Source organism: Trachurus trachurus (genome assembly GCF_905171665.1).
Source record: "Trachurus trachurus genome assembly, chromosome: 12".
In the NCBI taxonomy this organism is placed as follows: Eukaryota; Metazoa; Chordata; class Actinopteri; order Carangiformes; family Carangidae; genus Trachurus; species Trachurus trachurus.
In genome coordinates this window covers 20382674-20526852 of record NC_139908.1, presented here as the reverse complement: position 1 = coordinate 20526852, position 144179 = coordinate 20382674, and the positions used below count along the sequence as shown (strand labels likewise).

General features: G+C 40.7%; 6 protein-coding genes across 10 annotated transcripts in view; 2 read left to right on the top strand and 4 right to left on the bottom strand.

The window, feature by feature from the left end:
* The window catches only part of musk (muscle, skeletal, receptor tyrosine kinase), a 28777-nt gene extending 2880 nt beyond the window's left edge, over window positions 1-25897 (bottom strand). The window contains exons 1-16 of the mRNA XM_083983140.1: window positions 25652-25897; window positions 19033-19159; window positions 18419-18570; window positions 18117-18244; window positions 17410-17551; window positions 17166-17290; window positions 13643-13802; window positions 13181-13187; window positions 10677-10940; window positions 10399-10592; window positions 9816-9839; window positions 9577-9665; window positions 5400-5574; window positions 3287-3470; window positions 3012-3203; window positions 970-1118 (exon numbers count right to left, since the gene is read on the bottom strand). Of these exons, the coding sequence (XP_083839266.1) occupies window positions 970-1118; window positions 3012-3203; window positions 3287-3470; window positions 5400-5574; window positions 9577-9665; window positions 9816-9839; window positions 10399-10592; window positions 10677-10940; window positions 13181-13187; window positions 13643-13802; window positions 17166-17290; window positions 17410-17551; window positions 18117-18244; window positions 18419-18570; window positions 19033-19159; window positions 25652-25733 (2194 nt within the window). The 5' untranslated portion in view covers window positions 25734-25897. The remainder of the gene's footprint in view (window positions 1-969; window positions 1119-3011; window positions 3204-3286; window positions 3471-5399; window positions 5575-9576; window positions 9666-9815; window positions 9840-10398; window positions 10593-10676; window positions 10941-13180; window positions 13188-13642; window positions 13803-17165; window positions 17291-17409; window positions 17552-18116; window positions 18245-18418; window positions 18571-19032; window positions 19160-25651) is intronic.
* A 6454-nt stretch (window positions 25898-32351) lies between these two features.
* On the top strand, window positions 32352-40329 carry rassf6 (Ras association domain family member 6). Of its 4 annotated transcripts, none has more exons than XM_083984180.1 (11): window positions 32352-32443; window positions 35434-35507; window positions 36449-36522; window positions 36757-36917; window positions 37562-37656; window positions 38093-38292; window positions 38385-38486; window positions 38586-38637; window positions 38731-38849; window positions 39528-39625; window positions 39934-40329. In XM_083984180.1, exons 2-11 carry the CDS (start codon window positions 35489-35491, stop codon window positions 40007-40009), a joined length of 996 nt encoding a protein of 331 aa, XP_083840306.1. In that variant the 5' UTR covers window positions 32352-32443; window positions 35434-35488; the 3' UTR covers window positions 40010-40329. The 4 variants fall into 4 exon arrangements, with proteins under 4 accessions (XP_083840306.1, XP_083840305.1, XP_083840308.1 ...); XM_083984179.1 differs by having other exon boundaries at window positions 36444-36522; XM_083984182.1 differs by having other exon boundaries at window positions 32397-32443; window positions 35431-35507.
* A 7396-nt stretch (window positions 40330-47725) lies between these two features.
* LOC310995115 (cystatin) lies at window positions 47726-51755 on the bottom strand (the record flags this gene model as incomplete). The annotated part of the gene is made up of 4 exons (XM_083984044.1): window positions 51640-51755; window positions 48334-48485; window positions 48121-48222; window positions 47726-47821 (listed from the first exon to the last, which is right to left on the bottom strand). The coding sequence occupies exons 1-4, from the start codon at window positions 51725-51727 to the stop codon at window positions 47726-47728; spliced, it is 438 nt and encodes a 145-aa protein (XP_083840170.1). The 5' UTR covers window positions 51728-51755.
* A 6651-nt stretch (window positions 51756-58406) lies between these two features.
* il11ra (interleukin 11 receptor subunit alpha) lies at window positions 58407-107479 on the top strand. 2 transcript variants are annotated; one of them, XM_083983592.1, is made up of 12 exons: window positions 58407-58551; window positions 91132-91228; window positions 94814-94880; window positions 95432-95598; window positions 96315-96429; window positions 96759-96922; window positions 98159-98322; window positions 99100-99244; window positions 99460-99555; window positions 102542-102644; window positions 102826-102905; window positions 103438-107479. In XM_083983592.1, the coding sequence occupies exons 2-11, from the start codon at window positions 91132-91134 to the stop codon at window positions 102902-102904; spliced, it is 1197 nt and encodes a 398-aa protein (XP_083839718.1). In that variant the 5' UTR covers window positions 58407-58551; the 3' UTR covers window position 102905; window positions 103438-107479. The 2 variants fall into 2 exon arrangements, with proteins under 2 accessions (XP_083839718.1, XP_083839719.1); XM_083983593.1 differs by lacking the exon at window positions 58407-58551 and adding an exon at window positions 75031-75231.
* Window positions 107480-110964: 3485 nt separating this feature from the next.
* Window positions 110965-117526, bottom strand: tmem267 (transmembrane protein 267). The gene is made up of 3 exons (XM_083983199.1): window positions 117497-117526; window positions 115267-115731; window positions 110965-113871 (listed from the first exon to the last, which is right to left on the bottom strand). The coding sequence occupies exons 2-3, from the start codon at window positions 115672-115674 to the stop codon at window positions 113536-113538; spliced, it is 744 nt and encodes a 247-aa protein (XP_083839325.1). The 5' UTR covers window positions 115675-115731; window positions 117497-117526; the 3' UTR covers window positions 110965-113535.
* A 5446-nt stretch (window positions 117527-122972) lies between these two features.
* The window catches only part of cntfr (ciliary neurotrophic factor receptor), a 236320-nt gene continuing 215113 nt past the window's right edge, over window positions 122973-144179 (bottom strand). Inside the window, exons 8-11 of the mRNA XM_083983879.1 lie at window positions 134491-134559; window positions 134203-134323; window positions 125128-125254; window positions 122973-123606 (exon numbers count right to left, since the gene is read on the bottom strand). Coding sequence (XP_083840005.1) covers window position 123606; window positions 125128-125254; window positions 134203-134323; window positions 134491-134559 — 318 coding nt within the window. The 3' untranslated portion in view covers window positions 122973-123605. The remainder of the gene's footprint in view (window positions 123607-125127; window positions 125255-134202; window positions 134324-134490; window positions 134560-144179) is intronic.

Below are 144179 nucleotides of genomic sequence, written 5' to 3'. Positions count from 1 at the left end.
GATTTACAAAATACATACATTCCACAACCACTGGAGCAGTAAAATGGACCAATTTTTTTGACCAATAGCTGTGTTTGCTGACTGACAGTGATAAATAGAGTACATTGAATCTCTAAATTTCTTCCTGGAAGTACATTTGCATGCAAGCTGCTTGTATTAGATTAGATAGGCTGTGTTAGTGTAGATAAACTTTAATAGAGGACATTTGTTTTACTCAGGGCAACAAAGGCACGTTAGTTGTCAAGCAACACTTGTTTACCAGCAAACAGTCCTGTGAGAGCTCTGGTGGTTTTATAGTACTACATTGAAAAATATATTTTTTTTATTCAGGAGAATTGCAGCCTGTGTTGGCACTGGGACCTGAGTTCACAAATGACCAATACTGTATGTTCCTATGATTTGCTTCTGCAGGTCAAACCTTTGCATCTTTTACCAATATACGCTGAATTGCCCTGTGGTTTAATATGTGTGAATAAAAACAAAAAACAATCTCACTTTTTTTCAATTCACATTAAAAAAGAAAAAACAATGTGCCCCTTGAACATTCAGAGGGGTTAGATTTTATGTATTGAGTGACTTTGATCATTTTGTTTCAATGAAGTGCTGAAGGTGATGCAGATAACAGCTGAAAGATGCATTTATCCAGTGAGACACACATGCTTTAGACAGCTCTTTGTGTTGTGTATTCATGGTTGATTTGATGGCAAGTGCAACATAATGTCCACTGGACTTTATCTCCTTTAATCTGCATTGTTTTGTCTTAGTCTTAGTAGCTAATAATGATTCTTTTCCTTCCCTCTTTGTGTGTTTTGACATCTGTTTTTGCGCTTTATTTCTCCTTCAAGCAAACAAACAGCTCCAGAAGTCGCACAATGCGAAGTCCAGCTGTGAGCTCAGCTCCTTCAGTAGTCTTGTTTTGACCTACACACGCTGTTTCTCACACAAACCGACACACAGTAGCACACCAACCTAGGAGTCTCACGATGTTGGGATGGTCGAACTCGGCCATGAGCGCTGCCTCTCTCTGGAAGTCGTTCTGCATGTCGGCCGAGGCTTCCTCCTTCAGCATCTTTACTGCCACCATGGTGAACGACTCCATCGGCAGCAGAGCCGGCGCCCTGCCACACACAGAGAACAGAGAACTTGAGCACTGTAAAGAGTTAAATGTGGCATACTGTGCATTTTAGAAGCGTGGGGCTTTTAGTGATGCATTAACCAGACTTCTGTCACCATATGTTTTGAATGTGTCTCCCAACAAGCAGCCTATTATAACAGCGCGCCACTGTATTATTGCAGTGTTCTATAAATGTCAGCCACTTGAAGGGAAACACATCCACATGCATACATTCACACAACAACTTCCTGTGTTGCTCCCTACGGGGCAAACAAAAGTCAACATGTTTCACAGTACAGATTTTATATAGTTAATACACACACATATGGAAACACTCACTCACTGGCACACACATGCGCTCACACAAAAATTAGAGATACTACAGATTGAAGCCCATCTGTCGAGGAAGAAGTTATGTACTCCTTGGGTCTATTTTGGTCTTTGAATGTTGTGTGTCTGTGAATGTGCACAGCCAAACACATGTGCTGCCTGGGCCTCTACATGGTTGTTTCTCTGTCCTTTTGAGTGCTTGTGCATACAAGAAAAATGTCATTTGTTTATAACTGTCTTTTATTTGGTCATGTATGCAGGTATAAGTCTGTATGTTTGCGTTTGTGAGGCCAAATTTGAATTTTATGATATTCTTTGTCAGTTCTCACTTCACGGAAGCACCTCAAACCCCAAGATTAGGATTAAAGTTAGAAGTAGGCTTTTACGCTAGCAGGTGGCATGTAGTATACATTATATTACATCAACGCCCTTAAATGAATGTGTGTGTGTATGAAAGACCGCTAGTGTGTGTGTTGTATTCCCAGGGGTGTCTGTATCCCTCAACATTCCAGTTTTCACTTGAGGATTACCAGCATGCCAGAAGGACATCCCACAAACCTGATTTGCTACACGCTACTGTGCTACTGTTAAAATGCCACCCACTACTCTATGTGTGTGTGTGTGTGTAGGACTTTGCTGTGTGCACACACAGTTTATGGCATCATGGACAATTAATGACTGTTTGTTGGCAGCTGTCAAGTCAACAAGAAACTCTCATTCTGTCCTGTATGAGTCATCTAATTAAAAGTATATGGTCTTCTTTGAAAACCGGTCACAAAAGTTATCTCTGTACAGCAAAAATATATATATTATAATGATAATAATAATTTAATTTAAAGTGTATTTGTTTATATACAGTAAATCAAGATTACTGCTCCTTATAGGACTCTTCTCTTGGAGGCAACTTACCCCTCCTGTGTGAAAACCTTTAGTTTTCTAGTTTCTCATGACAGTCAAGGGTCCATCAGGGACTTACAGAGATGAGAGGGCAGTGAGGCTTGAATAGGAGATCAGTTCTGATAAAGCTGACTCTCACAAGATTAAAAAAAAAACTTGTATCACATCCACTTCCAATGGCTGCTGTTGTTATAAATCATGGATCTATTGGCTCTCTGTTGTTAAGTGTTTAGAACCTTTCAAGCCCAAAATATATACTGTGAAAAAAAATTGCAGGAAAGATTTTTTACTTTTTATTGGTCCACCAACTATATGACCATATGAACTATATGGTCTGGTATTTAGTGTGATTATAGAGATTAGTTTGAGACGTGTGTGTTGCTGTGGACGGGGTCAGCCTGCAGTGTAAGTGACACCGGTAGCAGCTCTCCTTGTGACTTTGTGAATGACGCAGCAGTTCTCAGAATGACCGGTGGCCTTGTTTAGCCACTTCAACCTCCCATCCCCTCTCACCCTACTCACTGCCTGCTCTCTGATTTCTGCCTCACCCTTCTCTCATGTTACCCCATGACATGATATGGCAGTATTAAATTGTGGAGTGGCTCTTTTTGCTTCTCTCATCCTCTAACACATTCACTTCTTCTATTCCTCTATCTTGTCCCCTCCTCACCTGGCTTGGAAGACCCGTCCAAAGGCCCCCTCTCCGATATCTCTAACATATTGGATATTATTTCGTGGGTACTCGAGGGCCAGCAGCTTTGAGTTCAGCAGCAAGGGAACCCTCTGGTACATGGGGTTAGGGTGCAGTCGGTCCAGCAGGAGCTCTGATGGGAGAGCGCTCAGCGTGGGAGTCTCCATCACTCTGTTGAGAAAAAGAAGGTGAGTGAGGAATAGACAGGTAGGTGCATTAAAAGTTTCTTGCATCCTGTCCTTTGTTTTTCTAACCTCTTGCGGTTTCTCCACTGCTTCCTCCGTCTGTAGCAGGCAAGGATGATGATGGTGAGGAAGATCGCAGCCGCAATTGCTGCCAGTATGATAACGATGACAGACATGGAGTAAGCTGGTGATGAGATAGTGGTGGTCGGAGGGAGACGAGGAGGCTGACGGCCCGGTGACTCTGGCTTCATCACTGCCAAACAAACACAGAGTCAACATCAAGGTGATATGCTGTGCTTCTATATACTATAAAACAAAAATCTCTATTAACTTATCAATGTAGAAAAAGCAATACTCTGAAACAATTACTCATTTCATGATCATATATTTGATGTTACAGGATGTTAAACCATGATCTGGGTGAATACTCAATTCTGATTGGCTGCAGGGTGTCCATTAAAAAGTGAAACCCACAAAGACGTTCCGGTCAAATTGCCTGATGACGGTTCTAAATATTATTACACTGGCTTAAACGCTAGTTGGTAACCATGGCAACATAGATTCAGAGCGTAACAAGTTTTCTTCAGCGCACCATAACCACTGGAGTCTGTAACTCACAAGTGGTGAGAAGTGCACTGGCCTTCTTGAATAATACTTTGTGTGCCACGTAACGTTAAGCCGTCATCTCCCTTCACTGATCAACGATTAGGCTGCGGCAGATTGGCTGTGGCTCAACGCTGCGGCTACACAGCAGGTTTCCTTTTTCTCGCCTGCGGATGAGAAATATTAAATAGTCTGCTCAGCTGTGGCTTGGAAAACCTTTGAGGTGTCCAATTAATCAGGAATTAATGGACTTTGTAGAGGCAACCGCCAAGTCGCCCATTAATTCCTGATAATTGGACACCTCAAAGGGCATTAGCCCTTACTTAAAGGATAAGTCTGGGTAATTCAAAAGCGGTACAAAAACATGGTGTTCATGAAGAACAGGAAGAAAGAAGGGCTTTGACAGTCACCTGGTGTTTATTTTATTTATTTACTTGCTCATTACATCATTTATTTTTCATTTACTTTTCTTTATGGAAGTGTGGGTATAAACATGTATATAGCCATTCAACAGATGATCAATTGGTCACTTTGGTTGGCAAAAAACATTTGATTTGTTTTGTCTATTCTTTCATTGTATTTTCACATAAATAATGTCTCCATTCATTCATATTGCAACATTTATCGTCTTTTTTAATATTAAAAGTTAGCCAGATTTCAATGTGATATTAAGAAAACTGTTAACCCCCTTATATGTCATCTGCCATAATAGAGAGGGAGACAATCAGATTCACTGTGAACCCCTTTCATTTAAAATGACATGTATAATAACTATAATAACAGTGTGTATTTAATTGATTGTTAATATTTAATGAGTTTCCACAGAAAGATTTAGCGCTGAATTAACATTAATCCTCAGTTATTTGCGTCACTAAAACACATTTGTTTAAATATTTAAAGTTTGTATGAAGTATGTGTACTTTGACTGTCTACATCTAGAGAAATGGCCAAAGGTCTAACTTGAGTTTGGTTAGCACAATTAATAGTTACTGGATTTTTCCCACTTCAGTTCCACCGCAGGAAGAATTCAAATGAGTCAACCTCAACTTGACTCAACTTGTACAAGAAATGTCAGTTTTATGATGTACGACTGGAAAAAAAACTACAAATATAAAATGCATATTCTAACAAATTGGAATTAGACATCAAAATACAAAATAGACAATCTGTTCCCCTAGTAAACTTTGATAATTTCCACCACTAGTAATAAGGTGTTTCCTGGGGCAAAAGGTGGGTACTCAACATGTTCGCTACTAGCTAGCAGGGCTGTTGTATAGGGGAGAAAGGTGATGATAATTCTAGGGGCCCAGCGAACAGTAGGGCCCACAAAAAAACCCAGTAGTCTAATCTTTGTATGACTGATTTATTCTGCATAAGACCCTGGATAATACTCATAGTAATGCTGCATTAGCATCAAAACAAAGTAGGCTAAATAAAAAATGATAATACGTATGTAGTCTAAGAAAAAAAGGAAAAGTCAGGGGCCCGCTTTGGTATTCTTTCAGGGGCCCAGAATTCCTAGCAACGGCCCTGCTAGCTAGTGCAGTAATGTGGTATATGACAGGTGTTGCAACGATACCTGGTGCTATGTTGGCCTCCCCACACTCCAGCACGGTGCAGTACTCCCAGCGTATGTTGGGGTTTGAGGTGTAACACCAGGGCTTCTCGCTGATTCCTCCTGGGTTCCTACAATGGTTGTCTGAGTTCTTCAGCTCTGGGATGACGTCCACAGACAGCCGGTGCTGGTGGGGAACCTGCAGGAAAAGACAGAAAAATACAGAGGAGAAAAAACATACGGATCAACGAGGGGAAGAACTCTTGTTGACTTTTTTTTTAAAACCATGCTCTAGAGTATTTACAGAAATTGATAAGGAGCACAGAAAAGGGAACAGATGTAAGTACTGCTGTATTTTGGAAAATGAGGCCTATGTTTGTACTCTGGAAAGTTTGCTTCTTCCTATCGTGGTAAGGTGAGGACATCTGGGAGCCATACTATGTCCAGAGGTGTTTTTGAGAAAAACATGTTCTGTTCTGTTGCTGACCCCATGCTCTGGAGTGACGTAAAGAGGAAACAGACTTGACTTGAGGGATCAATTAAGTCTGATCAATATATTTATTGCCTGCATGTTTAGCCTGGAATTTTTACAAGCTTTTTCAAGGATTTAGTTTTTATTTTTCAAACAGAAATCGAAACTAAAACGGCTTGCCAAATAATTTTGCACAATCGTCAAAGCCCTGTTCAGGGGCTACAGTAAAGGTTAGAGTTTAATAACCTCAGGTTGTAAAATGCTCAATAATAAGGACATTAGGGGGTTACAAGTTCGTCTCTAGAATCTAGAGTGCCAACTCAAATACTGAACATCTGGTGTATTTGTGTGTCATGGGCTCTAGTCATCAAAAGAGCAACGATCCAACCCATCCCAAGAGATGTAAAGTTATGGGCTGAAATGGCTGCGTTCAGCACATGTGCTGTTGAGCAAACTCCTCAGGGTTGATTTCGTGAGAAGTCAACCCTCAGGTTGCTAGGAATGCTAGAAACAACAACTCTTGGTACCTAAACAACAAGTGAGGTCGTTTGTCACTGCTGTCCAAAACAATCCATTGACTGTTGGCAAGAGATGGAATAAAAGTCTCCGTTGTCAAGGCCCCACACTTTGTACACCCAACCATCTGCCACAGTCCCCTCCCCGCAGATGTTTAGCAGCACTAAAACAATGTCATGTCGCTGCGTATCCACCTTTGCTCCCCTGACAGAGACGTCAATATTCTAATGACCACAAGAGGTCGCTTTGCAGAGGCAGTTGTCAGTACTTGAATTGGGTGAACTGTATCATTAAAAGGACCAAATGAACTTTATCAAGACACAGCTACAGTAAGTGACTCAGAGAGACATGATCTGTTTAATTCATTAATAATGTGCCTGACAGTCTGTGCAACATCACTGAGTCATAAGTTAGTAAGTTTGGCTGCTGTTCCCCTGTATGACTCAGCACAGACCTGTACTCAACACATGTGTATGTGCTGTCACCTCACTTTTTTGCTCTGTCATGCTTATTTACATTACGCACACTTGGATTTTGATGAAGCAGGTTGAAAATGCATTATCATTTATGCATCTTTCATTTATGAAATTGAGTGAAATATTAATTAACTTTCTATTATGTAATTCTAATTTGTAAGTATTTACTCCCAAAAAAGAAGAAGCTTTTCCCATGTATACCTCACATAGGCCTTTAGAGTTCATAATGGTGCAATCAGCTTCACATTGCCCTCTGGGAGAACTGTTCCAGCAGACATTACCCCAATCATGCTATTACTATACTTAAAAGAGGAAATGAAAGCTTTAGTGCTGGCCAGGAAGTTAAGAATCATCATCAAAATAATCCCATCACGTTTAACAGCCGACTTTCTGACTTATGTTTGGCCAACACACCATATCACAAAATTCCAACATTTTCCTGGAAGCGGTACATGCTGCATTCCCACTTCCTGATGTCACACTAATCCTGACTGTGATACAGAAAATGCATTTTCACAGTGGAGCTGCAACTGACAGTTTGTTAAACCATGCTCCTCTTAGTCACTGCTGCTGTCACGCTTTCCATTCTCACACAGTTTACAGTGATGGCAGATTTAGCTTCAAATTCTTGGTTATTTTTTTTGACAGTGTGGCTGCTTCATGTCAGACAGGCCACTCATTTCTATAGCGTGAAGACTTGATGCATGACATGGTGCTAAAAGACTTACAGTAGAAGCTATTTTTATGTTTTTTTTTAAATGTTTTCTTAATGTGTTCAAAACCCATGTAGAGCTCTTTTGTTTATAGCATTTTAACATTTGTTAGATAATTCACTTTGAAAGACTATATTTGGTACCACAGCTGCCTGTTTGCAAATATAGCTGGATAAATGATTTTTTTAACAAATCTATCATTATATTTCGATGATAACAATATAAACACAGCAGAGGCAGGTTGCTGCACATTACAGACTGAATCACTAAATGTCTTCTAAGATATAGATATATGTTGGTCTTTTAAGTTTAGGACCAATTAGTGTGTTTGATGAAAGTCATACTTTTGTAGGGATTGCTGGACCATAAACCCAACTGTAGCTAACTGCTACAGTCCGTGGAAGTACTGCTACTCCCTAACAGTAGCTTAGCCACACATGCTAACAGTGCCCTACTACATTACAAGTACACAAACACAATGTTAAATTAATTCCCTATACTTTTCCATCTGTTTTATTTTTTGTGTTATTCAAGTTTGTATACTGTTTCAACATGCAGAGAAATCAAAGCTTGACGAGCCTTCCATATGTTCAGGGGCTGAAATAACAAAAAATTCCGATGAATTTCTCCAGAAATCACTACTAGTTGACTCGTAATTCTTGAGAATATTTTCTTAATCTCTCACAGTGCAAATGAACAAACACACTGCTAACACTCTAGGGCAAATTTCAACTGTACTGATAGTGTAATCTTGGCAAAATACTAAAACACTCTCCCACAGGCATCACTGCCAACCTGCACTGCAACCTGCAGAAGAAGTGTTTTCAGATTAGAAATCAAGTTTATTAAAGACTCAGACAGTCAATATGCAAATAATAATTCTCTCAGTGTGGGAAACAAAAGTAGTTCATTTTTTTCTATATATGCTTTCAGTTTTGTACATTGCAGACTATGCTAAATGTAATATTCATGTGGCCCAATGTGCAGTGTGTTTCCCACTGTGGTTTGGGTTGTGTGTGAATGGAAAGTGTATGCCAACATCGTGTGGAGAGACATGTGTGGAGGAAGACCAGAGACAATGTGCTAATACTTCACAATCACATGAGAAAAAATTGGTTCTCTCAATTTCATACAGTAGACGTATATACAGTGTGTGTGTGTGTGCGTGTGTGTGTGCGTGTGTGTGTGTGTGTGTGTGTGTGTGTGTGTGTGTGTGTGTGTGTGTGTGTGAGTGAGAGAGAGAGAGTGAGTGAGCAACTTAAGAGTGTGTGTGTTGGTGATGTTGTATGTGGAGCATATGCGTGTGAAAGCTAATTGCTTCCAGAGGCAGGATGTGACACGATGAGCCCCTCCCTCTCTGCTGAGTTGGCACGCACAGACATACACACACACACACACACACACACACACAGCCACGCACACTCAACAGGAGAGTAGTAACAGTTCACCCTCACAGACCCTCTCACTGACCAAATCCATAAAAACATAAGGGGGCTTTTGGGCCACAGGGAGCGTGTGTGTGTTTGTGTGTGCTCGCGAATGCACTTGTAAGCACTTTTGTGTGTTTTTCTGTTTCTGGTTAGAGGTCAGGAATGTTTGATATAAAACCGAACAACCACACGCAACATATCAGTCAGGAACTGCTTGTGGTATTAGCCTCTTTATCAATTACTAAAGATTTTTCCATCTTCATTTTGTGGTGGCTGCAATTGATTCGTCATTTATTAACCATAGCTACTGAAGACTCAACTTAATCAAACCAATCTTCAAAGCATGCAAAAAAAAAGAAACGTTTGCACCATTGCACAATGAAATTCCCATGAGAAAGTACTGCAGTTGTTACATATTAAACCAATTTTGCTAAATTTTCTGTCCTTTTGAAATTTGAAATTTCTCCCTCATGCTCTATTTACATGTGGTTATCTTGTATCCGTACTGCATATTTTAGTTATATTCAAGTTTATATGTCTTGCACCTGTGAAGTGATGTTGCACTGCAGCTTTAGTAACTTATATACACTCTACCTGTTGGCTCCATGGCTGACACGGTGTCCCAGACCTGGTCATATTCACACTGCCTTGGTAGAAACGCCCTCTGTCATTGTAACATGTCGCTGTTGATACCAAACAGAGAGGATATAGAATTATGAAATATATTACCATGTGTTAATATTGTCTTTTACGGTGCAATACCTATTTAATAAATGAGTTATTCATTGCTGAAATACATATTTGTGTTGCACTGAAATGCCTTTTATACTTACTTGTAATTTGATCTTTCTTGATGTCTGGAAAGTAAACACGTGCAGATTAGAAGCCTTTATTATAAAGAGGAATCGAGTATTCTGTAACTAATCTGAATAAAAAAATATATAATTGAGAAATCAAAACAGTGCTGAAGGTCATTCCAGAACTTTTAAGATTATATTACAGAGCAAACATACACACATCTTTGCATGGATACATTACCCCACACACACACACCTGCAGCTGTAAATTTTGGCTCAGTTCAGTATAGGGACCTTCTTAATGGCTTCATCAGTATCTGTGACTAACAGTGTAGCAGTGTATCAGGCTTTATTTTGCCTTCAGCATATCAGTAAGTGCACCAGGCCAAACTTGTGCTTTTTAATGTGCTCCATTTCCTCCCTCCTAACTGCTGTTAGAGATTGCTGTGAGCCAGCTGTTTCTTTATCAAAGAAGTTAAGAAATTCAAATAAAGCAAGTGGTATCTAAATTCATCTGATCTTCAATGGTCTGATCTTATAGATTGAAGAAAATGAGCATGGAAAAAGAAAATAGTTATCCCACATAGAGATCCTTTTGTCCCAGTAAGAGATACCCTACCTACGAAGGGGACATGTGTACAAGCATCAGGGTCTGTGTGAAGACTCGGTAAGGCCTGACAGTTGGGCACCAGTGAACCGGAGGTGTGGGACCCAGTGACAGAGCTGAAGAGCCCAGGCTGGACCGAACCGCTGCTCTCCAGAACCAGCCACTCCTTATGGCAGTACAGCTCCTTCACTGCCAGACAGTGTTCTCTGTGTTAGGAGGGGGGGATAGATTAATTTCTTAATTTATTCATATACTGTTTTAACAAAGTGAACCAAGTGAATAAAAGCTACCTGCAGACAGGTTTAGGCGCAGGTCCTAACCCTGATGGGTTGCAGTCAGGGAAGGAGGAGTGGCAGAGCAGTGAGCGTATTGCCGGACTACACAGCACACTGAGCCCTTCAAGCTCCGTCCACCAGGTCTGAACCAGGTACTCCTGCATGTCCTCGGGGTCCGAGAGGGAAGAGTTAAAGAAAACCAGCGAATCATCTCGCAGGTTGGTGCGGCAAACGTCCCCTCGGTAGGCGCTGCAGTAGCCCGCGACGCCCTTGTAGAGTCTGTTGGAAGGAGACACATACAGACTAATGTTAACACACTTGATAGTGAGGTGTGACTGTTTAACCCTTTGTTAAAGAGTGTTAAAGAGGGCTGTTTATTACCCCCACCAAGGAGGTTATGGTTACCAAAGCATCGAGCGTACTTCTTTAAATAAACACTTTGGGTTGGCTCCAAAAGTGAGTCAGCACCCATATACTGCATGTTAAAATGTCCAGCTTTACAGCAGAACTAAACATCCCACACGGAAAGAACCTATAGGTTTTAATATAGGTTTGAATATATGTGACATACATAAAATTGGCCGTTTTCATATATACGCATATATATATGGTGCATTATGCACAGATAAACTGCATATTAGGTTTCATATGCGCATACATACACAGTATGCAGTTTATCTGTGCATATATGCACCATAAGCACATATGCATATACATTGAAAACGGCCAATTTTATGTATGTCACATATATTCAAACCTATATTCAAACCTATAGGTTCTTTCCGTGTGGGATGTTTACAGCCAGGTACAAAAATAGCTTTTGTCTCTGAAGCTATACTTTCCTCCTTCATGATAACTATAGGGGGGTGAATTTTCAAAGTTTTCATAATTAAAAGTGTGGCAGCTTTGAGTGACAGGTGGGTAAGCATAACAAGCCAGCATGACCCTCCCCTTTGCCCATTTTTGGATTAACTCAAGGAGTTCAACACATCAGTCAGTGGTGAGATGACAAGAGCAGAACAACTCACTCTGAGCTTCAAAACAACTCCTCAGAAACCTATATAGTATATGACGTAATGGGGGCTTGTCCAAATTTAAAAAATAAAATGTACTGAACCTAAAGCTATTACATTTTGGGGCAGATCCAGATCATTTACTCTGAATCTCAGGTCTGGTGTATGTCATTTGACATGGGCCTTGGCTCAGGAAGAGGAGTGAATAAACAAGTGACTAGTTATTTTTGCATTATGTATTCAGGGCAATCAATCTTTTAATTCTTTGGCTGACTGAACTTTTTTGTAAAAGTTTGTGAGTTTCAAAAATACCAGGGAATGGTCCATGAACTGAAATATCTTCTTTAACATCATCCAGATGTTGATCATGGAACTGGTTGCAGAGGTTTCATATGAAATTACATCCTGTCTGCCTGCTGTTGGGGCTTCCTTGCTGCCTCTTGCTAAAACAGGTCAGTCATACACACTCTACATAAACCTGCCCGTCTGTTACTGACTCCCTGTGTTCCTGCCCATCTGTCCGCCTGCCTGGTTATTCAGCTCTTATGTCTGTCAGACTTCCAGGGTGGACACGGTCCCACATTTCTTTCTGTCTGTTTCACATCCAGGGTCTTTCTTCTTCTGCCTGCCCATCAGTCTGACAGCCTTCACTCCTCCTTTCTCTGCCTATGTGCACACACACACACACACAGCAACAAAACTTACAAAGTCCAGATGTCGCCTCTTGGGGAGCTTGGTGCTTTAGCAAAGCTCAATTCAAACACTCAAACCCCAAGCTGACCGGTAAATCTATCAACCCCATCATCCCATCATATCCTTCTTCTCTCGACTTTCTCTCTTTCTTCTTTGCTCTCTCTCTTTCTATATCCTTTAAATATATGCTCCAGATGTGGTCATGAGTTGGCAAATCTTGTAAGTAAACCTGGCCTTCTTTGCCTGTCTGAGACCTTTCTTCATTTTTACCTCGGATATTCTCATCAGGCATCCCAAGGCCAACATTCTCTTTTCCTTTATTCTTCCTCTCTCCTACCCATTTTCTTCTTTCCTCCCCCTTTCTATCCATCTCTCATTCTCTCCCTTTGCCTATCTCTCTTTCCATAGTTACATAGTCCAGATGTGGTAACAGGGGGTTGTGCTGTGGTTCAGCAAAGTTCAAATCCAACTCATACCATATGGGTGACTGGGAAAACAGCTCCCTCTTGGCATAGCAGGTTTATTGACAGAGCATGCATATTGTCTTCAGCTGACCCAAAGGAAGCAACAGCACTTGAGTCTCCAAAGACTTGAGCAAACACAAGTGGGTTTTTTTGTGCCCATATCAAATTTAACGGCATGGAATGCATTGTGTAATCCTTCTGATTCAAGCCGCTTCAAACGTTTCACTATAAACTCATGAAAAACGAATTGTTGAATTGTGTGTGTTAAATGAAATATAGCACACACAGAATGCAAGGAAATGAAGCATGTAACACTTCATAGCTGTGAAGCACGGATCATTTCTCTTACCTCCACTCTATGGGGAAGTGGCAGTATCCAGAAGATGTCGGTTGCAGGAGCGCGAGCAGGAGGAGAGGAGAGAGAGAGATGAAAATCAGTCGTAGCTGGAAGAGAAACCAAACCATGGTGCTCCTCTCGCCCACTCATAACTAGCTTTGAGGGGACTGAGGGGACAACCAGGTGGAAGGACAGTTCGTGTGTGGTCAAGGGTGGAAATGGTATGTGTGTTGTTTACGTGGCTGTGTGTGGATTGGTATGGCTGAAAGGCATCAGCCAAATGGGGGAGACACCAAACAGCTGAGGCCACACAAAACTACCCCACTAATATAACTGGCAGCTAACACAACACAAGGCCAAGCAGGAACAACAACAACAACACACAGACACAACAGCCACACAGAGAGAATGAGCTGTCGGTAAGTGATTTTGTAACATTTGTTACAGTGTGGGATGGAAATGTTGCTACTGTACCTGCGACGGTGATTCTAGCAGTTGCTTTAACGGTGTTGGCTCCTGCGCTGTGTCTGTTGGAGGCCAGGCAGGTATACAGAGCCGGCTTATTCACTGTCACTTTAAGGACAGACAGAATCACCTCTCCCACCAAGGTCTCCTCCACTGATGCACCGGAGATCTGGAAGGAGAAAGAAAAGAGGGCAGGGGTACATGAAAAATAATTTACACTTCAAACTGCATTAGGCAGATCACTCTTTTACTCTAATTACTTTGTTTTGCCACATTACCCAGGGGGCAAAACCCCAGTTTTTTGGAAAACAGACACGGAGCGTTGTAAAAGGTTTGACACTAGAAATTATATCTAGGACCTTCAAGGATCACAACCAGGGTGGACAACCCGGTCAACTAGCTGCTGGAAAGCTACAGGGGGCCAAAAAAAACCTTTTGGGGACATTTTCCTGGCGGAATTATGCAAATGAAAATATTTAGGTACTACAATGGCATAAATAGTCATACAACTATAAAATTTGGCAGCGAGTATCTTGACGCATAGGGGAGGGCAGGAAAAAAGATTCTGGGGCTTGCTGCAACTCAACATCCCAAAAAAGACAAAAATATTACTATTCGCCTGACAAATTCTCATGAAACTTAATGTTTTTCAGCACTTTATGGAGAATATCTATGCCGAACATGTATATAGAAAACTTCCTTACATGTTAGTAAACCATTTCTTTTTTTTTTCTCTGTAAATACTGGGAAAAATGGCTACTTAGCTGCTAAAATCTAAATCTTTACCATGTTCTGAAGACTTTGTCTGTTTGCCATCTGTTTTTTGTTGATAATAGCTCCCTGTCGTGTGAGCAGTGACACTGAACAATAGGAATAAGGAAAATAGGAAAATCTCCCCCACAAGACTTCTATTATAAAATTGAAGAATTTTATTTGACAATTCCTTTGTGTGTAAACTGCTCACACGCTGATTATATTTACGTCTCACGGGTGTTGAGTCGATAAAATTAAGTGCATGCACTGTACGGTATCTGGCATCAATATAACCACATGTAATCATTTAAAAGATTTAAAAATTGCCTGGTATTCACACTTCACCGATATAGCCAGATGACACCTATTTGTTTATAGTCTGTATATTCACACTTACCAATATATACAGTTTATAAATGATATATGTGAGACATCTGTAATGTGTGTGTGTGTGTGTGTGTGAGAGAGAGTGAGTCCAGGTGTTGATGTGCAACGTGTCTATTTGAAGTTGTGTCTGATACCATCTGTTTTTATGATGAGCTCTTGTGCAGCCCCCGCTGGATTTAATGACCGCAACAAGCTGCCAGAAAAGCAGCTCCCACAGTCATTTTAATCAGCATACACACACACTCCCACACACACGCATATATATACATAGTATTTACAGGCATTATGGGCCTGTAATCACATTGTAGTAAGCACCCAAGACCATTAAATACCCAGACATTATTTGCTACGCATAAAAAATGTCTGCTGCCTTGGTGAGAAAACATCCTGTATAACATTCTTAAGGTGGACCGTCCTGCATGAGTTAGACCAATGTTCACTGACCAAACCCACCACACACTTGCTGCTTATTTTGATTTTGTCAGATTGCATCTAAATAGAGCATTGTTCGCTCTTCTTCTAAGACACCATCTCTCCTGAGTATGTTACAGTAAGTGGAGAGCTTGCTGCACAGGGATACAACAGCTCTGTTGTTTTGTGTTACATAAATGCACGCATGCACACACACACACACACAAATAAATAACACTGTTATTGCTATGAGTCATGAACAATGTTTTATGTTGTCGCAAAACCATTGCAGTAATTGTGATTAAAGGGACAACGAGAAGTTTGTATTTGGTTATAAAAAAAAGTCTCACCTTAATGTGGATGAATCTACGTTTCCCACACTTGTTAATGGCTCCATTTTCGATAAATATATTGTTTTGTCTCTATCGTTATTTTGTGGTGGAAATGCTGGGCGAGCCAACCAGCATTTCCTACTTTCAGTTTCGCGGACGCTGCCCGGTGGATCATGGTAATAACGCAGCCGAATCGCCGTTTATGGTCGGAACTACGACAGTATCTGATCGTCTTCAAACCTCTGACTTTCATTCTTGATGAATGAAAACATTCTTGGCAAAACATCCGTCTTGCGCCAGTCCAAGAATTTCACTGTGTGCACCAAGGCTCATGGTAAATGTAGTGTGAAAACACTTCACTTTCCAAAACTCCTCGTTGTCCCTTTAAAACCAAACCATCACTGTGACTCACATGTTAAACATGCTCATCACATTTTTATGCTTAATCCATATTCAACAACTGAAACTCAGTTTAATTATTGTTTGTTTATGTTCTCAATACACCACATAGCAGCCCTCTCTGAATGTGTAGAGTAACAACCACAGTTTATATCCCAGTGATAGCACCTTACATCAATGGGCTGTCTGAACGTCATGCCAGAGTCTTCAAATCACGACTTGGCACCCCCCACAAACCACTCAACACTTTAATATATTAAGAACCTAACCTTAGAGATGCGTGTTTTTTTGTTTGACAACTCGCTCACAGCCCAATTACAGCTGATAACACTGTGTATTATTGGCTAAATGGAAGGCAATCTCTTCAATCCCCTGTCAACATAATGAGAATTCCTTTGCTGTTTATATCACTGATCCCATGGCCAATCTTAAAGCATGTGTGTGTGAGGGAGAGTGACAGAGAGAAAGGATCAACAGACACAAGTGTAATTTATTTTACGTGTGTATCACAGCGCACGGCATGTGTGTATTTGTGCTGCGAGCGTGCTGGTTTCCCTATTTACACTTGATTATGCACATGACTACAAGGAGATAGACAGTATATAAATCAGAGCACTGGTGTAATGCAGGCCATAAAGTGACAGGTGTCTCAGCAAAAACCAATTAACAACAGCGTGTTGCTTCAGCTTTCACTTATTAGCAATTAGTCTCCTAAATACTTATGCTTGTGCAATTGTGTTCTTTGGAGCACTTCAGTGTAATTTAATCTCAGATCTATGAGGAGGGTGATTTATAAATAAAGTCGTATGAGAGCATTTCATGAGGCTTTACTTGCTTTCCTGTCTATCTACTCTGTTATTGTCAGAGCTATCCCATTATGTAAGGCTCTACAGCTGACAATGTGTCACAATGTCTGCTACGTGATAAAGTTTCTCTGATTGCTGGCCGAGTTGTCTGACATTCCAGCCAAACTCAACCACTGTAAAGGAAACACGATCGCAACTATTTATGAGAGTTGAAGTGGATTTGGGAAGGCACACATAGTTGGATGGATGAATGGATGGATGGATGAGAAGCAACAGGAATGCAGGTTTTTTTTGTCCCAAAATGCTGTTTTAGAGGCTTTTCAACACTTAGAGACACATTTATGGGACTGTAATGGCCTCTCAGATTCTATGAGACAACAACGTTCACGTTTAAACATAATAAATGTCGGGAAAAAGAAAAAAAAAAACACCAGCTGGACTTACCGTGTTCCCATTTTCCAGCCATGTGATGGTGGGGATCGGATTCCCTGTGGCGTTACAGTCGAGTGTAATCTGGCTGCCATACGCTACTCTTTTCTCTTTTGGAACCCGCAGGATTCGTGCTGGAGCTACACACAAGCACAAAGCACAATAGTTTGGATATATACAGACACAGAGTTACAATGCAGCTAAACTTTAATGTTCCACTGTGCATTTATATATAAGAATAGAGCGTTGAAATACATACCCTGTACCTCTATGGTGACAGGCTTTGAAAAGGCCAAACCAAAGCTATTCCTGGCCACACAGCGGTACTGTCCAGCATCCTCCTTCTGTATGTTATGAATCTTCAATGCACCATAGTCGAGAATGGAAACACGGTCACTGATCTGGGAGAGAATTATGTTTCCTTGTTAGAAAGCATCAAATAAAGTGGAATTACCACCTCACAATTGTATACCTTTACCGGCTAGACTAGTTTCATTCAGTCTAGGTTCATGCTTAAAAGGTGTTTCTGTACAGTAGTCATCAGGACCTTGACCTTTGACCACCAAAAGGTCCAAATGCACATTTCTAAAGGGATTCTCTTGAAAAGTCCTCGAGACACTTAATTTACAAGAGCAAAACCACAATTTTTGAGGTCATCATGATTTTGACCTTTGACCTCCGAAATGCAGAGATATCATCTCCACAGGAATGGGACAGATGGGCCAATGTACAGAAAGACAATCTGAAAACAATATGCGAATAATGAGAACACATTTTTTCATCAGCTTTTATGGCACATTTGACACAAGCTGCCATTGCGGTCTGTGACCATTTATGATCCTGGTCACAGTTATGTATAAACAGTGCACTATACTGTTGACCAATGGTTATTTAACAGACTAAATCAGTGAAAAGCTTCATGTGACCAGAAACCTTCCAGCAACCTCCTACTGTTGTTGTGCATACCTTGATAAGCTCATCATCTTTGAGCCAGGTCACATCTGGTTTGGGATTGCCGAGGGTCACACAAGGTAACACCGCTTTGGATTCTAACAGGAGGGTTAAATTGGTGGGGTGGCGTTTGATCTGTGGCTCTGATGTAGAGAAAGACAAGAGACAAGACACTGGTTTTAAAGTGGTTTTGAGCCAATGCAACCTTGTATTTGTTTGCACTTTAACTGACTTGTAGCATCTCCTAAATGTTTTAAAATATGAACTCAACTAAAAACTGGACTGCACTCTACGACCTTGGTGGAAACCAGACATACTCATTTTTAGCTGCAGTGCTCCACAGCTCTTGGCTGGTTCTCCGATGCCATTACTTGCGATGCAGCAGTACTCTCCATTGTCAGACTCTCTTACATGAGGGATGATTAGCATCTGTCCCTGCTCCCTGGTCATGTACCGGGGATCATAGTACCTGGTGGGACAAAAAGGCGTGAGGTGTGAAGTGGTGAGCATTTAACTGAGATTTTTAATTATCTAAAGTATCTTATCTAAACCTTACATGGAACTATTTGTTTACAGGATATGTTCACTTTTGTTTGCCGCTAGTATTACTGATACTTTATACTATGCAAATATTAGTATTTTAATGGCCAAAATCATTGTAATGGCAATTGTTATGCTGATGTTAATTTTAGTTAGCCAATAAGATGCAAGTGATACTCACTAATTCTATTATAAGAATTTGCAACGGTTTGATTTATATAGTATTTATATATTTGCAGTTAGCTGTAAGCAGTCAGACATTGCTGACATATCCCCACTATATATATATTAAAAAAAAAAAGGTTCAAAGAAATTCAAAAGAAAAAGACAAAATTAAATTCTATCTTCAGCATGTGGTTTAAATACCAGGTGATGTTTGGTGAAGACTTACATGATGGGGTGGTTATTCTTGGTCCAGGTGATGTCAGCAGGGGGACGTGACTCCACTTCGCAAATGAAGGTGGCATTGTGATCCAGTAGTACATCCACTGTTTCTAATAAGGTGATAATGCGAGGTGCTAGACAGGGAAGATACAAAGAACATTCAAACTTAAGTTACGGTACAAAAAATCTATGAAAATGTTTATTACAAATCTAATACAGTCTCCATAACACTTTGATTTTATCAGTCTCCTGTAACCAGAGAAAACATTGATATTGGACCTTTTGAGGGTAGCACTGAGCTGAATCATTATGCACTGAATGAGAAGTTTTCTGCAGAAATATAGCCTACTCTCCAACATTGGTTTTGGATCATGGGAAAGTGGAGTGCAAACTGAACAACACATTATAGTCTCACTCAGTGAACTGCAAACAGCTGTATCATTTCAGATAAATAATTTGACATTTTTTGGCATTCCTACTTTAGACTGAGTCATTTGTTTTAGTCTGTCAGTGACCAGCTCAGTCTGTGGATAAATCAGACATTTAGAGGTTACAGTTTTGACCTGAGCAGAAGAAAGATGGTTGTACTGTAGGTGAAAGAGAAAAATCCCTGCTTATTGCTGAAATAACAATCAAGAGGTTTTCACATTTGAAGTTCTGAAGTTTGTTATAACTTTTTTTAAAGATATATAGATATATAGATATATAGATATACTTTATTGATCCCAAGCTAGGAAATCAAATTATTATTCAAGCATAAGAGGAAGCAAAGACAACATTAGAATTTAAGGTTCAAGGACAGGTTTCATTCCCAGTGCACACACTATTCACTGCCTGATTTCAACAGATGGTCTTTGTTAAAGGAAAAATGGCAAATTACCAGTTTTATGTACAGCAACTATAAATTATTACAACCACCTGTTCTTTTTCATGGTATAAACCATGTGAATCCAAAGTAAAGATGTGATCAATATTTATTTATTTTAGTAAGCTTCAATCCTGAAAAGAAGAAGATGGAAAATGAGAACAGAGAGATTATTTTCAGGCAAGTGAAAGGACGATGAAAGGAAACAACTAAATAAGGTAGTTTAGTATTTATTGTTTTACTCTTGGTGAATATATTAAGGAAAGAAAATGAGAGGGAGAATAAAAACAAAAACATGTTGACAGGGAAAGGGATGGAAGAAGATAGTAGTAGTACACGGGTGAGTCAGGAATTGTTTATACTGTGTGTGGATTCAGATCAAAGACATCAGGGTTGCTTTAAACTCTGCATGAACTATGAGGAAGAAGAGGCAAAATAAAGAGGAGAGACGTGAAGAGAGGAATGGAGCAGAGGCTAAAGAACTAAAAGAAATGATGATAAAGGAAATGATTAGGGTTTAGAGGACACTGTTCTTGTTTAGTCTCTTGTGAAACAAAGATTTCACAAAACATCTAGAAAGCCAGCCCACATCCTAACACTCAACCCAAGGTCACTTGGGCTCATGAACTGGTGGAATGAAAGTCCTATAAATCAACAAAAACCTTGACACGTTGTTCTAAACACTGGATACAGTTTTAGCCAGGGTCAGGCTATGGTGAAAATATCTCACTGGCCCTCCTCTTTTATCATGTAGCAGCTTAAAGTTTTATTTTTAGCCCAGCTAACAGTACCGCAAACTATTTGCATTCTCAACTGCTTCAGATGTGGCTTACCTGGTGTTTAATTAACAAATGTTACTTATCTACTCACAAAAGAAGATGGTAAACGTGGCACAATTAAAGCAGAAGTAAGCGGAATGTTTGTGTTAATATAGTTATTATATCTTCCAACAGCAATCACTTATATAGTGTTTGGTCCGAAACACGGGTCTGTCAGTCACTCTGCTCTGCTGTAAGCCGAGGAGAAAACTTTCCTTGTATCCCACAACCTTTATCCAATGAGGAGAGAGAACGGCATAGAGGACGATAGGCATGCATGTGGTGACGTAGGGACGAGGGCGGGGACTGCTAACTCCATCCACTGACAGGAAGTTAGCCAAAACGACCGGATCGCTTACTTCTGCTTTAATTAATATTTAGCACCAGATTATTAGTAATGTCACTGTGAGCAAGGTTAATATTTACCTGGAAGCTGTCGTCAACAGAAAAAAATGTGTTTGACTGGTGTTGGGCACATTTTGAAAAGTGAATATACAGTAGGCTAGTTACTATACTAGCCAAAAAGTAACTGGTGACTTTGGTGTGTGAACCAGGGGGCAGAGTGAGTGAAAGAGATGTTTTTTGTTTATCTATGGTGATTCCCACCAAGTGAGTGCACGTGTGCTGTTAGCCACACCCCCACAACTGTAACATTAGTCCGAGTCATTAGTCAGAAAATCTGTTGGAGCGGTAAAGTTGTGAATGTCTTACGTAAAGAGTGGCCTTTCTGATTTTTTTCGTCTTGTTCTTTCTTTAAATAAAATAAGTGGGGAAACCGGAGCTCCCAGAGATAACCCAATTGGTGGAGCGGAAAGGTTGAGAGTGTCTCTAACCCTGTTTTCCTCCTGGGTCAAGGAAGGAAGGAAGAAGGAAGGATGAAGGGAAAGAAGGAAGGAAGGAAAGAAGGGAAGGAATAGGATTGTGGAAAGGGAGGGAAAAACGAAGGAAAGAAAGATTGAGCGAGGGAACAGATTTGTTCAAGGAAGGAAGAAGGGAAAGAAGGGAGGGAATAGGATTGTGGAAAGGGAGGGAAAAATGAAGGAAAGAAAGATTGAGGGAGGGAACAGATTTGTTCAAGGAAGAAGAAGGGAAAGAAGGGAGGAAAAAGGAAGGGAAAAAGGAGGAAAGAAAGATGGAGGGAGGGAACAGATCAGGTAAATTGGATCAAAAGAGGAAGGGAAAAGAAGTAAGGACGACGGGAAGGAAGTAAGGGAAAAAGGATGGAGGAAGGGAACAGATTGGGTCAATTTGACCCATAAACACAACAAGAGGTTAAGAGTGGCCTTTCTGATTTTTTGTTGTTCTTTTTATTTCATTTTGGATACAGAAGTCAACAACAAACATCACATACTTTCTCGCTCAGCGCCTCTCATGGGTTAGTGATGATCCCAAGCACACGGAGGTGGAGAAGACACGTGTCTTTGACATCTTCCCAGGTACTTAGGACACGCAGCACCACTGTTCTGTAAACCTCATCACTGGAATTAGGAAGCGTAAATATCTGTGTCGGCTCGCCGTGCTTATCGTAGGTGAATGTCCCGAGCAGCATTCCTTCTTCTTTGTTTTTCATTCCATAGACTTCAAAGTCTTTGGGTGCTGATGCTATGCTGCCAGTTGGGGAGTTGTAGTGACGCATTCGATCTAGAATCACATGAGTTATCGTTATGGGGTGAGACAGAGTTTTTACAAGGGCTACCTGGCCATCGCGAAATGGCCAACATTCACCTGCCAACAATGGGTTAGATATGGTCTGTGTGCTTTCAATTTGATACCACACGGTGAAGCTGAACTGGGTCGCAGGCGATGGGCGAAAACGATGGGCTTTTTCCTGTGTAAGAGTCTCTGTAACACTCATGCTAGAGGTGAAATAGGTCAACAAGGGGAGGAAGGACCAAGCAAGTAGAAGTAGGATGAAAGACACAACATATGCCTTCTTCATGCAACTGCTCCTCCTCCTCAACCGAACAGAACGAGACATGACTTGCTGTGTTGTGAGGTCTGTTCCCGAATACCACACAGCAACAACTGGCTGCTTAAACGAAACTTTCTTCGGCCTGCACGACCACCGACAAATCGAGCTGTTGCAACTTAATTAAGGAATAATTCTCATAAATTAAGTGTGTAGCCTGATTGCACAACTGCATTCATTGAGGTTCTGAGTTCTGTAAGAACTTGGAGGTTTATATCCTTTGAAATGTGCTATAACATCATAATATGAATGACGTCACAAATATCAAAGCCAGTTTGCCTTTGACACGTGTCACATGAAGTTCATGGCATCATATTGGAATGATGACATCATGATAAAGAAATAAGATGTGCAAAAATGTAATTCTCTATATGGAGGGACACAACACAGAACCACATGGTAGTGTAGTACCTCAGGGTTGTGCTCACTAACCAGTGGCTGCAGCCAGTGTTGGGCATGTTACTTGTAAAAAGTAATTAGTTATAGCTACTAGTTACTTTCCCCAAAAAGTAACTGAGTAACTAAGTGAGTGACAGGCAGGCTCCGCGACCCGCTGTATCATGCCGCCTATCAGCTGTTGGCGCCTGGAAGAGGCAGAGTGAACAGTGTTGCCTCTTTTGCTCTCCCTGTTTCTCTGACGCTGTCATGCAGAGCAGATACAGTTTTGGACTCTGGACAGTGTGGTCAAACAAGAACAAACACAGAACTGGTATTGTTTTTGTGGCATGTCATTGGATCTGATGTCAGCAAAGGAGCCATTCTTTAAGTTCACAGAGAAAGCCTTTACACGGCACTGTCTTTATGTGGTATCCATTTATCCTGATAAGAAAAATAGTACAATGGCTGGCTTAAGGGATGCCTGGTTAACTTATTGTGTGTAATTCCCAAAGAGAAGATATTAATTCTAAATGGTTATGTTGTCTACAGTAACTGAGATGTTGGATCATGTCATTTTGGTTCATGTCGTCTAAAAGCTTGAAAGTTTCAAACTTAAAAGCTGTCACATCCATAAGACCATTGTGATTTAAAGACCTTCAAAGAGAAAGATTAATAAAGATCAATATCCATTTTATGTCTGCTCACCCGAATATCAAACAAAGCTAATAAATTCCAGCCCAGCAGACAACCATGAAGATGAATCATCTTTTGTGTCATCTATTTCAACTTTGCTCAACTGATCCACTCCAATAACACCAATAACAATATACAGTAAGATAAAAGCACACATTGACACGACTTGACTCAAACCCTGAATACAATTGTGTCAGTAATGTGCTTGCCAGCATTTTACATCTGTTTCACATGACTAGATCTGATCCTGGAGCCGTGTCTGAACTTACTGCAGTAAAAAGACAAATACATAAGTTAATTACAAAGATTAAAGTTTTAAAATATTTGCGGCTCAGAACAGCACACTCTGCTTATATTTTTGGGAGTTTGAACAGAGTGGGGGAACTACTGTATCCATCTTCTTCTCTATTGTTGGTGTTTATGTGTGGCAGCGTTACAGCGCCACACACGTTTTCAGTCGTTTTCAGTGGATCCGTATGCAGATGTTTCTAGTGAGATTTTTTTCAAAATGAACATTCGTTTTGGGTGAAGCTCCGTTTTCGTGTGGATAAGGCTAAAAGTCACTGACTTTGATGGATTAACCACCATCCAGGAACCTGGATGTGTTTAGCCTATAGCGCAGCATATAAACTGAAGGCAGAGGGAGAAGCTGAAGACTGAGGTCCATTGCCGTTACAGTTTTAACTGTAACATGTAGCAAGTTTGCAACACTTTAATGTTCAAGTACTGAGGCAAATTACTGTGGGTAAAGATTTGCACTGGTAGACATGTTGAGACATAAAATCGAAGATCAGTGGTCTCTTTTTGTAGAATTCCCCGTCCGTGACACTGAATTATTGGCAGGTAAATTATGCTTCTCACTTTTATATCTACAAATGGTTGCTGACAAGATGTTGTCAGTGATTTGTACTGACAAGAAAGATGCCACCCATTCACTGCAGCCTTGTAATCACTGGCATAATACGCAAAGCACAGGTCATGTGCCAAATCCAGCCCTCCACTGTGCCAGCTGAGTCTATCGCTCACGGTACCCAACCCAGGCAGAATGTGACAGTATCTACACCACCTGCTTCTTCAAGCCAATGCCCATCCTATACTGTATTTCTATACTCATAAAACATGTATTGTATGTCAGCTCTGCAGGCCTGTACTTGAGCTGATAGAATTGTGACAGCATTTGATATGGTACGCCTCATATTCCCTGAACTGATCATGAAGCCACGCCTGAATTTACTGCAGGTCAGAGATAAAAGTTCATTACAAACATTAAAGTTGACTAAAGTGACTGAAAAATACAGGTATGAGTGTCATATGGTGCAAGCTTTACAGAACAGGTTATGATGTCATATTGTTCCCAGCAGAGTTTGGCGTGAAGGTGTCCCAATCATATGGAAAAGATATTAGTAAAAGAAATAGCAACAAGGTGAATAGGTAGTCTCCAATCACCTTTACGACAGCCTGTGGAGAGGATATGCACAGTGTGTAGGAAGGATATAGATTTAGTCACATTTACACTATGTAGGCCTATAAACACCTTCTCCTTTTCCCCGCAGGATGTAGTGGAAAACAGGTGATCTCAGCGCTACTCATGACTGAGGGAAGTCAACCTGCTCAGTCACCTCGCTATAGGAAAAGTGTTTACAAAGGTTCAAAGACCTTTGTAAGAATAAAGGATGCTTCCTGTGATATTTCTCTTCTCTTCTCCTCACACACGCCATTGTTGACAGAGTTGATGTGTAGCCCTGAGAGCTCATCTCACACAGGCACACAGTCAGAAGGAAGATCACGCAAAAGGCCTGTATTGTAAACAGGTTTTGAAAATGTACAGTGCAACACTTTTGACATGTTATTATGCTGAAAAGAAATACACTTTTAAAAAGTGAAAAATGAAAACCTCACTTACCTCTCTGTATGCCATAGCTTGATGTGACCTGAACCAACAGAAGGAGGGTCTGTACAACTGAAGTGGGTTCCACAGTCTTCATACTGGCTCTTAATAGATTCGCCTGGACAAAGCTTTCTGACAGAAAAGAGGGTAATGGTTAGATTCCCATGGTAAAAGGTAAAGAAAAAAAAACCTCCTTGGTGTTATTTCATTGCATGTGACTCAGCCAGGGACGGCCATGAGCTCTGTGCTCAACAGGGACCAGCTCAGTCACTCTGTGTATGTGAGTGTGTGTGCATGTGTATTCATTTTGTGATGGACAGTGGCAGCTGGTAGCTGTCCCCGTGTACAGTCACTCAGGTTTTGTAGCTGCACTCTAAGCTCCAAAGGCTCCAGTGCTAGAGAGAGAGACACACATTCACAGTCTGTTGTTTATAAGTTCAACTTCAGGACAGACTACTTTCAAAATTCAGAGTTTTAGAGACATGTCAGTTCAGATAAGTCCCATTTGTGTCACTGAGGTCACTACAGAGACAAATTAGAAGATAGAAGATTATATATTCCTTTATCTTACAATATGCAGTTCAAATCCTCATTAACATAATGTTTGTTTTATGTTTCAGACGTCCACAGTCCAGTTTGTGTCCAGATTCCAGACCAACACCATAATAAACAAAGTAGGGTTAGAAAGAAACAATCATTAGATCTGCAGAAACACAAAAAAGTCACATAAAGAGCAACATTGGGATATTGTACTATCAGGAAAATACAATACAAATACAGTAGATCACAATATACGCAATTGTATCATCTTGTATCCAAATTTACATCATAAACATCAGTGGTAGATTTACAGCATGTAATGTTCATCTAGGTAGGTATATATGTCTTCAAAGAAATTTACTGACAGGAATATCCCAACTCACTACTTAACAGGTATTCACCGTTTTATTTTTGACACACACATACACATATACACACTCATACACACACAGACACACACACATACACACACAGCCTTTGTGTCCACCTGTTGCCTGCTAGCCTGTATGTCCTGTTTTATTTTAGGAAAGGAATGGCATTTCACTTCATTTACTCCTTATCCATTCTGCTTTGGATGCAGTCGCTCGACTATTGTGCTCCTCCAGCAGACACAGTCAACCTGTTACATTGTTGTAAAGGTGAAACTGTCATCTCAGTCTTGTTTGGTTGTTAAGGAGGTTTAACTGTCACCTTAACAACATTTGTGTGCTCATGGACAACAACATCACATGTGTTGGTGACGTTAGCATAAGTTATGTTATGTGTTTTGTTTTATCTTGTGACCAAAAAGATTAGAGGTTCTAGCCCAATGACTTCGTTATCTCCTCTTATACATTTGTAAATGGCTCACATCTCTACTAAGCTTCATGTCAAAGTTGAAGTAGAAGTGTGTATGGTACACAGAAAGTAACCCAGCTCCAGTGAATGACTTCAGCTGTTCTGTAAATGACGAGACTGTACACCACTACATAGTGCTGTCACAAAGGTTCACTGGCACTGAATGGCAGGGGGAAAAAAGTAGATTTTTTTTCATCTTTTTTTTTCAAATAAAAGCATCAGGTTTATGAAAATATATCAAGCACACCCAAGAAGCCAATACCAAAGCAAAAGAAAACTTTAGAACATCAAATCCCTGGCTCCTCCAGTCCACATGTCAAAGTATCCACGGGCAAGATACTGTTCCCATAATTGCCCCTGATGTATGTTCGGTGTATGTGAAGCACTTTGAGTGGCCCTAAAGACTAGAAAAGTGCTATATAAATGTAAGTCTATTTGCCGTTTACCATTTAGTTCTTTGCCAAAGACAACTGACTCAGCAGAATTATCCTGGACAACTTTTGTACTGGTACTCTGGCTCCCTCTGCTGCTGCAGACAGTAACTAAACCACAGGATAGGAACACTATACGAAACTTAGCACATGTGTTTGAAGGCAAATGTACTTATTCAATACTTTATAAGAACTGAAAATAAGAATTCATGCTTCTGTTTTTTTTCATTTGAAAATTGGATACTGCCTGGGTTTCAGTCCCAAACCAACATAGTTGTACTGTATGCATGTAGCTAAATACCACCACCTGGCTGCAGCCTGTTGTTAGTGCAGCTCCAGAGAGAAGTGCAGCACCCATGTTGTCTAAGTAACAAATAGACCCACAACTGTGCTGGTCTTAAAATGTGCTAAGAATGTCCATTTCTGCTGTATTGTTACCATGGGGCAGCAGAGAGCAGTTGTGCATATGCTCTGTCAATGTCACAGTGTTTATAGGACCAATCCTGACACACATTGGTTGTGATAAGAAATTTGGTTGGTACAGCCATAAAGTTTATAATCTCACTGTGGTCACACGCTCACTTTGAACTGAAGGTCTACCCCCTGCATTGATACTGAAAGTATTAAAACATCAGTCCACAGACAAATGCACACAGCCTGTTTTAGGACTTGTGTAACTTTGTGATGTCACAGCTGCTGCTGTCACTGCTGTTTTATTATTTCAAACCCTGCTGCACCCACCTGACCTACAGGAACCAGAACCACAACACCTTCCACCTTTCTGGTCAAATGACTCCCCTTAACATAACAGCCACCTTCTCACCTGATCCCTCATCCTCTTTAGTACAGTATACTGCTCCACTTCCCCTTGCAAACTGCCTCCTGTATGTTTTATTTTGGACTTTTCTCAGTTTCCTTAGTGTTTTCAACTGGTGTCCCTGCCTTCTGACTTCTGAAAGTCCATACACACTCTTGCCTGCTCTACCATTTAAAAAAAAAAAGGTGGACTTTTTGAGCTTTTCATCTGTATTTTTCCTGCGTGTGTTTGAGCTCAGACAAGGACAAACATCTGTAAATGAGACATTAAACTCCTGCTTTGGGGCAGAACTGTACAGAGAACAACTGCACTACATCTATGACATTGTTTGATTCTGCTGAAGTTCCCACACTGAGAAACTGAAGCCAGATTTATTCCACTGTAGCTGCTCTGCTACCCACATTTTTGTCCCTGTGAGGGAATAAAGAGAAAACAGTAAATCAGACATTTATTATCGTGTCATAAAGACACTTAAATTTATGTTCTCTATGAAAATAATAATAAGAACTTTAATGATAAAGGACTGCAGAGGCCCGATCTCTCATAGCTTTGGATCTGCCAGAGGAGCTCAGGCTGCTGAAGGGACCAGCACCATACATTGCCCTAACAACATTCAAAATTAAGTTGTGTGCTCAAAAACATCACATTTGATGTTGATGTTGGCACAAGTGGTGGTATGTGTTTTGTTATATCTCATGCCAAAGCAGGTAAATGTCCAATTACTTTTTGTCTCTTCTTATAACTTACTCTACAGTTATGTGAGACTCACATCTCTCTCAAGCTTCATGTTAGCAGACCTCACAGCATGGTAGTCCAGTTCCAGTGTGACTCCAGCTCTTTTGTCATTGATGAGGCTGTACAACACTGGGTAGAGCTGTCACACAGCTGCTTTCACACTGAATAAGAGAAAAAAAGAATAGATCGGGTTTTTTGTTGTTGTTTGTTACTTTTTTTTTTGCATATTTCAATAGGCTGATGAAATATATCGAGTATATCCAAAAAGCCAATATCAGAGCAAAAGAAAAGAAAAAGAAAAACTTAACATTACACAAGTTTGTACAACTTTTATACAACTGACAGCAGAATGATCCTGGACAACAGTTGTACTGGTAACGTTACTCTGGCTCCCTCTACTGCTGTAGACAGTGACTGATCCTCAGGATTATACAAAACTGAGCAAACATCTTTGAAGGCAAATGTACTTACTGTATTTAATACCTTATGCATTTTAAAAACTGAAAATGGGAATTTGTACTTTTTTTTTTCATTTACAATTTTGGTTAGGTTACTGCCTGGGTTGCAGTCCCAGATTTCCATGCATCATGATGCAGTTAAATGCCCTAGGCTGCTGCCCAATGTAGGCTACATTACAAGCAACTACACAAGCAAGCAGAAAGTCCAGCATTGATGTTGTCTGAATAGTAACTTGAGCATACCGAGAACCGGTCAGATCCATTTCTGATGTATATTTGAGGCAGCAGAGAGCAGCTGTGCTTGTGCATTTGATTGGCAAAGATTTATCTGATATCAGTTTCACAATGTTTCCCTCTTATTTTGAGGGTCCATCCTAATGTGACTGCTCATTGTCCTTTTATTTTCATCTCATCACCTTAAAGCAACACCAGGCTGCACTATGATCATACAAACCTCTATCAGACTGTCTGATAATAATAACTTAGCCTAATAGACTGAAGCTGAAAGTAACTGAGCACATTGCAGTTCTCTTTTAGTGTGGGCAGCAGATTTTCCTTGAACCTAGTATTTGTCTGAAAATGTCTTCTCCAGTATTCAAGTGACAATTTACATTTAAAAAAAATCAAAACAAGTCCTAACTCCTCAGACAACTGGATTTTACAGCTTTGAAAGTAGGTTGAACCTGCGCGGCTAGCATAGCCGAGTTTCGTTTTTAGCTTAGCATTTAAGATAGCCAATTGCTTTAGCACAACTCAGAGCGATTGATTAACTTTGTCCAACAACGAGAGCACACTGCTTCTGAAAGAGAAAAAGATTGCTGACCTGAACTAGGATATCAGACGGCTCTCCGGGAAACGCAGCTGACAGCTTTTGACGGTGCCTGAATGCCTGCAATTCACACTGGAAAGCAAATTCTCTCGAACCGCGACCTCCTCGTCCAGACTGTGCTGCGATGCATTACCTGGGTGGGCTTCACACAGTCCGCCATACCCCCTGCACTGGGTATTGGTGACTCCATTGTCAGGTACGTTGGATGAAGACCTCTAACCTACATGCTGTCTTATCTGTCTATCTTCATGGTAGCCCGTCCAGTTACCGTGGCAACTTCAGGCCAGTGCCACACCTGCCAGAATTCAGAGACTCCTGCAGTTTATCAACTAGGCCTACTTCACTGATTTGACCCCTTTCTCCCATACATTTATGTGAAGTCCCTGTGAAACACAACCCACCTACCTGTATCATGACTCACTTGATTTAGACACATATTTATGGACAAAACATTCAACTACACAGACAAACATATTATTTTACTTTTTTTTTTTTTTTCTCGACTATTTTCCCATTAACATGTTATCCACAGTAGTATAATATTTGTGATCGCACACACTCTGACCTGCTGATTATGATCACACGCTTCTTAAAGCAGAAGTGAGTGATCCGGTCGTTTTCGCTAATGCTGCGTTCCAGGCAGGCTTTTGAAATCGTAAATTACAGCTTCAAGTCACAACTTACGACTTTGTAGCGTTCCAGGCAACCCACTCGTGTTTTTCCGACCTGTTTTACCGGTGAAAGTCACTATAACGGCCACTCGTAACTTCTGACCCGTGAACTCGTACCAGATCGAACTGGTACCACTTCACGGTCGGAAAAATACGAGTTTCCTTGAACGCACCATAACAGTCCTCGTCGCTACGTCACCACATTCACGGCGTTCCTTGGCTGCACACACAGCCCTGCATGCCGTTCTCTCTCCTCATTGGATAAAAACTGTAGGATACGATAAATGTTTTCTCCTCGGCTCAGAGCAGAGCAGAGTGACTGACAGACCCGTGTTTCAGTCCAAACACTCTATGTAAGTGATTGCTGTCGGAAGATATAACTATTTAAGACTTATATTAACACAAATATATCACTCACTTCTGCTTTAAGGCAGGTCGTGCCACTTGGTTGATGAGGGATGACACACAGAGGACAATTTTGTTTCATTTGTCATTTTACGTCATCACTCAGATTTATGAGAGTAGGCTAGGCTATTTATGAGAGACAAACACTGACCTGCAGGGGTAGCTTACCTAACAGAGGATTGCGGGCTGCTAGTACCATGCATGTCTTAGCTACTGTAGGATTTGATCATGATTAAGGACATTGCAGATTGAAGTTGCAATGTCCTGAAAATGTAGTTAACTTTAAGGGTAATTGAACAGACAAGACAGATTCTGTACAGTAGGCCTATGATGTGATATCAAAGAACAATACACTCAGAACAATGTGATCAGGAGTAGGCTCAATGAATCATGCATCTATGAGAATTTCTATTAGCCTACTACATAGAAAATCTTCTATTAGCTGTAGTATTAGCATTATTAGTATAAGCACTATTATTGAACATCTTGTATGGAGGTTTTGCAATGACCTGTTTCTAACGATACCTGTAGTTTGTTCTCCTTCATGATTAGAGAAGCAGCTCTGTGAATCACTGCATAAAAAATAAAGCTGATCTTATTGCCTGTATTCAGGCAGCTTTCCTGATTTACTATTCTCTTTATTCAATTACATGAACATGCAGCCATCGTCTGCTTGGTCTGGCTGCTACCAGTGGCCTCACAGTTACAGCTGGCACAGCTCACGATGGCCACTATGATGTAGGCCTAATGTAGTTGGGCATCACAAAGTAAACAAAGATTTCTTCTTTGCATTGTTTTTGGTGGAAAGGTTTTATTGTGGTTGAACGACTCTCCCTCTCTGTCATTCACACACAAAGCAAGCGAGTCATATCAGGTATCAGTCAGCCCCTCCCTCTCAACTCTGTCTCAACGTGTCCTGCAATAATTAACCAGCCGCTCCATGTTCACCTCCCACCACACGCACTGTACTCTGGACCTATGAACACACACACCTACACAAACACACATACGAACAAGGTACAAGACGGCCAACATGGATTGAACCAGCTTTATTTTTCAGAAGACTGACAGACCGACTGGTCAGGTAGGACTCATGTGATTATAGTTTCATTTTTGGATTCAAGTGTGTTTAGGAGCGCGGCGCCCTGGTTATCTACTAACAAATTGACAATTTATGAATACATTCAGACAAAACTGTCTTTAAAAGCGTCAGAATTGTTTTTTAATTTCACATTCAACACTGAAAAACATCAGATTGGCATACATCCTGTGAATGAATATAAACGTCAAGCAAGTTTAGTTTTCTTTGTCAACAACATGAGAAAAGCATCAATGTCCCAAACCAGAACCAATACATCCACAGATTGACAATGACATTACAGTTTATGTGCATGGTTGAGTAAGTATTGTAACTGAAATGACAAAATAAGGGATCTGTAACTGCTTTTACTTTGTAAATGTGTTATATCAAATGGTTTTTATTCAGATTTAACAGGGCTCACAAAAACCTAGGTGCAGAGGGGCAAAGTTTTCCACAGGGGGCACTGACATTTCATAACCAGGTCAGATCTGTGTGTGTGTGTGTTTGAGAAGGAGTGACATTATTGGCCAGTGTGGAGAAAGAAAGACAGAACTAAAAGGAGTGGAGTGAGGGAGAAAGAGAAAAAGAGGCGGGTGACAAACAGGAAGGCAGCAAATGGAGAAACTGGGTGTGTCATCATATACCTTGGCGGTTTTCCCGCTGGCTATGGTTTTCTGGCGCACAGCTGACAATAAAAAGCTTGTATTCCACTGTGTATGCACATTGCACCCTCAATGTGAGTGTAGTGTTATGACTTTGATTGATTCCCATATAGTTCCTCTCTGAATGTGGCATTGAATTACTCTCACAGGCATGCAATGGCTTTTATCTAAATGACTCTAGAGTCTTCCTCAGCCTTCTGTTGAGCTGTATTGCTCATTGCGTTTGGGACCAGTGTCTTTCCATCTTTCTGTCATCCAAGAAATGTTTTTTTTTGGTAATACGAACGAAGCACAAAGACGTGACTTAGAACTTATTCATCTCTGCCACCAGTTGGGTTTTTTTGATTCATTAATGTTTCCACTTGTCTCAGCAGATGAGGATACTGCTGCAAGAAAACTTTAAAATACCTCAGCAGAAGTGAAGTGGAACAGTCCATTGTGGCTCATTGAATAGGGGGGAGTGATTGAAGTAAGGAGGTGTTGTAATTTCTATGGAGGGTGTATATCAGTAGGAAATCACTTTGGCTTTTAACATGCCATATCTGTAAATTATATATGTACATGTACTCGCAAGTGTGATGCTGCAGGGCACCTTAAACCTACTTGTTGAGGCTTGACAAAGACAGAGTCAAGTTCTCACATTGGTTTGTCAAGTTACACACAGAAATGAGAAAAAACATGCACTTATGGACTTCACATAAAAACAGCATAATAATAATACATTCCTTTGAAGTGTTCATCAAACCCTTATTATATTAGAGTACACCCGCAATGCTGCATGCAATGTCTATTCACCCTCGCAGATGCACACCTGGGAGTCACTGTGTAGGCTACAACCAGGATTTAGTAAGTGAACAGCTCCAAAGCAGCAGAACACGGCAGCTGAGCACTGTGGCTGAAAGATTAAAGTGTTTTTCAGACACATTAGAAATTCTGTACATGTAGAAGTTATTGGATAATCCTGCTTTCCTTCTGCTGCTTCCTTCCCGCTGCTCCTTTCAGTCAATTAGCTTGTTCTTTCTCTAGGTGTTTTCATATATTGCTTCATCCTATTTGCCATAACCGTTCACCTCTAGTCATGTTAATTCCAGCTATAATGTGGGTATGCCTTTGCCCTTTCTTATGTATTCTGTGTAATATCAACTATTTTAATTTAAATACATTTTGTATGTCCATAATAATAATAATAATATGTTTTATATATGTGATATATGGGACATCACACGTGATATTTCATCTCATGTGCTAAATTCACATATTGGTTTAGACTTTTTCTGTGTGTGAAAAATACTATCACATGTATGGAAATGAGTGTGCTTTTTGACAGATATAAATACAGCCATATTTATTTCAGATGAATAATGTGGGATTTCTTACATTTTCCTCTGAGCACTGCATGAAAGGCTGCATCCTGCACCTTTAAATGTTGTTCTCGCTGGTGTAAAAAGGTTCATCCCCCCTGTGCGAGAGTGAGCTGTCAGTCAGAACAGGGAGTGCTATGGCTGCTAGGATGACAGCTGCTGAATACCTGAGATATTTCTTATACCGGCAAACAGGCTGAGACAGAGAGAGAGAGAGAGAGAGGGGGAAAGGAGAGAGACAAAGAGCCTGCTTTTTAGTCTGCTGTGTCATTTAGAGCAATTCAAAAAGAACAGAAGAAAAAGAGAAAAGAGAGAAATCTGACAAAAGAGAGAGAGGCCACGTGGAAATTCCTACAATCTCTGTTTGCAGGCACAGGCTTCAGTGTTTCTGACCGAAGAATAAACAGATGGCCGGGTCTACACTGTCATCACTGGTTACTGGGTGGAGTACTGTTATTACATCTCTTTAAGGCAAGCACACAAAAAAAAGAAAGTGAAAGAGCAAAGGCACTGCAAAGAGAGAGAGGGAGAGAGAGAGAGAGGCAAGAGCGGGATAAATATAACACAAAAACTTCAGAGAGAGACAGGACGAGAGGCTGGAAAGATATATTTAAAGCCCAGGCAGAAGAAAGAGGCAGAGACAAAGACTGAGAAATCGGGAGGAGAGCTCTGATTTGCAATGTTAGAGAAGGTAAGACTCTAATTATATGGTTTATTTTTAGCAGGGAGTGACACCGTGGTGGCTGTACGAGCACGGCGGCATTCCTTTCCTCCAGGTTGACACAATGTTGTTGTGTTGTGTTGTTGTCAGGTGTCTTTATTTAGGAGCCCATGCAGCAGCAGCAGCACACAAACTGAACTACAATTCAACAAGTCGACAACCTTCACTCTTTTGTCTGCTGGTCTAAAGCTTGAGATTACTTTTACTTTGTATCGTGCATTTACATTCTGTTGTTGTTCTCCTCAGTAGCTGATACAACCAGAGATGGATGAAGCAGCTCTGCTCCCAGTGATCCAGGCAGGAGATGGGAGGACACTCTCTAGGTGGGTCTGCTGGAACTCAGAAAAATACCAATAAGCCTACAGGAGTTCCGTAATGAATATCTAAAAAAAAATGTTTTTAAATAATCCTGCATTTAAATAAATATTAAGCAGAAGCAAAAGTATTAGCATTATTAATGTGTTTGCAGTTGAAAATAAAAGTATAATTCTTCTGCAGACACATGACCATACAGGATATTATGATTGAGGTGGAGCTAGTTGGGACTACTTTATAAATAGTTTGGTCCAGTGTTCCACAATCTTGTAAAACGCTGGATATTTTTACCTCATAATGGCCTTTAACTTCAACCACACGTGCAGTTTAGAAGGGCAATCACTCCACTGGAACCACTAACAACCCATAGACGTCTGTAACGTGACAAGCAACCGCAGCTAGACACAGATTTTTTATGGAAGATGTTTAGGAGCAGCTTTGCAATTTTTAAAAGTGTGTTTATATGATACAAGCATTGATCTTCTGTAGAAATATGATGTGGCATGGAACTGGAATGAAAATAAGTTAAAAATAATTATTTTGTAACCTATGGGCCATTTGTAAGTTAGTATAGTTAGTTAGCATTAATAGCTTACCTATTGAGAGAAAACAATACAAGACAATTTTGGCTTCAAATCTAATTCCTTTATCCAGCAATGGAAAGCAGCTATCTCGTTTGTATTGCTTTTATAACCTCTTGTATTTTAAATGCTGCAATGGCTGAGTGTTACGAGTGCAGAGTGTTTATGCTAGCAGAACTAGCAGACCTACAGACCTGGATTTTACTAAAAGAAAAAGAAAAAAGGAAACTGAATTGTCATTTAAATTTTGCTTATTCAATTGCAACTCAACCATAGCTGGAATACAAGTATGCCTACAGAAACATCACAGTTTTTTGCAGCTGTTCTGTATTTTGTCATTCATTGCTGTTGTGTTCATTTTAGAGCAGTGTTTATCTCATTGTTGAACACCTACAACTGTTTCCTGAAGGACCAGACTCAGCTGCACCTCAGTTACTCTCAGGTGGGGTTTAAAGATGTTTACATTTCCATGTAGTTTTACATGAATTCATATTTTCTTCCAGTTTGCCTGGTTATTGAATTGAATTGAATTGAATTGAATTGTAATGTAAACATCTGTCTAATCTAGACATTAACCAGTTACTGTATTAATCTTGGTCATAGCGTGGTGTTCTGAGTGAATGTATGATTATACTCATACAGCATACAGGTGTGTATGCATCTGTGTGTGTAACAGGGAGGTGAGGGAGAGGTGGTGGTGGAGGGCTTCCTGAACATCTCCTGGGGAGTGAGGAGACCAATCAGGCTGAAAATACAGGACGACAAACAGATGCTTCCCTTTGCTCCTCTGGTCTCACCTGACCCCACCAGTCCAGTCAGCCCACTGGAGGACAAGAGGTTGGTTCCAGCTTTTTTTTTTTTTTGCGTCATTACAAAATAAAAACACAGCTCATAATGTGGGAAGAGAGTGTGTCTGAATTGAGCAACACAAACATCTGAAGATGAATCTGTTTTGTTTTAATTTTATTCATATACACTTAGCCTCTTTTTTTGCTGCACCATTTCAGCATTAAAGAATTGCACACCTGTCTGGGTGTAATTTTACATTTCATTTAGACTAAAGTAGTGACAGTGTAACTATTTAATGATGGGTAATGTATTGTAGGTTGATGGTGCAGCAGCTTTTTTTTTTATCGTTTTGTTATTTCATTGCTACAGAATTGGTCAATAAACGATGGATATTTTTGTGTTTCCTTTACCTTGTCAGACATTAACTTAAGTATGAGCTTGAGACAGACACAGCGGTTTAGTAACCACTTGTTTCGTGTATAGAAGGCTCATGCTCACATGTGAGTAACCACTAACTGCTACTTGAGCAAGAGAAGATCCTCAAGTGCCACAGATGATCATGCAGTGTATTTTTCCATTGCTTTTAAAACAGAACAACACCTGAGTGAATCACTCTTCTATCACTAATGATATTTGTATGTTATGCTTAATTACTCCATGTTGCTGAGTGATTCTCTGGTTTCTCTTTGCAGGGGTATGACGCGGTGGGGAGAATATGTTGATCTTCACCAGATCGATGAGATGTCTGAGACACCACAGGAAACAGCGGTCAACAATCATCCACCAGGTTGTTTTTATTTTCCTTTCATATCTCCATAGTATTCTCACAGTTTCCTAAGAGTTCTCTCTTTTGCATCACATTGAAACAACTTCCATCCGTGTTTAGCATTTAGGTTTTTTTGTAGTATTATTATTATTATTATTATTATTAGTAGTAGTAGTAGTAGTAGTAGTATATTGTTGCTCTTTAATTGTCTTTCTATTTTTATACTTAGTTTTATATATCTCTTATGCTGGCATTTTTGATGTGGACACCAAAGAAAGAATTTCATTGTCATGGAAACATGTTTCCTACTGTGCAAATAAACACAATAAACACTCTTGGATCTTGATTTATCTAGATAGTCCCAAGAGAGTAATTTATAAAATCCTGATATAAAGTTAATACATGAATTGTGATCTCACCTCATTCTTGATATCGCTATTATGATATCGCTCCAAAGGTCCTGTTATTTATGAGAGCACCACCCTGCGTCCTGTGAGGCAGAAGAACCCCGAGCTGGAGGCGGAGTCAAACCTGTTTCGCTGTATGAGCGACGCCTCATTGGTCAAGAGGAGGAGGGGTAGGGCGAAGTCGGCGGCACAAAGAGAGAAAGAAAGACAACATCGCTTTTCTATCAATGGACACTTCTATAACTATAAGGTAGACTCTCTTTTATCATTATATTCAAACTTTCCATACAATTAATTGACCTTAAGCACCACAGCTCACCAGTTAGTATTTGTTTCCTCCAGACGTCTATCTTCACACCATCCTTCGGTACTCCGACTAAAGTTCGTATCTCCAGCGGGATGACAACAAACCAGGTCATTGAACAGTTACTATGCAAGTTCAAGGTGAGATTTTCTGCATTCACACCAAACAGTGAGAAATCACAGAGTTGTATAACAAGCATAACAATCAGTAACAGATTTAATATGTTCTTCATCCTGCAGATAGAGAACGACCCCCAGGAGTTTGCTCTGTACTGTGTTCACCAGAGCGGAGGTATGGTTTGTCTCGAGTTAGGCAGGGAATGAAATCATTAGCCAAAGTCAGAAAAAAACAAAATGCAACACTGATGTTGTGTGTTTTGTCCAGAGAAAAGGAAGCTCAGTAACAGAGACCAGCCACTGTGGGAGCGCATACTGCAGGGGCCCTCTGATGACATCATGAGGATCTTTCTGATGGATATGGACGAACAGGAAGTCAGCATCGATGTGAGTGCCAGACGTTACGGCCTTACGTCTTCCAAGGGGCTGACATAGAATAACAGTCCAGACACTCAGTGATGTATCAATCATATCCAGACCTACTACTGGCAATATATTAACTTTGATAAAGGCATTACATCCAGATGATCTGATACAGCTTTAGTTTTGTCAGGCTTTGAAGTAAATCCCTCAAAATCACTGGGACATTTTTCTTGTGCACAAGCCACAATTTGCTGGAATTAGTTAAAGCCTTTCTCAAACTCTGTGGTCACATACTGTAAATATGAAGTAGTCTTACTGTATAATTGAATAGACTTAAACATCTTTTCATAATTTACTTTTAGAGATGTAAACAGCTTGTAAGAGTGTGGCAAGAAAATACTAACTTGGATGTGTTCTGTGGAGTCAATGCATGTGTTAAATCAGCTTCCTTTTGTGTTAACATATCATCACAGAGTCACTGTTGCAACAGATAACATCACATTTACATTTATTTATTTATGAATGCAAACACAAATGTCCCAAGGTGTAACACCTGCTATTTCGCTCCAAACGTTCTTTTCCACAATCTGAATATCACCCTGTTGTTACAGTTTATGTAAACTTGTCGCCAGCGACAAAAACAAAAGGTCCAGTGTGAACGCACCCAAATGAAGCCGACTTTGTCTTGTCTCTGTCTGTCAGGTAGCCCAGTATCTGAACCTGGAGCTCCCACTCCTGGAGCAGGTTCTACTGAAACTCAAAGAGGAGGAGAACAGAGAAATACAGAGGGTCATTAGCAAGTAAGTGTCCCACCTCATATACTTGAATTCTTAGATAGAGGATGCTGTCGGTTTAGTTGGTTTCACCCTTCATTTCAAAGAGAAATGAATCTTAGAGAGTCATGATGAAACGCCACTGCCTTGTTTTGCATGATTATATTCTCCTACACATCTGTCGAACAGATGTGCACAGACATGTATTTAATACAGAATCTTTGTAGTAACATTTCCAGACCAGATGATGGAGCCAATATGTCAAATGATCCTGTTGATTTGCTGCTTACTCAATATGTATGTGTATGTGTGTGTGTTTGTGTGTGTGTATCCAGGTACCACCACCAGCACAGGCTCCTGTCCCATATGCTGAGCTGTAAGATGTCACCTCACATTGAGACCAGTGTCTGACAGGTGATATGACTGACTGACTCATCACAGCAAGAGCTGCCATGGAGAACTTTTTGTATTTACATATCATGGAAAATATTCAAATGGGAAACACAAAGTTGAGTATTTTGGGAAACGCCTCACATGACAAACCAACTACAGAAAAACAAAAATACATGCTTCTTCAGATCATAAGGTTACAAATACAGTCAGATATTTTATATTCACTACATGATTTTCTGAACTGTTCAATATATACAGGATAAAACTGTGCAATGCCATTGTAAATAAGTGTAAATAAGTGTTCTGTGTTCAGCAATAAATGTAAGTTGTGGGACCAGCATGACTACTTCTGTTTTCGAGTCAGGAGCGTTCCACTGAAACTTTCCAGAAGTCATTAATCTACTTGTATAAACAATGATATTGATATGACATCATTAAAGATAATTATACAATATCATTGATGACTCAGATGAAGTGTGGTAAAAACAAAGGCCACCAAAACAGACTTATTCCTTTACAATACAGGGGATTGGAGCAAGTTTCAATCAATAAAACAAAAACTAATGTGTAATTTTAAAGTACATATTTATTAGCCATCAATACATACGTTGTCTGTCTCTGTTTTTTATCCTGCCTGCGCCCTCTTGAGGGTGTTTGACTACACCAACCAGCTCTCTGTTCTCTGATGTTGACCAAGAAGCTCATTAAAGTTAATTTGGCCAAATCCACTTTGTCTCTGAGACAGCAGCAGAACCTCAATGAGAGATTTTTGGACTGGTCATTTCCTTGCTCCGCTTGTGCAGCCAAAATTTGTTCCAAAGACACCAAAACCTGACAGGCTGAACAGTTGGGAAATGTCTAATATTGTCAATGAGACATCCAGAACATTGTAATTTGATCTAATGGAGTATCAATCAAAACAAACCTGATATAAAGCTTGAGTGACAAGTTGGAACTAGTCTGTCAGATATTGCAATGAAATGATTTCTAAACCTTGAAGCTAATTAACCCTTTGATGCACAACATGGGTCTAAAGTGACCCGAGTGAGTTTTTTGGTGCTATATCTTTGCGAAAAATTTATTTAATCATATAGAATTCCAGGTATTCCTCAATTAACTTGTTTTTGATCATAATACATCATTATTTTATTTTTTACTTTTTCACTTTTTTAATAAAAACACATTTTGTATCACTACCCCTCTAATGCGCAACATGGGTCTAAAATGACCCACATTCATTTCCAATGTGATTTCATGCTGAGTGATAGTTTCTTTGCTGTAACTTTTGAAATCTATCTATTTTATGATTGAATGTTCCAAGTATTATTTAATATCTTGTTTTTTATTAGTGGGGTCATTATTTCCATTTTTAATTTCTTACTTGTGAACAAAAATGAACAAACATGTCTCAGTGAGTGGACCAGTTGAAAAAACAAGTATAGCAAGAATACTTTAATTTTAGCATTCCCTCACTATCTATACCAACAACAGACCATTGTTTCCTTGATTACAATAATGACTAGTCATTACTTGTCTTTTTTCCCCATTAATAGCTCTGTTGACATATTCTACTGTGGTCAACAGCTAGCCATAGTTTATTCTATCTGAGTAGGCTATTTCAATGTTATATCTTTGAAATCACAGCACAGTATTTATCATTTTCTTCAGTAAATATTCTTTTTTAAGCACATATAATCATATTTACTTGTTTTACAATTATTCCAATTTACCTAAAGAAACATTTGATGACTCATTAAAGATAACTGTGCATAATTGATAAGGTTTTAGTTACCTTGAATAAGTAGCTACATTACTTGTCATAAAGGGAAATACCTTAATATTAGCAAGTTAGCTAACTGTTAACATGATGACATGTTCTAGCTGGTGTCTACAATAGAATAATATTCTATTGTAGACACCAGCTAGAACATGTCAACAGCTACCTAGCTAGCTAGCTGGTGACATGTTCTACTGTAGTTAACTAATACAGTAGAATGTAGAAATGTCAACTGCTAGCTAGCTAACTGGTCCACTCTCTGAGACTTTTTGTCTGTTTGTTCATAAAATAAGAAAGTAAAAATAGAAATAACACCCTGTACTAATTAAAAACAAGATATTCAAATGATACTTGGAGGATTCAACCATAAAATATATTGATTTTAAAAGATACCACAAAGAAACACTCACCCAGCATGAATTCACATGGAAAATGAATGCGGGTCATTTTAGACCCATGTTGCGCGTTAGAGGGGGTGTGCATATGTTGTGCATCAAAGGGTTAAGGATGAATAAAGCTGTAGAGTAACTGTTAAGGGGTTAAAGAAGCTTAAAGTTCCCTGTCTGTGTGTGTGTGTTTGAAACATGAAACTGCTTACAAGTGGAAAACACTGTCGCCCTAATAGTTAAATAACAGTGCAATGTAGAGCGAGCTGTTCTGCCAAGCTGTTTAGTGGCGAAGACTTTATAATCCTTTGCCAGCCCACCAGACACAGCCTCATATTACCCAGCACTGAGTCTAATTTTCCTCTGACATGATGAAGAAGGACTAAATGAGAATAAATGGTAACTGGAAGTTTTACTGATGGACCGAGTTTCCATGATGCAGAACCAAGAGTCCAAACCAGAGCATTATGCCTTTAAGAGATGGAAAGTGTACTTCAGTGACGGGGCATTTATTATCATTTTGTAGCGGTTGAAAAGAGGGGAGCCCTGTCGTCTCAAAAGAAAATCCAGTGTCTGTTTTTATACACTGATTTTGATTTTAACAGATAACAAATGACTTTTTGTCAGCTTTGTTCACTTCTCTGACAGGACTTTTGTTTCTTTAAAGAAAAAAATCTAAATAAAAGAAATGTGTTAATTGTAACACATTTTCCTAAAAAATATACACTTTACTGTATACCTTGTTTATAATTAACTAAAAAGATATAATAAAAAAAAAGACCTTAAAAGATTACATCTAAATATACAACTCCCACTTGCTCAGTTTCCATCAGACAGTATTTCCAGTTCGAGGACATTTGAAACCTTTGGGTGTAAACTGTTGTATTATGACCTGTTTACACTTGGTGTGTGTTTTTGCATAGGATTAATACAGGTCTTTTGTAATTGTACCAAAATGTGAGTCAAATGACTTCAGCTAAGATGAGCAGCTTGTCTCTAATTCAGCACCAGTGTTTTCTAATGAATATACAATTGTCTTTTTAACATCTGGAGCTCATTATCTGACAGTTATTCTGCCTCGTTTGCCACCTGAGAAGGTTCAGGGTGTTTCCTCGTGGAGTTGATCCTCTCTTTAAAATGTTTGTCCAGGAGTCAATTTATTGTCTTTACAATAAGACTGTTTAGCAGTTCCTCCCTCTTTGGCTGTATATAACCTGGACTGAAACCTTTGTGGTCACTGGGCAATAACAATCCTGAGGTAATTCATTGTCAGTATCTCCCACACAAGGAAGATGAAGCTGAATCTCTTCTCTGCCGTCTTTGTCGTCCTGCTGGGCCTCTCAACACAAAGCTACTCTCTGGTAAGACAAAATCTCCAGAACTTCAATAGGTTTTCAGTTATATCTGTATTAAAAGGAAAAAATAACTGTCAGTCTGACATAATTTAAGAGAGGGAGTTAAACCACTGATCCCAACTCATCCTCATCAATTTTAGAACTAGCAATTTTAAGCTACCAGCTACAATTAGAGGTAGTTACTCTTTTCCTGAACCTCTTAAATACTCATTACGAGTATTTAAAAACAGTGTACAAATTGTAAGGTTTGTTAAGACAAAACACACTCTAGCCTGTAACAGTTATATTGCCAATTAATCGCAACTACCCGCTACACTTTCCAAACGGGATCTGTCTTTCAATGTCTGGTCATCGACACACGTGTCTGTCAGTGCAGTGGAGCCAAGCACTGTTCTGGATTGATGGCTAAATATTTCACCATGTTTCTCTCATCACAGTTATCTATAGTCCAGGTCAACTCAAAACATGCATTTTTGAATTATAGTTTGGTTTTGAATGTTTGGTTTGGTTTTGAAAGTTATGAAATTTGATCCACTGAGATTCATATAAATAATGAAAGGACATTTAGATGAGGAACATAGATGCCACAATAATGCACTTAAAGGGATAGTTCAACATTTTTGAAAATTGGCCCATCGCCATGATCCCCCTAGTAATAGCAGTAGGTTCGTTACCTTTAATTGTTGGTCCAAGCTGCTTTTAGATCGGGGGAGAAGAATACCGAGCGGCGCAGCTACACTACGGAGGCTAATGGAATTTCTTGGTTTTGCTCATCAAACTCAGCAAATACACAACCAAAAAACTCAAAAACGCTGTGATGGACAAGTTGTGACCTGCACATTCACCACGCTATGAGATAATAGCGGAAAGTTGCGAGATGGAGTTGTTTTAGAGGCAAAGTCGGACTTTACACTCTAGACGGCTGCTCGGCGGAGTGATTTCAAAAGCGCCTGTTTACTGCAGATACGTCCGTATACTACGGCACTGGCTGAGGTGCGCACACTGTGTCCCTCCGACCAGTGGTTCACTGAAGAAAGTAGTTCCGAGTATTTGCTTCACTTCTCTTAACTTTCCGCTATTATCTCATAGCGTGGTAAATGTGCAGGTCACAACTTGTCCACCACAGCGTTTTTGAGTTTTTTGGTTGTGTATTTGCTGAGTTTGATGAGCAAAACCAAGAAATTCCATTAGCCTCCGTAGTGTAGCTGCGCCGCTCGGTATTCTTCTCCCCCGATCTAAAAGCAGCTTGGACCAACAATTAAAGGTAACGAACCTACTGCTATTACTAGGGGGATCATGGCGATGGGCCAATTTTCAAAAATGTTGAACTATCCCTTTAAAGCAAAGGAAATCCAGTATATATGTTCAACAGAAAAAAAGACATGGATTTGTTTGTAAATCTTTAAGGAAATATATTTCTAACTCTTGTGTTTCTTTCTATCTCTGCGGCTGCAACTTCTGGAGGAGGGTGAGATGATGTTTCTCATTATTTGGTTTTACACACATCTTATTAAACTTTAGAGAATTGCCACTTGTGACGTGAAAACATGTTGCAATGCCATATTAAAAATATATATTTAATCTATATGCAAGTTTATAAAAACAGCGGAATAATACATATTTTTATTGGCCGGCCATGTCTGTGGATATTAAATAAAACTGTCCTGATTTCTAATAAGTTTCATTTAAAATTTACGGCGTATGTCTAAGTTAATGTTTTTATTCTACAGTATATGTACATACAGTATATTTATTTTAATTTCATGTACATATGAGTTTGTATGAGATGCAATGCCTCCTCTGAACTGAATCTTCTTATTATTAGGTGAGAAAACCAATTTGCATCCCCATTTAGACGTAACCTCCAAAATTCTGGAGGCCAATAAAGGTAGGTTTCACATGACAACTCATATGTAACAGTCAGTGTACTCTGTGTGTGGCCATCTTTATTCATTTTATAATCTATCCACATCATGTCTTATTCCAGGCCTAAGCCATATTTTGGTGGAAGGAGACGTTGCTCTGCCAAAGACAAGGAATGCCAAGAAATGCTGGGACGGTTATTGCAAATGGCCAAAATCCTACAGTGGACTGGTCAGAGTCCCCTATGTCATCAGTGATTATTTCTGTAAGAGCTCAGTGATTTATTACAAAAATAATTTCCTCATTGTTTATAGTTGAGAATTTTCCATTTAAATGTTATTATTAAGTGTTATTAATGATAATTTGTTTTGGAAGAGATCAGTTCATGCTCAAGTCTTCTGTTTTCATTACAGTTGACAGTGAGAAGACCTATATTAAAGAGGCTATGGAAACCTTTCACCAGAAAACCTGTGTTCGTTTTGTTCCTTATTACGGCCAGTCTGACTACCTGAGGATCAAGAGTGAAATGGGGTGAGTGCCGGATGGAAGTTCTGGAAATGCTGAATGAAATGTAACCTGTCAGGATTCGAACCGGTCACTCTGTCCTTAACTGTCACTGCAGGTGTTGGTCCACTATCGGCAAAAATGGAGGCGAGCAGGTGCTCTCTCTGTCTGCCTTTGGTTGTCTCGATCGTGGGATCATTCAGCATGAGCTCCTGCACGCACTGGGCTTCTACCATGAGCACACAAGGAGCGACAGGGACCACTACGTCAAGATTAACTGGGCAAATGTCCCAGCAGGTGAACTTTGAAATATACTGTTCATAGTCTCTACAGATAGGCCTAAGCTATTGAAGAAAAAATAGCTTTATAGAAAAAGTTGACTGTTAACTGTATTGTGTTTTTGACTCAACAGCTCATGCATCCAACTTCCACAAAAAGAACACCAACAACTTGAACACACCATATGACTATTCCTCTGTTCTGCATTATTCAAGGTAACATCTCTTTATCTCTTTATTAGCACCATAGTGATCAAGACCTGTCTTTTTGCTGCTTGATGTCAGATGGGTAATCTACAGTGCCGACTAGAACTATTTCTGTTGGAAACAGCAGCCTGCTGCTGAACATGAAGTTAAAAGTTTAGTGATGATAAAGTTTGTGTGGCACAAAACCAAAACAATAAGATGGAACCCACTCAAATGAAAGTGCAGAGTCAGGTATAATAATCCCCTGGTAGATGCAGCAGCTTTAATATTAGAATCTCTGCAGGGGATTCACGGCTCATTTTCTACTTGAAATTATAAAGCCAAGTCCCAGCAGCCTAAATAAGCCATAAAATGTTTATGTGCACATACAAAGAGCAATGTGAGGAAAAAAACAAAAACATTATTGAACCATTAGGGAAAAATATATATACTGTATTTATCAGGGTTAAATAATCCAGCGTTTAATGGAGAGAAAAAAATGATTCCATTATTAAATGATTTTATTTATTTTCTAGGACTGCTTTCACATCAGTGTTTGGAGCAGACACTATTACTCCTATCCCAGATTCACATGTACCTATTGGACAGAGGGATAACATGTCTGATACTGACATCCTCAGAGTCAATAGGCTGTATGAATGCGGTAAGTATACATCTGGAAATGTATTTGCATTTTTGCCTCACTGAATTGAAGGGAGACATTCACTAAGCAAACATTATACATTTTACATACATTCTGTGTTTTTCAGAGAATACAGTTTCAAATTATTACCTATTGATTAAGATTTTAATTTGATTCTTTGTTGATTTCTCATCATTCTTTTCAGACACTTAAAAGGAAAAGAAGAAACCTACAGACACTGCACACACTGTTGTTTCAAAAGCCTTATGAGTGGCAATGTGTGTCGACAGATTATTCTGTAAAACTCACATCAATGAAATAAATAATGACAAAAAAACACTAGATCTGTATCTCTTCTGTTGTGTAAGCACCCTTTATTGTAATGTTGTTTCGTTTTTTCCTGAAATCTGTCAAATGAAAAAGAAATAGTTGTTTTCATGGTAATGATATGAAGTGCAAAGACAGTAAATAAAACAATAGAAAATAAAGTAAATGAATAAGGAATAAGATACAACACAACTACAAGCCCCAAACTACAAATAATCCCCACCCCATGGTAACAGAAGTCAACATCTGCCCCTGGTCACTTTTTCCAAACAAATCTTTATGAGACCACTGTTGTGGTGATCTGCTACCAACCCACACGTCCACCACTTCATCTGAGCTGGAAAACATTTCCCTTTAAAAAAAAACATCATCATAGCCTCAAGCTTTAGAGTTAAAACTGTGTTGAAATGTTCAGTTAAATCTTCTCCACAATTTTCTTGCACTTATGACTCCGCAGCTCATGTTGGTTGTTGTGAGGGTTGAGTGTCACCTGGAAGTGACACTTCAGTTGCTGTGGAGGGGGAAACAACAGAAATATGATGCACTATTATTACATGATAGTCATTATAATCTCCAACAATTTAAGTAATTTCCAACCATTTCATACAGACTTCCTCTTTTACTTTTACTCTTCAGATATTGTTCATCTTTTCAAGATTGATTCAGCAATTTCTTCACTTAGTTCAGCATTGTTTCAACAATTTATTCAGCCTATTCAGCTTCCAGCTTTCAGCATTCACCCGTATTTCCTTCAGGAAATGCATTCTCTAATTCATTTTGATATATGACACAAAGGAAAGCAAAATCTACCTTTTTCTCAAGATTGCAGGTGTGCAGGTCATGGTTCTCAGACTTGAGACATTTGGTTTTTCCCAGGACTGCATCGATCTTAAAGTTTATCATGCTGGTCACCTGATGACACGGCCAGACAAGAGAACATAAGTGATTGGATGTCATTATATACATTTCATATTGAGGTGAAGATGGCGTATTGTATGGAGGGTGAGATCCTTTATTTCTAACCTGAGACTGTGCAGTGGTGATGGAGACCAGTTTGAACATCCGCTTGTTTTTGGAGTGCGTGTTAAACATCTTCACGGCGTGTTGAGCTGCCTGCTGCACCTCCTCTGACTCTGGGCTCCTCTCAAACCAGCCCCCCAAGAGAGGCACTTTTTCTGTGAAGAAATTAAGAAATACACACACGGCAACAAGCACAAGGTGAATTACTGAAAATCTGGCAGAGCTATTTACTAATTGTTTACTGTATATCTAGATCATGGCACAGCACTTAAATACACACATTCACGCACATAATGAATGAGCTTCAATCTAAAGCATTATACTCATACACTGACGCAAGTTGCTCAAGCATAAACACACACATATACACAAGCAGGCAGTGTTTTGATTTAGTGAGCTCCCTTTGGAGTACTCATGCTCCTTCATGCTGAAAATCTGCTGTTTCAGTTCAGAACATCAATCAAAGACTTGGAAACTGAGAGACCACCAAACCCTGGACTCAGCCAGGTCTACACTGCCAAACCCAAGCCTCCATCATCAGGGTATAAAACAGATTTTCACGGAGAAATAAGAGCAAAGTTTAGAGATAATAGCTCCGGCTCTTGTTAACGTGGGTGGCCAAGCTAGTCAAACTGTTGTTTTTAGCCACAGCAGTGGAGCAGCTCTAGGCCAGTCCATGCATCAGTCTGGGCCAGGCAGAAACATCTCAATGCCAATCGAACAGATTGCAACACAACTCTACACAGATAATCATGGTCCCAAGAGGATGAAGCCTGCTGACATTTAGAAACCACTGACCTTTCATTAAGCAACATTTAGCAGATCAAAATGTTCACTCATACAATGAAATATCTCAATATTCACCACCAGATGGATTGATACCCTATTCATGGTTCTCTGAGGATGAACCCTGCAAACTGTGTCAAACCTTTGACTGTTCTCCTCGTGCCACATTAAGGTTGATATTTGGTTTTGAGTTAAATTGCTAAACCATGGAACAGCTTGCTATTAAATTTACTGACTCCTTCACTTTTTAATCCTGTGACACCATCTGGTCAGATATTTAATTCCTTGCGGTGCTTTTCACGACAAAACGCCTCATCAACTTCGGCTGTACTCGGAGTTTATCACCAATTGGTCAACGTTAGTGAGCGTTAAATTTAATTAAGTGAGCATTATACCTGCTAAACGCTCATATTGTGACATTGTCATTGTGAGCACTGCCCTGCCTGCTCACTAACACTGTCACTATCCAGTTCTGTGTCGCTCCAGGACATCTCAACCTTGAAACCTGTAAAAGTTGAAAATCCTGCTTGTGCTTCTCTCCAGCTGTCACAGCGCGTTCTGTTTCCTCCCTGTTGAGCTCAAAATATGATTCACTGTGGTCCAGCGCTACATAAGAGCTGGGTGTGTTCAATATTGTCAATAGGCCCGAAAAAGAACAGCTTAGGGTTGGTTTCTAGAATAGCTGTGAAAACACTGATAAAGTCAACCGCTGTTGCCATTGTAATGATATCATGGACTGAGAATCTGGGGTCAGGTCATATACATAGGACACTTCAGGCTCAGAGACAGACTGTCTGACCAGCAATCCATTGTTTGGGAGTGTTGCATGCACATGTGTGGGTTTATATATGTCTTCTCCAGGGGATAGTATCCATATTATAGGATGTCAATCCAAGTTAACCTGTTAATATTTGTAACTGTCCATCGCTGAGGAACAGTAAATACTCTCCAGAAAATTGCTTCATCTGGCTCACACTACTGCCATCACAGAGACCACTGATTAACCTCCTGATTGCTGCAGCACAGAATTTCCACTTGATGTTGCCTCTGCGTTTGTGGAACCATTTTTGTGTTGTATATGTAATCAAAAAAAAAGTTTACTTGGAATCAAACCTTCAATTTGCTTCTCTACTAAACATTTATATTATACAGGTATGCCCAGGTCTGAACTAAACAGTGAAGCCGTTCACGAACAGAGGCCGCTGATGTTTGACAAATATGGGAAACAGGTTCGGAGTGTAAGTGATGGATTAGGTTTCTTCCCCTAAACAGCTCCAAACCAAACTCTGCTCAGCCTCTGTCAACTTTCTGTGACTGCTGGCTGAGCCAAACGTTCTGACTCACTGTACCCAGACAGACTTGAGCACAGATTCCCCTTCTGCAGGCTGAGTACACAAACACACAACTCACTCTGCCATTCTGTCATACAGGCACACCCTGTCAGAAAGACGTGCAAATACCCATTTTTGAATTGAATCACTTCATTGTTGCACTTGAAACTGTTAGTAATCAATGAGTAATGGGTATTGCAAGCTCTTTTTCTCATTATCTTCAATTGTTAAGGATTTTTTTTTCAGTTCTATGCTTATAGTTTGTAGTCTTTTTTAACCAAATTTAAATTGAATTCAGTTCAATCTTTTAGTGCTTCTCTTGTAAATAGTAACATCACATGTTACTAATTTGATTGAATTGTTCTGAAAGCAGGAGGTGAAAATGTCAGAGTTGCAAATGTTTTGTTTGGCTGGGTTCTGGATTAGTCATGATTCTGACACAGATGCCTGTGCTGCTGTACTTTAATGTTTTCACGCAGTAGCTTTGTTGTGCTCATATTTTCTCATCTTGTAAGACCTGTTTTTTTTCAGGTTTTTAAAAAGATGCTTGCATAGCACAAAGCTCTTCTGAAGAGGTATTTACTACCTCTATGCGAAACATGTGATCCTGACACTCAAAACCATTACAATAAAATATTAGCAGATGAGAATTAAAGCTGATTTTGCTGAGGGAAACTATCCTGGACTTGACTCCGCTCACATTAAATTACATTCAGATTTCTTTTATCCATATAAAAATCTATTAAGGCACCAATGACACCTCTACAGACAATTTAAATGATTTAGTATAATGTTGTCCCGACAACAGAGTTAAAATAATCACAAATAGAGTCATACCAGTAGAATTTGAGAACAATATAGGCAAGTAGAAAGACAAATATTCCTGTTCGTGTTGCATTTTATCTAATTAAGGACACAAAAGACCCATGTGAATCAATATAAATTGTAAATACATTGTTATGGGGTTGTAATTATATCCTTTTGACTGTCCAGTCCACAGTCAAGACCTCCAAAGGATTTTGTTACCACTTCTTGTTATCAGGCCACAACATCCGTCCCTTCACAGACAGACAGAGGAGACAGGCCTGTTCTCTCTCTAACCGTATACTTTTATCTAACTTCCCCGTCTGTAACAACAGGCCCCACATGACACTCATATCGCATTCATTGTCCACATAACATAACCACTTACTTGTTGTGATGACTTCCTCCACAACCTGATCCCCCACACACAGCTGGACAAGTGACAGGCATATCAGCGCCGACACCGGGAGAGACATCTTCACTGACAAACTGATCTGCCAAACTACTTGTAGTCCCACAGTGGTCAGAGCAAAGTGGTGCTTTTTAGATCTGTAGAGAAATAAAAGAAGACAGCAGCTGAGAAAAAGGGAAATTAAAATACGGGAAAAATAACCTGAAATTGCTCAAATGAGATTTAGAGAAAATGATATAAGGACAATTAATATTTACCTTTGCCTCTGTTGAGAAAATAGGACTTGAGCTGGTGAACGCTGGAGCAACAGTGAGAGAAACAGAGCAATAACAGTGAGGAGGAGAGAGTGAGTGAGTGAGGGAGGGAGGGGCCGGGTGTCGGTAGTGAACAGGATTTAACCTCTGGTATGTCTAACTAGTCAGTGAAGACCACACCCACTCACTGACTGGCAATGACGCCATGTAGGGATTTAACAACCATCAGCGGCTTTGGTGTGTGTGTGTTTGTGTGACAGAGAGTGCGTATAACAGAGAGGGCAGAGTATAGGTAGGGGGGGGGGGGGGGGGGGGGGGGGTTGCTGTGGATAGCTGGCGGGTATGTGCTTTTGTGTGTGTGTGTGTGTGTGCAGTGTACTCGTGTTTCTGTGCTCTTTATGTGTTTGCATTCATGTGTGTCAAGTGGGTGTGTTGCCTGCTAATGTGATTTATCTGTGTTGATGTGTGCACATACGTTTGGTTGTTTTTTTTTTTGTATTTTTTGTTTTTCTTCACAAGAGAACAAGGTACTTCATTCTGCGCCGCTCTGACTCAAACTCAGCAAGTACAGCATCTGCTGGCAGACACTGAGTCACAGCGCAAACCATAGCTCACAGCAGAACCACATTAGACGCTTGTTCTATAACATCGAACATCAACACCCTATCCTGTTCAGAACACTGTGTCATCATGTGATTAAGGGTTGACAGTACTCAGATAGTTGTGAATAAAGGCCCAAACACGAGTGAGTGGATTAATGTGCTGGGTTTCTGCTGTTGTAAGGATGTTAGCTGACTGACCAGGAGGAAGAGGAAGTCCACAACAAGCTGACACAGACAACAGCACTGGCATGTTATCGTCAGCAGCCATGGTGCAAAATAAGCTTTCTTTTAGAGGTGTGTTTCTTTCTAGCCAGTGATCCAAATACTCACTCTCCTTGAAACTCTGTTTGGCTGTTTGGATGGCTTTGAGATGCTAATGTCTTTCAGCCTTTTGATGAAAACATGTATCTCCTCCTGCTTGATGCCAACAGTGAAACAACAGGGAAACAGACAGTAGGCTATAGCTAAATCAAAACAATGAGCCGTTTTCGTGGTTGTGTGTGGTGCAAAGGTGGAGGCTTCGAAGTGGTGATTGGCTGCTGCTGAAGTTCAATGTGAAGTTCTCCATGAAGTCGTTGCTAGGATACAGACTAAACATCCTGTGGCACATAACATCAGGGGACTTCAGTCATGTTTCCCTGATGGATTCACTGGGGATGTGATGGAGAGATGTGTACTGAAGATGGTAGAGGCCATTCTGAGCAACTGGGATAATCGACTTCATAAGGAACACCTTGATGGACCAAAAACATGGCGGTGCTGGACGGCTCCTCTCCCTTTGCTGCAGGATGGAGAGATATAGAAGATCCATTGTACCTTCAGCCATCAGGCTTTTAATTCTTCTGCAAACAAATTAACTTTACTTTGGGGATTAATAAAGTCATTCTTATCTTATCTTATCTTAAAAGACGCCAAATCTCCATTAATGAATGAATGAATTTATTTATTTATTTCGAGCATAAAAAATAAAATTTCAAACAAAAAAAATACAAACAATAGAGCAATGTCCGAAAAAGGAGCAGGTAGAAGTATATGACCCTACCCCTTTCTTACTTATCTATTAATAAATATATTTTAATTTGAAGCAGCAGAGCTGTGCAATGATAATTTTCTGTATATTTGACTTATTGTCTAGACAGATTAGTGCAAATTGCACATAGCTTGAACAACCTTGTTTTTTTTTGTATGGGTTATTGATGAGGTTTAAATTACTGATACGAACACCTTATCCATGAGGGTCACAGGATTTTTTTTTTTTCTCATTAATGGCAACATCACTCAGTCAGTCAGTCCAACAAGTTTTGTCCAGGCTGGAATATCTGGAAAAAACAAAATACTGGATGGATGGATTGCCAAATATGCCTACCCAGAGGATGAATCCCATGGTTTTGGAGTTTTGTCTCTAGCACCATCAGCAGGTGGGAGGCAGGTGGTGTCACCTCGATCGCAGGAGATGGTTCTGGGTTCAATGTCCAGCCACATGCACATTAGGTGAAGTGGTTTCCCAGAAGTCTGAATGTGACTGTGTGAGTATTGTTTGTTTCCATACAGACTACCTGTCCAGGGTGTACCCACCCTCACCCTATGTCAGCTGGAATTGGCTCCAGCAACCCTGCATGAATGAGCAGTATTAGTCAATGGATGGACCACCAGCAGGTGGACATTTTCCAGTTGTTTAATTTATCTCTATAAGTTTCTAACACCAATTGGCACAGTTTTAGGTCCTGACATTAATGCTCTCCAGAGGGTTATTCCCAGTGGCTTTGACAGTGTAAACAAGCTGCACTGGTTTCCGTCTCTACGCCGCTTGTTTGATGACTAATTCTCCTCATATGGCAGCGATAGCGTACCAATATAAACAGTGTCTGGAGGATGTAACAACACACCTCAAACTCAAACAGCTAAAGCATAAAGCACATTGGCCAAATCCCCACTGAAGTGTGTGCCTGTGTGTTTTCCCCCTCAACCTTTGATGTTATGTGGAACAGCTGTGGACTGGGCTTGATGTTGATGTGGGAAGGTTGGTTGATGTGTTTTTGTCGTTTTACATTGTGAAAATGTAAGAAGAATATAATATTTAAAGAGTGACTTCAGTGATCTCCTGACTTTAGTCAAATGGATTCCCCCCAGGTTCCCTATGGTGTTTGACACAGCTCTACTGTTCATGAGAGAAAGAGAGAGAACTTAATTTTCATTTGCATATACAATGCAACTGTTGTCTCTTTTCATGTGAGCAATAACATCATGTGTTTAGTTGCTATACACAATAATAACATTATATGTATATTATAGTAATTAGATACAATTATAGGTGCAAATTAGAGTGCAGTGTGCATGTGTCTGCTGAGAAGGTCCCTGTATGTGTGGTAAATGTGGAGGTTTAGTGTGTGTAGGGGGGAGGGCTGTTTCTGAGAAAGCTGTTTCTGAGTTTGTTTGTGCGTGATCTGATTGCCCTGCAGGCTACCTTTAACCACATGGTAGCAGGTCACACAGATGATGGCGTGGGAGTCAGACGCCATGACTCACCGGGCGGGCTGCCTTTTCCCACAGGGTGAGTGGTAATGTTAGGAGTCCATGTGTACACCGCTACATCTTATGTATAAACCCTATACAGCCGTCAACAGTGCGTAAGGAACCAGAACGTCCAGCAGAGGGAAGCAAAAGCATGTCACATGCTGCGACAGGTGGCTGAGAAAGCAAAACTGAAAACAGCTTTTTCTTAGACAAGAACACTTTAACAACCATTTTTAATGAGGGGGGGAGCTGGCATACAATCAGCTTCAATCATTAGGGCACAGTAGAATGGTAATTGGAGCAAAATGTCCCATAAGGGTCATAAGTTTACTCTCCCTCTGCCACGCTAGTATTCTTTAACAGACTGACTCCTGATTGCATACTGAATTACCTTTATGCAAGGTTAGTCTATTTACAAATTTGCCAATCAGGGATTATTTGCAGTATTTTAAACCTACATTTGTAAAGCAATGTCTATTGTAATCTGTCCCTTAGCTATAATGCTTATCTGTGAAGGGGCACAGGCGGGGAACTGGAGCCATTCCTACAACCTGGACAGGTCACCAGAGTCATCTATTAATCTAATGTGTAGGAGGAGAATAAACAAACTCCACCCAAAAAGGCCAAGGGATCAAACCAATAACTTTATTACTATGAGGTGACAGTTCTAACCACTGTAATACTATTTCACCATCGCAAATTGTTAATGCTACTAAAAAACGATAAATGAATCAGAATGATGGTGCACAAAAATTAGAATATCTATGATAAGAGAGGTGGGAGACAAGTGGGGTAAAGGTAAGAAACGGCAATACAAACAGAGATAGCTAAATGATATACAAAAATACCTGCCAGCCCTGACACAGAAGGACAGATAAAGACAGATGAAACACAGGGATAGGCAGATGGGAACAGACTGACAGGTACATCGGCTCATGCTTTGGCGAAACAGATGGACAGGCAGATACAGTCAGCAGCAACTGACCAAAGGACAGACTGAAAGAAAAGTACCACACAGATGGACAAGCGGTCAGTAAACAAGGAGCAGATGTAGGCTGAATTCAGCCACACCACAAACTATGCCTTCATTTTGTCCACAACCTTTATTTAACCAGGTGTAAAGCCACATTGGGATTAAAAATCTCTTCCTCAAGAGTGAACAAGCCAAGACAAAGGCTACAGACAGCTGTCAGACACAAACCCAGGTAATTTACAATACTAATGAGGATTGAGAATTTAGGAGCAATCACAATTTTCATTGCAAAATTACATAAAATGACATGACATATGGCAGATAGCGCTGGCAAATACTTACACACCTTAAGAAAATGTACAGGATAAATAAATGAACAGATAACAGCTGATGAACCAGACAGCAGGACTCCATCAGTCTTTGTTCTTTCATTTCAGGCCTGATGGACGTTCACTGCTCTCCTGCTCCTAATGAGACAAACTGTAAGTCTGCCAAGCTGCAACTGACAGGTCAGTGTCTGTAAGGGGGTGGCTGGACTTTGGAAACTGGAAATCCCCCCTTTTCAATAGAATAACTGGTGTCACTGTTTGCATGATGAGTGGACTGGACATGAACTTTTCATTCAAATTGTTTGTGTCCAGTCTGTTAATCATAAAACTCAGCTGGAGGGGACGCGAGCGGGTGTTTTTTGCTCGGAAGGAGATTTGGGTCAAAGGTCAAAGTTGCTTCACGAATAAACAACTTAAAATAGAGCGTGTGCTTGTACTTTTGTGCACTATTGTAAGTGGTTTTCGAGGTAACTAATGAGTAGGGGGGAAAAAATTATATAAAATATTTTAGAGTCATATTTTTTTTCATGTGTTTTCACATTGACCTTTGACTACATTATCTCTGATAGGCTACATAGAATTTAAAAAAATAAGTAGTAGGTTAACAATACTGAACTTATGACTAATGAAAATGATACAGGATAGAGCCAACAGTTAGAGTTAAGCTACACCGGCACAGTTGGATGTAATCTGATATGACATCCTTGCTATACCATTTTTTCCTATGGAATTCTTAAACCAGTTTCTGATGAAACTGTAAAGCTGTACAGATATTTAGATTCTACCCTGCAGTAATTTGAAATTGTTTTGTTGAACCAGTATCATGTTACACTGATATTTTCCCCATCTCCATTTACATTCAGGTGGGAGGACAAAAGGTCACTGCATTCAATGATGAGATGTTACAGTACATGTCATCCGGTGTATTGTCTGCTGCTAACAGATAGAGCTCTGGGGCTATTAATGGTTTAATGTGCTTATGCTCTCATCACATAACAGGCAAGTTATATATAAATCAGGGTCATTTCTCTTGAACACAGATTAACAATTAACAGGATAATTGAAAAACTACAAAAGGCTGTTTCGCCTCCACCCATGTGCACAGTTTTGAAGAGATTTACTCTGAAAAATTAGCCAGATTGTTTCATGATATATGTGTAACTGCTCCTTTTCCTGTGTGGTGCTACTTGTGGTCATGAAACGATGAGCTGTTTGACAACAGCTTGTGATTTGTTTGATTGTAATGAGCTGGTTGAGGAAAAAAGCATTTGTGGACTACAGCTACTCTCGTTCCATTTTAGCACATATGTAAACAATTACTAGTGGAAGACAGCAGTTCGACTCAAAATGTCCTTCTTGTTGTTACCCCTAGGAGGATAACATGAATGTTTTTCTTCAGCCATCAGTGAATTGTAATGATAAATCGAATTTAATAAAGTTAGATCTCTGTGTATTTATCTTGGCACATTTTTTAAACTTTCTTTTCTCTCATTTCTCTGAAGTAAAACTTCATGAGGAAAACAAAAAGTCAGAGTAAGAGTGGTTTTTGGTGACCTTAATCCAAATTAAACAGGATTACATTCATACATAATCTCTAAATCATTAATTCAATTATACAGAAAATTGATAAATTATAGTGAAGTAAAAGTTTAATCACTGTGTTATTTAGAAATTGGGTATTTTACATTAACTTTGCCATGAAAAAAACTTCAATACTAGGCTACATTAATTAAAAAATAATTAAAACAAAACAGAACAAAAAAATAAAACAGAAAATAAATAAGAATAGGTTTGTCTATTACATAGCCTATAGCTTGCAGTTTTAAAATCTACAAAACAAAAAAAAAGAGAAAAAAAAAGTAATGCACACATCAATACTATCCTTTCCTAATCCCGTATCTGTTTTTCCATGCCACATTCCTCAGACCTCAGACATGGGTACTGCGCTGATAGCTCGGCCTCCGTAATCCCTTTACAGTTAGGACCCGCCCACTCAATCCGATGACTGACAGCCGGCTCCTCCAACGAGACGGCGGCCGACTTGTCTGGCCTCCTCCTCTCCCCCCAGCTTCTCCTCCTGGTCCGACTTTGTTGCTCCCCTGCCCCGCTAGTCCGTCTCCAGTCTCTCCGGGGAGCCGTGGAACAGCTCGACCAAATCCCAGCCATGGAAGGCGACAACATAATAATGCCTGTTTGACTCGGGGACATTTTCCAAGGTGAGTTTGGTGTTTGAAAGTGTTTTAAAGGGAGGGAGGGAGGGAATTAGCGGCGAGGAAGCTGCGTGTGTGTGTGCGTGTGGGGGGCGAAAACTTTATCCGTCTCACTACACGGGACAGAGAGGAGGGAACCGAGGGAAATTTACTCACAGTGGGGATGTCACGTTGCTAGCATAACGCGTTGGTCCCACTTTAGCCTGTGTATCACCCTAAACACACGTCTTTTAAGTATTAATGTGGTTACAACAGAGCCTCATGAATCATTCAGTGCAATTTTACGTATGATAATTCTGAGATAAAGTGAAAATGGGCTGTTTTCTTCACTGTTGATTAAACATGTTGCTGCAGCTGTGTTTTTGGTATTCAATTAAGTTTAAGTTTAATTTTAACCTTTATTTGTGTCGAAAGTTATTCAAAAGGAAGAAGCGAGCCAAATACCTCTTATCATTGAGGAAATTTGGAATATTGGATTTATCATTATTGTTTTAGCCAAGAAACATTTTTGTAGCCTAATATGATAGTAATAGCCTGAGTGTTGTTGTTGTGGTAGCTGTGGTTTGTGAGCTGTGTACAGCCGTTTTAGTGTTTTCATAGCAGTAATAATGAAGTAGAAAATACACTCAGAAACTCTGGCAGTGTATAAATGAAGCTCTAAAATCATGAGTCACCCAGAAGCACTTGTTGATGGGATAAACAATATTACTCTTCATCCTGCTCATTCTTCTTTTTTCTTTGTATATTTATATGTTCAATTGTAGTTCCGGGACAAGAGCAAAGGTTAATGTGCTGCAAGTAGAAACAAATACTGTAGGCTACACACATACCCAGACAGAGACAGTGGGACGGGGTCCCACAGATGTGCATTCCTTCAGCCAGTTGAGTGATCGAGCCTTTAAATAGAGCTCAACAGGAATGCAAACAGAAAGACGAAGCCTGGTGGCGTCGCAGGAGCAGGAGTGGGAAGGAAGGTGGCACAAGGAGGCAGAGGGATGAAGCTGCGAGCCATTGCTCCAAATCTGCCAAGTCTGTTTGTTTTTCTTGGCCATTTAGGTGTTTAAAAGGAAATGTGGGTCAAAGTTCACACAACTAACATCAGGCATCTAGCTCCCAGTCAATAGGAAACTCCAGGTTGGAGCTTTTTTTTTTAAAGTGGCTGCTCTTGCATCACGAGCTTCCACATTGCACATTGCATCCCTGTGGCAGAATTTGAGCCTTACCCAGAAATCCTGTGTGATGTGACGTCAATGTGTTGCTGGTGTTCATCAAACAGGCCCGGCCTGATTCTTCAAAGAGATGATGGAGCGACAAGGCAGAACCAGAATCAGCTTTATTAGCCCAGTTTGTTCTTACATGTACATGGAGCTGAAATCCAGTTTTCTGTTGACTCTGACTGCACTTGCAGACGAGGCCATCGTCCAGGAAGACACAGAGACATAGCCAAATATTATATAATCAGATATGTAATGGACAGAGTCTGTGTTTTGGTGTTTTGTAGTTTTTCTGTCATTTTATTTGGCAGAAAATGGAAAGTCTGCTTTGAATCAGGCCTCATGATGTGTGGGGGCGGGTCCCTCTTCTATAGATGATTATATGTTTTGATTTAACTTAGACTTTAAAGAATGATACGCATGGAAGCTATACAAAGGTAGTAAAATCCCAAGTATACATGTGGGTGTTTCAAGTACCCTGCTGGAGTCATTTATATATTAAGATAGAATGTAAGAGCGTCATACATTGAAGGTTTTTGTCAGGGAACTGTGGCTCGTATTTTTTCACTCTCAATGCCTGGATGCCTAAGGAACTGAGGATTTTATTAGAGATGATAATCTCTCTGTATTAGGATATTAGTGGTTTGCTCATTAGAACACATAATCAGTCACTGGTTTCTCAGAGTTTGTCCGTCTTTTCGGTTGAAGCTGTCCCCATCACATTTGGCTGTTTGATTGCGATTGACCCAATTACAAATGGCTGTTTCAACCACTTTAGAAACTGTCGGTCGCTCGGGAATTTTAATAGCGAGAATTCACACTTAAAGGCTGTAGTTCGTTCAGAGTCTGTTTTCCTGCTGCACTTTAATGCGACACAACTGTTCCAGGCCGGTCTCGCAATGTTAACAATGTCTGATTTTTATTCCCAACCCGATGGCTGTTTATTTCTTTGCTGTAAAATCCGCTCAGCTAATTGAACCTCATCAGATAAAGCTGTACAGAGAAGAGTGGCTAATTGTTGTTTCGTCCTTGGTAGAGTTGCTGTAATAACTCTAGAGAGAAGCTGAACACCTGGCACCTCCCTGCCGTATCTCCAGGGAATGCAACAGTGTTTACTGTGAATGGATCTCCCTTCAGAGGCTGGGTGGCCTGATCAGGAAAATATTACTTAGCTATTTTCTCAGTTCTGTCAAATTCATATTAAATTAAAGAAAGCTGTCACAGCTCTTCCTCTCGTTTGACCACTTTACCACTGTGAAACTAAAAGTACACAGAGAAAGAAAAACTAAAAAAAAAATCAGCCACCTTGCTGTTTACCTCTGGGAAGGTGGCCTAGCCATGGATTGAAGTCTCTCTCTCTCTCCCTAAAAGGAAAACTAGAGTGTATTTTTGCTTTACAAACACGTTACCCAAAAAACCTTTATAAAAAAACCCATTTCCAATTGCACAGAGGGAACAAATGTTCTCTCTCTATCCAAAAGAGAAAGCGAAATCCAGGGTGCTCAGATTTCTGGGAACAGGCAAACACCTGAATTTGTAGCTTCAAAGCGTAGCGGACACTTACAGACTTTGTCTTTGATCCTTTAGATAAAATGCCCAATGCAGTTTTGGTTAAAATGAAGTTGAAATCATTGGAATCTGTATAGGGGGCCAAGATGGATGCTCTTTAAAAAAAAAAGTTAACCCCCGTGAGCCAACTGTTAAGTAAATATGTTTTTTGCTGGAACAAGGAGAACTTCTAGTTACGGTAAAGAGTGGGAGGAGTACCGTTAACTCTTTAGTCTTGTACACATTGACACAATCAATCACATGACACTCTCAGTGAGGAAAAATCAATCAGAGACTCAGATTCAAACAGTTGACTCATTGTTTCATAAATATCTTCCAATCACGAGCCCAAAACTCATTACTTTACCGTGCTTCGTTTTCTGTCTTATAGCTCGGCTACAGTTTCAGCTACCTCCTAACACCTCGTTCTAGTTTGAGAAAGGTACTGTTATTCAGCTTTGCCTTTTGCTTCACCCGATTCCCTGCAGACAGCTCTCACTGGCAGCCCAAATCACTGCGTCGGCCCTGGCCAAAAACCACACATGCACACACACACACTTCCACACACAAGTATGCAGAGGCTCCGGTTAGGGCCTTGACACAGGCTCATGCGTGCGTATATACATGCATAGGCGCAGGCTTTGGATGAGCCGATACTTTTGCGCGCACACACAGAGCTAAACCGAGTCCAAGCCTCCATAGTCCCTTCTCCACACTCATATTTCACTATGGGGGCCCACGGCAATCAACTTTAAATTAGAGAGAAAGCTGCTCCAAGAACTTGAGTGGTGCTTGCCAGGTCTGAGGCCATACTGTTCTTGGTGTGTGTGGGGGCGTGTGTGTGTATGTGTGTGCGCAAGAGAAGGAGAGAGACAGAGGGAGCCAGCTCTTGATATTAAACCAACTCTGAGGGGCCTAGATTGGGGGATTGCTCCTCCTCTGTGCTGCTGCTGCTGCTGTTCATCCCCACTCATACTCACAGAGAGCTGTGTGTGTGTGTAACAATTATTCACTCACACGTTGCGGGTTATTTTGTGACTAGTTGTCGAGTTGTAGCTAAGTTATCTAATCCCAAAATTGCTTCATTATCGTTTTTACTTTCGAAGTTCCCACAGCTCCAAGCCGCAAGGTCGAGCACCCAGTTACTTGACCTGACCTTGTGGCTTAGTGCTGTGGCTTCTCTAGGTCAGCTGATCATTTAGGACAGTAATAGTGTCTTGATAGTGAAAGTATGATGTTGGCCAATGTTTCCTGCACAGATTCTTTTTCCCCCAGTGAGACATTGTGGTGTGCTGCTCCTCATGCATGCAGCTGTAGCCGCTGTCACTGCTGGCTCCGCCTGTGCGACTGGTGAATAATGGTTGAATATATAATGGCAGGCCTGCGATGTAACTCTACTCGCTCTTTGATACATGGGACACAATGCCAAACATCTTGAAGTTTGCTGCATCTGTTTTTGATTGAAAAATGTGTTTTTCGCCAGCAGGCTCATTTTCTTTCTCTCTTCCTCTCTCTCAAGATGATGTCTGTATTTATTCTCTTATCATATAAGATTATAATGTATTACTATATTATAGAACATAGAAATTCAACATAATATAAGATAAAGTCAACTTACTTTTAGCGGGAGTGCTTCAGTGTAGCAGCAGCAGAAAATAGTTCAGTATGGATATATGATTATGATTTATTAGAGCAGCAACTCTCCATTATATCACTCTCACAGCAGTAATTTTCCGACTCATTGGCTGCATAATTATTGTCGTTACCCTCACAATTTAAGGCCACAGGAAGGCCGACTTGTTACTGATTAGCCAAGGAGGAGACTGCGTTATCGTGGGTAATTGAGTATTTATGGTTACCTCTATTTACATGTGTATGTGTGTGTGTGTGTGTGTGTGTGTGTGTATTTAACTCGATGTGGCGTCACAGCAGCTGTAAGGAAAGAAGGCACTGGAGTGCAAAGTGTCAAACTACAGCAGCGCCATTACTGGATCGGTTTCTGTTGGATGAGCTCATTGTTGTCTTTAAGTTTATTGCCTTCACTAGCAGCCGTCATGTGTTTAGTTAATCCTCATACGTAGTAGTATTAGTAGTAATAGTAGTAGTAGTAGTACATTCTAATCAACCCATTATGTTATTTCTAGCACAACTCACTTATCTCTGTGGATTCACACAGCCTGTGTAGGTTGGGATCAGTTTACAAGATAAAAGACATCAGATACAGTATAATGGTAGTTTAGGGAGAGATAGTGCACATAATTGATGCTGGGCTGTTGCATATGTTTGGCTCTTGTGGTATAGAAGGAAAAATAACAAAAAACAGACGTTACTTTTTTTTCACAATCCCAAATGTGTGGAAAATGTTGCAAAGATGACAGTACTCAACCAGACAATAGACAAGAGAGAGTTACGGTAAAAGTGTCCCGTCCATCTCATTCTGTCAAGCTAAAGGTAGAGAGGCCTCACTGTGGCTGGAAGAACGCCTGGTTCTGTGCAGGGGGAAAAATAAAATGTTAAAGGTATTCTGAAAAATACATAATAATTTTTCTTCTTCAAGAGAAAAAAAAAGATAACAATGTCTTGATTGTTCAAGGAAAGAAGGAGTGAAACACTCTCTTGCTCATTAACGTCCACTGTGGCCAACAGCAGAGTTCTGGTTTGTGTTGACAGCTCCACTGCGTGCTCTTATCACTCGTTGGGATGAATAACAGTGAAGCTCGACTCTGCTGAAAATGCAGAAAGTTCCAGGAAAGATAAATGTGAAAAGACTCTGCTTCCTTCCTATGCAAATGTGCTTTATGATACTTTGGACCTCTTCAGGCCTCCACTGCAGGAAGCTAATGCATTTTTATCTGTTGGACACAAATTCACTTTTGCCCTTTCAGAGGTTGTGTGTGCACACGCATGTGTGAGGTCGGCACGTTCGACTCTGACTGACAGAACCAATATCGCAGAAATTAATGACCGTTTGTTTAACACACTTGCTGACATAGCTGCAATCTTGCCAGTGAAAGCGGCTGGTACTGTATCTGCTCTGTCCAGTGCAGTCAGTGTTGACTGTGAAAATACAGCTAGCTGGGGAGTTGTTGGAGTTTGCAGAGTATTAGTTTGTGCTGGAGAAAAACACTCTATTGATTGCCCCGGTATAAAACTCCAACCTCCAGATCGCGAGCGGTTACTTGCCAAACCAGCGTGAAGAATACTGTGGATTGATTTACAAGCTACTGAGGCAAAAAAAAGAGAAAAAAAATGCACCAGCGTTTTGGCTGTGCTGTCAACTCCCAACCCGCAGGTGTTCATGCTTTACCGTCACTGCCGTTCCCCCGAAAAATGTTTTTTCATTGTGAACCTGATGTCTGACAAGAAATTAGAGCAGTTCTTCAGCTTGGAGCGTTGATCCCACCATCTTGTTCTACAGAATCTGAGGAGATTGATTAATGCAGAGTCAGTGTGACATCTCAGTGGGGTTTATTTTCAGACGCAGCGAGGCGCTGTACAGGGAGAGACCATGGAGATGGAGCTCTTATTTTTGCCCTTTGTTTCATGGAAGTGGTTTTTATGCGGCGGTTTTCTGTGCCTGTCTCCATTACAAGTTAGCGAGCCAAGGAAGTTTACGACTTGAGCTGGAACTGCGCTTTGCGTCCAGTGTCCACACATGTGCTGTTAAAACAAATCGCCCTTTCTTTGGAGTAATATATTCCTCCTGGATGATTTTGTGACGTCCATATCTGTGCTGATTAGCGCCAAGAGCTTGTTGCTCGTAGGCGGACCGTGCCAGGTTTAGACTCCTGCAGTGATGGCAGCGAGCCAGAGAGGCTACAGCACAGTTTAACCTCACAGAGCGTGGTTCACTCTTCTGTGAGAGCTGTAGAGGAGATAGGAGTCTAATGTGAGGAAAGGGACCTACTAGCATTTATTTTTTATTTTTATGTTAACCTTATATTACACTGATATTATTCACATATCTTTACAATGCTATGTCAAAGGGCTATTTATTGTCTTTATTTGTCTTGGGTTTTGCTCTAGTTGTAGTTTTTGTCCTCTCTTGCTTTTTAAATTTTTTTTTATCTTGCGCTGTTTGTATCCTGTCAGCCATTTGCATTGTTGCCTTATCTGTACCCCCTTGACAATCTTTCTGTAATGTTTATTTGTTCAATTTGAAAATACCAATAAACCGATTGTTTGGGGGTGGGACCTTCTGGCCCTAAGGTCGCAGGTTCTGAAGTCAGCTATTGCTACACATCCACAACAAAATGACTAAAAGGAGATGTTCTGCTTAATGATAATTTCAGCTTTGTGTATGGTCAACTGAACACCCTTCAACTCCTATTGGTGTAGTTATTTTGCATGATTAAATGAATCTTACAAAAGCCTTTGTTACCACTCGGCCCATGGGGAAGAATCAGTTTTGAATATGCAGACCAATGCAGATTTGCATGGGATGGAAATTGTGGTGATACTTGTATCCTTTGTAGACAAAAGCTTTTAATGGCTTGTAACAGAACTCACACAATAGATTTAGTCCGCGTAGAATTAAAAGGCACATTTTAAATGACATTTTGATTGTTTTGTTTTGTTTTGTTCTAAATTGCTCAACAACAACTCGGTTGAAAACATTAACTTAGAGTTTGGAAAGTTGTGATGGAAATTTTCCCTTTTCTTTTTTGTTTGCGACAAAATGGTAATCAATTAAAACGATTCCTTCTCCACATGACCTGATTCATGAATGTTACAGTTTGTTCATTAGTTGTCACTTTGTCAGCGTTAACGGCCGCTCTGCTCTGACTTGTGTACATTTTCAACATAGTTTTGCAGTGTGTGGAACATTTAAAGTCGCCCTTCACCCCAGAGATGTGTCTTGCTGTTGTTACCTGTCATGGATGTTTGAGATTGACTGTGTGGACTTTGTTTTCCCGACCTGTGCTGACTGCTCACCCTAAATCTCCGTCTTACACCTGGATTTTACAGCTGGTTTTTGTGGCAACACAACTGCTTGTGCAGCCAGTCATGATCTGAAGCTCACAGACCTCCCAGTGAAGGAGACATCTTGTGTCCAAGAGGTTTGAAGTGATTTTTATTTGCATATTCATCGATTCTGAAAGTAGGGGTAAAGACGGGATGTCAAGCTCATAATCTTTTAAGTACCTTGTTGTGAAAAACTAAACTAGAAGCATCAAATTAATGTCAAAGCAGAGTATTTTATCAGAGATTTTGCACTTTAAAACATAACATTAAACACAGTTAAGCAACAGCTGTCATCACAGTAAGTAGAGATGGATGACAGAGTTTGGAAATGTGCAATTTTGTACAGCTCCTTGTCTTTGTGGGGTTGTCAAATAAATTCTTCCTGATTGCTGTAATACATCCACCAGTTTGGGGAATTTTCTAACGTGTTCAGCTTGTTTTCCATCAACTGTAAGAAAGGCTGAAGTGAAATGATGAAAACAAGCTCTGATAGATCCAACAGTGGTGACGGAGCTCAGACACTGAAAAGGCAGAGTCTAAGAGAAGAGCAGTGGTGATGTCTGGCTCTCCTGTTAACTCTTTTAACAGGAGAACCGGCTCCAACTCTGGACAAGAGCTGGAGCGAAGTGGCTAAAATATAACGGTGGGTGGTCTTGGTTTTTAGAGGCCAACCTTTGTTTGAAAATGTCACCACTCACCGCTTTGGGTACTCACATCATCTGAGTACTGAAAAGTGAGAGACGCAGCGTAAAGACAGATTTGTGTGTGAGGCAGTTGGGTAGAAGGAGTGTGTCTCAGTGGGACTGACAGGGTTGTGTTTGTGTGTCTCTGTTGCAACAAGGCTTCTATTTTTACCGGGCTGATCATCTATCATTTATAGACTTGTCTGTTTAAATTATGTCACTTATGATGTAGCAAAATGTCTCTGGGGTTGCAACGTGTGTGTGCGTGTTTGTGTGTTTGTGTGTTTGTGTGTGGCAGAGGTGACATTACTCTGCTGGAATGTCTGTGTCAGATAAGTATGAACCTGCTCCAGCCTTTAACACACATCTTCTCGCTTCTTCTCTCCTTTCAGTTCTGTTTCTCCCTCACTCACTCTTAACCCCTCGCTCTCTATTCCTATTTTTTCTCAGAAATTCCTTCATCCATTTTCTCTCAATCTATCTACACCCCTTTGCCTTCCCCTCCCCCCCCTTGCTTCTTGCCGAGTTTGTTGTCTTCATGGAGCGTTAGCAGTCTTAAAGGAGGCTAAATGTGTGTTATCGAGCATGGTGATGATATCAGATTTGGCAGACAGGTGACAGAAACAAATGAGTGTCTCTACATCTTCACAGTGAAGCTAAAAGTTTGTGTTGACTGACATGGTGTTGTTTTTTTACTCCTTGCCACACTTATTAGCTTGATGAATTGAACCAGCCTTGACCAGAAAGGTGGCATCAAGGCACATTCACATGTCATGGGGTATGAGAAGTTGCGTAATATTGATTTATTCACTGACGTTATTTATTGAGCATCAGATTCACTTCTGATGTGGTTGTGCCGCAGGGAAGAATGGGAACACACCTTGTCCTCTGGCCTGCCAGCCTGGGTATTTTAAGACTGTTTATTGATGCCACACATGGGAAATTTGGTTGTTACAATAGCATAGGTGGAAAAAAAGGTAGAAAAATATGCAAATATAAAGACAAAAGACAGAAAGAGAGACAGACATGCAGCACAGTTTTGTAGAATCAAATATACATATTATATACAAAGTATTGTTTGTTGCAAGGCAGAGTGTATTGCCAGAGGATGTTGCTACGATGCAAACTGTTTGTAAAAACGGGCTATACAAATAAAATTGCCTTGCCTTGCCTTGCCTTGCCTATTGCACAGATTGGAGTATGCAGGTATCACTAAAAGCTAAATAAATAAATAATTTGTTCTTCTAAGTTGCTCAATGAGAGGCTGACGGATTGCTTGAAAATGTTGGCTGATTACAATTGGTCTGAATCACGTCTGAGCTCTGAACTCACTTTATCATATTTACCTCAGATAAACGTTTGGCTAAATATGGCGTTGTCCAGCGACTTCACGCAGCCTGCCGGAGTTTTTGGTGCCAAACCGAACGTTCTTTTGAAGACAGTTTTATGGCTGGCGTTAAGGTTGGTTGCACTGAGTCAAGCAGGCAGCGTTGACATCAGTGCATTACAAAAACACCGCTCAGCGCTAAAACGAAATGTTTGGCAATAAAAAAAAACCTGCCCTTTCGATCTAGAATAGATAAATGGATACGAGAAACGATCCTTGGCCTCTGCTTTGTTTTTCATGCCAAACGCGTGGTGTTAAACACATGGTTGTTTGTAGATGCCAGTCAGGAGATAAAGCTGCATGAAAATATGCAGCGTACATCTGTTCTTGTTCATCTTCAGAGACAGAGCAGGGCAAACCAACCAGCTCCTCACTAGTTAACGGACTGCCTGGCATCCTTCAGTGGTTGGAGAATCAAACCTTTTTGGGGTTGGAAACAAACTGCAGTTTTAGGTCAGTGCATTGTTCCCGCAGAGATCCAGCTGCTACATGTTAAATCTAAATTAAAACGGACCAATCAATTACCCATGTACAAACTCGGAGCAGTGGTAGCACTGCTGCCACCAAAAACTACAACAATGAATTTGGCAGTGGAAATTGAAAGCGGAGAAAACACTACGCACCAGGCAAAAACTGTGGATCCAGTGTCACATTAGAAAATAATAGCCTATGTATCTTGTATTAGATGAGCATATTTATTTAATGGCCATATGGACTCAGTTTAGTGAAATTGTTTTTAAAAGGAGGCATGTTTTCGTGAGTCAACATTTGGCTAAAGTGTTAGATAACACCGGAGCAGGCGAACAGCGGGGGAGAAAGTGAGTCTTACCTGGACCGCGTGTGTCACGCCTGCATCTGGACTTCATTTCTGTAACATCCACAACAATAGGCCTGATTCTATCATTGTGCAGGTACATTTGTTTATATTAGCCTAACTTGTCAAAGGAAGCAACAAGTACCCATCAGTGTCCAACATGACATTTGTTTTCTTACTGGCCAGATTCGAATTTTACTGGCCCCTTTTGTAATTTCACTGGCCTGGCCACCAAAGAATGAGAATAACTCTTTTTTGAACAAAACTGTGTTTATTTATTAAAATTATCTAAATTGTCTAAAAAATAAATTCAGCAAAATGTCTGATGTGCGATGACACTGCTTAATATTGTGATGACGATATGACTTGCGATAAAATAAGCAAATATATTAACCATACAGTTCCTGTGTCTTTCTGAAAAAGTCTCAATAGGCTGTAGTACTACGCCAGGCCTGTAGTGGCACTGTAACGCTGCCACACAAATACACCAAAAACAAAGAAGAGGGAAAAGCTTTTGTCCTGTAAACTAAACTACAAATATTATAGGTTTACTAAACACAAGAAGTCATATCAGAGAAATATACCGATCAATGCCGCGTGGACGTGTTTCAGGCGCGGGACCTGAGAGACCCGGTTGTTGTTGTTGCGTTACATTATGTCTAGGGGCGTGAATCAGGTTTCAGGTATAAGGGGTATGAGTGTAAAATGAGTGTAAAGGTATGGTGCCTGTGAATAAAACGTATTCATCACATTTCAGGCAACCTTTGCGATGTGGTTTTCATGCATGTTGATATTGCAATCAAGATGAAAATAAGATGAATCGGTCAGCCCTTAAATCATTTCATAACAAAAATGATGATGACTTTATTTTTGTTTGGCCAGATAAACACTTCTCACCGATGATGCTTCATTTATGGTCTGTTATGACACATTTTATCATCATCACAAAATCTGCAGCTCTGGCAGTTTGGATATTTCACTAATTTTCATAATATACCGATAAATTCTTCAGGCCTACTTGTAACATTATAAACATGCAGTGTATATTCTTTCAAACCAATAACACATCATTTAGTAGACATGGAGTTAAAGGAGTGAGATCGCACAGATCTTTTTTGAGTCTGACAGATTTTAACTCGTCCCCTCCCTGAACTACTGCCTTTGATCTCAAACAGGCTTTTTCTTTTTTTTTTCATCCCTATCCTGGACCACTCAAGGGACACACACACACGCATGAGACACGTACACACGACCACAGCGTGTCTCAAAAATCAACAAACTTTGAAACAAAATCATGGCGGCGCTCTGTAAATCAGGCCTCCTATCTGCCTCTGCTATCTGAAAGCAGAGCGGCCGGGCAGTGGGCTGTCTGTCTGCGAGCCAGGTCTGTGCAGCAGAGCCAAACAGTCTGATGAGGGCTTTCTCTTTATTTGTCTTGTTTATTCTCAAAGAAACGTCGTTAGAGTTTGCGCTGCATCCTGCGTCCAGCACATAATTCCAGACTGTAATGAGGATGTTGATGATTTCTTCTTTTTTCTTTCCCGCTTCTGTCGATTAAACTCTAACGCACTTATAGCCTGCTGTTGGAGTTCACATGGAATCTGTTTGCTCTGCCGTCTGGTCTCATCTGGACGGACTCGCTATAGTGAACAGTGCAGATGAGCTTTATGAGTGTGGACTGCTCGCTGTAGTCTGACATGTATAAGATCTGTTTGCCTCACTGTCTGCCTTGGCTGAATAGTCCCACTGTAGATCCTTCACTATACACTGTGTGTATGTGTGTGTTTTGCCTGAGCCTGGCTGACAGCATATAGGGGCTGTTTGGCCTCTCTGTGTGATCTTTTTGCCTGATTCACTCTGAAAGACATGGCATGTAAAACTTTGCCGCCAGAGGAGTTTTTGTTTGTATTTGTGTGTTTTTTAATGGCGGTTTACAGTCGATGTTCGGTCAGATAAGCCGCAGCCATCAGTTTATATCCTACTTCACATTTTTTTCAGCTACACTATGCAGCAGGTCTGCGTCTGGGTCACATGGAGAGTTTGTGCCACTAAAATGTTGACAGCAGCGGACTGAAAAAAAAGGTGTGACACAATTAAACCAAGCTCTGGAGGTGTTAGTGTGTTGAGTTAGTCCAGTCGTCACCTCACCGCTCTGTTGTGTGATCTTAGGTTTTAGCCAATTTATTAAAATATCAGACATCCTCTTGAGGTTTCCGTTTTTTCTTCTCCTTCTAAAATGTTTTTTTGAGCCAGGTGTCCTCACCACCGAGGTTGTGGAGAATTTGAGGCTGTTTCTCCTTTTGATCGGCTGTAGATGATAATGATGTTTCTATTCAGTGCGACCTTCCTCATCTGTCTGTCTCTTTTGCCTGCCGCTCTCCTCTTCTACCCCTTCTTCGTCCTTCTGTCACTCCTCCTCCCTCCGCTCCTCTCTCACTTTTAACTGCACTGTTGAATCTGCAGTGAATTAAAACAAATTAAAAGCAAATCCATCCCGAGACGACATTATTTAGAAAAAGCAAATCACTTGGATGAGGTGACTGCCCTGTGGTCAAATGATGCAAGTTCATCGCGTTTAAGATTTATTCTTGCATTTACACATTTGCAAAATGAAAACATGTGACATACTCCAAACATAACGGCACGAAATGTTCTGAAGGGGGTAATCCTTGGGGTTTTATTCCATTTTTTTCTCTCCTCTCATTTTTCCATTTGGTTTTGATTTGCTTACTTTTATGTCAAGTGCTCATTAGCTGTTCATGCTCATTTGTCTCTGTTGGTGTCAAAGCTTGTTGTTGTAGTGTTTTTTCTAATTTCTCTGGGCATTTTATTCCTCGATGGGACTTGTTCTAACCACCCTCCACTAACTTTATCTTACCTGTAGGGGATGATGGTGTTTTCTTTAAGAATCCGTCTTGGCTCAGTGTCTTTTTCAACAAAAGTGTGTGTGGCCTTCAGTACTGAACTTTGCCAAGTACTGGTCACATCTTGTAAACTCATCTTGGGATCTGATGGTTCTTAATTTGAATCAAAACTCTGCCTTTTTTAAAGACAGTTTTATTTAGGAAAGTTGAGGTCAAGCATTTCACAGAACATGTAAAACGCATACCATCATGAACCCAACTTTGTGTTTAGTTTAAAACATCCCGATGTAGATGGTTTTATGAGCTGTATATCCATTCAAACTGTGGTCTGTTTAGATAAGTGTGTGACTCGGAGGACAGGCATTCCTATCAATGAAAATGTACATTACTTTGAGATTCTTCTGCGTCTGCCTGTGTCCTTTCTTTCTCTCTGTCTTCTTTGCTGGTCTCTCTCCCAGCAGCATTTTTGAACCAGCAGTCAGACAGTAGTAATCAAGAAAGCATGGCCTTCTCATTTTTCTCCTCTCATAGGATTGTTGGTTCCTCTGGTTTGGAGTGTACACAGACTGGAAGTTAAACTCACTGTTTCATGGTGCCCCTGTGTATAGTGGAAAAACCATAGACTTAGATTTAATCCAGTTAACTCCATCCTCCCTCTTCTCACTAACCATAACCTTTTTTTTTCACTGTTTGAAATCCTTTTGGTTCATCCCCTATTTCTCTAACTCTTTTCTTGTGTCTGTTTTTCCCTCTTTTACCACTTTCTTTCATCTCGGTTGTGTTACCTACTAAACTCCCTACCTCTCTCGCAGCGTGTCGGGGCAGTCAGTCAGCAGCTCTGTAGTAATGGGGAAAGCATGGAGTTCCCAGCAGAGTGACTCATCGCTACAGCGAACAGGGGTCATGTGTATGTGTGGGACAGTCAAAGTGTGGGCGGAGGAAGGGTAGATGTGTGTGTGTGGGTGTGTGTGTGTGCTTGTGTGTGTTTGTGTGTTGGTATGGCCTGACTGTTTGTGTAATTCGGGTGTATATGTTTCCCATGTTGTTCCTTCCTGCTGAACACATGGCTAAAGGTCTTTGCCAGCAGGGTCATCAGTCAGTGAAAGTCAACACACATGAACTCCTTCGCACACAAACACACACATCCCATAAGGTGCCTTGGGAAAAACCTACTTCACTTCCTCTCATTTATGCTACTTCTGTATACCTTATCTATTGCCCAGGTTTCCATTTACATGATATTGGATGTTCTCAAGATCGGTCTTTAAAGGGATAGTTCAACATTTTGGCAAATTGGCCCATTGCAATAACCCCTATAGTTTTAGTAATAGGTATGTACCTTTAATTGTCGATGCAAGCTATTTTTAGAATGGTGGAGCAGAGCTGCGAGCTGCTCAGAGCTACACTACGGAGGCTAATGGGATTTCTTTGTTTCCCTCATCAAATACACAATCCAACAACTCCAAAACGCTCTCGTGGACAAGTTGTGACCTGCACATTCACCACGCTATGAGATAATAACGGAACGCATGAGACAGAGTTGTTTTCGAGGTAAATGCAGAGACTGCTTGCAGAAAAACTGACCCTGACAGGAACTAACATCAGCGGTTTTACATGAATTTACCTCGAAAACAACTCTGACATTTAACACAAATTTAAACTTCTCTTTTTTCCTTTGTGCCCCTGAGTGTCACCACACACACGCACTGTCAATCTATTTATAGATATGTGAGATAAGGGTTAGTTTTGCCACCAGAGCTGCATGTCATTGATTCATTCTTATCACTCTGGGGTGATGTAAACAGGAAGTGTGACATTGTATTAAAAGTCTAAACATGGGAATAATGAGGCTCTGTCTGCATTTTAGTGTATTTGTCCATAGTTTCCTGTTTCATCACTGATAAGGAGTGGTATTTTTAACACAAACTGCGTTAATGGAGGTTCAATGAGTAAATAGTGTGTTTTCAATTATTTATATTTGCTCGGAGCTTTCTGAGAATCAAGGATACTTTACAAAGCCTTGATTCTCAGAAAGCTCTGAATCCAATCCGTCTTGTTGTAATGACATGGTGTCAATGTGGACTAATGACAGTATTCCTAAAGTGCAGACAGTCAAGTCCATCAAATTTTTTGTGTACGCATGTGTGTGTGTTTCTCAGCGTTGCATAAAACAGCAATCTTCAACTATCTGCTTCATGTCTTTATAATTGCTCCCAGCAGTAGCGTGGCGCCAGTCAAAATGTACGTGGACGCGCATTTTACGCACACACACAGACACACACATCTCACCCCTGCAGATGCTCAGTGGAGTGTGGAAAAGCATAACTGGGCAGAATTTGTTGGCTAACCAACCTGCTGGCTTTTTGACTTGGACCAAGTTTGGTACAACTATCATCAGCAGTATATGCCTCTGTGTGTGTGTGTGTGTGTACGCGTGTGTGCGTGTACATGCGTTTTCATGAATTTTCTGTAATTTTTTTACAGCTTTGACACCAAGCCATCAAATGACACATGGCTGATGCATCGATTGTGGTTAGAATTGAGATATTTGTTTGGTTAGCGCAGAAAGCAAATGGAGCCGTTTTAGAAAATGATGATCATAGTTCTGCATCATTAACCCCGAAAATCAAGAGTTATACTTTTGAATCACTGAAAAAGAAATTATAAATAAATAAATAAATAAATAATAATAATAATCTTTCCCACATCCCCCATTGCTTTTATTCTCTGGTTAAATTCTTTGTGTGTCCGGTGATGGGCTGCCTGTGCAGGGGCTAGTAATTGATCACACAGCTAAAAGATTTGTGTGTGTATATCAGTGTATGCGCCTGTGGCTATGTCTGTGTGTGTGTAAGGCCTTGTTGGATAACAGGGAGCAGATGTGGGTGGGTGGGTGGGTAGGTGGGTGTATGTTTGACGCGCTTGTCATTGGCTCATACGGAGCAGATGTTTGTTGGACCATCATCCCTCTCTGGCTACTAGCAGCACTGACTCAAACTGCGCTGCTGCATTTCAGGTGGCGAAAAACAAACGGCATCAATGCAGGAACATTCATGAATGCATCAGTCGCAGGGCTGTGGGATCCGTCAGAGCTAAGCGCTGGATTCATTGACAGATGTTTAGGCCAGCGCACAGATGACTGGGAGTCTCAACCAGGACACTATCGCTATGGAATTTTCCAGACCACAGTTATAAAGTGCTGCGGTTTACGGTAATATTCTGGTACTGCCAGCTGACTCCACTTGAATTTACTCCAGACAGTTAAGCATAGTTAAACACAGCCAAACATGTTGAGAAGTGAGATCACATCTACAGTTGATCTTGTTTGGGGAAAAGTTTCCTTTGTCACCTTTCTGGCTCTCGGTTCATTTAGGTCGACTTCACGTTAACAAGAAAACCAGAGCTTGTAAACAAAAGTCACCAGAGTTTTCTCTACAGCTGGTCTGGTTAACAATCCCATTTCTAATTGACTGCACCTCAATCTTTTTTCATAGACGACAAGGTGTTATTGTTTACTGTCAGCCATGCTTGTTCAATTAGTAAATAAAAAATCGTCTGTATGGTGAACGCCAGTGAGCTGAGCTGGAAGAGTCTCACGTATTTGAGTCTTCTTTCTGGAGGCTGTATGGATTCCCGGGAAATTAAAGTGCATATCATTTTTAAATGAGGGGATAATGATGCACATTTTCAGACAGTTTCCAGAAAGGTGTTGCATTTAGTACCAAAAATAGTTGTGTGTAATAAATAGGAAAAGGAAGACAAGTTCAAACTCCTTCCTCACCTCTGCAGCAGGCCATACACAGTGTGGAGTGGGTGTGAACGTTGGATTGTCAGCGCTGCAGTCTGATATACGAAAAGTGCTTCTCATAAAGTATACTGTTCTCTGGTCTCTGTACTCAGTCAGGGTCGCTGCACAATGGTGCATTGTGACAATATCGCCCTGTGCAAAACTGAAGGTCTAACCACAGTTACACAACACATATGCATGTATTTTTTGCACAATACAGACCATAGCATTAAGAAATCATGTAAAACACTGGAAAATAAAGACAATAATCACTATAATGGTTTTCTAAATTGACATGATTTTCCAGCCATTCACAACCCCAGGAATTCAGAGTTGCAAAAAAAAAAAAAAAACTCTTTCCATTTAGAATAATAGCCTGCTTCTACACAACGTTGCATTTGTGTGCTCAGTGGGGAGAGTTGAGGTGTAAGCCATTCATCATTCGTCAAGCAGTGTCTCGTTCCCAGAGCTGGATCCTAAAACTGTGGCACTTTCTGAACCATGAGTTTTTTTTGCGAACTGTTACGCCCTCAAAAGAGGGTTTGTCATGACTCGCACTGGCAACTGAGGAGGTTCCACTGAACAACATCTGCTTGGCCACTCTGTTCACGATCCTCTGGCTCTCCTGCGGGAGTGCTTGAGAGCCACTAAGTTGGAACAAAATGATGTGGCTTATATAAGTGATTTTCAATGCAGAGTTTATGAAGTTGGTTACTAGGCAAAAGAGAAGCTGGACAACTTACTGGAAAAACATGAAATACCCTCTGTAGGTCAGAGAAATGACATCGGTCCTGGTGATTAAGACTTCTTCTGTCTTCTGTAAAAAACTAAAAAATAAACACAACTCTCTAGTCTACGCTACTTTTGTATTAAAGGGATAGTTCAACATTTTGGCAAATTTTCCCATTGCCATAATCACTGTAGTCATAGGAGTAGGTTCATTACCTATAATTCTCGGTGCATGTTGTTTTGAGATCCGCGGGGCAGAGACGCCAGCTGCTTAACAAACACAATGGAGGTGAATGGTGCAGGTCTCCTGTCTCTCATCAAACTCATCAAATACACAATCCAACAACTCCAAAACGCTCTCGTGGAGAAGCTATAAAATAGTCATGTATAATTATGTAACATGACACATGAAGCAAATACTCGGAACTACTTGCGCTTTTGAAATCTCTCCGCCCAGCAGCCGTGTCTGGAATGTAGTTCCAGTTAAGCATTTGCCTCGAAAACAACTCTGTCTCGTTATATTATTATTTTATAGCGTGGTGAATGTTCAGGTCACAACTTGTGTATTTGATGAGTTTGCTGAGGGACCTGTACCATTCACCTCCATTGTGTTCGCTGAGCAGCTGGCGTCTCTGCCCTGCGGATCTCAAAACAATATGCACTGATAATTAAAGGTAATGAACCTACTCCTACGACTATAGGGATTATGGCGGTAGGCAAATTTGCCAAAATGATGAACAAATCCTGATTGTTGTTTGTCATTTGGGCTACGCTTCAGGTTGGTTTCTTTGCATATAAATGCACCATAGGCTTAGCATAGATCCACCACTTTGTTCAGTAGCAGGTAATAATGAGACAGATGTACAACGGTGACTTCATTGACAGTGTGTTTGTTATGTCAGTGAAGAGTTTGCTGTTTGCTCAGGAGATTTAGCTCCTGCTCCCCTGTGGTTAGCTGTCGGCCAGATCTTCCCTCTTTTTTTCCCTGTGCCACTGTCAGTCTGTATACTGAACACAGGAGATTCAACCTCTGGCTGTGGCTTGTGTTAGCACATGGTGGTGTTTACCGTGGCACTCTCTGCCAGCATGCAGTGTTTGTTTTATTTCAAACCCCCCCCCCCCCTCCCCCCAAAGCAGTGTAACATACATCCATAGGAGGGTTGTTTGTCTGTCGTCATGGTTATCCAGTTGTCATCTCCTGTATTTCACACCTTTTTTTTCTCCTCCTCCATCATAACAGATCTCCCAGTTCAAGAGTAATAACTCTTTAACTCTGGGCAATGTAATAAGTCACCACATGTTCACACAGAGAAACTACCACAGAAAAGTGACTGATGTCTCAAATCAGGCTTGCCTTTGAACATCCGACTTCCTCTAAACTTCGGTTGGTCACTGGTTATTAAAAGGCAAGGCAAGGCAATTTTATGTGTATAGCCCGTTTTTACAAACAGTTTGTCTCAAAGGGCTTTACATGGCATCGTAGCAACATCCTCTGTCCTTAGACCCTCACATCGACTGAGGAAAAACTCCAGCTGTTTGGATTTCAGTACTTCCTTATTTCCTTGCCAAAACTGTGCTTTCCCAGATGGATTTCAGTGTGAAGTTGATTTTCTGCAAATTTAATTTCCGACTGTCGAAGTTTTTGTAATTTGTATTTTTCTTTTTCTGATGACGCCTACAAAATATACTTTGGTAGTTTTTCCCGTGCAATCATCTGTTTTCCAGTCTTAAAAAATGTAAGAAAGGAATGAAACACTTTTCTAACAATTTCTCAGAGCAGACCACTACAACACCACTACAGTACTTTGAATGACTGATCTTTGTGTTAGATTAAATTTTCTGTTTACACCACAATAAATAAACCAATTTCTGGAAGCTGCAGTTAGAGAACACATCAAACACATGATTAATAATGGAAAATAACGCTCATTTCTGATGATCGAATACTCAGTAATCGACTCATGTTACAACTCTTCTCCCTTTGTTCTATCATCAGACCAGTGCTGGAATATATGTAGCTCCCACAGTCTGATTGAAATTGTGACTTTTCTTCATTGCAGCCAACAGTTCTGGTTTTTAAACCAGTGAAGGAATCATACAGACCCAGTTCAGTATTAACGCCTATTAACCCAGAATACTGGAGAAGCAAGGGTGGGACATAAAGGAAAAGAGTCTGTGGATCTTTTGTATTGGGCTTTAAAGAATTATATTGATCACTTTATGAACAACCTACTTTTGAGTAGTTCCATATCTCTTGGGTTCGAACTGGACAGTGGTTCAATTGCATAGCTGTCTATGCAATTGAACTAAGGAGTTATATGTGAATAATTTTGCACTATTCTGGTGTGTGTGTGGTATTTGATACTCTCTATAATGTCTGTGTCTTTACAGTCTCTGAATTTTCTCTCCAGTGTATGTAACTATACATACACATGTATAAACCTCAGACAGAAATGTTCTCATTCACATCCATGTGGGTATAACTTCCATGCCTAGGGACATATGTATGTATGTGTGTGTGTGTGTGTGTGTGTGTGTGTGTGCTTTAGTTCAGCTTTCACCCCATTATGCATTTCAGTGAGTGTTTGTTTATATGTGAGGTTGGCTTCAGTGTTGCAAACTTGTATGCTAGCTCGCTTGTGGTCTTCATTCAACTGTGTGTGTGCGTGCGTGTGTGTGTGAATAGCTGGCATATGGTAGCCATCTTGCCCTGGCGGCAGAGCTGGAGGAAATTCCAGCGTTCCAGCCGAGGCCAAGATACTGCTGCTGCACACACACACAACACAGTACAGGTTTGTGATACGGGCGCCAAACTCGGACACACAAAGTCATATTTTTACTTTTTCTTAAAAGGACAAACGCGTCGATGGAAAATTCTGCCTTCAGTAACAAGTCAAAAGCTGTTTTGCATTTTCTCATTGCGCAACATATAATTACTTAAATAATATTCTCTCTCTCTCTCTCTCTATCTCACACTCTATGTCTCTCTCTCTTTCTCTCTAACACACACAGACACACACATCAACACACACTCGAACCTCGGTCTGTGGATTGGCTGGGTGCTATCTCTGTACACACATGGCAGCCATTACTCCTTGTGTGTTTAGGCTTGGGCAGAAGTTGGAAATAAGCCTAGGAGTTTGACGAGTAGATAGTACTGGCAAAGTTTAGTCTCTGTCTGTCTTCACTGTTTTCAGTGTTAACTGTGGCTTAAGGTATTTATATAGACCATTTATCACGATGTGTATGGTTAGAGCCCAGCTTTTACTATTTACCCTGTATTAGCTGTCCCAGCGGTGTTGGACTCCACTAAGCATCAGCTCTGCATTTTCTTTCTAGTAGCCAGCAGACACACGTTTAATAACTACATTTGTCTGTACAGTCTCTCTGAAGTCCAGTCTTTAGAAAGTCTGGATGTTTCATTTGGAAAGCTGAACTCTATAAAACACTTGCTGAAGAGCAGGTGAATTAGTTGGAGTTTAAAGTCTTAAATTAAGCACCTGTGGTCCAAACACTGAGTTTAAAATGTTTCTAAATCAAAACCTCGCCAGAGTGTTTAACATGTTTCTCTCTGACTCCAGCTTCCTGTCTCGCCAGACGTTTCCATTACGGCTTCGACTTCCTCGGTAAAAAGTTTCCTCCGCTTATCGGTTTTTCTTCTCCTCATGAACACGACCGCTCATTTTTCAACTCTACTCCTTATCTAGCCCGCACTCGAGGCCGGTCCACATTAGATGGTTTTGATTTTCCGACCTGAACCTTTCTCTGCCTCGGTTTCCAACTAGACTCGACACTAATAGAGTTTATCTTCAACTCTTTATGTCTCAGTCAACTCTTGTCTTTTTTGTGGTTTTCATCCACTTTGATTTGGATCCTCAGTAGCTCTCCTTCTCTATTTCTTGTCGTCTCTCACCCCATGTACCGATCAACCAACTGTAAGAATCAAAACAAATCAAGTGAAGCCTTCATTGATCTTCAGAGCGCCACTTAACTGGAGTCTGAACAAGCATTAGTCCTGGTGTTTTCCCCTCAGCCTGACAGTTGATCAGATTATCCTGCAGGGTGAACAGGCTCAGCACCGGACACGTCGGCCCTCCTGACAACCTGTAGAACACTGGAACATAACAAGATTTTCCTCCTGTTTAATTCTCCCAGTGGGGCTCTGTTAAGTGGGGAAAGAAAAAGAGAACGAAAGAAAAGAAGCTCTCTTGACGCCAAAAGTATTTGAATGTGGTCAAATAAATCCTTAGAAATAAAATCATTAGATTATTTAAAATGCGTTATACGGTAATCTAGAATGAGTATGATAATACTCATATATTCTTTGGTCTTGACAGTGAACCTGGATAAATGGACAGACTGAATGCAAGGCTTTGGACAGAATCAGATATTGTCATCTCTTGTCTTATCACCTTTTAACACCTTTCTAATAAGAGGATAAGCAGGCATCTAGTCTTCAATGGCACAAAGTTAAATATATCAAGGAGGCACAAAGGAAGAAGGAAACAAAGGGCAAGCAGAATAAAAATAGCAGCTGAAAAAGCTTGAAGGTAATTGGCACCAGTCAAACGGATATTGGTGTCCAGCATCATGGATAAAACAGGCTGTGAAACAGATAGAAAGATACTGTAGAGAAACAGACCACTCACCACAATTGCTGGTGTATCATTGAAGTTTGCTGTTTTTGCCTTTTCTCACTAATAAAATCTTAAGAATGAAGAAAGTAATACTCTGCCTCCAATAGAACAGGAAGATCACTTTATGTTCTCACACAGAATGCTTGAAGCAGTTGGTAATGAAACCAAGAAGAAAGCACAGATCTGAGTCCTGAAAAGCCCTCGTGGTATTCTAATACATCGTAAAATATAATTGGATTCAAGAAAACAAACCCTAAATTTATTCTTAAACTTGAGTGGTCAACAAACATCGTTAAAAAAAACATTCTGTGATAACAGGATACACAAATACACTGATATGGGAAAAATAAATAAAATCAACATCCGTAAAGAAAAGAATGGCCTTTCAGAGGGAAGCTGGGTCACAACTGGATGTGGATCTATGCCAAGTTCAGGCTTCTTTTTAAAAAGGGGATTCGAATAAAACAAGTAGAAACAATGAGGCCTGCACATGCACACTATACAGTGTCTATACAATGGAGGAGGAGGCTCAATCTATTTTCTAGATCCAGCTGTCCTCACTTGTTCCATTGGCTGCACTGCACACACACACAAACGCCCACTAATCCAGAAAGAACAACGTGTCGTGCACACATTAAACACTGCATACGTCTGACAGAGACACACACTTAGAGCCAGGCTTTCACTGAGGAGCTCCGCACACAGAAGCACAACACAAACACACACACACACACACATGTCAGTCAGCGGTGTGGTTATCGCCTGGAAAGGTCAGATGGACTGACTGCGTGTGCAGTGGTTGCTATAGTGACCTGAGTAAACACCACAGCCATTGTAGTCCGCCCCCACCGTCTTGGCTTGACCTCCCTGTGTTGTTGGTTTAGTGCATGTACGTGCACACGCGCATGCACACACAGCCATATGTGTTCTCCTCACAACACACATGCAGTTGTTAGTTGATCCTCCAGCTTGTCATCATTTCCTTCGACCTGAGTGCAGGTAGCACACACACACACACACACTGATGATCAGATTGTGCAGGCAGTTGGCTAAATTACACATCAGTCTGTATTAATCTTTAATTTGTGACATAAACATAATGACCTGTCCTCATGAACAGGACATCCTGTAATAATATGTTATGTTACCGGACAACATAAGTGTGTGTGCACAGAAACCATTTAGAGATGTTTGTGTATAACTTTATTGTATTTTATTAGCTTGTTTTGGTGTATGTAGCTCTTAACGTCTGCATTCCTGCTCATCTGTCGGGTTTCCCCCTGTATTTAAGCCCCTGTCTCCTGCTCCCTCTCCTCCCCTCTCCCTCCTTTTTTTTTCTTTTCTGTCTTTCTCACCCTCTCTCTTTCACTCTGTCTTGTCTTTTTTCTTGTGAAGCTGACTGAATGTGCAGTGGCATGCCAGAGTGTGAGTGAGTCACCGTGTGGGATCGTGCTGCCACAGAGAGGACTGGCTAAAAAAGAGCCCTTTTGGATTGGATTACTCATCCTCAGTGTGCGCACACCTCTTTTCTTTTTTACTATGAATTCTCTTTTATCACCATCTCTGGATTCGCTCTTTAAAAAAAAAATCACTCCCTTGTGCCTTGTGCCTTTTCCCAGCTCTTCTGTTTCTGATTTTCCCCTTTTCACGGTGCGCCTAGGCACAGCCATTGTTTTTGACTTTTGCCAGGATGCCTTAGCTTTCACCCCTGACCTCATTATTACTGTTGGCTTTGAGGGAATGTTTTTCACCCAGGAATTTCAGCATGTTCCATTTCTGCAATTATCTTCAATCTGGTTACGGCGCTGAGGTGCACAAAGAATAGGAGCAGTTTTATTTGGGGGGTTTGGGACTTTGTCCTGTTGTTTGGCGCGTCTCTGTGCATGTGGGGATACTTGCAGTATGGGTGCATCGTGGTGACAATATCCATGGCTACATTCCTCTGTCTATTATGAGTCTTGCTCTTAAGAGTTAGTGAAGGTGACTCGTGGGAGGTGAGTCACAAAGTAGTTTTGCAAGTATATACACACACATACACAGAAGCTCATACAACTTATGGAAAGAAAGAGTATTGAAATTGGATGAGCTCACGGTGGTCCTCAACATTGTTGGTCTCCTGGCACTTGTGATGTGTAACATGGCAACTCTTCTGCTCGGGGCGTTGTTGTTGTTCAGTAAGACCTGGGATTAGACAGCACAAGGAATTGTGTTTCTAACCGCCATGCAGGTACCTAGGTACCGTAGGGGTTTCAGAGCCCACCGTGGACATGTTTACACTGTGGTTTTTCACATTTAGCTTCAGAAAGACCTCCTCCTCCTGCAGCAGAGGGAAAGTGGTTTGTGGTATTATCAGGCTTGTAGAGATTCAAGTAGCCGTGTGGCTTCCAGCGGGAGGTTTCAGTATCACTCTGATATCTGTGTCTGTAGTGGTTTCACTGGACTGGCTGTCAGTGATTTGTGTTTCTTTTTTTCCCATCAGAGAAAAAGAAATTGTGAACAAGGTTGTGTTTTAGATTGAGCGTTCTCAAAGTTTTGGTTCAGCTTAGTGTTGAGTTGCGAGGTGACCAAGAGGATGTGATTCTTATTATTTCCCCCTCTTTTGTTGAATCAAATGGAGCAGAAAAATCTTGCACAGTTGGAACCTTCAAAGTTCCTTGTCAGGAATCAGCTGAAACTTACACAACAGAGATGAAAGGAGCGCTCTCTCTTGTTCTGCTGGTTTTTTTTTTCCTTCTAAACTCAAAACTTCCAGCTGTTTCCTTCTGATATATCAGACCAAAGGAACAGCGCTCCTGCAACCTGTTGCAACCACTGGTAGGAGAAAGAAATGGCCAATTTTCCCCAGGAAAAACACAAAAAAGACGAGAGGGAATGAAAACCACATTCTGGAGTCTGCTTCAGGTTTTATCAGGTTTACTGAATCTAACCCAAGATCCCTGGTTTGGTGTTTTCTTTGGCTGAGATAAAGAAATATGCTGGTTTGATAGGCCTCTAATGTGGCCATCTCCAGTAATGGCTCCAAATTTTTGGGTGGAACCTGAGATAGTAAATCTAGACATGCGGCTGCATTTACTGAACACACACATGCGCACGCACGCACTCTTTGAACAGACCCAACCGAACAAACACAGCCGAGCTAGTAGAAAAAAAAGAAAAGAAAAAAAAAAAAGCTCTCATGCAACAGGTCAACTGACACTCCAATACGAGCAGGAACATGTTGTTCAGGGGCACGAGGACAGCTTAGCACTTTCCTCTCAGGGAGCAGCATTGTTTTCAAGTGTTAGGGAAGGATCACTAGAAAAGTTTGTGTAAATATGTCTATTGGACCTTGCACCGTTAGGCATTAGAGGAAATAAAGAGACCCTGTGCAGGAAAAACACAGACGGGTGGAGGGAGAAAGGTGGTGATGTGGAGATGGAGATAAGAGAGCAAAGGGGAGTAGGATGGAAAAATGACATGGGAGTGAAGGAGCAGAGCGGGGAGGTACAAGGAGACGCAACCTGCATTTTCTGATCTCTAGTTACTCTGGAGGGAAGCAGGAAGGAGAGAGGGTAAGCCATTAGCTAGTATGACATAAATATGTTTACTGAACCTTGAAAGTTCTGGCGTTGGAGGGATGGAAAAACATGGCCAGGGACTGACTGAAGAGTAGAGTGGAAAAAAAGGTTGTGTCAAGGTCTAAAAAAAAGTTAGAGACAGACTGAAAGGAGGAAAAAAAATGTCCTTGAGATTTACCTTAAGACTAGACTTTGTCGACAGGCATCTGAATCAATATTTCCTGAACTATTTGAGCCATTCAATAAATATTTACTGCTTTTTTCATTTGAGAAATTCCTGGAGGCAAAGAAATGTCCTCTTCTTATTTTTTATTGCATGGGCAGGACATTTTGCATTTGCAGTAAATATAAAAATCCCAGCATTGCTTAAATAAGATCATTGTATCTGTAACACAGCCATTTTAGCTGGAAAAAGACCCATGTTAACTTCTTAATCTATTCACATGCAGCACAAGAGTTTATAACTTGCTCAAGTTGAAGTCTGATTCAAAGAGACAAATAAGTCTCAGCAAAAAAAAACAAAAAAAAAACATTGAAGACATTTCAGAGCTCTCCTGCAGCATAATCCACTTTTCCGCTGTTGATCCATATGTTTAAAAGGCTTCCCCACAAAAAAAGCTAAACACTACATTGTGTTTGTAGTATTAAAGGAGGATTACACTTCTTGTTTTTGCCTTTGATTCTGTGTCATTGTCTTGAGTACTAGGACAAACAATAATGTATCCTATCCCCTTTAAAGGCAACAAAGTATGACTCTTTTATTCACAGTATACATGACATGAGTACTAGTGAAAAGAGGTTTTGCTCGTATAATCCCTCATGACTGTAGCATGATGCGTTTTCCAGCCCTGTAAACAGTGGAGAGGGTGCCAGGTGGGCTGCATGTACAGAATGTACTGAATGTAAAGGGGCTTAAAGAAAGCATGAGGGAGGGATGGACAGAGAAAGAGGAATGTAAGCAAGTGAGGGAGACAGGAGTCGGTGAGATTTGCTGAGTGCGCTGTGTGAAGTTAACGGTGGTACAGTGGCGAATGTATCACTGCCATGCGAGATCATGAGATAACCAGAGGACACGGAGTTTGTCTCTGTCCCCCTATGAAGTTATGAAGAACTGTGTGGTGGACACGTTGTGGGAACACTTGTTTGCTCCATCAGCTGTTTTTTGGCACTTTACTCCAAATGGGGGTTGATGGAATCCACTATTAATGGATTGATCTGTATCTAGTAATGTGCTGCATGTGTATTTTGCATTTTAAATTGCTAGAATATGTTTGGAAAAGCAGGCCAAAGTGATTTAAAAATGACCAGAGGTGTGATGATAAATCGGCCGTGGTGCTTTTCTAACCACAGCGGTTAAGTCGTTAATGGTGTGTTTTATTTTGTAGGGTTGAAATTTTTTAACCTTCAACTGAGTTAGTGTGGGAAACAATGGAAACTATGTCTGAACAAATAAACTGGCAAAAAATAGTATGGCTGTCTTGCCTCACTGTGTATCTTGCCATCTATTTTTTTTGCGTACAGTCGCCACATGTGCCAATCCAGTGAGAGAATGGAAATGCAACTGATGCAATACAGGTAGCTGACATGTGTTGACTTTGCTAAACGGGACAATAGCACAAATCCAGAGGCCACCGTTGTGGGTTTACATACTGTAGGACACACAACTGATGCTGGTCCTGTACTGTACAAACAGCACATGGCCCAGTGACTGATACTCTGGTAGCTCTGCCCCTTAGTTTTCCCGACTCATCTCACATTCTGGAGCCAAAAGTCAGCATCCTGTCTGACTCACACAACCGTCATTATCATCATCATCATCATCATCATCCTCATCATCCCTCCTATCTCACTCACATCAGCACCGCTGAGCAGAAGCTAAACTTGACCTCCAACGCTTTAAATCAGTGTCTAACACTCACCCAGCATATTATCACTGTTGTTTGGACATTGGCAGCCTCGGAGCACTTGTATGAGCCAAACATAACACCTTGTTCCCCTGATGAAATGTTGATTATGTTTACGTTATAGTTTAAACAAGCACGATCTGTTTGGCAGGGAGACTTTATGCTTACAGGGATGCCAAGCACCAGAGTTTACATGTTTAATCTCACTAACAGCAAATCTGTAAAGCCCTGTTTATTTTTGTGGAAGCCCAGTATCTCTCTCACATACACACAGATATGTAAATTTTTTATTTCTACGTTTGCCAGACAAGGTAATGTGAACATTTGGATGCAGGTGTTTTCTCAAGTAAGGAAGTACATAAAAAAAAACAAGTTTTATACAGATGTTTTGTCTTTGTCTCGTCCTCACTGTCTCTGCCAACATATTGTGGTACAAGACACCCTGTGTCCGTTGTCAATGCCACATGAGATGACAATGCTTCATTAAAGGGATAGTTCAACATTTTGGCAAATTGGCCCATTGCCATAATCCCTATAGTCATAGCAGTAGGTTCGTTACCTTTATATGTTGGTGCAAGCTATTTTTAGAACGGCGGAGCAGAGCCGTGAGCTGCTCAGAGCTACGCTACGGAGGCTAGTGGGATTTCTTGGTTTCCCTCATCAAACTCATGAAATACACAATCCAACAACTCCAAAAAGCTCTGGTGGACAAGTTGTGACCTGCACATTCACCACGCTATGAGATAATAACAGAACATTACGAGACAGAGTTATTTTCAAAGCAAATGCAGAGACTGCTTGCTGAAAAACTCAAAAATCAGCGGTTTTGCGTGAATTTACCTGGATTTTGAACTTTTCTCTGGAAAAACTCTTTTCTCTGGAAAAAAATTTCTCTGGAAAAAGCAGACCACATTTGGCAAGACAAAACTAAATTTTTAACATATTAGGGTTAGAGTTGGGACAAAAAAAACACACCAGGAAATAACAGCAATGAGTAATAGTAAATTATAATCCATCAAATCCCTTCTGGTCAGAGCAGTCTTAACCTTTTTCACCACCGTCCCTGAAACATCCCAAAAAACAATTAACCGTACCAAAGCTACATTTTTTCCTCACCACAGACAGACAGGCAGACATTGTTGTGTCGTCTGTTTTCTTAGGACTTCTGAATATTCAGTAAGAGTGGGAGTAAAAATCAGCCCTCCAGCTTCGACTGTGACTGACCAACTGACATCAGGACTCACTATTCATAAATCACACAGATGAGTCAGTGATTTGTAGAACAATACATTTAAAAGAACAGCACTTAAATGTGTCAGTTGTATTTCATTTCAGAAGGTTAAGTTTTACCAAGAGGCCGGCCACTCTGTCAGTCCAGTGGCCAGTAAATAACACATCTGTTAGCCAGCGTCCTCACGTTACCTCACACTGAAGGCCTCTCTGTGGTCACTCTGTGTTTTGTTTAACCAGCACAACTTATTTGCAAGGTCCTGCCAGTGAGCCATGACTGTGGGGATAGATGGGCCAGTGTCAGGACTTCTGCGCACTTCAGGTCTCGCGCTGAGTGATAGTCACTATAGTAACGGCACGACAGCACACGCTTCATTTGAGGACACTAGTCGACACTTGGCTCGGTTTGTCATTTTGCTAAGTGAGAGTGTGAACTAAGGAAATGAGGATCTCTGTTCATCCCAAATGCATTTTCCATCAGCCCTGCCTTTGTACAGTTAGTTCGTTATAATGATGTTATAATGTAGAATGAGGGTTTTAACTTTTAAGTTTAATTCAGAAACTAAACCCACTAAGCCAAATGGCATGTTCGCCTTTTGTATGCAACGACACAAAAGCTGCAACACGTCATCTCAAAAAAATCTCTGTGGTATTAAGAGTCTGAAGAAAAGTGAATCAATGAGAACCTGTTTGTTTGTTTGTTTGTTTGTTCTCCATTTGAGTGTCAAACACAATAAAAACCTTGAAGATTTTGAATTCATCCAACACTCACCTCCTCCTCTCAGTGCAGCTAATGTGCTCATGCTTTGTTTGTTGTAGGAATCCAGACCATAGTCACGGATTCTCTTTCTGCTACACATCACTCATCTCCCTATTTTCTCTTTTGTGAAGCAAAACTCTGTTTGACATTGAAAGAAAATCCAGTTCTGAAAGCACCAAGTGACGCAAATGAAAGCGGTGGGTCTTTCAATGCTCGCTGCTGACTTCATCAGACTATTTGTCAACCCCCTCAGACAATCTCTCATTCTGTGTTTGGCATTGACCATGGCATTGAACTGTTCAAAAAGAAGCTGTAGGATGATTGATAGCCTCAGAGAAGTTACAGTTTTTTAAAAGCACCGTAAACCACTGTTTTCTTGGACAGGCTGTGTGATTGTTGTTGGCTGCAAAACTGATAACCCAGCTCCAATTTCATGGATGGATTGGAGCTGTTGAAACGCACGTTTTTAGACTTGATCAACACTATAAGCGTGATATATGAGACTCATGCTTTTTCTGGCTTTTTCCCCCTTCATCTCTATAATTAGTGGCATCCTCCTTTAACAGGTTTCCCATTCTGTCTGGTGTTGTGAGATTTATTTTTATGTCTGTCTGTGTCTTTTTATTTATTTATTGTTGTTATAGCTCAGTTCTGTTGTGGTGGACATGACCTCAATCTGACAGTTTCTTTCTCAGTCTTTTAAGTCTTCATCTTCGTTTTATTTGAAGGCCGGTTGAGAAAGCTTGTGCTTTCATGAACTATCTTCTCTCTTCTACTCTATTTACACACCTATATCAAAATATTTGAGGTTGGTTGTTGTGTGGTTAAGATACTGTAAGTGTGTGTGTGTGTGTGTGTTTGGCATCAGGCAGGTGGTTGTGGGCTTATAGCTGACCAAAACATGTCACACATTCTCCCTCTCTCCCTCTCTGTGACAAAGCAAAAAAAAGAAGAAGAAAGAAGTTGGAACATAAATACACCAACACTACACAGTGTTTCAAGGTGTCACTTAAGCTCACACCTGTCTGTAGTAAATGTCCCCTGGGGTTAAAAATATCAGCAGCATCACTCCACACACTCATAACTCCATGACATGTTCCACAGAACGACATAGTGAATGTCTTCATTTTTATGTTCCACGTCTCGCATAATAACACCCTCCTCCCCTTTAGAGGACACCTACAAATAAAATGTAATTGTATACTTTTAGTGTTGTTGCTTCTTTTTTTTTTTTACTGCAACTGTGCACATTAACCTGTTCCTGTCTATATATAGAGTGATGTAGGAATAGAAAGACATGTAGTTAATCAAATCAAGTCTCTAACAAGATTATTTTATCATTTTCCGACATTAATCAGCCAGAAAATGCTAACACTAACAGAGCTGTGGCCGTAACTGACAGTAACATACACCAGCTACGTCTCCTCCTTGACTGCAAAATAGGACATGTGTCCTTGACAGTTGCAGGGAATGAAGGAAATGTTAGTTGTTAAAGATTATAAGCAGGTTTCAAATCTTACAGCTAATATCAAGATTAAAATATCATGACAGAATAGAAACAAAGTCTAATTGATCTATGATGAAGTAGGTTTAATGTTACACCAACAGCACATTAGCTTTCTCATTATGATTAGCATGTTTGCTAAGTCTCTACTAGTATCACTGCTATATGGAAGACCTATAATGCACCTGTGAAGTTTTGTAATTATGCCATGCAGGGTTGTAATGGTAATGCACACATGGGTAGAAATATACTGCAAGTCCTTTATTCTCCACAACTCTGCAAAAGTAGTGAAAGCTGCCTCTGTGGTAGTTCCCACTACAGTAGAAGTCAGTTGAAAAGAAGCCAGTCACACTGTTGCAGCTGCTAACAAATATACTTTTACACTATTTACTCTACTAGCCCCTGCTGTTTATGGTGTGTGTGTGTACATTCTGGTTATTTAGGAGATTGGTTGAATGGAGACAGAACTGGAAGGTGGATCTGCCCTTCGGCACAAGTGGAACTAAAACTTTACTTTTCCCAGAATTTCTGGGAACAGCAAAGCCAGTGGAAAAAAAAACATTTTAATGGGAAATGTGTGTGTTTGATTTTGAGTAAGACTCAGCCGTAACAATTGATTGACTAAGAAAGGACGCTACCAGTTTTCTTCACCATTGTCTTTGCGTTTTTGGAGATTGTTATCGGCAGTATTAGTAAGGAAATGTCTGACATAACTTGATTTGTGCCGTGTTTACCTTTTGTTACCAAGCAATTCTTCCATTGGCATGTCGTTACTAAAGCAAGGAAATTGACTGGAGAAATTGGATAGTCGGTCTGTTCCCTGAAGTATTTCTCTTTTCATACCCATTTGCCTGTACAAAATGGATTCAAAATGATGATGGTGGTGATGATGATGATAATGCTCGGTGCTGCGGTTGATGCTGCCAATAATCCTTTCTGCCATCCCATTTACAGTAGGCTTTGAAATAACTCCCCAACCCTCTCTCCTTCTCTCTCTTTGCAGATGCCAGGCCTTTTGTCCAGTCCTGTGTGTCTGACAGTCATCTGGTTTTTATCTTGGACGCTGCATCCTAGTTGTGCTCAGATTTGGACTGATGAAGGTAACCCACACACACACACACACACTTAAAAATACATATCAAATGCATTTGGAATGAAAACTTTATACAGAGCAGTTTGCCATGAAATACTGACTGTTTTTTCCAAGCAAAACCTTGAGACATTTGCTTGTTGAAACACATGGTTCATTTTTATGGTTCTTTGTCAAATTGCAATGTGATGTGCAACTTAATTTTCTTTTCCCCCTTTGATTTGCACTCAGCAACACAAAAACTCTATTGTTAGCTTTTTTTTGGGTCTCTCAGCACAGGATCTGTGTGGTATTATGAAATCTCCACTTTCTTTCTTTCTTTCTTTCTTTCTTTCTTTCTTTCTTTCTTTCTTTCTTTCTTTCTTTGAGCTCTATCTCTATCTATCTTTCTAAAATTAGATAACTTTAATCACTCCAACAATAAAAATACTCACCGTCAGCCCTTCAGGTGAAACTGTCAGAACTTTCCCTTGCCATTAATTTTACTCGACAGCAGCTCCAAGGTCTTTTTTTTTTCATTGTTTGGAAAGTACTCAGTTTCATCCAGCTTGCAATTTTTGTGTCCACCCTGCCATCTGATTTCAATGTCAGGAGAAACTTGCAGCCTTCCTGTGTGCATAAGCGTATATGTGTGTGTGTGTGTGCGTGTGTGCATGCGTCCGTGTATGTGGGTATGCACACTTAAATGCATATGTGTGTGGTTTCTTAGCGTGTGTATGTGTGCGCACGTGTCTGGGCGCTCTTGCCAGAGGCAGAATCAGATATGAGTGGAACGCTGTGGGTTTGGGGAATAATGTACTTCACTGCCAATAAAACATGAATACACACATTCAGAGCAGCCAGAGCTTTGCACTCCACCAAGGCCCCAGGTAACAGAGAGAGGGGAGTGTGTGTGTGTGGATGTGGGTGTGTGTATATGTGCTTGCGTGTGTGTGTGTGTGTGTGAGAGTGTTGGTGGTTAAAGGGAAAAAGAAAATCTGGTTTAAAGTGTGAGAGATAACATGGAATAAAAGATTGTCATAGAGAGAAAATTGACTGGGAGAGAAATGATAAGAGCCAGAGGAGATTTTACCTCTATGAATTAATACTTAAATGAATCTCCAACGTTTTAAAACTTTCCTGGATGTGTGGTTGTTGTTGTTTTTTAATTTTTAAATGAATTGCAGTTTGGATGTGAAAGTCTTTCACAATGCAAAAGTTACAATCTCAATTGCTATTTTGCAAAAGAAAGGGAAGAAAAGAAGAAAAAAAAATTCTTTGATTTCCTGTTTAATATGAGAGGGCTCTGTCTTTGTCTTGTTCCTATTCATAAAAACTCAATATATATGTACGCACACCAACCTCAGTGACAGCCACTCATCAGTCAGCCATGCCTTGTGCTCTGAATGACAAATTGCTTCCCATTCCCACCACAACAGAATGAACACACGTCCATTATTTTATTTCTAAGGAAAAAAAAAAAGTCCCAGTTGGCTTCGTTGTCTGCCTCTTATTGTGTATTTAACTTCTGCACTTAGAAATGTAAATGTAACCACAAAAATCACAATGGAGCACTTTGGTGCTTCCTCTCCCAGCTGTTTCATTTTGCGTAGCCGCTAAAACAACAGCAGCGAGGCCAGGAGGGCCAGAAGAGCGACCTTAAGGTGTCGGTGAAAACCAAGCATTGAAAGGGCCTTCAGTAAAGCCTTCAACCTGAGTCTGTGTAAAATTTAATTTAGGATTAAGTTAGCCGGTCCCCGAAGGGCATGCAGGGTTATTGCAGCAGGAAAGGCTAATATAAATAAACCAATGCAGTAAATTCAATAATAACATCCAGAGAAAGCTTCATCTCCACCTGCCCAGGTCCTGTGAGGCATCTGGGTCAAAACCGATGACATTCTCAAGACCCAGCAAAAAATATTAAAAGGATGTAATTGGTTATGAAACCACTCTGGTTAGTAGAAGGGAGTACAGAGGGTGATAGAGTTTGTTGGAAAATGAAGCGGAGGACTAGAACACAACCTCAGGACAAATTGTTTATTACCAGGGGAGGAGAGGCCAGCAGGGAGTATGCATGCCTGAGTGATTGAAGCTGAGAATTAATGAAGGTGTGTTCGTGGCAGACTGGCAGCCAAGGTGATGTTTTTCCACTCCAGATTTACTCTAAATGCCAGCTTTCATATTATGCAGCCAAGCTAAACATGCACACACATACACTCGCATTCAGCAGATAGTGTATCAAGTTTGCAAAATTACTAAAGTCACCACAAATATTTGTTCAGGTATACACTGCACTTAGTATTCCTTCAAATCTACGCTACCTTCCAATTTTGTTAGTGAAAGATTTCTATCTCGTTCTGTGTTATGCTTAATGTTATGGCTGCTATATGTACTAAAAAAAGACACCAATCCCCCTTTTGCTTTGAATAGCTGACACACTATAGATAAACATTTCTAAAACTAACATGGCTACATCACATCACCTGCTTGCCTTTCACTTTTCATTAAGTTGATGTTTTTTTTTTAGGTCTTTACATTTAGTTTTACAGACTGCTCACCGTCAGATTTGTTTATTTGTCATGAAAGACAATGACAAAGATAGAAGAAGATAATTTAAACAAATAAAGTCATTATTATTACATTTCGAATCATATTGCAAAATTATTGTTGTTATGAATTTATTTTGGGGAACAAATAGTTGAGAACAGTGAGCATGCTGTAGGTAAAATGAGTAATTGTGACATAATTCACAATAATATTAGTCCATAATGGGGTTTATTGCATTGTAATTGTCATTTTGTAATGATGTGAGGACCACTAACAAAGTTCCTCATACTCCTTCAGGGCTACACACTCTGATTAATTCAGGGCAGAAATAAGTCAGGAAAATGTCATTCCATTTCAAAGTCGGTCCCAAATCGGAATATGAGGCATGAATATGGCTGGTTTGATACATTAATGGCAACACTGTTTGTCTTCGTGTAACTTCAGTGTCCAAAATCCATAGCACGGCTGTCACTTGTTTACTTAGTGTGTCTTTGAGCGAAGAGCCGTGAGGACAAGATGTTGTTGATTCATCTGTAGTGAATGGATGTATTTTATCAGCTGAGGTCTCCTCAGAGTTATAGAAACTGACGTGTGTTGATTTCCCAGTGGGATCCGTGACAGTAATGATCTTTTCACATTATGTGTGAAAGTGTTTAGTTTTTTCGGTGTTGACTTGTAAACTCTTTCTAAATTGATTTCAAGAGCAGTGTCTGTTTGTATGTTCTTAAAATGCTGAAGTGTTTGTCTCTCTTCAAAGGTCTCAACGATGATCTGCTGATACACAGCAATTTTATTGTAACTCTTATGATAATAAACTTTCAGAAAAATCAAACACACTGCAGCAGCTTTATACTGGGTGCCAAGGTCTCTTGAGCCGAGTGTCTGCTGGGTCCCGGGCCTTCTATGGTCATGTTATTGTGCTGCTGTCAGCCGTACAGTAAATGGTGGCGCTTAAATCACATTAATACAGACAATGCAGACACACAGTGTGTGAGATTGTGCAGCGCACCGACACTATAATCCAGACAACTCTGTGCTTTAATATTTTATGTGGTATTTGTGTTGGCAGTGTCAGGCGTGCAGCACGGGCACTTGGAGTCGAATGTGACACTGGCATGTGGGAAGTCACAAATCAGGTAAGTAAAACCATTCCCTGTGTGCCTTGATGGTGTGTTTTATTCAGCTGGTAAATGATATCTCCTGACAGTCGGATTCCTCTTAATCATAAAGGGACAAATTCAGCAAAAAAGTTGCAGTTGCATCAGTTTGCTCACCCACAGACGTAGAATTCAGCAGAGCCACAAAACAAATAGCATTTGAAGGAATTTGGCACATTAGTGTTCCACATTAACAACTTAATTAACCACCCTGCTGCTCCTCGCTGCCACTTTCAAGAAATCCCATTAGACGCTCTGGGAAATCCTGAGCAAAATAACTCTAAAACTCTAAAAGGTCAGACTTTTTTCAAGGTAACCTATCAGTGAAATTAGTCCTAATGGGTATTGTTTGTGTAATCATGTCTATTGTCTATATTGTCCAAAACCTAAACAAATTCACTTTTATATTTGCTACAAAAATACAGTGTTTGTGGTTATACTTAGCTATACTCTTGACAGGCAGGTTTGACACCAATGATTTAAGTTGCAATTTGTCTATAGTAACTGAAGTCCTCCATGTTCCCCACCAGGATACCTGTGGCGTGGCATCACAACCGCAGCTCAGCGTTGCCATCGCACATCGTAACATCGGATGGAGCCTTAGTCCTGCTGCGAGTCAATCACTCAGCGCAGGGCATCTACAGCTGCTACGATAACCGGGGGCTGCTCCTCCACTCCATCAAACTCAGGCTGGGCCGTAAGTGTTGTCGTGTTGCGACGTGTTGAGGCTCACAGCTCCTGATTTAACTTTAAGTTCAGTTCAGTTCAGTTCAGTAAACTTTATTGTCAATCACACAATGTAACTGACAGTTACACAGCATTGTCTTAGCCACTTGCCCTGGTTTTTTTTTTTTAAAAAGGTCTCTGCGGCAGGAGAGATGCCTGGGGACTGTAAGAGACAGTCCGTCCCTTTCCCTCACACTTGAATTCATTTCTTGTATAATTCAGCAGAAAAGCATAAATCAAGTTCGACTTTCTCTTTCTCCCACTCAGACATTCTAATCTCCCTTGACATATTTCTTGGTATGGTTTTCTCACTATTTAATTTATGCTGGCCCTCTGGCTATAAGAAGACACGTTGTTACACAAGTGATAATCACAAAATGTCCTTAGAGTAAACTGACCTTATCAGCCGCCACAAAGACAAAGCCATACACTTCCTGCGAGTGCGAACGTCTCAAACAGGAAGCGGCTCCCTAAGTTGACTTCCTTTAGAAGGATGGGGAGTTTTCCATGGCACTGGAAAGGCTTCTCCTCAAATATTTAGCTTTGTGATAAGAACAACATGGCACAGCTTTGTTCATTCTAAACTTGGGACATTTTTTTTTTTTTACCAACATCTAAAAAGCATCAAAGAATAACCACCTCTCTGTCCTCATTGTGAACTCTGTCTGGCTTCCGTTTTTTTTCCAGGTCCCCCCGGGCTGCTGAGCATTTCCTGTCAAGTGCCCAATCACACTCATGTTCGCTGCTCCTGGGTGGATGCGGTGAGGACCTTCCTGCCAGCCCAGTACAACGCCTCCATCAGGTAAGAGCCGGACACTGCAACCCCGAAGCAGCAACGCCCAAGGTCACATTCAGAATGGGATATGTAGATACTAAATATAGTGCATGTGGCACAGGGTTACAATTTGATGGTAGTGTGTAGAGTGTGCAGCGATCTCTGCTTCCTCTCTTTACTTTCGCCTTCCTTCCTCTAACGTGACATATTGCACCTAGTGGAAACTTGTAACATTAACAGCAGCGGATCTTACACACTCTCCGTCCTGGCTTTAGCATTCAGCTGTAGTGACAGTTTTCACAGTTTGGAACCGGAGTGAATGTTGTGATTGAGCATGTTTTTGTCTTGTTTTCCAGGGGAAATGGTGAAGGGTGGAGGCCGTGTCTGGTGGATGTCACCCGCAAGCACTGTGATGTCGTAGAGCCCCCTTTCTGGCAAACCATCCATACACTCAGAGTGACTGAGACCAACGCTCTGGGGTCTAGGACGACAGATGCCCGGTTTAAGTTATATGAGCTATGTAAGAACACGTGAAACACACATACACACACACACTCCTGGAAATGGGGTGATTTAAAATAGATGTTCTTGTTTTTTCTGTCAATTTAGTTTAACTGTTGTATGACTGAGCAGCACAGCAATGGTTTGTTCTTGTTTCCACTGCACTGTCCCCTCTTTTACTTTTTCCAGTTGTAACATCACACTCATTTAAAATGGTTTGTACAAAATGCCACTCGAGTGGTAAAAGTAATGTTTTGGTTGCTTCTCCCTCGCCTCCTCACTTTCTTTTGCTTAAGAGCAATAAACACACAGCAGCAAAACAACAGGTAGAACATAAAGTTGTTCTTGTTTTTCTCGAGTTTTTTGACCTTCAGGCTTTTTCCCCATCTCCATGCACCTTGTAAATAGGTAAAATTGTTGCAGAAATGTTTTTCTGCTTCTAAAATCAATGCACATAAAAAGGCATTCACGTTCTTCTGGAAATTGAATGTATAAATAATATAGAAGTAATTGTATGCTTTACTTACAGTAATTGATAGAACCACTCAGTAGGGCTTGCATTCAAAATTGGACTTGGAAGCAAAGATGGCGCTAATTGTAACAACTTTCTATAATATATTATTTACATTGAGTGAAAATTGCTGCATTTGCCTTCATAATGTGGTGTGAGAGAGGCACAAAATGGACTCAGCACATTAAGTAAAATAAAGTTGAAACACAACACGTCTGAAAGAATGAACATAAACAGAATAGTGTACACCTGCAACTCTCACACTCTGGCATTAACACAAAATGTCATCATGTCTAATGCTGCACATCATTTTTCCAGACTGCTGTTGCGACTGTGCCCTCCTGCTCCTCTCATAATGACCCCAATTATCTTGCTTTGCTGTGTCTCTGTCTGCATGACACATTCTTATTGCTTTACCCAAGGGCCACTCACAGTGTGTGGAGATGCTGGGCTGCTGTGCTTACTGGAGGTCTCTCTGCCACTGCATTCTCACTAACACAGTGGTGTGAACATGCTTAAAAACAAAAAAATACAATAAGAGTCTGTGGAGCAGCTTTGATGACGTAGAGAATGAATCAATAGTACAGGAATTGTTTTTTTTTTCTTATTTGATTAAAGGACATGTTTTGAATCCAAGGCTGAGCAGGTGTTTCTGTTTTCCTTGTTTTTCCCTGTCTCCCCGTCTGTACTTGTGTTATTTTGTCTAAATCAGGTTTTCTGTCTCTCTCTCTCCATCCTCTGCAGTGAAACCAAACCCTCCAGAGTCAGTGCTGGTGAAGGAACAAGAGGGTTATCCAAAGAGGCTGGTTGTCATGTGGGACACTCCCTCTTCCTGGCCGCAGCAAGATGCTTTTCCCCTCATGTATCATATCAGATACAGGCCGCTGGGCTCTTTATACTGGTCAGAGGTTAGTGCGCAGGGCCAAAGGCTGAGACCGTTTCATATCAGGGCTGATGGAGGTCAAACCGCATCAAACTACCAAACTGTATATGGGTTATGAGAAGAAACAAAATTCAATTGACATTTCAAACATTTCACCAGCAGTTTAAACTAAACACACAGGCATTTTATTTACTGTGATTAGTCATGTACATAAACAACATTAGTGGTTATTTTTGTAACCAAGCACAGACAAGGCTGTTAAAAACAAAAAGGCAGAAATCATGATGTAAAATAATTCCTTTTACTACTATGAAGGAAGAAACCTGTCTCCACCAGAAATCATGCCACAAGCACATCATCAAGCATTTTATTTTGAAACTTTGTAAATCTGATCTGAGTACTGGATTTCATTAGTTTAAATAATGTGATGCAGAGTTGCTGAACTTGGAATAATTTCTTAGAAATTAGTTTTGTCCCAATGTATGACTTTCTCTGTTGAATAATGAGGGGTTAATGGACAACCAATCACTATTTTAACAAATTAACTCAGAAAAAGGAATTAAAGAGTGTGGATAAATACTTTTGATTTGAACACAAGGATGCCAGGTCATCTTACATGAGTCTTCTTTCAGCATTGTCAGTGCTATTTTCAACACACTAAGGCAAACGACTGTAAAAGAAAAAAATAAATGCTGACCATGCAGTTCCGCTGAGCTACTTCATGTGTTAATACCGTTACAACACCTGCTTTTCTTCCTGTTAACAGCCATGTTTCTCTGCTCTCTCTTTCTCAACCGATCAGATTTACTCAGAGGAGAGTCCTGTTGTGATATTTGATGCCCTGGCCGGCCACCTCCACCACGTTCAGATCCGAGCCCATGACGAGGTGGCCTCTGACAGCCAGTGGAGTGAATGGAGTCCACTGTTTCTAGTCCAACCCTGGGAAGGTCAGACACAAAATTCAAAAACTGCTGATATGTAGAGAGAGATGACAAGTACATCAGCATGAATCCATCAACATAATGATATTGTTCAGAGAACTAATGAATCCTAAAACAGTGTGATACTTTTTCATCCTTTAACAACAAAGGCTGTTATTTATGACTATTTATTGTTATTTCCTTTTAATAAATGCTTATTTCTGTGTTTGGTTGTGCTACAGATTACACCACCCCTGACCCTACGGATCAGCTCCCACTAGAGCAAGATGACGATTTTTTCAACACAAAGCTCGAAACCTCAACTGCAAAATCCCACAGTAAGAACCCTCTGTTGCTTCACACGATAATTGAATTATCATTGTATTCAGGAGCCACATGCAGAGCTCTGGACTGTGACCACTGAGCCGCATTTTGTCTCACAGAGAGGGAGTGAGAAATGGTGTGAGAGTGTAAGTGGGTGGTTAGAGCAGAGCGCTAACAGAGTCATCATCGTAACAATTTGACACAATTTTGCATGGGTTGTCGTGTACAGTACCCTAGTACAGTAGGCAAAGACCTACTCCGTCTAAAGACAGTTCATGCAGTGCCTGTGGCTGAGATATTGTAAAGAAAGCAGCGCCATAGTGTCTGTACTGCTCTTGGTTTGGCTCAACATTTTTGAGTTTGCAGACTTGACCGCAAACTTTAAACAAGAAATAGTTGTAAAGCACAACAGCAGCATGAAGCATAAACTCTGCAGGGAAGACACACTGGTGGAAGCATAGTTCATCTGACAGCAGCAGGAATCTACCGTGGGTTGGAGGAGCTGCAAATAGTGATATTCAGAGGACTTTTTTTTAGGACATATTTTAGGACATATTTAAAGAGGAACTAAGCAGGATTATTCCCGTGGCTATGCTACATTTTTACCTTATTTAAAAAGCTCCAGAGTAATAGTGATTTTTTGCCGGTTGTAAACAAATGCACATGGCCAGGTGGAGGGTTAGCAAAACAGAAGAAAAGCAGCCAGACTTGCATACTTTCCCTTTAATTGTCAAAGAGTTTCTTTCAAATTAAGCATCGCTCCTAAATTTTGTTGTACAGTAGATCAATTGAACTACAATTTCTGTCATTATTATCCTCCCTCTTTCACTATGCTACTCTAACACTAGGCAATTAGTATGTTGCTAAAAGTACATGAAGCTGCATAGCTACAGTTACTGTTACAGAGATTATTGTTACTACTTCTGTATTCATTCCATCCACTGCTACATTGTTCCTACAACAGCTACAACTTCTACTACTCTTGCATTAGTGTGGGCCAGTCCCTGAAAATAAATTCTGTATCTTGACCTAGTCAGTGAAACATGCTTCACTCAGAACCAAAACATTTACTAAATTACTTTGAGATGAAACTGCCAACATAGTCTAGTTGATCAACATTTGGACCAGTTTTAAAACAAGGCAATTTCATGTTTGTTTAAAAGCATGCCTGCAATCAATTGGGGTGATACATTTTAAGTGGATATTTTCTATCGTTTTGCTATTGCTGCATAGCTAATATAAGTATTCACAGCTGTTTATTTACCTGCTTAGAGGAAGCAATGCAAGTACTTCATCAAACATGATTCATTTCCTGCCCAAGAGCTGTCTCAAGCAGTGGAAAGAGCCATTCTGCTTTTCCTAGATTCATAGATCTCCTCTTTTCTTGTACTTAAGTAAGCATGCTAACTAGCTAGCCGCAGCCTGGGCAGCTCATCATTTTCTGATAATAAGTCACTGCAGCATCAGGGCTGTCCTGAAGAAGTATTATAACCCTTATTCTTAGACATGCAACAGTGGTTAAAGCTTTTGGCAAGACTACAATCTGTCAACAGCTGTTAATGTTAATGTCGCTACATGGCACTAACTAAACAGTCTCTGTGAATAGAAAAGGCTGCATAAATGCTTGGAGAAACCTAACAAATACAGATGTTTTAAGATCAAAGTGGTGGTAATAAATGGGTTGAGTATGACCAATGACATAAATGATGCACTATGACAAGATCTCCAGTGAGCAGGACAACTACAGACAATTTTAGACTGAAATGTTTTCCATCTACACTGTTTTATTTTATTTTATTTATTTATTTTTAGCAGCCTTGAACATCTAATATTGGACTTTCCTTAAATTTTTCACCCATCTCTTTCTGTTGACACTTAGTTTGCACCTGAGCAGCAGGATGTGTTTGTCTTTTTTACGTTATTTTTTTTGCAGGAACAAGAAGCAGCACCAATCATTAATGCAGCAACCATCCCTAGGAAGGCTTTATTTACTGTTATTATACTGGGGATAGAACAGTGCAAGTACCTTGTGCTCGGCGTCATCACCAAATTACACCTAATTGCAGTAAATTGCACCTGCGGGGGGACTACAGTGTTTTGTATGTGCTCTGGATGAAACGTTAAGTACATAGCAGCTCACATATACATGGGCTAAAACACAGAGGAAAAAGGCAGGCTGCAGTTGCAAACATGCCCATCTGAAATATACACATGCGGGATACACACAGCAAGTATGCACTAGTAAACACACACACACCCACATAGAGTATACACGATGAGACAAATACACACAGTTCTGGCAGCAGAGAGCTGAACATCACTGTCAAGAGATGTTGAAGCTGGTCTGCTGTGAGCCAGATGTCTTCTTCTCTTTGAGCGTTATGTGCACATGTGCACACAAATCATTTTCCAATCATCTAAATGTTTCTAAAATGATTTTCAACACTTATTGTCAATGTGCGTGTGCGTGTGCGTGTGCCTGTGCCATTGCTTTGTTTCACAGCTCAAAACAATGTTGCCTTTTCCGTGTGTGTGAGAAAGTTGTTTACCGCCCTCGGTGTGATAAATACATAATTATGTGAAAATCTTAATAGCAGCTTTAGAATTAACCTCTCTCCAGAGAGACATTAAATCAAAGAACACACACAGACACTTTTTTTTCCTTTTTTGTCTGAGAAATAAACACAGGAGTTTAAAGTGTGTATGAAATGCAAATTTTTCTAGTTGTGACATGACAGTAACCCAGAGGTACTTGAACTTTTTTATGTTATTTCCTCCTCAGCTACATTTGTTTCCCAGGATTACATTTTTATCAATTTATTTCACAACACTTCTGCATGATTTACTCTGTGTCTCTGTCTGCAATCATTCATGCCTCCCTGTTTCCATCCCTGAGCTCTCTCTCTCTCTGTTGTTTTAAGTCTGTGTCTCTCCTTCTCTCCGTCTCTCGTCCTTCTTGCGGTGTTGACCTCCTGTGTTGTGTTGTGTTCTCCCACCCAGATCCTGTACTAGAGGATGACGGTAGTTTGGGTTTGGTCATTCTGCTGGTGTTGTTCTCCGTGGTCATCCTCATCACCGTCCCTTCCCTCATCTATGTCATGTGGTAAGACACACACACACACACACACACGTACGTTACCCACATCCACAGGCCGCATTGTTGGTTGATCTCTTTATCCCTCTTTGAGTGTTTTTTTTTTTCTTTTTTTGCTAAAGCTTGAGCTTTCAAAAAAGGAATGTTTTGTGAATGATCACTTCTTTTTCATCATGTTTTACATTTCCAGGGTGAGACAGAGGCGGCGCGATCATGTGACCATACAGGAACTCACCTCTATGGTCAAGATGAAGTCCATGCCAATCTAATGTGAGTCACACACACATTTTTGTCTGCTTGGGAATTTGCTGTTGTTATTTTCATTCATGGTGGTTCTTAGTGTAGCTTGTCTGGCAGATAGTTTTAGATCTGTGAATGGTGTGGTGAAGCTAATTGAAAACATGATTTGCAAGTGTCGCCTCCTTCAGATTTACTGTACACGACTGTATGTGAGTGAGAAAAGCATAGCAGAGCTCTGCCTCAGAGAGAACTGAAATGGTTCAAAGTGCTGCTATAAACAACATTCAGACAGCGCTTCTGATATGCAGCCAACTTGTGATTATAAGCTTAACACAGACACACACACACACACAGATTATAACCCTGTAAATATGCCTGCGTATGTCTCAACCAGCTCTATCATTTAAATCTGTGCTTTCAAGGCAATGCTTAATTATATTATGATTTATACATGTATTTTTAAGTTGCATTTTCTCTTCCAAATTCCTCCAATCTCTCTTCTCTTCTCTTCTCTTCTCTTCTCTTCTCTTCTCTTCTCTTCTCTTCTCTTCTCTTCTCTCAGGTTGATTTCAAGCATCTTCTCCCCATCAGCCCGTTCTAGGGCTCCTCCCATGAGTCAGCCTTGGCCTCTATCAGCGTAGCGTGCTGACCGTCCGCATTCAACCACATAAACAACAATGCATCAGTCAAAGAGTCCATCCAGGATCCAGCACAACAGGGATGAACCCGTACAGGAACCTGCAGAGTCACGGTGAAGCTGCCCACTTTCTAAAAGCTGACTGAAGCTCGGGTTTTGCACAAATCACATGTGCAGGATTTTCCTGGACTTATTCAATGGTTTCATCTGGCTACGCTACCCAGAATGCATCTGCAGGCTCACTCTGCTGTCCATGGGGACACGGAAAACAGCCCCCCTTCTGTTTCTTCACTTCAGCAGCTTCACTGCCGGTCACTCCTCGGCGGACTGTGGGAGCGACGCTGCACCAGGACATTTGAGTTCACTCACTACCGATGCTGCTGGACTGACTCCTCCACCTCTTTGGAGGGGGGGGACATTGTTTTTAATTTGTGACATTTAAAAGCATAAAGTAATGACAGGAAGTGCAGCTGCCAAACAGGAGAACATTGGTTTGTTTTAGTGGGAAGAAGAAGATTTTGTTTTGTTTGTCCTCTCGGACAGTTTGCTTCTCTTCTCCCACCCAGAACTCCTCACTTTCTTTCTTTCTTTCTTTCTTTTTTTTGTGAGATTTGATTGTGAGACAAATTAATGTGTGTCCGTTATTACATCGACTGACCGACCGACTCAACGCTGTGAAGGAAGCATAACTTCTGCCAGTCTCTCTGTGTGTGTCTGATGCCAAAGCAGCAACTCGGGGCATTATGGTCTCAGCTGAGGGGCAGGAAGCAAACCTGTTGCTGGCTCCTGACCTGAGGGGATGGACGTGGAGAATCAGGTCCAGGGTGGGGCGGGCTGGGTTATTTAGGCTTTATTTCATTTATGACAAATGATTTATGTTGCATGATATGCTTGTTTTGTTGTCTGGTGTCTTTAGTGCAGGTGTTATTTAGTGTTTGTTTTTGTTATACCTTTTTCTGTCCATTCATCCAATGTCCCTGTATGTGTGAGTAAAGACACACATAAGGAGAAAGAGACATGAAAAGAGATACTGGCCTATCACAAACCACCAGCATTATGACATTACATAGATACTTAGTTAGCCAGAGAATATTAAACCATAGATATTTAACTCACCTGTCTAGACTCTAAAAGAAAACGCTGACAACGTCTTCCCAGGTCAGGTTTGTTAATGATTCTACAGTATATCACTATATTTCTCTAAGAGATTAAACAACGTTGGCCACTCAGGGATACAAATCCATCTTTTACTAACAGTTATTCACTATAAAATGTCAAAAAAATTCATCATAATATCCCAGAATCCAATGCTGGCTTGCTGACTTCATTAATATTGAATTTAAAATGATAAAAGGGGGAAGGCAAATAATCCTCGCCACTAGAAGGATGTAGTAAACTAGTAATTGACTGACTAATTGTTGTAGCACTTGGCCACTGTTAGAGCATTTAAAGGCTTAGTTAGCTAGGATATCACCTAGAGCTGAAGAGGACTTCATAAAAGTGTGCCTATGTTAGTAATTTGTTTCAGGCTGTTTGTATTGACATTTTAAATCAGCTCTTACTCAAAATGAAAAAAAGAGATTATAGGTTAAAGTTGAAAAACTTGTTTATTTTTGAAATGTACAAGGGGGCAAAGATGAATTTGATAAAAAGTTTTTCAGCATATATTGTAGGAAGAGGAAAGTGCTTCATTATGCTGATGATAAACAGTGTTTATCAGTGCATTTCACATTTGACATGGTGTTCTTTTCACATGGTGAGTGGGCTCTCTCACAAATCACTGCTGCCATCACTGCACGCACCAGAAAATGGTTTGTGGACACCGCGGTTACCATGGAAACATTCAGTAGTATGTTGAGGTATCCCGCACTAACTGAGCTAAATACACATGTAGGGTTACACTACGGTGAATTAGAATGAATGTGGATGAGGGGGGTGAGGTAGGGTGATACTTGGGGGGGAGATGGTGTAGTGTAGGAGGATATAAACAGAGGGGCATTGATATAAATCAGTAGCAATACTGTAGGCACAGACAGTTTAAGTGTTAGTGTAGCTGAACAATAGTGATTGTACTAGTTGAACTTCACATGGCAACAACATCCCAGAAGTCTCTCGTTTTTACAGTCAAGCTCTCACCAAGTGCTCAGCTGGAGCGAGTGGAGTTCATGGAGCTGAATCACAGTGTGCTTGTCGAGCACGAAGAGGACGGCATGACAAGAGCGACTCCCGCTCACTGCGCTTGTGTCTCACAACCCGCCAGCTTGTGTAGAATGAAAGGGTTTCTGGGTGGCTACTGCTTTACCGTATGAAAAGCACCAAATACCTCTAGAACAGCTCAGTAGATCTGGTTTTTAGTTTAGCTCAGCTTTCGACACCCGCACCTACAAACCTTGTGTCCTGGCTCGCTCCGCGGAAGCGAGAGGCTGCACTGCTCGCTTTTCAAACATTTCTTTCCTCCTTTATTTCTGTTGATCTGGTTATTCTGTCCTGTTCATCCAAAGCTGTGTCGTTATCAGCCCAGTTGATTGATTGATTGATTGATCGACCGACCGACTGACTGTGTTGTTTGTATCAGAAACACAAGGTGCATCTGAGTCAAACTTTTTTTCCCCCCCCGGTTTGACGACTGTATGTTCTCTCAAGCTAGCTCCACGTATTATGCATGATTCCAGTTGAAGCTTTTTTTGTATATTATTGTATATCACACTTTAAAAAAAATACATATGTATGTTATAAGTGATGTTTATATGTAGAAATTAAAAGAAGCATTCTTTGGGATAGGTTCACAGACATGGTTTAACTCAGTCTTACATTGATTGTTAGCAGTTAATACCAGTTAAACAGCTGATTCACTGTTGGTATTGGGTTTGTGGATAGATTTTTATCTTTATATTAGCCAAATTTAACACTTATGGCCAATACTGAATCCATTAGAACCAATAGAAGATGATACAATTTTCATATGTGGCAATAAATGTTCAGTCAATCCTCAGATTCCCACTGGTGTCTGTAGAATCAGTAATTCCAGATAACGTTGCAATGCAAAATCCTCAACTGACTGAAGGGAGATTGCCACTGGACCGTAGGACTGAGGATAACCCATGTCTGCAGAAGCTTCCCAGCGTTGTTTGTGTGTTTGTGTCTTTTCTCCCCAGTTATATGAAGCTGTGTTACTGTATGGTTACTGTATGGACAATGTGTTTACTGAATTCATCTTCACCCAACTTTAGTTTCTCTTAGTGTTTAGTTTCGTTCATTTCGTGAACCACAGATTTTCTTTTTTTTCTTCCTTGCACCTCTTCCTGAATTCCTGTGGCAAATCTGTGTCGTTTTCTAAATTACCATTTGACAAAAAGCTTATCCGCTACTTTGGAGAAAAAAATGTGTTTGTCCCTTGCAGATGGATTTGAGTTTGAAAAGGATGAGTTATCTACATTTTTGGAGCCTGTGTAAAAAAAAAAAAAAATGCATACTGCAAAAATATCCTAAAATTCAAATTTTAACGCATTCATTCATTCTTTTAAACTGGATTTGAAGACTGGTAATATACCCTCGTGCTAAATGAATTTAAGCATATTTTCACATCAGATTATACAGACCATCCATCACATAAAATCTTATGTGTTGCATTAAATATGCAGTGTGCGTGAATGTTTTCCATCCTGTTTTTGAGGTTCAGCGTGATGTTTTCTTTCTGCACAGTGTGTAACTATCAGTTGCCGCCTTTTTCTTTCACTTCAGTCTGTCACTCTGTCCTCTTCTCTCGTGGACGCACATGTGGTCTCCTCAGTCTGTCCATGTTCCTCTGCAGTATGTGATAGCAGATGGAGCCTGTTGATTTTAGTTCCCATGACTCAAATTACACTCAGGCATCCATCCTCAGATGTACATAGTTTTTTTTTTTTTGCTTTATGTGTACGACAGATATCACCATAAGCTGTTTTTTTTTCTCCTCCCTGTCCTTGTATGTTTCTGTGAAATAAATACTATTTTATCACATTTTTAGCTTCTGGACTTTTCTTTTCAATCAACATTTCTACGGCAAATAGAATAACAGAGTTTGATAACCAATACTTGGTCAGGCTGGTTCGGGGGGTGTCTTATATAAGAATAGCTTTAATTATTTACAGTTTTAGATAATATTATATTTCACCCTCAGCCACCTGTTTTCATAATTAAAACTGCATTCCTGCTTCTCCTGTTTATTTATAGTTCAAAACATTGGTGACAATCAGTTGGGACCCATCAGAGAGGGCCACAGTAACGGCATATTATATTAAATCTCTTTTATTTTGCCAATTGTAACACCCTAAAACCATTAAAATAGAGTTTTTATGTCAATTTGCTTTATTTTTCTGTTGCCTAGCCAACTCAAAGGTCAGCTGGCCGACTCATTGGACTGGAACAAAAGACCTCAGGACTATAAATCCAGCAACAGTGGTTCCCTTCTTAGCGGGATAATTCACCACAGTAACACAGTGAACTCCTAACATGCTCTGGAGCAGGTTACCTTAAGAGAATCAGACACAACATGTCAACAGCCAAACTACTCAACGGTGAAATCACTGGAAAAACTGAGTCATCATTCCAACAGGATCCCTACGGGAAGTAAAGAGTTTACAATAAAGTGATAAATAATAACGGCCTGTAGACACTGTTATAAATCAATGGAATCATTTTGCTGTTTCAGTCCATATATCCACTGCATATAGAGTTTATCATGCTTGATTTTTTTAAATTTATAATCAATGCCTCATTTTAACTGAACAAAGATTATTTAATCCAACAGGCTTCCTGAGGGCATCAGTGTTTTCACTTCGCTTCTTCATCACTGCAGCTCCAAATAACATGAGGAGACTGTGACCAGAACTGGAGATAACATCTAAAACTCTGATATCTTTGATAGGAACAATGTTGCCAAAACTTTAATCTGTCCATGATTATAAATGAACCTCTGGGCCTGTCTGATGAACTTCTCTCTTTTCTTTCCGCTCAACAAAATAGTTCGCTCACTTTTAGACAAAGGAAAACTGCAAAATGTATATTATATTTCTAGTGTTTCTTTTCTTTTTTTTGTCGTGTGGCGTTTGGGTGTGGCTATAATTTAGACAGGCATCAGCCTTAGCCAATCACATTTTGAAGTAGGCTATACCAAAGTGGGCGGGGTTAAATTTTACTTGACCCACTCCCACCTGCAGGTGAGGCCTAATCAAGGCCTCCATGTTTGTCCAGAGGTTGAAACGCGTGGAGAACATCCGCACAACTCCAAAAGTATAAACAGGTCCGGGTGCACGGTAAAAAGGGTAACAAAAAATGATGGAACCCAGCACTCAAGTAAGAGTATGCAAATGTAGCCTATGCTAAGATTTATTTGGCAAAGGATGAAATAGGAGCAGTGATGGGATTTTGTTTGTTGTTGTTGTTGTTAAACACACGTAACTGACTTAAAGTTCAGACAGTCAGATAACTGATAACAAAATGAACAGACTGCTGTGGACCTGACAACACAAACTGGAATAAGTGTGGATTATTTTTGACCGAAGAAGTCAAGTGGACTAAAGGAAATAAGGAGAGGAGTCAGGAGAGGACAGGGCAGGAGGCCGAGGAGCTGGAACCCGGGAGACCTCTTCAAAGGTAGGGAGATATGTTTTCGCTATATTGCTTATTAGGCCTATGTTGCTGGTTTACAACGCTGTAAATCTAATTGTACTTTTGTGCGCTTGGTTTCTGTCAATGAACTGGTTTGCTTGCTCAAGGCTTGTCTGCGCTCTTCGCCTGCTTCAGGTCTGTGTTTGGCTCTTGAACGCAGCTTACTCTCAGCGGACGTGTGTTCCTGGTTGACCTACACCTTGCTGGTCAGGTGACAGGTGTTTTTTTTTTTTTTTTTTTTACAGGAGTGTGTTTGCTATACAGCGTGGTCGCTTGGTTGCATCCAGAAGGCCGTTTTTGGTTGGTCGTGGTGTTGGTGCCTGGTGTGTCTGCAACATTTTAAATACGGCGCTGAACAAATGGGCCATTGATGCAGATGATGGACCTACTGTATGTCTGTTTCCCCTGCAGCATGTTGCCTCCTGCAGCAACTTCCCTCTCTCTCTCTTTTTTTATTTTAGAAAGTTTCCATTATCTGATAGTGACAGTGTGTGATGAATCCCAAATGCTCAAGCTGCCTTTTGTTATTTGTGAAAGAGGCTTTTTAAAGATGTTTAACTGGACTGAGATTGCATTGCTGCTCCGGCTCCACAGGCCTTATTGCAAACATGCTGTCATGCAGCGCTTTTAGCTTTCAGGGTCCAAGTTTGCATGGGAAATCACAGGGGTCCATTATCCATTGTTCCCCTGGCCATCATTGATGACAGGTGGACTGCTTCCATGTCTTTGTAGTGGAATAGACCCTGGCTGAGAAAACCTATGCTGTCTTGTGAATAACCAATCAGATGGTGTCCACCAGTCCTTTTCTTTGTCTGTGGTTATGGGAACACATACAGAGGGTGGAGGGTGTGAGTTTGAGTAGCCTATAGAACAATGAGAACGCTGTGGAAACTGTGATTTTTTCCTCTTCTTCTTTTTCTGTAACTTCATTCAGTGACATGGCAATTGTGAATCAGCGTCGGCGCCTTCCTCCCTGATATGTTCAGGATATTTCCAATTAGCGGCAACAGCTCAGCACAAAGAGATCTTTTAAAGACTCACTCAGCATCTTAAGTGTAACTTCAGCTCAATAGTATTCATTACACCCAATAACAGGACAATGGTGTTTTCAATTTAGAGTCAGTGAACTACTCCAGTACTGTTAGCAATGAACTGTGTAAGAGTATGTTTCATTGATTATGGATTTGACTATAATGTGCAAGAGGAATGCTGTGATTTCCTTTTACACAGCTTAAAGTGATCTGCATGCATTGAAAGATCTGATGAATATTACTCATGAGTCACACGAGTCATCATCCGTTCTTGACTTTGAAGTGTGTGTCATTTCTCTGGGTAGGGTGTGTACTAGTGTGGCTGGATTGTTTATCTGTAAATTGGGAAAGCAACTAGTATTGTCCCAAACACTTGACACTTAACTGACGCTAAATGTTTTTGTTTGTCCAGTCATCGTTTGGTGCAGTGATGAAAGTAGGAACAGGAAGTCATGTTTAATAACTAGTACCTGGGTTTTGTCTCTACTGAGAGTGGTGGCAGTTAGTGACTGGCATTAAGCAATAACTCAGATTACTTCATACTGAGACCTGAGGCATTCCTGATTCCATTCAGCTGATAGCATAACGTTAACTAGTGATGACATGTTGTAAAATCACCATACTGGTTATAATAGATGCAGAACCATAGAATAGATATTGTATACAGTATATATTTTTATTGAGATAAAAAGAACACTACATTAAACCTATCTTGTTACTATTTATACTTCTTTTTTTCTCTTGGAAAAAAAAATGCAAAAAAGTCCTTCAAATAAAATAAAACACAAGTCACACAAAAACATAAAATGTGCAAAATTTTAAAACAATAGTCTATTAATCAAGGTCATGTTGTAAATATAAGCAGCGGTAAAAGATCATGGGACTGCAGCCTCCATGTGGGGTTTTCACATTAGTCTTTCTTTCTTCCAGTATAGTAGCTGGAGAACAGTACCGTGCTATCACTGTTAAAGTTGCTTATGTGAACGCCTCTCTCCTAATTCCCATCCATGTCATTGTCTTCCAGTGTTTCTCTTTCATTTATAACACAGAGGTGAGTTAGAAACAATTTAAATGCAGATGATAGTGCAATACTCGCAAAACAAAAATAAAACAAAACCCATAAAACACCAAAACAGGAACTTAAACTTGAATGTACCAGGCCGTTACTCAGTACACTGTGTATGCTTTAGGACCTGATAAGTACTAAAGTCACTTCCTCTTTATCTTTCCATCTGATTTCAAATTCAAAGGCTCTTCAAACTTCACCCAAAATCACTTAACAGAAAGAATTTACATAATATAGAAAGTGAAACTTAACAGTAAATCACTACAGCTCACTGTAGCCACCTAGTGGACAAAACGCACCATCACTGCAACTTTAATCACCAAGCACCAGCTTAAAAGGAAAACAAGTGAAGAAAGAATTAAATTGAATTTGAACCATTTGTTGTCTGTTATGTGTAGTATTCAGCATAAAATAAAATCAGTTTGCACTGAAAATGACACATGTGACCATTACAAACCTTTACACTGAAGTCATGTCAATTACATTAAAATAATACAAGTCTCTACAACCCATTAAATCCACTCTATTACAATGTATTATGCATTGTTACTAATTCAGTATTAGGAATACTGTTCAGGAATGTGCGATCTACATCTACAACAGTGTAATAACTTTATCTCTAAATGCTTTGCAACTTGGTGAATTATATGTATATATTGTTACAATAAAAAGTCCATGTCCTTGAGCAAATTCATGGTTTCACCACTGAAAAGCCAAATAAGAATGTCAGCTTGTAAACTGCACTGTACAGTATCAATTATTTCAGTGCAGTAGCACAAAAAACTGCAATAGGACAAAAATACATAAAGGTAATATGCAATAGATTACTTGTAATGAACACACTATTCTACAGGTTATTCCCTTGAGTGTTTGAAATAAATACACAGCATCTTCCTAGTTCCCTCATCTTTTCATTTCCCTTCATCCCTTCTACTGTATGGTGTGTGTAAAAGAGGTCACTTGGGAAACCATACACCCTATGAAAAATAACATTAAAATACAAAAACCATGTCTTCTGTCATATTTAGCTTTTGCTTAAATAAATGCGCCAAATCTGTAAATGCACGTAACTAATGGAGTTTCCACTTTTCAAGTGTAAAAGAATAGTTAATAGTGCGACCAGCTAATGATCTGAACTGTACAGCATTTGAAGCACACTGTAAAAGTGGAATACGTCTCACTTCCCAGGTTGATTCATGGACGTGGCAAGAGCCATTTTATCCAACAAGTATGATGCTTTGGATTAAACTTAAGTCTGTGGTTTTTTGAGTGAAAATGTGTTTTTAAACCCAATGATTCCAATGACACATCAAGACATTTTCTGAACAAGAAATACCATTAGGTTAAGCAACCCCATAAGTGTTTGATCCCCGTGTTTGACACGTTTGGCACTGAAAACCACTGCTGCAGCTCTGACATCCAAAAACTGCTTTTATATGGAAAGTTGTTTTAGACTGGGCAATGTGTCTCTTCAGATCAGAGCAGCTGGAGAGGTGACAGGTGTTGCATTTAGTGACTCCACAGATGCTAATTAATATTGTGGTGGTAAATGGCTGATCTGTCATTAAAATGTTAAAACCATTTAAAGATCAATTTTGTTGAATGTTGCTGCTGCAGCAGATGACCAGTTTAAAATGCACAGTGGAATGCACACAGAGTGACAAAGTGACACCGCAAACAGTGTGGCAGTGTCATGCAGCCTGTGCTTGACCTTTGGTTGACTTTTCCTTGAGTGCTCTCAGGACGGCGACGGACAGTAGTAGAAGAGTTCAGACCAAGTGTTGGGTCTCTTATTTGGGTTTGGACAGATGAACAGACAGCAGGCTAAGCTCTGCAAAACGACAACACTCCTAAAACACTTAAGACAGCTATAACGGATATCAGCATCACGCTCTAGATACGTGGACAGCATTCTTATACATTTCCATGTTATGAGGAAAAAAAAGAAAAGAAAAAAGATTGGCACTCATACTGGAACGTTCTCTCTGAAAAGTCTTTCTTCTTACAGATGTTTCCATCTAAGAAACCCAAACTCCTCGATTGTAAATGTTTATTTTCATTATCCTATAGTGACAGCCTTGTGATTGGTGGATTTCTCTACACCTAGGCTGGAAATAAGACTCAAGTTGATCTTTCAGCGTTGCTTTTCCACTAATTCAATTTGAGTTGCAATTGTAATTGCCGGTATTAAAATTGGTTCAAACACCTTGGAACATTTCCCCCCAAAGGCGATCCACACAAGATCAGTGTTAGACGACGATTGGCAGCCCGTGGCCTCTAGACATCAATGGCCACCCCGTGTTTGGTGGAGATCACATCCCTAGTTCCTGTCAGGTACATCAGCACTGAACACAGATGAGGGAGGGTCGCCGTGGTGCTGACATACAGCCAGTAGGGGAGGGGTGCTGTGTTGCCGAACGGGCACACCCACAATCCATGGCGCACGGCATCCCGGACGTGGTGCGTCGCCATGGAAATGAAAAGCATCCACGGCAAGGAGCACCAAGCATCTTTGAGGCGTCCGATCCACATGAGGAAGCGGAGGGAGAGACACAGCACGGGGATGAGAGAGGAGCAGTGTAGAGGAGGACGCTGAGGGAGAGAGACCGCTGCCTGTAGGCAAAGAGGGAGAGGACATAATATTATGACATCATCCTGCTATCTACAAATAACATTACTGTCAGCTCTTTGCTGCATGAACTCTGCAGAGTTGTCTGCAGATCTGGAATATTGATCAGGAAGTTGCCTGATCTCCATCTGATTTTGTAAACACAACAACAATTGCACATTAACATACTGGATTCCACATTTCTTAGATCTCTTTTAGTATTGACTCTAGGAGAAAAATGATCTCAGACTTTTGGACCCATCAGCGCAGTTTAAACAATGACTTGATGCATTAACATCTGATAAAACTGTAGCTGCATTTATTACAAATATTAAGTCTCATCATCATCAGTCCAATCATAGTCAAAGATAAAAGCTAGACACCTTATTGCTGTGCTGTGAGAAAAAACAGAAAACTTGATATATGTACCTTGTTTAATACTTTGACCTTTTAACCATTTATTGCATACGTTCAATGAACCGGCGGTATGCAGATATATATAAATCATACTACATCCACCCTCCAAGTTTTCTGTAATATGATCCTTAGGAACAAGCGTAATTTATATAATCATGAATATTTGTCTCATTAGACGAGATAATATTTTTCCTCACAGGCCTCAGTCCAAATGCTGTCTGGCAAACTGGCAGGCAGGCTGTTTTATGCCTTTTACTCCAAGTGGCTTCAGTCCAACCACTCTATCATAAAGACCTGATTGATGGACTTCTGCTGAGATGGTCGTCCTTGCGGCAGGTTTCCCCCATCTCTGCAGAGTACTTTGGAAGTACAGCTAGTGGCCGTTGAGTGACTCCATTCACGCATGGGTGGGCCTTTTTTTTGCCGTTCATTACAACATTGGAGATGGACATGACAGGGAGGCAAGACAGAGAGGGAGACATGTAGTCTGTGTGCTACCTGTACTCCCCTCCCTTTCTAAACTATGCCTCATTAAGTCAATTGGACACATCTCACAGATAGTTACAGGAGATTAAAAAAAGACCTGACCATGTGGTTTTGTACAGATTTCAGCTTTAGATTTTTTTTTGACTTATTGAGCATAGACTGATTGGCAACAGTGGCAATTTTATCCATTTTGAAATGATTCTGCTGTATAAACTCTCTAAGCTTATGCACATCTATGCCATGAAATGGTTAAAGCACAATGTGAATGAATGGTGATATATTATATCAAAGAGAATGTGAGTATGTCTTGAAGGAGATGGCTGCAGCAAGCCAAACATCATTATTATTACATGATGCAAACACCAACAGACCCTAATGTATAGCTAGATGCTGCAGCGTGGACAACGTCCAAAATTGGTATGAATTAGTTACATTGTTTTATAGAGTTTAGAGAGACTGCAGCTCTGTCAACTTGCAGCACTGGGTGCAGGTCTTACCTTGAGTGACAGGGATCCAGCCATATAGAAGTGGTCCAGGTCTATGATTGATGCCAGCAGACCGGCCAGCAGCACTTCGTACAGATCACTCTTTTTCCTCAGTCCTATAACAACCGCCCACGACCACAGCCCCACTAATCCATGTGTGGCATTGTCCAAGGCAGCACGCAGCCACAGGTGGTTTTGGATGCCCGACAGCTGGAGGGCGTGGTCCGCCACCACACAGAACATACCGAGTCCTGCAGACGCCAGCAGGGAGGCAGAGCTGAACGTCTGGAGGAGGGCCTGGGCTTTCTCCGTCTCCACGGCCAGGCTAAGAGGTACAGGAGCACTGTCTCCCCCCATGCCCACCCCCAGCAATGGGGACAAGGAGGGGGAGGAGTCGAGCTTGGAGTAAAATCCTTGCATGTTGACAGATGGCTGTGGGGGCCAATCGCCACTGAAGGTCAGCAAAATTCAGGTAGACTACAGGAGGAAAGAGGGAGAGGGGTTAATGAGGGGAAAGGAATGAAAGTGGAGAAGCAAAGTAGGGTAAGGCTGAGCTGCATGAGGTTTGTATGGGGGATGAAAAAAGTAAGTGAAAGAGCAGCACTATATATTGGTACTTCACATCAGATATGACTCACTTGGATTAAATCAACTGAAGCTCTTTGGGCCAATGTGTAAACGGTGTATATGCATCAAAAAAAGCATATGGTAAAAATAGACAAACCATAAAAGAGAAAAAACAAGTTGCCGTGATGATTTAAATCTCTGTGTACTGTTCTGTTTGGAGCATTAGACTTGTGTACATAATGTCTTATGGCCAATTAGGTTTGAATTGCAGTGCATCTCAAATGGCTCATGCACTTCTAATGAGTGGAAACAGATTTAGCCTACGCACTGCTATAAACCACAATGGCTGAAATAAAGTGTGGTTAAGATTAAGAATAAGTTAAAGACAGTGACATAATAGAGGATTTATGTCTGTGTAGTTGCATCGAGTGCCTTCTCCCTTAATCCATTTCCCTAAAAGACTAAATTCAAACAGTAATTCCTACATTATGGTGCGTCTGTCTACCACAGTACAATATCTGCTAGTAACACTTGAACACCCCCACATTTAATGAAATAAATTAGTTGTGATGCCAATAAATAAACTCCCATGAGGCCTTTGCAATGTGAATGTGCCTCAAGAATAGAATAAAATGAATCGGAATGAATTTCATTATCCCACCGAGGGAGGAAATACTCTTTGCCTCACTCACAAAGATGATAAACATGACATAATAAAAAAAACATCAACAGTATTATAAGAGCAGCTGGTATAAATAAATCCTCCCTACATGGAGATATTTCAGGCTGATTCTACATTGCAGCTGGTATGAAGGCGCTGTCACTATTGAAACAGTAATATTATGTTTTTACTGGCACATAGAGTACACAAGCATTATTATAGTATCCCATTATATGACGTGACTGCTATGTGCACCGCCAGTCCTGGTGTGACGACTGCCTGTGCATTAAATTAATTGCAGTGATTCATGTACATTGAAAACAAACAGACAAAAAAAGCCTGCGATAACATTTCTGTAGCGTTACTCTAGTTCCTCACTTTATGTCCAAACACAGCGGCTTCATCTTGAAGACACTGCTCATGGAGCCTCAGCACCCAGAGGGGATGTTAAAATAGGACTCTGTTTCTCACGCAACAGTGCGAAATGTAGGACAGTCTCAGAAGGCAGTCTAACTGAATTCACCCCATCCCAACAAACTCTTTGTCTCTTTTCAAGAGAAGGAAGAAAAAAAATAAACGCTCGTGTGCATTAAATGTTAATTAAGTTAGCTGCTTATTTCTGTCACCTGCTGTCAGCTACCGGTGAACCCGCAACAGGCGTTGTTACGTCGGCGAGGCTAATTATAGTCACCGCATTGATACTCACCTTTCAATGTTAATGTCTGAGCGTTTAAAAATGCGTATGTATCTGCTCACCTCATCTTACCTAACTACAATATCACCAGCGGCGATGACAGCTAGCTACGAGCTAACTGGCTAGCAGTGACAGGAGGATGCTGCTTTGTGTAGGCGGACAGCAGTGTTCACGGTTAGCCATGCTAAAACCTGAATTCCGCGACATGACAGGCTTCATTTGCAATTAAAACGCACCATGTAATTGAACGTTGGTGTAATTCACGTGTTTTTTAATGTTTTTTTTCCGAGCTACCGGTTAATATTTTAAACGATACTCACCCCATTGCCTTGCATTGGTTATAGCCCCTCTTCTTCTGTTGTGTGTTGTGGTAGGGTTGATGGTCGACGGTGCTTTGCTGCCACCCACTGGTTATGGGAGGAACAGCCTCATGACTTATCAAAGGGATAGACGAGTCTTCTGTTTTTTCAGAAGGTTATAGTCTGATACAGGGCAATAGAAAGCTTTATTAACATTGGCGAATCCCACACTAAAATGAAAAATCCCCAAAACATGCTGAAAAGTAAAACAATCAACCTAGAATGAGGAGCTGCAAGCCTCCATCAATCTTTGATCCTCCTGTTGTTTAATGATCTATAGCCTAATGAACTTAGGCCTTACATGTTTACCATAAATATTTTATCCGCAATGATAGCCTCATTGTCTGGTGTGGTCATCTTTTATCTGAATGACATTATGGTCCCTGACCTACTTTGTCTGGACTATACAGCATTTTTTACTAAAAGACAAATATGTTTAGGTGGTCATCCTTGATCATTGTTGTTGGAGTAGGCGGAGAGGCTACAGTGACATGGAAGATAAGAGGTGGATGTGGTGTTGGAATCATCATCAAGTGTGCCAAGTATCTTACCTGCCGCCTATTGTGTATAATTTGCACAGCATCAATGATAACTTATAAACTCAGAAGAAATAAAACTCCATTATGTTATGACAGTAGTGTCATTTCTTGTAAATTTTAACTAAAGGTGAGATGAAAGCAATCCCTCTGCAAGCAAGCTTTGATCACAAGTATGAGAGCAAAGCAAGCTGTGGAAGTAACAATCAGACCATTATTTTGAAACCCACTCTTGTCGCCAATAAATGCACTCATTACTGTTTTTGATTTCCTCACTGAGTGAGATGAGAGAACAATCAGAGGTGGATGAATGATCGAGCTGCAATTTCTGTGAGTGCCACTAGAGAGGGAAAGAGACAGCAGAAAGGAAACGGTTGACTAGGCAGACACGAATCATTGTAACTATATATATACCAAAGATGAATTACATGGGGAAAAAAGTGAACTGTCTCGCACTGTCTGAGTCTCTCTTTTTTCATATAATTGAATTTGTTCACAAAAGTTTGTCTTGCAGCTCTTCTGCATTTATTTTTCTTTTCAAATAAATGTGATTCCTGCTTTACTTACAATATGCGACAGGCAGATTAATGCAAATGCTCAACCTTGACTGGCAGATTTGAAATTAGGGGAACCTGCTGAGTAGAGGCATTTTTAAATGGGTGTGTCAGTTCAAACGCTAAAACTTTCCATGCAATAAATTCAAATTTCACCACTCACCTCAAATCCAATTTTTAATAATGTCTCTATTTAACATCCAAGATCATATCTGTACAGACAAGTTTAATTCCTTTTAATGGGATGTCTTTAACGAGCCTGGTTCTCTTTGCCGTATCTCTGTAGGTAGTCGTTATGAATTTCAACTTCAATCTGGACTTTGCTTTTTCTCCATTTTGTGTTCTGTCTGCCTTCTGATAGTGTCAATTCAGTCATCCTGCGCTTTTGAACTGCATTTTCCAACAGTGCTCCATAATTACTGATTTGGTTATAGGACTAAAGTTATTACAATGTCCACTGAAGCTGAAAACATCATCCAATCATGTAATGATCTGGGTCATCATGTTGCTTGGCTTCAATGTGATCTGTTTGTTTTCTGAGGGAGGACACAAAGTGATTCACCAATATGACAGATTTAGAGTTTGTCTGAACACTTTCTCTATTGCATTCATCTGTTCAAGGATAAGTTGCATTTCTTGAAATGTCTTGAAACATACATCACTGCAATTCGGACGAATGAGGCTGCTGTCTGCAGTGAGCTATAGGTTTGCACTTGCAGAAATCTTGGATGGAGATGTTGATTGGGTTGACTGGCAACATCAGCCCATGATTCCAGTTCCTCAGGAAGGTCTGTTGTGTTTTAAGCCTGACACACAATTGGTGGATACAAGCCACCTGGCCGAACAGAGTTTCAGACCTCACGACAAAATCCCTGCAAGGGTCCTCCATTTTCTGTCGGGGCAGACCTGAGTTTGTATAGTTGGTGGAGAAGACGGTGACTCGTCAAAAAACCTTACACTCCTACACAGAGCAACAGGCTGATTATGGAGAGGATTTATTGACTAGCTATTATGAATGTGTCCGTGATTGATTTGTGGGTCACATGAGGACAGAGGACAGAAGAGATATGAAATAAGAGAAGTGGGTTATACCAAGTTTGAATCATTCAGCACCACGGACAGAGGCACAGTGACAATGACTGCATTTGAATGTTTCAGCACCACAGACAGCGGACAGATAAAGAGCCCTCTCCACTGCCCTCCAGTGGCCAGATACAAGACTTTTGTTTTTCTCCAATATAATAAGCTTTTTTAGATTTGGCCACCAGTTTAAAGTTATGAAAGAAGTTGGTGGTTTAAGAGCAGGATAAAGCTCAGAAAATCAGAGTTACTCATTAGAGCTTCAAAATGGCGTGAAATGATGTCAGGATGCAAGAAAGAATGATAAGAAAAGTGTATATTTCAAAATGGGTGTCGACTGTTTCTCAAAATGTTTGAGAGAGCAGAAAAGATTTGGACTAGTAAAGTGTGATTTGGGGAAGTGAAGAGGAAAGGGAGGCGGTGAGTTGAGTGTTCAAAGAGGCGAGAGCAGAGGGCAGGGCACAAGTGAGAGGGAGGCAGAGATCGTGTCATTCATCTCGTTATCAGTGAAAGGTCAAACTAGCCATTAGAGCAGAGCAAGGCTGCTGGAACTGACAGGCTCCTCACGGCATATCCACTCTCTCTCACACACACACACACACACACACACACACACACACACACACACACACACACACACACACACACACACACACACACACACACACACACTCTCACTCTTTTCTATATACATGAGGTTAATGTGGATCACATTGTTGTTGCAGACAAAGAGAACATGGCTTAACATTTAAACTGCCATTTAATTAAAGTTCAGTTGAAATACCAGGTGAAAAGTTCTCCAATACTAAATAAAGTTAGAAAAAAAAGATATTTACTCTCTGCCTGTTTACAAGACAAAGAACAGCAAGAAGAACAAAAGTCGAGGCTTCAGCGTTCTTCCCTTTACCCTCCTCGTTCACTTTGTAATTTGTCATTGTAAATATTAATTGGGTTCTCATCGACACCCCTGTTTAAAAAAAAGGACAGGTCGGTATAAGCACGGCAAGGAGGAAGGAAAGAGTAATGAATGCAATATCCACCATACACTCCTGTCTGCACATACACACACTGACACACACAGAGGACTCCAGCTGACAGCGGTTAGATGGTGTATTGATTTGTCCTAGGTCTTCAGATCGGCCTGCCAGAACTTGTCAGAATAATGACAGAAGGAGCGCTTGAGAGGGGGAAGAGAGGCGGCGAGACAGATTAAAGAAAGAGTAGGAGACGGCATTAGTGAGAGTTAAAGGTCAAAATGGGAATTTTAAAATTGTTTTAGTTTCTTGTTGAATATATTTGACTATATATAGTCAAATTTCACTCACCATATATGGCTGTTTTGGCAGTTGAAAGGTCATGGCTTAGATCTAGGAGCACAGTTGCATTCTAAGTAAGCAGTGAGAAACATCGCAAAGTTTTTCAAACTGAGCTGATCAATTATTCACAATATGGCCAAATGCAATATCCAGATTTCAGGTAAAATTTGTCACTACATTGTTGGGCATTTACCTGCACTATAATTTTTGTGTTGCTACAGAGACGCCCTGACCAACAAGTCATACTCGGGTCATAAAGTAAAAATGAAAAGCAAAACTGAAATCTCTCTCAATATCTGCCCATATAATTGCAATGTGATATTTTTGGATACCATGCAACACAAGTTTTAAAGAAACCCAAACATTTTCCAGTCTTACTCAGTAGAAAACTTCAACACATTTGGAAATTTACCATCATTTACAGTCTGTGTGTTGTGTAACTGGCTGAGACAGTCCAAAGAGATAATTCTACTTTTCACTGAGAGGAGCATGACTGACAGGCATTGGAACGAAAATGATTTTCATCAGGTGAAGGAGCTCTTGAGAAACCGTCTCCATACAGAATCACTCACTCCCTGCTAATATAGCTCATCTGTAACTGTAAATATAGCCTCCCCATTCCAGGCAAATTGAGAGAAAATGTTTTCTGCTCGGTCATGATTGATTGAAGAAAGTTGAAATGAAGCGATGTTTGTTTATGGCTGACGGTGGGAGGTGAGAAATGCGTCATCACTGTTATTACACTGGAAAGTTATTGGAGCTGTGTTTTCATGCCGGTTTTGAAAATTGATGTCTTTGTGCTCCTGCAGTGACAACTCACCTTCGTCTTGTAGCTATCGGGAGAAAACTGGCGCCAGCGATGTTTTCAGTTCTCAGCTGTTTGAAAGTCAAAATGAATACGAGGCCAACGTGTCATCATTCATTGTGAAATGGTCACATTTAATGGTTGAAACCTGTCATTGTATATACATCTATAAAAAAGACCCCAGGTACAGGTTACGACATTCTACTGCTAATACATACATTATTATTATTATTAAATAATAAACTTTTTGTTCAATGTTAAAGTTACATATCATAGTTTACAAAATAGGATCAAGGAGAATTAAGCCATTATGAATGTCTGGAAAAAAAACAAACATAAAAAAACTAAAGTCCTATATGTGTGTTTTTATTATTTGTCCATAAAATCAAAAAATACAATAAAACACATCAATATTCCTTTGAATAACATAATATTAACTGGTGATATGGGCTACTGAAATGTAAACTGCAAAAATACTTTTTTTTTTTAAGTTTGCAAAGGCGCCGGATTTTGTAAAGCAAACAGTTTTGTGTTATTGTATTTTACAGCACAGAGCAGAGTGGAAAATCAAAATAGCTCATATGAATGTTTCAATAACCAAGTTTGTTGCCGTCATTACAAAGTCGAATCAAAAAGGAAAAAAAAAAAAAATAGAAAAAAAAAACATGGGCGGGCAAAGAATTGTTCAGTCTCAAATCCACATTTTTTGTTTTGTTTTGTTTTTACAATCCAGGTCCTCCTCGCCAGTCGCTGAAAGCAGAATGTAAAGCTAATTGTCTAAATAAGCCAGACTACCGTTACTGAATTCTTCAAAGTGTTAGTCCTCGTATCGAAAAAAAACGACTCGCTCCGTCAGTCTGATTCAGTCGTTGGAGGCGAACAGAGTCAGAGTCTGATTGAGTATTTGTGTGACTTCTTTGTTAAATGGTGGGTTTGCACAAACAGGAGCTGCAGGGTTCCTCGGATTCGTCCCAAGTTTGAGTCACATACTGTTTCAGTCAGTATTCATAAGGTCCGCGCACACACATACACACACACGCTCTCTCCCTGTCACACGCACTCGCACACATACATACATACGTACACAACTTTCTGGGGGGTTTACAACCCAATGACGAAGGCAGGCACAGGCTTCGGGAAGCTCAATGAATTGTTCGGGAACCATGTTGTTGGGGGTGAAGTTGAGTCTTTGGCATGATGACTTAGCTGTATGGGGACTGCTATGGCAACTATACACACAAACACACACTCTCTTCATGTGTTTGTCTGTGCAGTATAAGAATGTTAAAATTAAGACTATCAATCGACGATCAATTTAAAAAAAAAAAGGACCAAAAAAAGGTAATGAAGAGATATTTTTCCTCTTTCATCTCAGAAGTTGATTTGTCCTCCAAAGACAAATCGTCTGCAGTGGCCCATCAAAGACACCAGGGGGTAATATAAAGACTGTAGGTGCTGATATCACTGCTGCTGCTGCTGTTGTGGTTGTTGCTGCTCCTGCTGCTGCTGCTGCTGCTGTTGTTGCTGCTGTTGTTGTTGGTGATGATGCCGCTCAGAAGTTCCTCTGAAGACTCTCTTTGTCACCGTTCAATCAAAAAATGCTGAATCGCATTATCATCGTCTGATTTCGTGTCTAAGTAACCTGGGTGAGTAACTGTGTGATGGACAGAAATGATCGATGCACTGTATCCTTGAAACATGTGCAAAATAGAAAAAAGATCAGCCTCCCCTTCCTTCTCTTCCTCTTCCTCGTCTCCCTTCAGGAATAAGACGTTTAAATCTGGAGAGAGAGAGAGACAGAAGCACAAATTAAGCATCTTGTTTTCAGTGGTGGATCAAGAGTTGAGATTCTTTACTTGGCTAAAAATACCCCAAAACTGATGACAGGATTGGGCATACTTCAGGACGTTTTTGGCATTTGTTGTAAAAAAAAAAAAAAAAAAAAAAAAAAAAAAGTATTAAATGAAACCAACCGAGGAGTTTGGAGGGGAAATGTCTCTTTATTGGAGCTGCTAACAACTCATTACCAACTAGGACAAGAAGCCTCACAGAGATTAGAGAGCAGCTTTTTCCTGTTGGAGGTCACATTTCTAGTGTCTTTACCATGTTCATCAGCAATAAGTTGTGGTGATACAATCATGTCAGATGTCCTTTTAAAAGCTTTATCAGAGAAAGAAGAGACATTTTTTATTTCAGATTATTTCCTGTTTCTGTGTCACCTGACTACTTCACCTCCGCACCCCTTAAGGACACCAACAGTAGGATTCAGTCGGTTCAGTCCAATGGGAGATGTAACAGGATCACAGCTTACTTATTTCACTGACATAAATATCCAAGACATTTTTCATAATGTCACAGATCCTCTAAACAGCCTGACATCAAAATGGCCTTTTAGATTTAGAATTTAGATTAATACTTGGCAACAAACTCTTAGGAGATCATACAACACCTCCCCTCTTTCAGTTTGTTTTGCTCCTGTTTAACTGCTGCAGAAAACATTTCCCAAGACGTTTTCAGGGACCTACAACTAAGACTTAAAAAAATCACACTGAAATGAAAATTATATTCCTTCGCATAATAATACTGTTATTGTCATTTAACTGATTTTAAAGGTAAAATCAGAACATTATTAGACTTGTATGATCTTTAATGGGTTGATGGGTTATTAAGCAAGCAGATGAAAATGGGCTGCAGATAAGGGTGAATTAAAACCTACAGTATAGTGTTGTGTGTTTTATGTAAATCCATTCAGGAGACAGGACGTGTCACTAGACTAGAAGCTTTATCAAAGGGCTATTGGTCAGTGTTTCCGCAAAAATATGTTTCTTGGTTGCACACCCTCATAGTGAACTTGGCTGCAGTCCATTCTGTTCTGAGCTCTTCAGCATTCACTGTTCAACACCTACACATCTTCGACAGGTCACTTACTATTACAACATGATTTATGGTGTAAAACCTGTAAAATTAATGAAATGGGACAGCGCTGGATTGGATTTTACTCCAATCCCTTCGGGGGGTGTTTTGGAGAAAAAATATGAAGAGCCCCCGCCCCCTTCCCCCTCCTCTGGTGGGTCATAAAACAAACTCACCCAATCGTTGTTTCTCTTGTTCTATTAAACATGCTCTTGGCATCAATAGACATGCATCGACTTGCCGATATATGACTGAATGGCTGAGTTCAAGATCAATTCAAAGATGAGGTTGGGGTTGTGGACTTATTGAAAGAGGCGTGTGTGTGTGCGTGTGTGTGTGTGTGTGTGTGTGTGTGTGTATGTGTGTGTGTGTGTGTGTGCTGTCTTACCACATGAGCAGCAGCAGCATTCCTAACAGCAAAGGGGAGAAGAACGTGAGGAGCTTGGCAGCCCTGCCGACTGGAGGTTCAGCCTTTTGTGGTGCGTTGGAAGATGGTATGGGGGAGGTCTTGGTCTCTGGAAACCAATAAGAAAACACAATAGTCCTTACTGAGCATGTTTTTAATGAACTCTTCTAAATTCTTGCTCAGCTTTGTCCTTCGGCTCTTTTTTTACCTCCTAAATTCCCAGTACTAAATGCCCAAAATGTCTTTTTGATGAATGGACACTGAAAAGTTCATCATACCGGGAAGAACCAAACAGAAAGGAAAATACAGTGCAGAGTGAAATCAATTCTAATCTGCAAGCGCAATCAATATGGGACTTGTCAAGGCAGTTATGAAATGAACTGGACAAAAAAATAAAAAAATAAAAAATCTCACTCATAGTCAAGCCGCAGGGAAACGGGGATAGAAAAGGACAGACGGAGCAAAAATAGATGGATAATATATGAAGATGGAAAGAAGAGAATGGAAACAGAGGATGAGGTAAAAAAAAAAAAAAAAAACCCTGCGGTAAAGGATACGGTGAATAGAGCAGGAGGTGGAGAGATAAAAACACACCGCGGAAGTTAATATATATCTAGGAGAGATCGTCCAATACAGATTCACACAGCCATAATAGACTGTATATTTAGGTTTATACAGCACATCAGGAGCACAGCTGAGTCAAATGACTAAGACTTGAAGGCAAGAACATTCATGTCTCATATTTTGACCCGGTATAATCCCAGGAAATGAATAAATTAAAGAAACGGAGGGGGGAAAAAAGCAAAGTTGCTGTGACACTCACAGACATTTCCCATCAGTACAATTAGGAACAAATTAAAAAGCTTGTGGCTAATAATAAATAAGATGGAAATAAGCGTGTGCTTAAGCCATTTTTCATGCCTCAGTTTGGTTTTATGTTGCATGACAAATAAAAATATCACAGTTTAATGTTTTATAAAACGGGGTGTGTTGCTAAAGCTGCAGGCAGCACAGCAGATATTAACTCCTGCACCTAAAGCGTTTTTTTCTTTACTGGAGAGAGAATATGATTTCCCTCTCCTTCCAATTAATGACAGTTGTGTAGTATGGCGTTGGGAGATATTAGGAGGAAGCAGCCAGGTGTGAAATAGCAAGAGAGAGACAGAGAGAGGGAACTAGGACACATTTAACATGTTGAGCAGCACGGTGCAATACTTTCTGCCTGCAGCAAAACAGTGCTTTGGAGTGGTGGAAGGGGGGAATAAGCAGAAATGATGTGATGGTAGGGTGAGGAGAGACAGTTATGGGATGTACGTTGATGTAACAAGCTAGTTGGGGACAGGTAGGGAGAGGAGAGGGGAGACGAGGCAATGAAGTGACGGGGAGAGAGGAGGGAAGAAGAGTTACTGTAGGTGAAGGAAGAGGAAGGAACCAAAGGATGATGAGGAGAGAGAAGCTAATGAGATTATATTTGATGAATGGCTTGAGCTCCTCTGACTAGCCTGCTTGTTTACAGTGATGCTGATATCCAAGGCAAGATACTGTAATAAAACATGACTGCAGCAGCTACAGTAGCCTATATGATCATCAAGTGGTTTGAGATGTTTGTGCATTGAAGCTAAGATTCAGGTCAGCTTTAGGTTTTCTCCCTCGGTTGCAGGTTTTTTGAAAGAGTCCAGTCAAAAACTGACCCTTAATCTGAGAGTGATCTTATTTAATGGTGTTTGGTCTCTTCCTGGTGCTAATGCTTGATGATTAGCATGCTAACACCAATAGCAAAAAATAGAAGTAAGAACCAAAACAAAAATTAACATCAGCCCTGGTCTCCATCACTGGAGACAACCAAAAAGGGATGAAGTTTGATGCTGAACTTGAAACTTAAGTCATGGTAATACTAAGATTGGCTACACAGCGATAGCAAAAATAAATGTACATAGGACCTTTAACCTGCTGGGTGTATTTTTTGGGTTTCTCCAAAGTCTAAACTTCAGTTTGCAGTTTGTCAGTAGCCTACCTCTGCTGATTTGGACTTTTTGACTTTTAATAACCGGATGTTTTCTGACTGCACCAATGATTCAGCTGGGGTGATTCAGACTTCATTGTCTACGGAGAAACTGAATATGACCTCTAGAACTTCTGGATGTCTAAAATAATAACACCCCCACTATGCAACCCTCTCACCTCAGTGACCTCTGAAGTGTTTTTTTTTTTCCAGCATATGCAGCAACAGGCCCTCAGGAACCTCAGCATCGGCCTTAACATTTATCTGTGGCTGCTTACGAAGCACATTCATACACACAATCTTGCTCTATGACACACTTGGAATGAGAGCTGAAGCGTTTATAAATAGTTCTTGACATGAGGGATATAAGAAACGATATCTAGTGTTGCCAGTTCGGTGCGAGACAGTGTCCAGTTTCTGTCTCGCAGAGTGGGTTAGGTGGAAACATATCTTGGATGGCTGTGACTTTTTTTTTTCTTTTTTTTTTTTTAAAGCTTCAGATGATCTGCTTTGCTTCATGGAATGTGGTCGCTAAGGGCGATCGCGCAGTCACGGAGGATGGGATTTCTGAATGGCGCCCGTCTGTCACTCCAGGATGTTGATGCCGACACTTTCGCACAGCTACTGTAGAATAGATACTATTTGGTTTTATCTCCATGATGTATTGGTCGTGAAGAGAGACTATCAAGGGGAAACAAAACAGAGGAGATGGAGGAGATATGGCATGTGGTCAAATGACAGAAAGACAGAGAGGAAATGGAAAAAGTGTAGCAGTGCGCTTATATTTTACACAATCGATAAGGCACAGGAAGTCTGTTCATTTCCTTTTTGGCTGAGCAGCCACGGAACATTGGTGAGTGTGTACATGTTAACAAGCTGAACACAAAAACGGAATAAAATTGGCCCTGGCCGGTCATCGACAAGCAATCAGATAGTTCCCTTTTTTCCCACTGATGTGATTCTGCTTCGTGGACAATAGTTACAGAATGTGAGTGCAAAGTTGATTCCCATCCAATAGTCAAACCCCGTCTCTATGAAATAGATTTAAGTTTACATTAATTGCCCTTCTGCAAAAGCATTCACCACTAACTCCGATACATCACTAGAGTTTATTGCTCCTTTCAAGCCAACATGGCATTTGCGTTTTTATTTTTTTAAACTTCTTTCTGAACAAATGTGTCCCTGTGGTGTTTTAACTTCCACTGCGATGATGAAGAGGGGGGCCACATGCAACAAGGACCCCGTCTGGACTTGAACAAATGATGTTGTGGTTAAATAAACCCTCAACACCCCCTGCTCTGTTTATTCTTATTTATTTATTTCCTTCTTGCTCAATGTACAAAACTGTTGCCGTAGCACTTTGTCATTTTCTCTTCCTCTTTATTTCCTGCCACTTTTTCCTTCCATCCATTAGCAAGGCCCAGTGTGTGTGTGTAGGGATAGTTTTATTGTGCAAGTCTTTGACTGTGGGATGTGGAGTAACAGGTACAAGGGGAACATGCAGAAAGGCTCCAGGCCTGGGGTTCAATTTAACATTCTTGTTGGGAGGTGCAGCCCTGACCACTGTACCACAGTGACACCCCCAACCACGTTTTAAATGGTAAGAGAACTGTATTTATATTATATTCATTTGGTCTTAACAGTCTTCACACTAGCAGTCAGATACCGTTGATACATTAGGACAGTGTTTTTCAACCTTGGGGTCGGGACCCCACGTGGGGTCGCCTGCATTCAAATGGGGTCGCCTGAAATGTCTAGTTATCGATAAAAAAAATTACTGACATTTTTTTTAAACTAATTATTATGCTTTTTAAATTATCATTAAAAACACACAACACACAATCTTAAACAACTGTATTCTATACTTTCACTTTCTCAAATATAAATCAAGTTCAAATAAAATGAAGCATAAAAATATCTGAGCTGGTGCATCTTGATTGACAGTCGCCAGAAATTTGGGATGGCAAAATGGGGTCACAAGCCAAAAAAAGTTGGAAACCACTGCATTAGGAGCAACTTTGGGTTCAGCATCTTGCCCTGAGATACTTGGACATCTGAACTGGAGGAGTCAGGGATCGAACCAGAGACCTCTAGACCTCTAGAGCAACCTGCTTTTACCTTCTGAACCACAGAAAAAAAAGGAACCTATCATCTCCTCTGAGTTTTCTCAATGCACAGATGGAAAAAAGTGGATAAAAGTCCCACTTCTCCTTAGTCGTGAACTGCCTACAGTGTGTATCCATCAGTGGAAACAACAACCAACTCGACTGTCAATTTATCTGCGTCAACAAAGCGGTTGTGACTGCACACAGATGCTATCAGTCACTCAGGAAGTAACAGCTGTAAAGAAAGTGGCGGAAGGCCAGGGAAGAGATGGGCATGAAGTGCAAGGTAGTGAGAGTGATCAATAGAGAGAGAAGTGAGAGGGAAGAGAATATGACAGAAAGGAGGAGAGGGGGAGTTGGAGAGAGAGCTAAAGGCAAAACGGAGGAGAGTGAAAGAGGGAACAGAGAAAGGAGCGAGGGAAGGGAAGCAGTGAGGCGGCAGCTGGATAGAGAGGAGGCATGAGGAGAATCCCAATAACCTCCTGTTCTTTCCTTGAGAACAAGAATAATACAGTGTGTACTGAGTGAGTGTTTATGTGTGTCTAGTGTGTACATACGTGTTATCAGAGGGAAACACAGTGCACGTGTCAGTGTGCACGTGTGTGTGTGGTGCTGTTTATACGTGACTGTGAGAGAGGGAGAGCGGGATGCATGTTCAGTGTGCGCTGTTTAGCATGTGTTTGTGTGTTTTTCCCGGCAGCAGGAGTGTGTTGATGAGTGTGTGCTGCGGCTCATGACCAACAGGAGTCACTGTTGGACTGCAAAACCTCCAGAGTGGAGACTTCTCAATGGTCAGGCAGACAGCCGAAGAGAAAGACAGGTACAGACAGATCACATATACAGCGGGGAAAATAAGTATTGGACGCGTCAATAGACTTGCATGTTGAGCATGCATAGAGGCCATGGTGGTTTAGTGCATTACTCATTGTTTTTTTTTTTTGTTTTTTTTAACAACTGTACCTGCTAAAAATTCCAGGTCTGTCTTAAGCTCTCCGTCAGAGGTCATTGGCTCTTGGACCACTCTTCTTAATATTCTTTTGACACCTGTTTGTGGCCAGTTTATAGTGAAATTATGTTCTTTTCACTTTGAATGGCTCTAACGGATAAAACGATGCTTTCAGACACGTCTGTAACCAATGGCATCAGTATGTTCTGCAACATACAGTACGTTGCTGAAGGTCTTGAGAGAGCTATTTGCCTTTACCTATCATGGAATGCCTCTTGTGTGACACCTTGGTGATGAGAAACCTTTTCATAGGTGTAAATTTGGACTAAACCAGCTGATATTACTTTGCACTGATAGGGGACAGGATTACTTTCTAAATACTGACAGACTCCAGCTGCTTTCTTGGCTTTCCATACCTTTTTGCACTTCCTTTTCTTCACGTGTTCAATACTTATTCCTGTGTCATTTCACTTTATTACACATTACTTAATTTATAGACATACGTAAATGTTTGGATTTCTTTGTATGTGTGCATTACTTGGGTTGCGGACAATATCTGGTGAAAATTTCATGTCCATAGCTCTTTTAGAAATATATTTTCTGAGAGAAATGTTGACGCGTTCAATACTTATTTTCCCCGCTGTATTTCTTAAAGGGTTTCAGACTGTGTTCATACTGACAGTGAGTCACAGAAGATCTCACTCACTCTCATGGCCTGACAGTGTCAATTCCATGTTGCACAGTTGATGAGGAAAGAGTTTCACCCCATGACTTTATCAGTAGATCGATATGCAAGAGGTCACAGTTGTTCATTCAGCAGCCGTCATCGCTGTCTGCAAACCGTCCTCTCAGGTTGAATACAGACCAGCAACCTGCACCAATCAGAGGCCACCTGCAGGCAGCATGGGTTTAGCCTGAGATATAATAAAGATATAATAATTAAAACCCTATCCTGTCTGTTCATAAGGATGAGCTTTGCATTAAGACTAGAGGTGAGGTAAACACCTAACCTGACTCTACATCATCCTACCAACAACTTTATAGCCCATTAATTATAATCATCTGCTTAATCTGTACAAAATATGGAGTGTAATAACAAGGAAAAGTTTTATGAGGCACCACTTGGCTGGGTGCAGTTACTACCACTGTTTTTTTTTCTTCTTCCATATATTAAACATATGAGAACAAATGTATTCTCTACACACAGAAAAATAAACCCACACACATATACATATATGTATAGCCAGTGGGTTGATGAAACGTTTTGCAATAAAGTTTCTTTCAATTCAGTTTTGAAGATGATGATAAAGTTTTCACCAGCGTGGTCATGGTGCATATAAACGCTCCCTACATTTGCAAGACCACAGCGGGGAATGCAAGTTAGAGAGAGCAAATTGGCCGCATCGAAACATAAAACCTGTTTTCTGTGTTTATTCATTCAAAATGCATAGTGCATTTTTTTTCTCCCCCTTTTGCTTTTCTATTCCAGCGCGGTCGTAGAGATGTGTACAAAGGAGCGCTCTGACTTGGAATGTATGTCTTGTTCTTTGGGGATCATCAGTGCGTTGAGAGATGTTGATTTGACAAGCGAGGCGTCCTTGATCTCTGCCACATGCTGAAAGGGTGCCAACTAGATCATTCCCAGAGACAGCCTTTTGTCCTTGTGTGTGTGTGTGTGTGTGTGTTTGTGCGTGTGTATGTGTGTGTGCGTACACATGCGAGTCAGCACACACAAAACACAATCATCCACATTAAATTTCATATCACAAGATCATTACTCATGCATTAAAAACCTAGAAAGAGTGGTGGTGTTGTACTGTAAGTGAGCCAATTTAAAGTTGCAGCAGCGACGTGAGCATTTTTCTAAAAGATGGCACAGTTTCTCCCCGAGGCGCTGTGCAGGCTCTCTCAGGCTGATGTGTGTCGATTTGTCTGGAGGCTGCTGGATCTTATAGCTTAAGCTGCGATAAAAGTTCAAGGCTATCAAACGCTTATGGTGTACTCAATTTAATGATAAAGAAAGTTATTAACGAAACTTTAATTTCATACCTAACTGGTCCAGGAAATTTACTGTGTGACAGCCGTGGGCATAAAGAACAATGTAAAAAAAAAAAAAATGAAGGGATAGTGTTTTATCTACAATATGATTTCTACAGCTCATGGACTATGGGACTGATAAAAAGCAAAAAACATTATAGAAATACTTGTAATATTTCTCCATACAGTCCATAAAGTCACACTCACTATATCTCTATCTTTCTCTCTGGACCTCTCAACTTACATGTATGGGAAAAAATAAGAGCGCTCAATAAATTATAAGCTAATGCCACATATTTATTTGCATTTGGCATTTTTTGTTGTGTTTCAATAGCATGACTGTGGGCACTTTGATTTGCAATACATCAACAACCGCTGAATGAACTGCTATGAACTTTTCTGAAGGCATTTATGATCAACTGAGGATCTTGTGACTTTCCGTCAACACTACTGTCAACATACTGTAATAGAACAAAGTATTTTTGCTTGTATAATAGTTTGGTTTATTACCAAATGCAAACTTGATGTTTCCCTTACTGTCATATACTCAAAAAGAGTGTGAATTATGTCTTCATGCACACAATTTTTCAAGTTAGCCAATTTAACATTACAAATATTGAAAGCAAGGTCAAGTTGGAATAAGATGTCACTATAGAAAATTACATTGCCAAATTGCTGTTTATTGCTATATCAAACAAGCAAATTCTCCAACCATACTAAAAAAAGTTATATCATACAAAATTGTTAATTGTTCCCCTGCAATAAAATATTTTAACTTATAAAAAAACCCCCAAAACAACAACCTGTAAACCAAGAGGAAAAACTGCTTCATTGGTGGATTTGAAGTCTGCTTTACAGTAAACTGCTGTGTTCTATGATTGAGTGATTTGGGTAGATGTGTACTTAATCATTGTGAGAGACACAGTCGAAAGTCGCCGTCACCAGAATCTTGTCCAGCACCCGGAACTACATCTCCTACTGCGTGTCATTGTCATATGTGAACTCAGGCTCTGTAATTGCATAAGCCACTGAACACCGAGTGTTGACACAGATGACGGCTGACCGTAAATTAAGTCTTTTTCATTTTCAGTTGTCAAAGCAGCGTGTGATGTGTGTGTGGGAGGGCGGCGAAGTACTGTGGCAACACCGCAAACCTCGTTAGGCATCTGAGATTTAATCAGAATGCAGAATATGATGAGATTGTGAAGAAGAGAAGTGCTCATAGTCAGGACAGACTTGACTTTGCGGCGGCAGACATCATCCAGGTGAAGAGAGGGAGAGAGAAAGAGTGTGCAGCTACTGGCGACATTTATCACTGTCGCTGACGGTGGGAAAGTGATTCATGTCCGTCCAGGCTTCAGCTGGCGTGTCGACGTTGAAACAAGTGACATTTACCCACAGAATGTTGTTGTCATTCAAACTGATGTTCATAAATATGCCAGCTAATTAAAAAATATGGATATGAGGTTAACAATGGAATAAATGCAGAACAATGCGTACCTATGAGCCAGGCTGTGCCTTTTGACTTAAGCTTGAAATGAAATTTCTGCCCATATGATCACCTCATAAAATATTTCTCAGTTGTATTAATATTTTCAAAGCCCAGGATGCTTAGATTGTCAATAATATATTTTAATGACACCTGCGTATGCATTTAAATGGATCGACACCACAGGCAAAATGTCAGCCTACGACGGCAGCGTTGTTCTCTGGCTCAGTCTCATTTGTTTTGATTGACAGGGAAAAGATTATTTCATAACATAGCTATTGACTTACATCTGCATTTAATACTGTATGTCATTTATCTATAGCATGTGAATGTCACTGGCATTTCTTTCATTTCAGTTTGAGTGAAACAACATTTTATATCAAACAGTTCAGGATCCGACTTAAGTCACCAGCTCTGAACACAAACCTTCAGGTGGGAATAAACCGGTTTTTGGTTTTAACTGATCACTGTCACTTACCAGTGGGGAAGTCACCTTCAGTCGTGGAGGTGATGGGCAGAGGATCTTCAATCCAGGGCGTGGCGTGGACGGCAACGCTCCAGTCACTCCATGTCCCGATCTCTGTGTCCTTGGCAGCCACCTGAGAAACACAAGAAGTATGAATAATGTGGAAACATCATTTTAAAAAGTGCTAGACGAAAACTAGTTAACTACAATTCTAGTGTTAATTTGACCAAAGAAATAGTGGTTATTATGGGAACATTACGCTCCATTCAACTGTTTTCAGTAGTGAGATGGACATGTTACCTGGATGATGTATTCCTTCCCAGCATAGGCGTCAGTGATGGTGTGGGAGGTGCTGTCAGACAGCTCCACCTATACAGATGCGGGGGAGAGAGAGAGAGAGAGAGAGAGAGAGAGAGCAGGTGGTCAGTGTGGATCAGGGAAATGTATCTTCAAAGTAAAATAATCTTATTCCGAAATGAAACTGATGCATATTTAAAAGCGTACATGGATTTCCTCATGTGCTCTGCGGTCCAAGGGATATGAAATGTTTCAACACCATGAATTATGAGAACTCTCTGCTAAAAAAAAAAGGGCAGAAATGGGATCCTAAGTCAACTCTGGGTCTGGATGTCCTACCCTTCTGCCCATAGCTCTACCCATAAATTATGTGCTCAATATAGCAATGCTAGCCCGAGCCTTTAATGTTTTATGGTGTGTTGATACAGCCACGCCATACTGTGCACTTTTCTTGTTTAATTCAAGGCTCATTTATTTACAACGCACCTTTCATATATAAATATCTTTTCAGTCCACAGGTCAAGTCTGCAGCTTTACTCTTGCCATGTTTTTATATTTCACTGTTTGAATTGATTGAACCTCGATGCCGCCGCGCCCCACACATACCGACACTCAGACACCACATGCAAAATACCAGTGGCATAATTGATGATTACACCAGAAAGCTTTGGCATCCATGCCACATAATTTTGTAACACAATATAATACATGCCAACATTTGAAAGCCTTTTGTGCCCATTTTAATTTGCAAAGCACAACAGAGAGTGAACTGAATGTTCGAGTCACTGGGGAGAGGATGAGAGGATGTTTTTCCGCTTCCCTGTAATTTATGGTTAGTGTGTGTGAGCATATGTTTTTGAGCGTGTGTGTTTGTTAGCCTTTGGTCTGTAGTTTACCAGTGCAACAAGACAACACACATAGACATACAGTACTGCACACGGACACACATACAAGCACCCACACATCAATCAGACTGAATCCAGAGCTGTGAAATCCCTCACTGCACTGTTTCAACAAGTAGTTCATTTGCTGCTTGAGGTGGACAACATATACTGATCGAAGCAAACTCCAATTTCACCATAACTGATCCAACATTGTGGGCCATGACCATTATAAACAACAGGCCATAAATATGTAGACACACAACAAAAAGCAGAGTTTAAAGAGACTTGGATGCATTATACACAAATCTTCAGACCAAGGACAGGCAGAGGTAGAGGTTTAACAATTTATCAGTGTCAGAAAAAGATCCAAGTGCATCATGTGTGAGTGTACATCAATTACTGCACAAAAACACACAAACATGCAGCCACAGTGTAAATACTGTGGTCTAAAGTCTATAACAAGGAGTTCTATGAGAAAGTGACGGCCCAGGCATCAAATGTTATTCATCACAGAACAGCGTTCCTGCACTGATCACATGCTTTCACTACACTGATTTTAGAAGTTATATGATACTTCTCCCTGCTCTTCTATAAACTCATGTGCCATTGTTTGTTGACTATTTTCATTTTGTGGGAAAAGCTTCTCAACTTCCCTGAGGACAGACACATTAAGTGTGAATGTTTATTATAGACTGTCTGGGTAATAGGCTTTGGCTGTAGAGTGACACATTACTGATGGACAAAACAGAAAAAATAAAAAGCTGAATGATCCTTTAAATATTCTTGATATCTTTGGCGTTCTCTCCGCAGCCTGTGATTTAATCAGAGAGCCCTTCTCACACCACTATATAATTTTTGCCAACCACCGGCTGTAATCGAGCCTCCGACTGGAGTTCTCTCTTTCACGTCTTCAGGATGTGCAAATCTGCAGTCGATCTGACAAATCACCCCCCCCCCCCCTCCCGCTTGTTGCGTCCCCGGCATCTGCGCTTCCTCTCTCGTTCCTGTAATCTCGCTCTCATCGCTCACCCTCTTTGTAAAGTTGACCGCTCTGTTTTCAGCGTTTCCTTGATCTTCACAGCGCCTCTGTCTCTCTGCTCTGCTTCTTTGTCTCTCGCCCCCTTTCTCTCATTCTCTCTCTCTCTTTTCTCTTTTTCTGGTTCGGAAGGAAGTCCAGGCTTTATCTGCCTAACCGAGCGCTACATTTATAGGCTTAATTTCATTAGTGGAATGCAATAACAACGTCATCCGAGTGTGCATGTGTGACATGGGCCTGCTGAAAGCTGCCAGTGTGTGTGGATATACTTTAGTATATAGTGTGTGTTTGCGCGCGCATGTGTGTCTGTGTGTGTGTGTGTTAACATTAGACATGTGTGCAGCCTTGGAGGCTAAATCTTCTGCTGTTTACACATAGCCCAACCAGCGTATCCAACCATAGCTTCTATCAGCATTCCTTCCCCACTCTAATGTGTATCGTGCCTAATCTGTGTGTGTGTGTGTTTGCATGCTCGTGTCTGTGTTGTGAGCGTTGGTGTGAGTTCAGCCATACACATGTATCTGGGGGATCCTGTGCGCTCATGTAAATTTGTTCATGTGTCTTTATATGTTTGTGTTTGTTTTTATATGTACTAGCATGTTCAGACTCACGTCAACCTGTTGCGTTGCTGTTTGTGTTTACAAAGCTGAACTGGAACTAGTGTGTGTGTGTGTGTGTGTGTGTACAATACATGTGCGTGCATGTGTGTGTGGAGGAGTGTGCAGAGTAAACAGCTCACAGATAAACATTTCCAAAGAGATGGATGTGTTGCTGCGTTGCCAAGTGGCTAAACAGGGAGCAGCGAGAGTAGCACTTAATATCCCCTAGTAGAGGAGCTGGGTGGGTGGGGGGGATGGAGGGGGCAGCGATGAGGGAGAGGGGGAGGGAGGAGGGAGGGCGTGGGGGTAGTTGGGAGGACGAGATGTATTTTGGAGAGGCCGTTGCTATCGTTGCCAAAAAACACTGTCAGATCATTCACACTGCAAGACCAAGCTTGTGTGTTGTCGCACCGGTGGTGAAGTGATGTATATGCACTTGTTGCTGTGTGTGCGTGCGCGCGGGTTTGTGCGTGTTCACAAGTTTCCTATCTATCTGTAGAGCTGATATATTGTAAACCAAGATGTTTAGAGCTGTAAAGAAAACAAATGGGCGTCTGCAGTGTGCATCAAAAATGTATCTGCAATTGTGCAAATGGGTTTATGCCAGACTTGGACGCACGCAAACACATACACATGCACACACACATTTCCATCACTTACACCCAAATATTTACCTTGCCATAATCATGTCCCATTGACTGAGTGTAAATACGCTCTCCTCAGTAAAGCAGAGATATAATATGATAATGACGATAATACGACAAGATTCCACCCAAATGGATTGACCACAAAATGGCCTGTTTTGAGAGTAATGAACACTAATGTTTTTACTCTGGGGGAATGCCCTCATTTCATGCACAAGTGTTCACTATATACAACATAATGTGAAGCATGAATAGTCTGTCAATGACTGGAGGGCACACAGACAGAGGGTGACCCTGTGTTTTAGCAGGAATCTGCTTGAGGTGCAGCACACCTGGATTTTCCTGACCTCTTTGTATGTGAAAATGCATTATGCAAACTTCTGTTCACTCCTTAAACAAGAGTTCAGTAGATTCACAGTGGAATCCACAGAAGCTGCAGCTTTAGACACTAAACAACTTCTATTAGAGAAAGGAAAACAAACTCCAATAAAGCCCTTGTGTACACTTTGTTAAATCTGCCTCATCTACTCATAGCAAATAATATCTATAAGCTGCATTTCAACAGTATATCTGCAGGCAGAGATCAGCCACTATGAGTTCGTATGGAGTTCATATGAATAATTGTTCATATAATGTGTATATTAAAGCTCTTCATACTATATATCTACATATTACATGCAGTGTATACTTGGGAGTGTTTCTTCCTTGACACACAGTGTGCTTTTGCAGAAAGACCACACACTGTTGAGGCTACTAAATTATATTTTATTTATGACACAGATGCAGTGAAAAACACAGACAGACAGCAGAACGTGCTAACAATGTGTTATTTGAAAATATTCTGGTGCAGGGTCAAGCTTAGAAATTCTCTCTCTCTCTTTCTGTCTCTCACACACACACACACACACACACACACACACACACACACACACACACACACACACACACACACACACACACACACACACACACACACATGCTCAAAGCTTAATGTTACAATACACACACAAGCACACTCACGCGCACACACACACTCCAAGAGCTTCTACAGAAATCCAGACAATGAAATGTGAACATTCCTCAGGGATTGCATAAGGAACTGTGAGGAAGAGAAGTGACCCTTTACTTTTCACACATCCCCCCCACCCCCCTCTCTTCTGGTCTCCTCCAAGTCATTCTCTCCTCTCCTCTCCTCTCCTCTCCTCTCCTCTCCTCTCCTCTCCTCTCCTCCCCTCCTCTCCTCTCCTCTCCTCTCCTCTCCTCTCCTCTCCTCTCCTCTCCTCTCCTCTCCTCTCCTCTCCTCTCCTCTCACATGCCTTGTTTAATTATTCCACCTCTCCTTCTACTTAACCTCCAATAACTTTTTAAATGGGATCAATAAAGTCATCTCATCCAATGTCCTGCCATTACACATTTACATAGTAGGTCATTGCAGGTGCCCAATAAGTCTGGAAAAAATTGACATTGAACATAATGCTTGCTGTCATCAACTATATTTTGTCTCGTACAATAGTTACAGTACATGCTGTGGATTAAAACGCCGTACATGTGTAGGTCAGAGGTGGAAAGGACAGCTGAAAAGTGGTCAGAGGAAGAGAAGAAGAATAAAAGATAAAGAGAAGAGCAGGAAAAATAGGGAGAAGTGGAGAGGCTGAGAAAAAGACAGAAACAGATATGCCAAAAAGAGAGAGAGAGACAGTTAAAGAAAGGAAAACCAGAGAGCGGGAGACATGGAGAGAATTGGCGTCGGTGGTCAGATCTAATCCAGTGAGCATGTCTGTTGTCCTGGAAAGGAAACCCAATTATATGGCACTTCCACTGGCCCGATGGCACTCTGTGTATATGTGTGTGTGAGTGAGTGTGTGTGTGTGTGTGTGTGTGCGCGCTGAGAAGGTTGGTCTCATTAGGTTGACTGACAGCTCCCATTTTTCCGTCGCGCTCCCATTTGAGAACACACACACACACACATGAACACACACACACATTCATGAACACACACACACATTCATGTACAGAACACACCAGGTCCAGGAGTAATTTCTCAGACAGTATTTCTCTCTTTGAAGCCCCAATCGCCATAGCAGCAATTACAGTAAAAGGAAGTTAACCCCCACCTCCTGGGCAAAAAAAAAAGTACATATATCCTGGCCTAGACCTTGCACCCTTAAAAAGGCATGTGATAGTTTCAATAACACAGCGGTGGAGGCGTCTCTACATTAACTCTGGTTTATGCTGTCATGCCGGTGTGTCAAAAATGTCAAATGAGAACATATTGTGAAGCACAAATCTGAAATCAGAATTCCTCCCTTACTTCCTTCTAAAGTGTTTTCTCTGCTTAAAGTTATTGCATCCTTAAACTGAGGCTTGCAGCATTTTTCTGCAGGTTTCAATTTAAAGTGAAAGTTGTCAGAAACGGCTCTAACCAAGGCTGACCTGTGGAAGGCCCTGAGTTCCTGTACTGTATGTGGATGTATACAGTTAATGCATTTTGGCCAAGTTTTCCACCTGCTTATGTGCAAGCAGCAGAGCTGAGGTACACAATATGAACAAAAGTATTGGACCACCACACCTTAAAGTTTTATCACTGCCAGGTGTACAGAAACAAGCACCAAAATCAAGCACCAGTCTGCCTTAAACAGTTGTGAAAGGCTGGGTCGTTCCAATGAGCTCACCAAATTCGATCTGCAGCGTAAAGCCAGCTCGATTCTAAATGACTGCTCACATCCTTTGCATGGTGAGTTCCAGCTCCTTCGTTCTGGCTGCCGTTTTGTGGTCCCTAAGGGTAGGACAAAACGGTACAGAAGTAGCTTTGTACCCACAAATAGTGAGGCCACAAGGTGATGTTGTTCATATTAAACTTTAGGTGGATCCAGGGAGATGGTAAAGCACTTTTCTATGATTTTTTTTACATACAGTATATACCGTATATTGGGATGATTGTATTGTTTTTCTCTGTCATGGTGTCTGTTGCGTGGCTGTTATTTTATAAGAGCTGAGTTCCCGTCTGCACAACAAATTTAACCTTGAAACCTTGGGTTTCCATGGCCAACCAGCTCCATGCAAGCCTTACATCACCAAGCACTAAGCTGAGTGTCGGATGGAGTGGTAAAACACGTCGTCACTGGTCTCTGAAGCAGTGGAGACGTGTTCAGTGGATTGACAAATAATGCTTCTCTATCTTGCAGTGTGATGGACGAGTCCTGGGTTGGTGAATTCCAGGAAAGCGTTACCTGCCTGACTGCAATGAAGGGTTGGGGTATATTCTTTGGGGTTGGTTTTCCAGGAGTTCACCCAATGGCCAGGGAAAAAACAAGACATTTGGGACAATTCTGTGATTCCAACTTTGTGGGAACAGTGTTTGTGGAGGCCCTTTCCTCTTCCAGCATGACTGAGCCCCAGTGTATAATTCAGAGTCCATAAAGGCATGGTTGGATGAGTTTGGTGTAGAAGAACTTGATTGGTCCACACAGAGCCCTGACCTCCACCCCATCTTGAGATGAAGTGGAACAGAGATTTCAGGAAGCCAGGCCACCAGTGACCTCCTGAATACTCCTCTGGATAAATGAACAAAAACTCCCACAGACACTCCCAAAATTGTTATTATTTCATGTTATTACACCTACAGGAGCTTTTATGACTCCCCAATTTAACTGTCGGCAATGGTCCAATACTTTTGTCCATATGTAACTTTGCTAAAGGGCACATCCTCATCCAGTAAGGCGGTATCTAGGTGGAGCTCCTGAACTTTTTAACTTGTGGACACATTGCTTTTCCATCCACCAGGACTCTATCTGAGCTGTCACGCTGCCAATTCTTCACATGGAGAATTTAGACCCTGGCTGTGAGGTTTAAAGGAAATTAGGTGTTTCCTTAGCTGTCTGTTTGAAATTATAAAACCTCTGTCTTAACTTTGATGTACAGATTGTCTCTGGATCAATGGATTTGAGATCTGGGATTTTTTCCAGCAACTATTTCTTTAAAGCATTAAAAGTTATGCTGGGTTCAAGTTCTGGATTGAAAGTCAAGACATTCAGGGCTTTGAAGCGGCTGTTTTTCTTTGATGTTTTTGTCAGAAAAATCAAACAAATGACAAACAGCTATACTCTTCAGGATGCCAGCTCTGACAAAAGAAAGCTGGAGAAAACTATTAATTGAATTAAAGAAAATGAATTCCAATGAAAACAGCTTGGTGCTTCTGCTGGGCAAATTGTGGGGCTGCCCAATCATTCTTCAGAAAGCCTCAAACTGAATCATCAGTCTTTCACTCAAATCACCACAGGGACTTTTTTTTTAATGTCCCTTAAGAGTTTCAGCACGATTTCAGCCCAGTTTCTCCAATGATAAAAACTAAAGCTGACAGAAGTTGATGAAGTGAACCTGCTGCTCACCAGCTCAAACCTCTGTTCTCCAAAGATAACACTGTCAGACAGTATGGGTGGATTCTTATTTTACAAATTTCAATGCAACACAATCAGCAGCATGCCAATAAATGCATTTATTTTTTTGTTATTCAACTTCAAAGTTTTATTTCTGTGTTCATATTTGTGTGGGAGGACGGGGGGAAAAATCAGCCTTGTTTGTCAAATCCTAACAAGCTTTGGTGAGTTTCCATGTTTCATTCTATCAGTACTTTATTAGCCATGAGACACGAGCTCCCAGGATGAGGTCAATACCGTGTGTGTGTGTGCATGTGTGTAAGTGTGTGTGGCCTGACATCTCTGAGAAGATAGGAGTGTGTGTGTTTGACAGGCCAAGGATTGACATGGTGATATAGAAATCAATAGAGGCAGAGGAGGAGGGCAGTGGCCCCATTCATCTTCATTCACCCTTACACAGTAAATTCTCTAAAGCACAGCAAGTAGAGAACGCAGAAATATCCCAACTGCACTCTGACAAACACACACGCAAACACACATACACACTAGATAAGAGAGTTCCCTCTCTAATGAGTGATCTACATGTATTTGTATAATAGTGTTTAACAGAGAAAAGCTGCCTCTCTGTTGGTGTTGCTTTCTGCCTCGGGACTTCCCTTTTATATTTTCCTTTACTGCCCCTTCCCCACATGTTCTCTAACTTCTGTCATGACGACAAGAATGAGAGCAAAAAATCGTTTCATGATTTTATTTTACTTTTCCTGATTTTTAGATTCTGTCAAAAATATGTTTAAAAAAACAACACAAAAAGCCAACACATGTGTAAAGTCTGTAAGCTCATAATGGGTCTGCTGTGTTTGTGTGGTTATGTAAAGGTAACGGACACAATTAGACTTTAATGTATTTTGACAGCTGAGCTAAATGATGATGACTTTCATGTGTGACAGCAGGGAATCAGCTGTGTGTGTATGTGTGTGCGCGCATGCCTGTGTTTGAGTGTGTGTGTTTGTGTGTTAGAAAGATGGGGTTTGATAAATGGTCTGTCTTTGGCAGTGTCCTTTAGATGGGATGTTTTCCCCCGAACAAGGTCTAAACATTTATCATGTGCACCCATAGATACAAATGGATGGCTTGAGGGATGGATGGGTAGATAGTTGGCTTAATGCATGGATGGAGGGATAGTTGGAGGGATGAGTGGGTGATGGTACACAACCCCGTGGATTGCTGAGAGAGGAGAAAAATGAGGTTGGGAGGTGAAAATGCAACAAGGAGGGGGAGGACTGGTAGAGGAGGTGAAGAGGGTGAGAAAAGAGGAGAAAGGGGGGAAAGAGGTGAAAATGAGGGAGGAGCTGTTTGGATTTCTCAACATTCAGTGTCAGAATGAGTTAGAAAACCGTTCAACCAGTGTCAATCTCTGCTTTTTCCTTTGCCATGATAATAATAATGTCAATCCCCAAAACAGAGAGCACAGAAACAGGCAAAAAAAGAGCACGCACTGACATACACTATCACACACATACAGTATACTGTAGACTATATCTGTGTTAATCTACTTACCAACACACACACACATACATACACACAGCTCTTGGCTCACTATTGATTCATCTAAGTGCTCGCAGGAGGAGAGTGACTTTTGGCAAACACACAAAGACCATTATTACACGGATGAGTTGATGTAGAGGGAGAGAGACGGTGTGTTGGTGGTAGAAGAGAACGATGGCGAAGTGGGAACAATGGTGGAGATGAACGGAGGAGGAGAGAGGAGGGCAGCGAAGGAGGGAAGCAAAAAAAAATAGAGAGAAACCGATAGAGGGAGAGGAAGGCGACAAAGAGAGCGAGGTGAAAGGGAGGATAAGGGAGATGGATGGGAGAAGGAGGATGCGGTGTGTCAGGCCGAAGGACAAAGGAGGAAAAATGTGGGACAAATAAACGAATGAAAGGCTGTGTTGGTCAAGCGGACACAGATTAAAGGAAGAAGAATTTTAAGTCCACCTCTATTCTCTGCTCCGGCTGCTTCATTTATTCGCTCCGTCTGTGTGTCAGACTGTTTGTGTCCCTTACGTAACATTTCATTTTCATTTCTTTTCAAGAGAATATGGAGGTGTGATGGTGTGCTATTATATGCAGATATATCCTGTCTTAGGAACACC

Bases quoted from the DNA above. Each gene is read 5' to 3' on its own strand.
- il11ra (XM_083983592.1), top strand. From the start codon at position 91,132: ATGCCAGGCCTTTTGTCCAGTCCTGTGTGTCTGACAGTCATCTGGTTT. The intron at 99,245-99,459 runs GTCAGACACAAA...GTTGTGCTACAG, and splicing joins TCTAGTCCAACCCTGGGAAG to ATTACACCACCCCTGACCCT. The intron at 102,645-102,825 runs GTAAGACACACA...TTACATTTCCAG, and splicing joins TCCCTCATCTATGTCATGTG to GGTGAGACAGAGGCGGCGCG.
- rassf6 (XM_083984179.1), top strand. From the start codon at position 35,449: ATGGATGAAGCAGCTCTGCTCCCAGTGATCCAGGCAGGAGATGGGAGG. The intron at 36,523-36,756 runs GTGGGGTTTAAA...TGTGTGTAACAG, and splicing joins TGCACCTCAGTTACTCTCAG to GGAGGTGAGGGAGAGGTGGT. The intron at 38,638-38,730 runs GTATGGTTTGTC...TGTTTTGTCCAG, and splicing joins CTGTGTTCACCAGAGCGGAG to AGAAAAGGAAGCTCAGTAAC.
- tmem267 (XM_083983199.1), bottom strand. From the start codon at position 115,674: ATGCAAGGATTTTACTCCAAGCTCGACTCCTCCCCCTCCTTGTCCCCA. The intron at 113,872-115,266 runs GTAAGACCTGCA...CTTTGCCTACAG, and splicing joins CTGGATCCCTGTCACTCAAG to GCAGCGGTCTCTCTCCCTCA.